This window comes from Prionailurus viverrinus, chromosome C2, assembly GCF_022837055.1.
Source record: "Prionailurus viverrinus isolate Anna chromosome C2, UM_Priviv_1.0, whole genome shotgun sequence".
NCBI classification, from domain to species: domain Eukaryota; kingdom Metazoa; phylum Chordata; class Mammalia; order Carnivora; family Felidae; genus Prionailurus; species Prionailurus viverrinus.
In genome coordinates this window covers 131,280,282-131,424,460 of record NC_062569.1, presented here as the reverse complement: position 1 = coordinate 131,424,460, position 144,179 = coordinate 131,280,282, and the positions used below count along the sequence as shown (strand labels likewise).

The window sequence follows — 144,179 nt, the reverse complement described above, 5'->3', positions numbered from 1 at the left end:
ACATTTCTCCTTCATTTTAAAACCTCCTGAACATGTTGTCAAATTTGCAAAGGGTCATTATAATCTTGAGTTCGTTACTCAGTTTCTACACACCTCATTGTTTTGTTAACGTGCGCTTGACGTTAAGACCTTTCCATATGTAACATAAGGAATACTTTATGGCTTTGCAGTTTGCAAATTGCTTTCACAATACGTATTCTCCTTTATTCATTTACTAGACAAATATTTATTGACAGTATATCAGGGGTTGAGCCGAGTGTGAGTGGAATAAAGGTGAATACAACGTTATAACTGACCTCAAGTGGCTCACAGTCTTTGGGGGTAATGGGAACCACTGCAGTACCACATGATACAGGCATGTGGAAGGAGGCAGTGTTTTTTCACGTGGGATGGGAGGAGGGTTTGCAGGGAAGGAGTAGGTGACTGAGGTTCACAGTAGCAAGGTCAATAGGCGACAGTGGGGGAGTGGAGCAGAGAAAGCTAAAACCAGAAAGTAAGCACGATTTTGAAGGCCTTCATACGCTGAGTACTAACTCCCTAACTGGGGTGGGTATTATCTTCCAGTTTTACAGATGACAAACCTGAGGCCAAAGAGACACACAAATCAAATGTTAGAAGCAAGATCATTTCTAGTCTTTTGGCTCCCGGACCAGCTCTGTTTTTCAAGACATGTCTGTTATCAAAGTGAAGGGAAGGCTGCAAAATGTTTATGATTTAGTGTCCAATGTTTTCCTAAAGTTTGTTTTTTTTTATTAATGGAAATTAAAACACACTTATGGTAGGACATTTGCAAAGTAGAAATGAATGAATAATAAATAAAAATCCTAGGTAATAACATTGTGAAATTTTTTCTCTGTCATTTGTATATATAAGTATGCAAACTGTATTTCATAAAACTGGAACAAATTTGTATATACTACACTTCCTTGAGCAAAGTATATTGTGAATATTTTTCTTTTGCACATAAACATGCTTCCATACTATGATTTTTAATGATTGCAAAGCATACTATTATTTTTAATCATTGTAGAATATTCCATTTATGGGTCTAATGGCACCAGTTTGTCCTTTTCACTATTGTAGGACATTTAAGCAGTTTCTAATAGTTTGTATTATGAATAGCCTGTCTGTGAATAACCTGGTCGCATTTCCGATTTTTTCTTTAGGATAAGGAATCACTAGGTCAGAAAGTATAGTGCTTTTAAGGCACTTAACACTTAACTGGCAAATTGTCCCCATTTGTAATCCCACTAGAGATGAGCAAAGTACCAGTCATTGCCAACACGGTGCAGGAGATAAACAACTTCTTTTTTGCAACAAACGGCTTTTGTATTTGATTCTTTACCAACTTTAGAGGACATGTGTCTCAGCTGTAACAGATTTAAGAATAATATGTTAGGGCCCTGGGCGAAGTGGCAGAGGAAGGGGGTGGAGATGCGAGGGACCTACGTTATTTCCAACCACATTTGCGTGACAAGGATCCTTCTATTTCCAGCCATCTTGGCCATTGTAGGCAATGTCCACCTGGTATAAGCATACAGAGACCAAAGCCTGTGTCCTTCACAGCTGGCTTGTGACAAGTCCTCCCCAGTCCTGAGAAGAGGAGCACTTGTCACATGGCCTAGGGCAAGTGGCAGGAAACTCTCCCTGAGCGAGGGCTGCACTGCCAGAGGCTGGACACACAAACAGTGCCCTCCCAGGATCCTGCGGATATCTGCCCACTTGTTCCCCCCGGGGGCAGATGCCCACTCCCTTTGAGGTCAGTTTCCTGAGCCATCAGTCAGGCTCACCTGCCACCCCCAACCATCCATGTGGTCTTCTCAGCGGCCCTCATCCCAAAATAAACACTACAGTCTCCTCTCCATGACATTTTACAGCAGAACCTTTAAAAATAGATTTAAGGAGTTTTTAAGTTATGAAACATTTCAAATGAGATTGGTAAAGCATATACTCTTCTACCCACCACCCAAATATTATTATTTTGCCAAACATGTTTCTAGTGTTGTTTTCATTCCAAGAAATAGAATGTTACACCACTCCTCATTCTATTCCCTTTCTTCCCTCTTCCTCAGAGATAACCACAAGCTTGAGGTAGTGTGAATCCTTCTACATAGCAGATAACGGTCTAAGGAAATTGCCAATTCTTTTTCCCATTTCTAGGTCAACCAGGTTTCTTCTCATTCACATATTTGAAGACACTGAGTTGGGCACTAAAGAAGAAAGAACTGTTTATTTGGAAAAGAAGAGTTGTTTCCTTCCAGATATAGGGTGTCATCAGAATGAAAGGACAGTAGGAAGCCCCTCCACTCCGGTCTTGATCAGATGACTATGGTCAAGGAAGTGATAAAGCCATTAGACATAAAAATGTGAAGATCTGGACGTAAATAGTTGGTTGAGGTGGAAGCCTTATTGGAAATGCAAACCTGGAACAGTCTTCAAAAGTGAAATAAATACTGAATGAAATCTTTAATGTTCAATAACAAAGAATTTGTAAACAAAATATGGTCAGTATTTTCATGATATATTATGCAAACTATAAAATCTTGTTTTTGAAGACTGCTTAATTAATATAGGGAAATGTCCATGACACCCTGTTGAAACTTAAAAAGGAATAGGAAAGAAAAATTAATAAACTGCATGTAATAGTATGATCCAAATATATATATGCATATATATGCATATTTTTTCATGAATATCCAAATATGTAAATAGATAGTCACGGTGGGACACCTGGGTGGCTCAGTCAGTTAAGTGACTGACTCTTGATTTCAGCTCTGATCATAATCTCACAGTTTGTGAGTTCGAGCCCCACATCAGTCTCCTCACACTGACAGTGCAGAGTCTGCTCTGGATTCTCTCTCTCTCCCTCTCTCTCTGCCCCTCCCATGCTCTCTCTCTCTCTCTCTCTCTCAATAAATAAATAAATGTTAAAAAATAGTCATGGATAGATAGGTAGGTAGGTAGATAAGATAGATAGCAAGACCTTTATTTGGGGTTTACATGGAGGAAAACCTATTTGTAAAAAAGCTGATTTTGTGATTTCAAGGTCTTTTCTTTGAATCAGGTTAAATAAGTTACCAATGTGATCAACTAAGCATAACTGAATCATCAAAATGAAAAGAAAAAAAAACAAAACAAAAAGGTAGGGAGAGATTTGACTAAAAGTAATTGATCCAATAGCCACATGGAGACGCAGAATCAATTTCAGAGTCAAGATAATGAGAAAACAAGGTAAACACTTGTTGTGTAAAACTTATTCAAATATGCTTAGGAACAATAATGGAAAATCATGATTTTCCATATAGCAATTACCCTTTTTAAACTATTTGTTTATAATGCTTGACAACAGATAATATGTTTTTATAGTTCTCATTTTGACAGCTTTTCTAATGTTATTTCTTAGCTTTGGGATGGTCGTGGACTGCCAATCACTTTGGAGTGCTCAGAGTCCCTTCCTTCTCTCCTCCGTCACTACACAAACTGCCAGAAATCTCAGCTGGGTCAGGAATGTCTCGTTCTCAAAGAATTCTCTGTGAACAAGGGAGAAGCTATTGTCTTACATTCCTTCGCCCTCATTGTTGTTGAAATAATTTTTGCTCAGAAATTTTTAATTTCTAATTACTTTCAGTGAAAGATTAGACCAGCTAAAACTGAGTGGAAAGTGTTATTCATAAAATCAAAGTTAGGTTAAAAGTCATAGAGGTCTCACCTTGGGCGAAAATGGAAATGCCTCAAGAAATGAACACACATACACATGCTGTCATCCAGTAACATATTAACAGATATTAGCATGCGTTGATAAATGTTTTTTTAACGTTTATTTATTTTTGAGAGACAGAGCATGAGCATGAGCATGAGCGGGGGAGGGGCACACAGAGAGGGAGACACAGAACCTGGAGTAGGATTCAGGCTCTGAGCTGTCAGCACAGAGACAGACATGGGGCTGGAACCCACGAACTGTGAGATAATGACCTGAGCCGAAGTCGAATGCTCAACCAACTGAGCCACCCAGGCGCCCCAGCATGTGTTGATAAAAGCACAGCATCTTAGGGGTGAAAAGGGAATGAGACATGATCTAATTCAATTCCTTCTTCATTTTTTAGATAAGAAAACCAAGGCAAAAAAAAAAAAAAAAGTGACCTGTTCAGATTGTAGCCAATGGTTCCCAAATCTCGATCTACTCTTTAAAAAACTTGTAAATTTCTTCCAAATAGTTGCACTGGTCATCTTTTTGTTCCAGTTACACACTGTCTTAATCCTGGGCAGTGAGCACCAAACAGATGCCTGGTCACATAAACCAGCAGGACTTAGTGGAATAGACGCCTCATTGAAAGCTGGTCTGACCTGGGGACCTTCTGCCCATCCAGACCATACTGCAAGTGACCAAGACAATTTAGTTGGGACAGCAGGTGAATCTAATGATGTCCAAAAAAAAGAAAGAGAGAGACCACTTAAAAGCCCATTTCTTTCAGAAGGGCTTCTTTACTACTGGAGTCCACTATAAAATTGGTGATTATTGTATGTCATTATAGGAGGCCAATTTTTATGTGAAAGATCTATTTTGTTGATTAAATGAAATTCTTCTTAGTGCCATTGGGTCACACATAACATATGTCCAGTCAATTATTTTTGGAGTAGTTGAAGATTTCTCTTTTCACAGTAATAGTTTTTTTGGCAATCAATAGAGCTTTGAGGAACCATTTTTCTTGATAATGACCTACATCTTTTTTTATAGGAGTTCCCCCCCGCCCCGGATAGAGATGGGTCATGGGAAAGGTTGATCATACATACTTTGTTGTAGTGTTTTCAGAAAGTTCGTTGGTTTTGCATTCCAAAAGAATAGCAGAAAAAGAGTAATTTTTAGTAACTTGGAATAACTAAAAACAAATGTGGGTTTGAGTTGACAGATGTCAAATAAAAATATTGATAATAAAGAAATAGCCAAACTTTTTCCAGGAAATATCAACTCTTTTTTTATCCTACGTAAGTCAATAAGACAAATTTAAGCTATACGATGGTCAATAATCTACCAGGTAGAAGAATTGATATTAGATATTTGGGGATTTACCTTCAGGTCTAATCCTGACGTACCACTTCTCTATGGAACAGTTTTTAACTTTTAATTGCTTCACAAATAAACTGTTAGTTTTTAGCTACACTTTGTGTTTGTAAAAAAAAAATTGCATGTTTACTAAAGAAATACTTGCATTTATATGTGGTTCTTTGCTTCCAGTTTGTGCTCAGATTAAAATAAATAATTCAGGGAGTCTGTTGACCTGCTTTTTAGTCCATACATATGATTTACACTGAATGATGTTTTCTTTTGAATGTGTTGGAAGGACTTCTACTGAAAGGCTTCACTAGTGACCCTTTGTTGCTATAAACAACACTTACACTGACAATCTGGTTCAACATCTCTGCCGATCCTGTCTCAGCATCATTACCCACTCTGTTCATGACCAGGGAACTTTGCTGACCTATCCTTTCTCCTTCCTTCTCATTCTCCAAGCAAGATACCTGAAGCTATAGCTAATCTGCATGCCTGGTACCTATAGACTGTGGCACTAGGGGACCAAACGTAAGGGTTAAAGAGTGCCTTCAGGCTGCACTCACTGTCTTTGCTAGAAGTGGTAAAACCATGATGATAGGCTGCTTTGTATGTAGGTGTCCAAACGAAGTATCACCGTCCACTGAAGAAGGGAGCGGGCTGGGATTTCTTTCATACTCTCGTCACATCTTAGGTGAAGAAGACAGACAGATATACTACATCCCATGGAATTAAAGTTAGAAGAGAACCACATCCAATTCTAACCCTGATAGACTCAGAGGGATCAGATAACTGCTTTATCCATGCACTGGTCCAGGGAAACCAGCAATTATCCTAAAATGAATCTGTTCCCATGTGATTAGGCAGTGCCATGAGAGCTTAAAGTTGAGAAATCTGGAAACACAAACTAGTCATGAGAAACTATTTTGTGCAGCTGCTTTTGACCATCACACAGGTTTTTGTTAGCAAGTGTTTCCACTTTGTACATATTCAAAGAGATATAGATAGAGACATATACTTAAAGATCATTATGCCCTGTGGCACCCGTTTTGGAAAATAACAGAAAAGCTGGGGTTTTTCCACCCACATCTGCCGTAGCCTTAATGAAATTCTCTTTTGGGACCCTTATCTATACTTGAATCAGCTCTATAGAAGTTGTGGTCATGTGACTCCATCATCTGCAAACTAAACCCTTGATCTGAGAGGTTGGCAAACAGAAGACAGTTTCCCAAACTTTCTAATGCATTGTGGTTCCATTAAGTGTTGCAACAGTGGAGTCTAAGGAGTCTGGACCAAGGGGAATTATAAGTATTGTCATTTTGGTATATATCATGGAGCTCCTTTCCATCAGTTTCTAACTGGAACTATTCTAAATATAATGTGGATGTACCATCTTGGCATTGAGAAGTTTGGAAGTGAAAATTTTAGAACAATACAAATATCACTAATCATAGAGAGAAAGGACAACCAAAGATGTCCAATAATTTCTGTGATTTTCTAGATACAAAGAGTGGTTCGTGCCCTACCTTTTCACTCTGGCTCTCCCAATAAAGACCTCAGGAACTGAAATGGGTAATGTGACCCACGGAAAAGCATTCCAACAGTTGAAACCTACCCTTATTCTGACACTGTCTCATCTTCTACCATGAACACAGCTTGCAAGAGCATCCTTGCAAGAAAAATCTCAGTGCCCACTTCTCTAGAAACTCGGTCATTCCTGAAATCCATGCTGCTCATGGAACAGGAAATTCTGGCAATCAATGCCAAGTTTGAGTCAGGTCTCCAGACAAATGATGACAAGGCATCTAAACACTGTAGCCTGGAAAAGCTAAGGCAACCAGAATAGGTAGGTGACATCGGCTATGTTCTTTAAACACTTCAACCTATAGACTGCCTAAATCCTGGGCAGTCGGCATCAAGCAGATACCAGGTCAAACAATACAGTACAAGAGAAGAAACAACTTTTTGAGAACTCCTCTGACCTGGGGACCTTCAGACCATACTGTAACTGACTAAGACAATTCAGTTTGGACAGCATACAAATGCCTGATCATGTCAGTGCCTAATTGAGGTACTACCCAGAATCTTTCCCAGACTTTACAGGATCCCTATTATCTTAGAAAAGTGGCAGCACATCCCAGCAGGACCATTAACAATAGCTCCTTATTCTAGGCATGGCCTGGATCCCTGCCTAAATCCTGATCTATTGCTCTGCTCTTTGTCTATCTGGCTTCATTTTCTAGCTTCAGTATCTGTGACCCTTATCATTTGGCAACTGTCCTTTGGCATTTGGGGCCTTAGCGTTCTTCCCATTGTAGAAAAACGAGGGAAAAAAAACAAAAAGCAAATATAAGAATTCTACCTTTTTATTCAGAGATGATCACTGTAAACATTTTAATGGTATGTCTTTATATATACACACACACACATACATACATACACACACATGATAATTCTGTATATATATACACATATGAGATCACACATGAAAGATTTGTTTCACAGTGCTTGGCACACAAACACTCAGTAAACAAGAGCTATCATTATATTTCTGATTTTTAACTTGCTTACATTACTCAGCAACATTTAATGAAAATGATCCATGTTAATAAATATTTGTCTATACATGATTTTTAATAGATACAGAGGATGCACCGTAATTTAATCCTCTATTATCAGACACAGGTTGTTTACATTATTTTGCTAGTATAAACATGGCTACAGTAAACATTATTCTAGGTAAATTTTTATATTCCAGGATAAATTCCTAGCAATAGAATTGCTGGGTCAAAGAATTTGCAAAGTTAAGACCTTTCATATAGAGTGATAAACCTGCCTGCAGAAGACAAGTTTATACTGGTTTACACTCTCCCAACAGTAGTATGTCCTGAATATCAATTCATTCATTCATTCATTCATTCATTCTTTAATTCAACAACTGAATTTCATGAACTACAATAAATGCTACGAATACTTTTGGGACTAAACGTGCAAGTACCATGCTCTCCTGGATCTGCAGTTTAAAGGCAGGGAGGCGGGACAGGCAGGGAAGAAACATTAAATAAACATCACAGTGATCAACACAAAAGTCACAATGATCAATTATAAAGTATAAAGCACCAAACTTGTTAAAAAAATAAGTTTGTATTAGGTGTGTATTAGTTATATTTTGATATGTAACAAATTACCCCAAACCACAGTGGTTTCAAACAACAAAAATTTATTATCTTACAGTTTCTGTGGGTTAGGAATCTGGTTCAACTCAGCTATATCCTCGGAAGAGGTTTAGTGTGTATATTTTAGAGGATGACAAGTAGGTCTTAGTGAAAGAGTAAATATGGATGAAGCAGAGAAATAAGTCAGAAAATATCCCCAAGTTTCTGGCCTCAGAAATTGACATTTTAGGTTTCATTATTGCTATTTTATTATTGTTATTATTATTTTCTTATTTAATAGGTAAAAATTATTTTCTCTTTTGCTTTTTATTTTGCATTTATTTTCATGTATGTACTGGTGAGGAGGGTGTTTTGGTTTAATTACTGTATGCCTACTATCACAGCAGTTTTTCAAATGGCAGAATTCATCTTAGAAACTTGGTCTTTCACATCTTTGTTAGTAATTTAACCATTATAAACTTTTTAAAAATTTTTTAAAATTTTTATTTGTTTTTGAAAGAGAGAGACAGAGACAGAGACAGAGACAGAGACAGAGATAGAGTGTGAGCGGGCAAGGGTCAGAGAGAGAGGGAGACATAGAATCCAAAGCAGGCTCCAGGCTCCGAGCTCTCAGCACAGAGCCTGATGCAGGACTCGAACTCGTGAACCATGAGATCATGACCTGAGCCAAAGTCAGAGGCTTAACCAACCAAGCCACCCAGGCGCCCCAACCATTATAAACTTTTAACATAGTAAGCGAAAAACGGAAGATGCATAACAATGTGTTTATAAATGAGCATATAATAATAAATTTGTAGAGGTACCCATGCTTGTAAGTGTTTAGGTTGCTTGTGGAAAGAAACTGGGAATAGTAGGTTTTTCTGGAGAGAAGTGGCTACCTGAGGGACTGAGAGACACTAACTTTCCCTGTATACTTTGTCTGCTTTAAGATTTAGTTCCTTATGCTGATATTACCAGTTTAAAAAATTGCATTCTACTAACAAGTCCATAGGTATACATATGACTTTTTTTTTTTTAGGTCAACAGGTGACAGACTTGAGTACCCATGTTACTGTCACCCAATGGCTATTTTACTGAATGAACAAGATATATCCACAGGCCTCCAGGATAATTCATTTCAGAAGGCACTGGCTCAAAAATATCGGTTGTATCATTTTAAGAATTGAATATAAAGTCATTCTTGGTGCATGGTAGCTGGTAACCTGAGACCATTAGTAACAATAGTATTTGCTCTGTGTATCATTGTCTCCTGTGCATTATCTACACCAGGTATCAATTATTTAGCACTCACTGTTGAGCCTTGTGCATTATCTAAACTCTTTGATTCACATCCTTAGCTCCTCTGCCACCTGCCTCTTAATCATTTTCCTGCTCATTAACAGCTCCAGTGGGCATGCTCATAAAGGGGAGGCAAAACTCGAATAAATTTATTTGTTATTGTTAATTGCTCATATAAAAAGGCTTTATGAGGGAAAGGTTGAGTTTAGTGATTAAAATGAGATGTTTCAGTAATTTTATTTTTTTTCATTCTTAATTCTTTCACATCTATTCACCCTGCTTACTACTAATTACTGGTTTTTCTCTTCGGCTACCAAAAAAATATATATATTATCTGCATAAAAGACTACTTAGATGCCTACTGGCCACTCATTCAGCATTCCAACATTTATCCCCAAATTGGGCAACATAAAATGAAGACACATACACAGTAGTGGGTGTTGAAATGAGATGTTTCATGATAGTAATCAAAGACGACAACAACAAAATGTAGTAATACATGAAAAGGACAATGGAAAGTGGGATGGGACGACTTAAGATGAGTATAGAAAGGCCAGGTGTTAGATGACTACTGAGGAACAAGCGTTCCCAAAGAAAACAGAGACCAACTATTTACCATGCTTATTAAAATAACTGGGAAAAGAAACAGAAATGGAACATAACTCAAAGATAGGAAGGAGTAGAACAGGTAACTGAAATGGCATTCTAGAGGCCATGAATTGTTCAGTAGGTGCCCAATATCCATTCATTCTATTCTGATAACTGTTTCCCATTTATCTATTTGAGGATCTGTTCCCGGCCCCTGGTCTCACTTCTCATGGTCCCTGACTTGAAAATGCTCCCTTGACTCCAGAGACAGCATGCACTCCAGAGCTGGCCAATCAAAGCACGAGATGTTCCTGGTGACGGTAATTGGTTCCCAATGATGCCATGGCCCACTTTAGACCACTCAGAGCCAGTAATACTGATTTGGGACAATTCATATTGCCCTTTTGTAGAATCAGATTTGTCCCACTGTGTTGCACTAGGAATGGGAAATTTAAAGTCAGGAAATGTTTCCACCCTCTTTTTTTCTGTGAATGAAGCTGAGAACAAAGCTGTAAAGGAGACAAACATACCAAAAGTTCAGAGCCCAATCCTGCCAAGAGGTCTGAGAGAAATCCAGACTGGCAGGACACTGTGTTAGTGCTTGCCTAAACCAGACCCACCTGAATCCATCAGTGTCTGTCACACAAGTTAATCAATGTAAGTTTCCCTACACCCTTACAATAGTTTGGATTGAGTTTTCATTGTACAGAAGAGTCCTGACTAACAGATGTTATTCATGTAAGGTGCTGAGGGAAAGAAAGATGGTTTCATTTTTGTCTGACTGACTAGTAGTTTACAGGTAGGGTTCCTGGCTCATGGAGGTGGCTTGCCATTCATTCACTAGAAAGACCCAGCCCAGGTCTAGTGGAGCCACAGGGAGGAGGCTCTTTTACTGGGCTATAAATGCTAATAGTTTCCCTTTCACAAATTTAGAAAGTGGTAGACCCCATGCGGGAGCTCTGAGAAAATATCTGACACTGGCTTATTAACATTTTGCAATAGGAAATATTGACCTCTGAAAGCATGAGGATTTGAGGCTGAATAAAAAAGGTGAATAAAACTAGGAGGGGGTGGGCAAAGAAATGGGGCAGTGAAATTCAGAGTGGAAGTGCGGGAAATGCAAAATCATTTCCATCCCTAATATAATTGAAATCTCTCTGGACCTGGTAGTGTAACTGATGCCTGGAAAACATGGTAAATTTCACTGTGACATTGAAACCGGCTGAACTGAAACACTTTGCTGCCATCACACTTTGAAATCATCATCCTAGACTTGAACTTTTGGGAAGAGTTGAACGAGATCAAAAACTCTGAGTCACTTCTGTGATAGCTTGATGCCAGGAAGTGATGACCTCTTCGGAATAATGGGACAGTGACATCAGTTTACAGTGGGGTCACTAGGTATTATGCAGGGTGGCAAGTTTTTGTGCACTATCCAGTAATATGCTTCTTGCATGAAATATGAGACCAGAGCTCTAATTCTAACAATGTTATAAACAAACCTATGCAATTAAAGCCTAGTGCACGACTGGAAGCAGAGATAAGCTAATAAGATTATAAACCAACTAAATAGATCCTGAAGCCATATGATGACATCATGAAATTTTAGAAGATACAGCTGGTTTCCCGTGATATTTTTGCAGTTGAAAATATGTAGCATCTGGTCTTTCGTTTATCATTCTTTGCTGAAGTAGTTGTCATCTTAAGTTTCCTTTTATCATGTAGATGTGTTAAGTTTAAAAATAAAGTTGGAAGATTTTGATAGAACATTCAATCCAATTTCAAGTAAGAATTAAGCAAAAATTAATTACTGTTTCATAAGCTAACTATAAAGATGGGCAGTGCCCTGAGCCTTTGCACATGCACTAAGCAATTTTGTACTGTTGGAGCACCATTAACCTAGAGAGTGATTGTCTCTCATGCAACTGTAGAATGTTCAGTCATTCCTTTTTGCATGCTTACAAGGTAGGGAAGTAGTATAATATACTGAGTGTAGATTTCTTTGATCCAAATCCCAGTTTCACCATTAACTAGCTGTGTAACTTTGAACAAGTTACTTAATCTTTCAAGTTCTAGTTTACTCCTCTATAAAATAGGAGTAAGAGTAACTGGCATTAAATGACACAAAATTTATAAAGCATTTTTCAGCATGTCTAACATATATAAGCCTCAAATAAATGTTATTAGTCATTCACTTAACAGATATTTACTGAGGTCCAAATATTGGCCAGGCACTATGATAATCCCTGGGAACACTTGACCAAGAAAAAGTAAATCGTCTCTTAACAATTAACTGGTGTGTAGGGATCATCTCTGACATTTTAATTGCCTAATACATATCTGCTCCATTCCCTGACCCTCAACTAAAACGAGCTTCGGGAAACTATGTCTCTGACACCCAGTGTTCGAGATGAGAAAGGATTCATCCAGAGAAACAATGATAAGTGACACCTCTACAATAAAAGAGAATGTGTCCTAAAATTACATGCTATTATCAAAAATTTAATTCTAGGTGGTAGCAATGATACGGGTGGAGCCATGGAAATGTATTCTAGCATCCGAGTCTGCTCCTGATGGATGGACATCAGGCCAATCATATGGACTTCTCTGGCTTCACTTCTGTTACGTCTCCTCTGATTTTTCAACTCCTACCTCTGTTATGCCTGCTGGCAACTTTCCCTCTGCTGCAGCCCCTGTCAGCCCCTGCCTCATGTCCTGTCATCTGCATTACACAACCTCAAGCACTACCTCCACTGACACTTCCTCTAGTCTCTCCCAGATCTGACAGGGTCCCTACCTGCCAGGAGCTCACAGTCTAACAGGGGATCGGGGATTTGAAAATTCAACTGTATGTAATTCTGGATGAAGTAAGTACTAACAAAGAAACTTAGGAAACATTATAGAAAAAGGAAAGTTTTATGAACAGAGTGGTATTTGAGCTGACTCTGTCTTTTGATGGGCAAAAAATAAAAGGAAGACCATCTCAGCCTACGGTAATGGCAGAAGCTTCTAAAAAGGTCATCACTTTGTTGTTCTTTTAATAGCACAAAAACCCAAAACCAATGAAGGCTTTCAACACGATGATCTAATCACTTACATCTTCTGGAAGGGCATATTTAGGTCAGTTTTTCCAAGTATACATGTGTGAATGACGCTTCTGGTTTTGCAGAGTTCCAGAAGAAACAGAAAGGCAGCTTTTTTGCTTTGCTTTCGTCCACTAGTTACTTGCTTAATAATGTACTGCAAGTGGCAGCTGTTAACATAAAGTCCATTTATAATGTGTATGTGTTGGGGGGGTGGCGATGAGTACTGCGTGTATATGTGTACACATATACACACATACATACATGCATAAAATGTAAAACAATAATTTAGAAACAAGAACCATTTTGAATTCTAAAACAGTTCGTCTAATTTCTATAAAATAACACTAAATAGTGATAATATGATGTATTATATTTTCCACTGGTATTAGCAACTGGACTTATTTTGTTTCACATACCAGAAGTATTGTAATTACCATAGGCTAATTCAAAAAGCACATGTGGAGTTTTTGAACATTAATTACTCACTCTTTTTGTGATGAGTTGATTAATATGGCTAATCCTCATTACTCACCTGAGCCTTAGAGTCATGATGGCTTTGATCCATAAGATATATAGAAACAGGACATGACTAAATGAGACAGTTCAGGCTCATGGTATTTAGATATGTCAATGAAAAACCTTTAATGCCATCACAATACCGGTTCTTATCTCTCTTCACCAGAAAAAAACACAATAGAGCGTGAGAAATGCATATGCCCAGGTTTTAACAAAGAGCCCATTACCATATTAGACTTAGCTGTGCTCAGTTAACTCTGAAAGATCAAAATACAGGCAAATGATCCAGCGAGTGCACTTTATTGCCAAATGTTGTCCAAATTAAATAGATTATTTTAGCAAATGTTTCATTAGTGTTTGACTTAACAGACAAACCACTATTTTCCCTCTGAGCATGTTTTAATCAAAATGGAGAAGCCAGCAAATGCTGTTTCATAGTTTTCAAACCTACACCAAAATCTCTTCCACCATCAAATACCTTTCAAGTTCCTTTAAAGGTGATATTAAGAATGCTTATGCCCAAATTATATAGCTCAGTTCACTTCAGAGCTTTCTTGCTATTTTATGTCAATTCTCTTCCACACATCATTCCAACAGGATTAAATTATATATGCTTTAAACATACAATGTGTTGAAGTAGTGAGAGTCAGCCTAGCTTCCTGAAAAGATTAATTAAGTTCATAAGCTCTTTCCTGGGTAGAAAGAACCTATCTATAAATTTGGTTCTTTGATGCAGGATCGAGCTACTCCCCCACCCCCACCCCTGCCACCAAATGGATTGGAAAAAAGTGTTGATCACAGGTAGGGCTAGTCTACAATAAGAATGTCTTGTTCACATTATACAACTGAGGAAATCTGAAAAAGCCTTACAGGTATAAACCTGACCCCTTCACTGGCCTGTGGAGTGTCTCAAATTCCCACTCTTCAATTCACTCCTTGTGAATTTTCTAAGACCTCTTCTAAGGAGTCCAACACAGTAACTAGCCAATTTATTAGCAGGGATTAGTGTATTTGAGCCACTGATATATCTGTGTCCATGGAAAAAAGCAGGCTTTTAGGAGAGTGACTAAAAGATTTTAGTATTTGATTAAGAAATGAAACATTTGTAGGAAAGCTTTTTTCATAACACCCTGAAATGTTGCTAAAAATGAAAAGACTGTATATTTGTGTAAATTCAATATCATGTGAAACAAGGTTCTAGTATGGTCAATGGTAGCAGAAACTAGATTTAAAAACAAAATGTGAAAAGATTCCAAAAACTATCTGACAGCTGATTCCCCCCACCCTGAAAATTGAGAAAAGATAACCGTTATTTGATTTTGAAAAAGAGAAAAGCTTGAAACATCAGTATTTTTCAAAATCAGTTTGTGAACTGTCAGATTAAATTTTTCAAGGATTGAGGTAAGTGATAAGTAAAAGGTTGAGAGTCACAGTGTAGGGCTAAAAAATCCCAGAGATGGTCACTGAGCACTCTTTTAAGAAATGCTACATAGGGGTGCGTGGCTGGTTCAGTAGGTTAAGTATCTGATTCTTAATTTTGGCTCAGGTCTTATCTCAGGGTCATGAGCTCAAGCCCCATGTTGGGCTTGGTGCTGGGCATGAAGCCTGCTTAAAAAAAAAAAAAAAAAAAAAGCTACATACTCGATGCTTCTTGATGGCATAAAAGATTAAGTTGTGTTAAAAAACAAAATAGACATCAATGATTGGGCCAAAAAGTGATCCGTGGGAAATAGACTCAATGTGAAAACATTTTAGGAATACCTTAATGAATGTATTTTACTTATATTGTCCTTTGACTTATACATAAGAGTGATAAAAGATTTTTTAAAATCTATGTATCAGTTAAGCTTAAAAGGGGTCCTCCAATAAGTATAAAAGAAAAATTCTGTGTGATGAAAAAGCATTGTGTCTTTATTTGATTATAATCTTCTTTCTTAACAGTACAAGAAACAATTGATGGTGTGTTAGAAAGAAAACTGGTGCATAAATCCACAACGTTCTATGGAGCTGTAATAAAGTGAGTTAGAAAAAGAGCATGTACTAGTACCAAAAGTAAGGTTGGCACATTGCATAACTTGATTTAGGACTGGCCTTGATCCCAAGGAAGAGATCAAGGAAATAACAACCACTACTAAAAGAGACCTGTAAAGTTCTGATGCATGCAAGCCATCTGGGTATTAGAAAAGCAAATTTTACCCCATGGGAGGAACCTGAATCTGCTTACAATTGATAAAATACCGTGCTAGCCTTATACGTTAATACATTGACAATCAATGGAGCTTGCTGGAAGGGTAATAACATCTGCAACACATGGTTTAATGACAGTATGTTATAACAAGTAGGTTTTATAAAAGCCAATCAGTGATGACCATAAGAAAAAAAGCATGTTGGTAAATTCATCTTTTATGATATGGTTCAATAATCTCTTCCTTAAAGGAAGAAACCCTTCCTTGAACTCCTAAAATATGAACCAATGCCTCCCTCCCTGTTAAAAAAAAGCAAAAAACATCTTAATCACGTCTTGATTAAAGAACATACCAAACAAAACATTAGCTGACTCCTCATATGGGTACCACAAAGTAAGTAACCATAGTTTGTTCATTTGGTATCAAGAGAACTTGATATAGTGCACTGCAGGGTACTTAGCAGGCAATCAATACATAATTGGTGAAAGAATGAATATGCTTAATGTATTTTGTATATAAGATTCACAGGCATTAATTTGTAGGCAGACAGTTCGTAAATAAGATTAATGATGCTGTTACAATATTACAAGTCTTAATTTATGTGGTATAAAAGATAATGACTACACTACAAATATTAGTTTATTGATCTACCGCACCCATCTTACCCTTCTAGTTTTACTAGCCCTTTTCACAGGCTTGGGAATGTCAATCCTTTGAATTAAGTTAACTTGCCCTCACCTCCACTCATGGCTGCAGCTGATTAGAAGAGGGGTGGATACTTGCACATAAAAGTAGTCCATTTGGCTGACCGATTGTCAGTCAAAATTTCTATTTGGAGAATTGGACCAATAAATGGTCTGAACAGGAGGAGAATGAAGACACATTATTGGTGGAGCACTAGGATGAAGTGCTATGGTCTCCTGAGGGCGAGTGAGGCAGCATTTCCTTAGATTCCTTGTGTTTTAGTCCTTAGAAGTTCCTTTCTTTTCAAGTTAATTGGTATGTTTCTCTTCCTTAGTAGCAAAGATGCCCTATCCAAGAGCAAGTACATTTCTTGTATCCTATCGAGATCAAGATATAGTGTACTGGTTAACACTGGTTGGCCAACTTTCTAAGAGCTGGAATATGATGAAATATAATTAATGCAAGATGTACCCAGATTTATTGACCAACGATCATCAAATAATGATGAATCATTGTTTATTTTACAATCTAAAATATTGTATATGCCTCAAAAACTTTAGGTCTTGCTCTATACCAGAAATAACGCTTTGGCCACTGTGGCAAATAATACCATGGAAGGACACACTAAAGATCACTCTAATCCCTTTCTAGCATGCCTTCCCGGTGACTAGAAACTGGAAAACTGAATGTTACATATGTTACGCATATTTCCTGGGTCCCAGCAAAAATTGTGTAAATTATCTATTATATTATTTTATAATAAGCCCTTTGGCTGCTTAACTTAGCAAGAGTTCATTTTGTTTTCTGAACCAAAGAACCATGGCCTATGTAGTAATTGGTACCAGAAATGGGATGCTGCCCAGCACCACTAGCCCTGAGTTAGTTGAAGTGGTTGGATGGTGAGTGGTGAGGGTCTAAGTTTAATGTGGCGGCCACGTGCCTAACCTGTCCCTTGCTTACCTTAAAAATCAGGCTACTTGCTGACAGAGGCTATAACGTTAAGAGACAGAGCAAAAACAAATGTATAGTGTTGGTAGGTGGTGGTTCATTTTTGTTATTTTTAGCAAAATCTAATGCATTAGGTGAACCCAGACTAGAACTAAACCTTCTTGAAGCAGGGGTGGAAGGAAGCCAAGATTTACCAAGAGAGGTATTCTCTGCCTGTGCATGCTAATGACACTGATGGAGAGTCCAATGATTTGGGCCTCACGGTGTCGAAAAAGCCATCTGCCTCTGTACCTGAACTTGAAGAAGTTTTAAGCTGTAGCCTTAGCAGGAGGTAAGACTCTTGCTTTGTCATAAAGCAGCAGTGATATTGCTGGCAGTAGGTGATGAACTGTATTGCTTCCCCATCGAAGCCTATTATTTCAGATGCTCTCAAGGTAACCACCATTAATTTAAGGGCCAAAGGGAGAGACAGAGTACAGAGCCTACTAAATAAAAGAGGAGAACCTGCAGGTTGAAAAACCATGTCTAGGCAAGACTTTGGCTATGGTAGTTTATACATAGAACAGAATGGAAATACATCAAGTCTGTTAAATGTTTGAAGGAATTATCTTCATAAATAAATCCCCAACTTGGTCTACAATAGTCTGTGTTATCAAAACTTTAAAATAATCTCTGTGGGGGCGCCTGGGCGGCTCAGGCGGTTGAGTGTCCGACTTCAGCTCAGGTCATGATCTCTCAGCTGTCAGCACAGAACCCCCTTCGGATCCTCCACCCCCCGCTCCCGCCCCTTACTCACTCACACACACTTTCTCTCTCTCAAAAAATATAAACACTAAAAATTTTTTAAAATAATCTCTGCACCCCAGTGTTTCAAGTCCACAACATCTCCAAGAAGGGCATCCTCCCTTGTGCCCACCTCATATGTATTTGTTGAGGAAAACTGGCAAGAAGAAATCTCCCAGGGGAAGATCCAGGAGCATCAGAGGACAAAACATGAAGGAAAACATTCAAGGGAAAGAACCAGAAGCTGTCAGGTTGGCCAACCAAGGAACTCCCTACGGTGTTAGGGCAGGGAGTCCTGGCTATTCCTGCTTAGTAGGTTTTGATAATTATTATGGAATAGTGACTAATGTTTCTCATTTGCCTTTTGCCAAATGGACAGGCTTATTGCAATAAGTCATTCCTTCTACAAAACTTAAATGTGCTGATAGCTGAAAACATGTCTTTAAAACTAAATTGGTGGTCAGCCTGCAAGGAGTTGCATCTGGGGTCCTTGGAGAGGGCTGCACATCACCGGGAAATCTTAGGCAGATTTGATGCCGTCACAGAAAAAGACATGTGTCTGGATGCATGGGAGAAACAGTGCGACTGTTGTATGTATGAAAACAATGGTGTGCATGCTGGTTTGGGAAACCAGAGGCAGACCATGACAGAAAATTTCAATAGCCTGCTGTAGTGGTTTTAAGCTGTGCCCACAAATTACTTGATACCTCCCCTTCAAGATGACTTTCCTTTTAAGAGGGGAGTTAATTTAGCGACTTACCTCTAATTAGTAGAATAAAACGGAAGTACTTTCTGTGAATTAGGAGACCAGGTCACGAAGGACGTTGTGACTTCACCATTGCTTCTCTTGGAAGGCTCCATCTGGGGGGAGTTCAGCAGCCACATCATCAGGATACTCAAGCTCATGTGGCAAGGACCTGAGGTCTCCTGCCAACAGCCATGTGAGGAACTGAGGCTTCCTGCCAAAAGCCTTGTGAGGGAGACTTCTTGAAATTGGATACTCCAGCTCCAGGCAAGCCTTCAGATGATTGCAGACCCTGCCAATATCCTGATTGCAACCACATGAGAGACGTTGTATCAAAATAATCCAGCTAAGCTGTTCCTGAATTTATACCTATCAGAAACTATAAGATAATTGTGTTTCTTGTGTTAAACTACTAATTTTTCTGGTGCTTTGTTATGCAGCAGAAGATAACTAATACACCCATTCAACATCAGTTCTCATCTTCTTAGAAACCAAACCTTGATTTTATCTGAGTGTTGTTCCCAGCTAAAATACTATGTGCCCCATACTCCCTCTGGATACATCCAATGAAATAAATGTTAGTAGGAGTTATTGGATGGACCTTTCAGGAAAACTCATTTAAAACGACATTCTTTTCGCCTGAAATGCAAACGCAATGACTGGAGCTTCAGCTGCCAATTAAACATCACAAAGCAATCTTTAGAATGAAAGCCAAGAGCTAAAGGTGACAGAATAGAAGCAACCTGGGTGTCTAAAGATGATGGCATCATCAAACCAGCCCCAGAAATGCATTTGTGAAGTCTCTTCACATTGCAAAAAAATAAACTTCTATCTCGGGTTAGTTGCTGTTAGTTCTTGTCTCTGTTACCAGCAACCAAACGTACTTACTAGCTGATGGAATGTGGAATTAGATTTCTTGGATATGACTGTTAGGAAACATAATATAGTGAACCATCTAACAGGAGTAATCATTTAGTGTTGTAGGAATAGTTATTATCATAAATTACTGAGTTATGTATCTCATGGAAGAGAGCTTTGTGGGACATGAGCAGTATGTGCTGTTTATCCAGGATTTTCTTCCTTAGTCACCCCTGGTACACACACATGCACACACAAACACACACATGCACACATATGCATTCACACACACACACACACACACACACACACACACACACACACACATGCACACACAGTATAGCACACACTGAATTATTGACACTTGGGCTATCCTGATAAAACTGTCCTTCTGCACTGCGTCATTTAAGAATTACAAAGCAGCCAAAGCTAATTTCCAAAGTGTAGTTTTTTTTGTTTCATGGATATATATATTATTTTGCTGATTTCTGGCAAATCACATGAAACAAAAATAATTTTGAGTTGTAACATTTTTAAAACATGAGACTTTATTTTCTGATACATGTCAAAGTTTTATTTTCAAAACAAGAAGATAGAAAGCTCCTTTAGTGTTTACTTTGTTTTTTAAATATATAATGGCTTTATTTAGATATAATTTACATACCATACAATTCACCCATTTAAAGTGAGTAATTCAACAGTTTTTGGAATATCCACAGAGTTGTACAAACATCACCACAATCAATTTTAGACCACTTTTATCACTACAAAAAGAAATCCCATACCCATTATCAGTAAATCTCCATTTCTTCCTAAACCCTGCCCCAGCCCTGGGTAATCACTATTCTACTTTCTGTCTCTATGGATTTGCATATTATGGACATTTCATATACATGTAATTATACACTATGTGGTTTTTTGTGACTAAATTCTTTTACTGAGTATCTTCTTTTCAACTTCATTCATATTGAGGCACATTTCAGTTCATTGCCTTTTTATTGCTGAGTAATATTTCACTGTAAAGATATACCACGTGTTTACCCATTCATCAACTGATGGATATTTGGGTTTGTTTCCCCTTTTGGTTATTATGAAGAGTACTGGTGTGAACATTAATGGGCAAGTTTTTTGTGTGTTTTTTTTTGTGGAGAAAAAGTTTTCATTTCTCTAGGGCATATACTTAGGAGTGGAATTGATAGGTCATGTGGCAAATATATTTAACCTTTTGAAGAACTGCCCAAATGTCTTCCAAAGTCGCTGCAACATTCTAGATTTTCACCAGCAACGTATGAGGGGCCCAATTACTCTGCATCCTCACCAACACTTGTTTTTATCTGTTTTATTTTGTTTTGTTCGTTTATAGACATTCCTAGCAAGTGTGGAGTGGTAAAACATTGTCGTTTGGATTTGCATTTCCCGGGTGGCTAATGATAAGGAGCATCTTTCCATGTGCTTATTTATGTTTTCTTTGGAGAAAAATCTATTCAAATCCTTTGTTAATTTTGTTTATTTATTAATTTAATTTATTAATTAATTTACTATTTTTGAGAGACAGAGAGCATGGGTGGGGGAGGGGGAGAGGGAGAGGGAGACAGAGAGAGAGAGAGAGAGAGAGAGAGAGAGAGACTCTTGAGTTGTGTGAGGATCCACACACAGCGTGGATCCTGCCCTGGGGCTGGATCCCACAACCCTGGGTTTATGACATGAGCCAAAATCAAGAGTCAGACACTCAACTGACCGAGCCACGCAGGCGCCCCAGATCCTCTGTTTATTTTTAAAAGCTGGGTATTAGTCTTTTTATTATTGGGTTATACATCCTAGATACAAGTCTCTTATCAGATACATGATCGCAATTTTTTTCTCCCATTCTGTGAATTGTCATTGCAGTTTTTATTGTTCCCATTGAAATAAGGAAGATTTTAATTTTAAGTCTCATATTCCTTCTTTCCCTTTTGTCACTTGTGCCTTTGGTATTACATCTAAGAAGGCTTTACTTAACTAAGATCGTGAAGATTTATTGTTATATTTCCTCCTAAGAGTTTTATCGTTTAGTTTTTACAGTTAGGTCTATGATCCATTTTGAATTAATTTTTGTGTGTGGTGCAAAGAAGGGGTCAAATTTCATCCTCTTCCATAAATATCTAGGAATCCCAGCATCATTTGTTGAAAAGACTACTTTTCCCCCATTGAATTTTGTGAAATCTTAGTGGTGTATATGCATATTTGTGTATGTGCATGTATGTTTGTGAAAAGTAATTTCAGTTTAGTGAAAAGATTAACTATATAAGAATTTTATGTTTTTCAAACTAAACAAATCTAAAATAGACATGTTGGTGACCTTGTCAATTTCTTTTGAGGGTCAAACAAATGGTAAATATACATTTGTGACTTTATAGCTTTCTTCTCTACAGAACCTTGAATAATTTGGGAAAACAGATACGTACTTTGCTTTAGTTGAATGTTATCTGAAGAAGAGCCCTAAAAATTAGTAGGGTCATGTTGTACTCAAATGATTTATTATACGGATATATGTTTGTAAAATATCAAAACGAAATTGTTATTCATTTATGACAGGACTGCTTAATGAGACTAAAGAACCCATTTCTACATAAAAAGATAAGACTTCATGTAATACTTACTTTCAATATAAACGGACATACTAAATGGACACATCAACAAAACTGACATGTTTTCTTTAGCCTCACTGGGATTTCTTGGCTTTTTGGATCCCTTAACTATGTTAAAGATTTTCTTGTTTTGGCAATGAGAAGGCTTCATCCACATTCGCACTTCGCTGAAGCATCTTTTTCTTGCACATTTTCAGCTGCTTCTACACAATCGTTTTCAGACTTTTTTTTTTCTTAAGATCCAGTTTACAGGATTCCTTTTAGTGTAGATACTGAGTGCCCTGGTTTTGCCAGTCCTTGGCCTTCAAGACCCACCAAAAGTAAAAAGGCTCCAATCTCGTGATGGAAAACCGCACAGTAACCCGCAGACGGGGCGTCTAAACATCTTCATCTTAGCTCTTTAGACCTTTTCGGTGCTCGGGGCACTGCAGCACATCCTCACCGCGGCAGCTTCAGGCAGGTGATTGCTTCAAATAAAGGCTGGGCTGCATTTTATAGTCCAACAGTAACTGAGCATGGCAGCACTGAAAAGCAAAACCCTGGGCTTCTATACAAGAAGCCTGACAGTAACTAGCGTAGACGTAGTTCTGTGTTCTAGGGAAGACTTTTTTAAAGCTTATTCAACCCCCAACTGATAGTGTTTTATTTCTGCCATAAAGCCAGTTTACACGAACAGTCCAGAGTTAATAGAGATAGGAGTCGTTGTAGCTACTGTATGGTTAATGAAGACACAGTACATAAAATGTAAACTTTGCTGATTCTCTAATTGGCAGAAAAGCCTAGATCCAAGAAAGTCGTTTTTATAACACAGCATCACTTCACTAGACACCAGTGATCAACGCAAATGAAGTCTCCGATTCAACGAGATTTAGACTTTCACCTTAAGAAAGTTTCTTTTAACTGTATTGTTAAATATTTTCATCTGTCCTCTGGGGCTGTGCTGGCCAGTGCGGCAGCCATTAGCCACAGGTGGCTATTGAAGCTTTGAATGTGACTAGTTCAAACGGAGCTGTTCACTGGCTTTTGAAAACATAGTGCGAATGAAAGAACAAAAAATCTCCAATAGTTTTTAGGCTGTGTATACATTAAAATGATGCTTTTAATATATCTGGATAGGGAAAGTATGTTATTAAAATTAAGTTTACCTGGGGGCGCCTGGGTGGCTCAGTCGGTTAAGCGGCCGACTTCGGCTCAGGTCATGATCTCACGGTCCGTGAGTTTGAGCCCCGCGTCGGGCTCTGTGCTGACAGCTCAGAGCCTGGAGCCTGTTTCAGATTCTTTGTCTCCCTCTCTCTGACCCTCCCCCGTTCATGCTCTGTCTCTCTCTGTCTCAAAAATAAATAAACGTTAAAAAAATTTTTTTTAATTAAGTTTACCTGTTTCTTTGTATTTTTTAAAGTGTGGCTGCTAGAAAGGTTAAAAGTACCTATGTAGCTCACATTTGTGGCTCCCTTTATATTTTTTATTGGATAGTGCTTTCTCTAGAGGCCAAGGGACTAGAGCTCTGTAGCTACACTGGAGTTCCATCTGTAAATATTTTTGTCAGTTGTCATAGTTCATTAGTCACTAGTTCATAGTGTATCATGTAGATGCAACACATCTCAATGTATATCTTTGTTTTCTTTACATGTCTTTACTGTCAAACAGCCTTTTTCCTTTCCTCAGAATCTCTTTCCTACTTTGCCTGCCTGGTAAATTCCTCTTACTTTTCAATATTCAGCTGAAGCATTATTTTCTCTGTCAAAATTTCCCTGAACTCCCTCATCCCCCACCCATACGCCAAGTAGAGCTAAACACTGTCCACTGGGCTATGACAGAATCTTGCCCCGTATCTACTGAGTGCTGTTTGTTGAGCACAGGGATAGGTGGTACAGGCATCCAAATGTGAACCCAAGGGATGTGGGCCCTGTGGTGTTTGCATCTAGAATGAGATACAGACAAGATAAACACCCAGTCACAAAATGATGTGAAACATGCTCTGCCAGCAGAGACTGCGGGAAGCCAAGCTATCCCTCCAACCAGCCTGATGGCAGGGCCCTGGCGGCGGTCGGATCGGGACTGCATGGCGCCCCACTGAAAGTAAAGCTTCTTGTACTCCTGCTTTTTATGTAATTTGGCCTTAGCGTTGGTCAGGGCAGCCCCCCTACCAATAACGGTACCTGGGGATTTGTCGGTTGGGGAATTGCCCGCGACAGCCACCCCCCACCCCCTGGCCCCAGGAAAAGAACCACTGGGGAAGGAAGGAAGATTCCAAAGGGAAATTATACCCTACATCCAGCCCTTGCCACCCCCTATAAAGACTCCTCTACCTAAAGGAAGGATAGCCCCATATATTTCCCAGCCAAGGAGAGGACAAATGGGTTCGAAATCCCCACTCCGGCAACAAAGGAATGTATTTATGGATACAAGTTACTCCAACCCCTAGGCCCACTTGGCCCCTAGGAGGCATTCCAGATGATAACTGGACCTGGTGGGTTAAGGTACAGAATGGTTCATTAGTTCCTAGGTATACATTGCCTCTCTGGGAGCGCATAAGGTGTGGGTTCCCAAGGCCCTCTTGGCTCCCTCCCGGTACCCCAGACCAAAGCGAATACTTTTGGTCCTTGTACTGCAAATGGTTCAAAGGAACAATTAAGAAGTCATGTCCTTGTAAACGTTCCACTTGAGGTGTTGAGAGCTAGATGACCTTGAAAGGGCAGGAGGGAACGTTACAAGAAAATAACTATGTTATTTCTTAATGGGTGATTACACAAAGGAACATTTTTAGAATTAGGTAATGCCAGAAAACATAGATGACGCACGCTATAAGGAATTTGCTAACAAATATAATGCCACGCTTGCCACAATAAAGTGGCCAGTCTAACATACTGCTGTTGTCTGAGCCCATTTGTTATTTTCGCTGACGCCATTCATCCTTTGGGAACCCTTGGAGCTGCTGAGGCTGGACCCTGGCAAGAGACTCAGGGAGGAAAACATAAACATACCTTTCCCAGGCTACTTCTTTGTGATGGATAATCATATAGATTCTGAACATTAAATGTCTGATGCACAGGAACCATGGGTTTATAAAAATACTTTTGTGTTTAAGTATATAAACTGAAGGGCATCTTTTTCAGATCACAAGTGGTTAAAATGAGAGTTGTCTTCAAAATACAAATTACTGAATAGGCATTCTTACATTACATATATGCCCAATATCCCTGCAATGACTGTCTTAGACAGGAAATTTAGGTATTGATTTTTTAAAAACAAAGAACAACAACAAAAGAGCCCCACCACAATTAGCACGATTAAGTAAAAATGAATTCCACAAAAGGTGGCCAATTTACTTTTAATGATGCACTATCAAAAAGAGTTCAGGATCTCACTATTGGATTTCTGTGGGGTTGAAGAGATAGATTAATAGGAGGTGGGCAGCTTTGTTAAGTCATCTAACATGGCGCTGGACTTTTTAACACTAGCGTTGGAGGGCAGTACCAATACTCTGCTTGTTGGGTTAACTGTGTAACCTCACTTATTAGAAGGCCGTTTCTCTATGAACCTCAGTGATCCAAAACCCAGTTAAGGTACAAAAAGAATACTTTTTTTTTTTAAATGTTTATTTATTTTTGAGAGAGACAGAGACAGAATGCGAGTGGGTTAGGGGCAGAGAGAGAGGGAGACACAGAACTTGAAGCAGGCTCCAGGCTCCGAGCTGTCAGCACAGAGCCCTACGCGGGGCTCGAACTCAGGAGTTGTGAGGTCATGACCTGAGCCGGAGTCGGATGCTCAACCGACTGAGCCACCCAGGCACCCCAAAAGAATACTTTTCAAAGCAACATTTGAGTAGTCTGAATAACTGTCCCTAAGTCTATGCATTAAGGTTCATGTGTCTTATTCCTTGGTGAACACATCAGTTTCTTACCTAGGACCTACTTAGTTTTACTTTACTGAATTGTGACAAGTGAGGCTATCTAGATTCCCAGTCTGCACTAGACCAGACACTGCCAATGAGAAGAGGAGGAAAATATTGGAGGCAGCATGCTGTGGCAACAGAGAAAAAGGACAACAGATTGTCAGTTAGTGAAGGGGACGAGAGAAACTACAAAGAGCAGAGATAATCACTAAGTCATAGAGTCCTTCAGTGCAGCGATTGATAGCTTATATACCTCCTGGGAGCATCTCTTAACAACTAGGAAGAAGCCTGATATAGAATGTTTTTGTTGAATCTGCTACAACTTACTGCAATAAACACTTTTAATAAAATTAACCCTGAATTTCCAAGAAAAAAGCCAAAGAAAGTCCAATATATTGCTCAAGAAAAATATATATATAACCCATTTTAGAAAATCTGTGTATATCACTTAACAGTTTTTTGTTTGTTTTTTAAGTTTGACTCCTTAAAGGGCCAGATTCCAATTCTGATGATCATCACTTAATTAGAACAGTTCACTTTCACCAACTGGATAAATGATGTACTGTAGAATAGCTGACTTTACACAGTGGCCTTGAGCAAATTTCAAACTGTTGTATATGCGCATAAGAAGCTACCATATGAAGTTTAAACTGCGTTAGATGGCAACAGATTACACAGTTGAATCACTAGGGTGATGTAAAATAATTGTTCTAAAATGCACCATCACCATTAAGCAAAATGATCCTACCATGTGCCCAGCACTGTGCTAGGTGGTGCATTTATCAAGCATTGCTTTCACTTTTAAGATTTGGAGGTGTTACAGAACACTCATTCATATTTTTAAAGGTTAAAAGACATTTTAAATGCACAATACAGCCATTACATAACAGGCATAGACTACTGTTTCATGACTAGGATAGTGGTTTTCTTAAGTGCGCTGGCAACTCTATTTTCCAATGTTATCGAATTCTTAAGGATTTGAAAACCTATACATAGGAATGGAGTGCCTCATCCTCTCATTTGTTTTGTGTATTAAGTGTTTTAACACAGGCATGCCATTTCCGAGTTAAGGGTGAGGCTAAGCTGTACTTCAGCGTTTTTGTATCAGGCAAAAGACAATTTCAGCAACGGCACTCATTTCCCCCCGGTACTTTTTTTCATGGCGAGTTACTAAACGCTAGATGCTAGAGTCAAAAAGAAACCTGACATCTGGGGAGGTGTTGAAGGGGTGTTAATAGTTCTAGTTAGATGTCTGGGGGAGCGTTGAGGATAAGATTTTAAAACAGCAAATGCAAGGAGAAGGAGGGGGGATTATGGTTTTGTAGGACTCTCTCCTGTCTCTACTTTCTCTCGCCACCAATCCATATGTGCCTCCCCCCCTCCCCAGTTCAGAGGCGGGTTCAGGGAGATTAAGCTGCAGGAAACCGAGAGGCTCCACAGCGCTGCCGCCCCGGCCTCGTGATGTAATTGTTATTTCTTATTCCGAGACTGAACCGAGCAGAGCTGCCGAAGAAGTGGCAGTCCTGTTCTTTCTGCCTCGTCTTGTGGGGTCAAATTCTTCCCCGGGATGATGTAGATTCGCTGACCGACTCCTGCCGGAGACTTCGCAGTGACAAAGCAGTTGAAGATAAACCCTGCTCCTGGGTCCTACGTCCGTCCAAGGAGCTGGACGGGGCACTCCTCAGGTCTCCTTCCCAGTCTTCCTCTCTGAGTCACTCCACATTGATTCCTGGGTGCCTACTACGTGCTAAGGCGTGGGGTCAAAGTGACCTGGAGTTAGTGCCCGTGCCCCCCCCCCCCCGCCAAGATTAAAGCAGGACACACAGATTACAAGGTGGTGGAAGCTGGGGGTGGGGTGCGTGAGAAGGAGCCGAGGGAACGCGTGTCGTGGGGTGAAATGGGAGCGGGGGCGCCAGCACCCCAGCGGGACCTGGGCGTCCCGGCCCCCAGGCTGTGTCCCAGACGCGAGCCCACGGCCGGCGTTAACGAAAACAAGCCCCCGGGGGGCCCGGGAGGAGCTGTCCAGTCGCCTTGGGCGGTCGGGGGCGGCTGGACAGAGCCGGGAGCCGAGCGTGGGGGGGGAAGGGGTCGGCTCGGGCGCGTGGAGCACCCACCTCTCCCGGCCGACGCAGTCCTCCCGCCGCCTTTGGGCCCTGCAGCCCCCGCCGGGCCATCCAGAGGGCGGGCAAGGAGGAAAACAGCAAACCGGGGGCGGGGGGGGGGGTGCTCCTCAGTTCCCGCGAGCTGCCGGGACCCGAGCGGTTCCTCCTGCCCCGGTGACAATGGGAGGGAGGGGGAAAAAAGGGTTAAGAAACTTGGCTGAAGAGCTGAATGGCGTGGAGCGGCGAGGGGAGGGACTGGGCCGCGGCGGACTCGGCGGCGGAGGGAGGAGCGCGGCTGCGGGCGGGCGGCGAGCGAGGCGCTCAAAGTCAGCCTCGCAGACATTGCAGCAGAGCCCCGAACTCGGGAGGCGGCGGCGGCGGCGGCGGAGGAGGAGGCGGAGGCGGAGGAGGTGGAGGAGGCGGCCGAGGCGGAGGGACGCGCCGGCCCCAAGCCCTCCCGCCCGCCCGCGCACGCCCGCCGGTGGCCCCGCGGCTGCCACTGCGCTTGGCAGCGCTGCTGACCGGAGGGAAGAGCTCGCCGGGGCGCCGAGGGAGCACGGGGCGGCGGGGCGCCTTCGTGGAGTGCGCCTGACGGAGCCCGAGGCGCGGAGCCGCGGCGGCCTCGGGTGAGTGGCGGCCGCGGCCGGGGGCTGCAGGAGCGGCCGCGGGCGCCGCCGGAAACGGCCCGGGAGCGCGGCCCCTCGGCGGCGGCGGCGGCGGCGGCGGCGGCTGGCAGGGCCGCGGGGGCGTCGGGGCGCCGGGGACCGCGCTGCCTGCGGCGGGAGCGGACGCGGACGGCGGGGTGGGCTCAGCTTCGGGGAGGAATCGTTTCCGGGGATATTCCGCCTCTCCTGCCGGGTCCGAATCTTCCCGGGAACTCGGGGTGGGGCGGGGGGGGAGGCAGCTGGGCCGGCAAGTTGTGGAGTTGGCCCCGGGCTCACCGGCCGCTCTGTGGCTGTCCTGGGCCGAGGGGCGGCCTCCGTGTGCTCCCCGAGGCGCGCCCGGCACGGGTGGCCGGGCCCGGGTCGTGCCCCGCTCCACTGCCCCCTCGGCCCGGAGTCCCGGGCGCTTCTCGCCGCGCAGCCCTCGGTCCTGCTGCCCGGGGCGACCTGGGCGGCGCCGGGTGCTGCTACCCGTCTCTCGCCCGGTGCCTCCCTGCTCAGGGCTCGCGGGATTCAGGGTCTGGACGAGCGAACAGGAAAAAAGGGACAGCTCTCCCGGCCCCCACCAGACCCCCAGGCCTGGCCGGTCGGTTCTTGTCCTTCCCCCTCCCGAGAGCGAGGCTCTTTGCACCCGAGGCCTCCACCATCACTTGACCCCCTGATGAGCCAGAAACCGGGCTCACATTTGGGGTGAGCCCAGTGGAGGTCCTGGGAGGCTGCCTTTCTCTCCTCTTGTGCAGCCGTGTCCTCCTTACTACTAGTGAATCTTGTTGTTTTATGAACGGTTTCCCTGGAAATATTCTACGATCCCTCCCATCCTTTCCAAAGTAGTTTCCAAATTTTAACCAAGAGTTGGTGTTCAGTGTGAAGGAACAAAGGAATCAACTGTGTGTCTCAGAGGCGACCAAGCTGGGAGTCTGTAACACATGTTGATCTCTGAAGCATTACAGGCTGTTCTACCTTCTATCTCGTTAGTGATTTAATTGGTTTCTGAAGATAGTGGAAGAAAAACAGAATGATAAGCGCTTTTGCGTTAAATATTTTTTTAATAGGGCATTTTATTTTGCAAAAAAATCAAGACGTTTCTAGCTACAAAGACTTTTTGCTCAGACGGTGGAACTAAGTTGGAGTTTGTCTCCGGTAAAGTAAATGATTAAATTGTGAGATGGTGCGGGGGTGAAAAACTGTCTTTAGAGGAAGAAAGCCTGTCTATAGGTGTCCAAAGTAAATATGGTTGTCGTGTAATATACATGAATACCCTTTACGTTTTGGGGGGGGCATTCGTGGAGCAGAGGGCTTTGGTAATTCATTCTTTAAAGTTATGAATTGCCTTGAACCTGCTTATTAGTGGATCATATGTTTAGCAAGTGGGTGCATCTTCCGGATGTTTGACCACCACTTTGTCACCTTTGTTGAAGAGACACTGAAATAAGTGGACTTTTAAAACAAATAGTGCTTCAACTGCCTGGCACTTGAGTGTGGGTTGCTGCCTGGAGTATGTTGAAAGGTTTTTCAACTTAGAAATAAGTTGCTTGGGTTTTGCCCAGTGTTTTGGTGGTAGTGTCGATTGGGTTTGGTTGGTTCAGAGTAGTGCCTTCCTTCCTAACCAGTAACAACTTTTCCCTGTCTGGAGTTAGTTCCTAGAGACAAAGAAGAATCAGTCCCTGGGAACAGCTACTATGCAGGCTGGGGGATTGTCACTCTAGTCTGTTTCACTCACTCTGGTGGGGAAACACCTCTTTCCACACTTACCCCTGCAGGTGCCCTAAGAGGGTGAGTTAAATGTATATTTTGGGGGTGGGGGGGGGAAGAGGACTGCTTATTGTTAGTTTTACTCCAGTGAGGTCTCTGCAGTGCTTTTGAAGCAGTTGAAAACCAGGTTTAAAGCCTGTGGGAAGACTTGACTTAGAACTACTTTTTGCGTTTATCTCCAAAACTCTGTAGAACTTGGGTTTTACTAATTTAAACATCCCCAAATACTGTAAGTTTGCAACAAAGAAGTGTCTGTAAAAGAGGCTAAGAGGCTAAGGGCTCTTCTGACTCTTGCAGTTTTAAGAGCAAAACATCATGATAAAAAATAACCTATACCACCACCTAGAGTCTGTTTGTTAGTTTATTGCTCCTGAAGTTTGCTTAAATTGACACGTCTCTTGTGGTTCCAGTATAGCCAAAAAATGATTAAGAAGCGCTAGCTTTCAAAAGGCCATCCAAGAGAATAATTATTTGTGTAATAAATAGCAAGTGCCAATTTCAATTATCCATGCTACCTTTAGCATTGAAAATTATGACATATCAAGTTGAGTGGCTGTTCTCCAAAAGATACGGATTCAAAAGAATTTAAAACTGGGAATTTTTCAGTTTGCGCTCCAAGGTAGCTCTGTGATTGCTTAAAGACTGTCTTCACTGTTACCAGAGATTCAAGAAATCTTACAGATGAAATGTCATTAGGACTTTTTGAGGTCCCACATCAAACAAAAGCAATGATAAAAGTATAAGGGAGTGTTACAACTCCAGAAATTCCGGAAATTCAAAAAGTAAGAGAGAACATAGGCTGTGGTAGACTTAGGGTTCCGAGAGGTGAAAAGTAAATCAATGTGAAATAAAGTGGTAATCTGTCTGGCTGCTAGTTTATGCATAGTAAAGCGATCCGTTAAATGGGAGACCTGGGGATGGCAGCTTTAGTGCCATGTGGCTTATCACATTGTCTGGAGGAAGTAACGTTCCTTCTTTAAATGGTACAACCTGAGAGAAAGATGGCCTCCAAGATCTTTAATTAAGTACCGGTTGCACAGAGAGAACTAGAGCACTGTATTAATTCTGTCAAACATCACTATTTTAGAACATTGAGGACAACTAAAAATGAATTAACTCATATCTGAAAGCAGAGTTTTATGGAAGGTGACAGATGAGGCAAAATATGTCAATCTAATGGAACAAGTAAGAAGATAAGAAGATATGTCATTCTTGGCTCTCTAGAAAGATGAGAGAGAAGAAGGTTATTATTAATTGTGCAGATTTCTTTGCAAACCAATACTGGAAGGCAGTGATATAGAAGGTAATTTTAAATCAGAGTGGCTTAGGATATCATACATGATGTTAAAGGGATTAGGTTTTTAATTTTAAAACTTGAAGATTGGAGGAAACTTAAAAGCTCGTATTTTAAGTGTTGTTTTGGAAAAGCGGTAAGAGTTTTGTGTATCAGGTTGAAAGATAATTCTGCCAGAAATAAGTTCAAAACGTCTAATTTTCACCTAGAAAGAATTGTTGAGTTTAAATTGTGATGGGTACAGATTTGTTTTTCAAACTTTAGATTGCCTGATGCAGTTAGTTTTTAAAGCGTAGGTTAATAGAGAAGAAGAATCCTAGTTTATCTGTCAGCGGTACACCTCTCTCTGTATTGCTGTCTCCTCTCATCCCCTTTTCTAAAATAAACAGCTTCTACATTTTTGGATGCGTTCTTTCATGAAAATTGCCTTCCTTTGCAGCTTCCTGTCTTGGCCCTGGTGGGGTAAAGGTTCTTTACCCTTGAGCTTTTTCCATATGCCCCTTCACGTGGCTAATACACGATCAGTGTGCATTTTGTTTTGTTTTAATACTGATTTACTGTTAACGTGGATGAAGACTGGGGAAAGAAGCATTTGGTATTTTAACAAAGCTCCTTGTGCACATGTCTTCCAATGGAGGAAATATTTTTATGAAAAGCAATTATTGACTACCATTGAAAAGTCAGACATTCTCAGCAGAATATGGCAGGGGGAGGGGCTTCAGGATAGTAAGTTTGAATCTGGGAATTGAATTGTTCAAGATGCATTTCCTTAAGTTGCTCTCCGGGGGCGAGGGGATGAACAGACTCATTCTGTAGTATTTAGATACCACAACAATCACAGAAATATAACACCAGGATGGTCACTAAGACTTGAGAAGGTAAAAATCAGGAGTGTCAGATGATGAAGCAGGCCATTGGAATGGAACTGAGGATTATGTCCGGAGGCTGGAATGAACAAAAAGTAAATGGAGGAGAGAGATCTTGTTTCCGTATCCTGTTTGCATCTGATGCTGAAGCAGGGACATGAATTGCTGATGGTAATGGATTCCCTTTTATGAGGGCTGCAATATTATATAAATAGTGGTTGTTTGGAGAGGGAAAAATGACAAATTCCACATTTGTGCCTCTGTATACTTTGCTGTTGAGTGTCTCTTAAATATATATTTAAGGTGGAAGACCAAAACTGGGCACCAGAGTAGAACCGGGAGTTATAGTTTGTTTGGAAGAAAATGAATTCATATTAGACCACTTTTCTTTGTTCTTTTAAGATCTTGTGTTTCCCAAGGGTCTTACTGAACACAGGAAACAGTACTGAGGTTTGGGTGGTGAACTAGAGAATTCTTTCCTAGGATTTCTGATAAAGATAACTTGAAGTGGATAACTACAGAAATAATATTTCCTTTAAGCACCTTTAGGATTAGGGGGAAATTGGGACTTAGAGTTCTCTGAAGTCTTAGTAGGGTTTCTTCACAAACTATGCTCTAAATGTCCATCTGTTTCATTGTTGTTGTTGTCGTTGTTGTTGTTCCTTGAAATTTAATGTTCAATTTGATAGATATTGAATATTTAGGATTCTAAAAATTAGAGGTCATTTAGAACAGACTTTTCCTTTTCCTTTGCTACAGGTATGAAGGGTAGTTTTAATCTTTCATTAAAAATACAGCTATTGAGATAATAGGATGTTATACTAATTGTTGTCACTGTGATAGTACATACTCTGCATTATGAACCTTGAAATCCAAATGGATTCCTGCACCTCTTGCAAATATTACAAATAAAGCATTACAAAACTTGTGGTGTCTTAGAGTATCCATACACCTGAAACAAAGCAATCTTATTTAAGTTCATAAAACATTGAGAAGAACAGGAAAGAGGGGAAATATGATACATTTTACCACTGTACTAGGATTTTGTTAAAGTTAATACCTTAAACCATGCTAGGGATAACATTTGGCCTAGAACTGTAGGGGTAATATGATGAGAAGCAGATTTAAAGAATTTATTAGGAGACTGGCAATTCAAAAATGTAGCTATGAAAGAAGGGACTTCACTGTGTTTACTTAGTAGTATTAAGATACTTCTGAATGTCTATACCAGATTTTAGGATAGATTGTTTTTGAAGATAATGTTATGGATAATTACCTGATTTGGATAATTCATCTGATTTGTTTTTTAGCCGAAAAAAATTCAAGAATAACTCCAGAATGTGTTCAAACTTTGGCTAGGAGGATGCTTGTGACATCCATTGGGCTGTTCGTCCATCATCCATCCATCCTTCCTCCCCACCTTTCTTCCTTCATCTATCCTGTCTTCCTTCTTCCCTCCCTCCCTCTTTCAATAAATAGCCTGAGGGGAAAAATCATTTTGTTAAGAAATTTGGAAATAGAATTGCTTCTCTGAAAGGGTTAATAGTTGTGTTTGAAATTCAAAGCTAGCATGCTTCACTCTTCCCAGGAAATTTTTTTGACTTGGTATACTTCAGGGAATAAAAGCTCTAAATTAAAACCCATCTTGCCTCTTTAACTTTGTGTCATTTAGCAAAAATATCTTTAAGGATGAAGAAAGAGACCCTTATTTGCCTTAAATTCCAGGTCACTCTGTGACTAAGCCTGGTGTTTCAAGAAATATTAAACTAGAAGCTTGCTGGGAACTTGAGTCATCAGCTTAAGATACCACGAGGACCAGGACAACTCTGATTGACCTGATGTTGGTGTTTATTCAGAGCTTTGGTGGAATGAAGTCTCTTATCCTTGGACTTCTAATTAAGAAAGTCCTTTTTCAGTCACGTGTTAAATGATAGGGCTACTCCTTATTTTTAAATCTGTAATCTGCTAATGAATTGAGAACAAATCAGGAATTAAGGAGTTAGGAGCTTCTGTTAATTGGGGTGCTTTATTTTGCTTTTACCTTCCTCACCAGCTATGTAAGGATACTGGGTAGAAGTCAGGCAATTAGCTTTAGGTAGATGAGAGAAAAGCTCAAGTCACATAGTTGCTAAGCAAACTTTTTGTAGTTGTGTGCTTTGACTTGTTGAGTTTGTCTATACTGTATATAACATGTGACTGCATTGAAAAATACATTAATGCATTACAAAGTCATGATAATTCAGCATTGCAGTAGTTAGGAAATTATGTTTATATGTAGTCTTAAAATGAGAATAGTATAATTGTTGTGTTGATTTAATAACAGTGTAGATAAGAGAGCTGACATGTGACAGAACATAATCAAAATTTGAGAATTAGAAGTTCAAAACAGAAAAAAAGAGTCTTCTCCCTTGAGGGATCTCTCCAGGATTCGAGAGATAGGAAATGTTTAAGGGATTGTAGCTGGTTTTTGAAATGCGTACTTTTTTAGATTATCTTTTTTGATTCTTGCATTTATGAATTTAGAGTAATCTACAACAGAGTGGTAGATGTATACACTGGAAAAGAAACAAATTAAGGGAAGGAAGGGGGATAGAAGAAGGTGGAGAATCCCAAGAAAAACTCTAGAATAGGCTAGAATAAGAAACACTCAAATAGGACATAAATAAAAAACATCCTCAAAATGAATTAATCGTAGTTGCAGGGTTTTGTTTTGTTTGTTTGTTTGTTTGTTTTCCTATAAAGGGAATATTTGCACAATGGGTCATGTAAGCTCAACTTTGATTTTTGAAACACAAATTTTTAAAAAGTCTTTGTTTTAGGGGCACCTGGGTGGCTCAGTGGGTTAAGTGTCCGACATTGGCTCTGGTCATGATCTCATGGTTTGTGGGTTCAAGCCCCACGTCAGGCTCTGTGCTGACAGCTCAGAGCCTGGAACTTGCTTCGGATTCTGTGCCTCCCTCTTCCCCCCCCCTCCCCCCCCTCTCTGCCCCTCCGCCGTTCACTCTCTGCCTCTCTCAAAAATAAACATTAAAAAATAAATAAATAAAAGTATTTGTTTTGTTATTCCACATCCAATTTTCTAGCTTAGGATCTGCTACTAAAACAGTGTATAATACAGATAATGGGAACGTCCTTTTATCTCTCTGTAGACTAGAACAAGGGGGTTAGATTTGATTTCTAAATTCTGAAATTCTGATTCTATACATTGATGTGTGCTGTCAGTAAGCAGTAAAGATTTCAAGCCTGAGGTTTTAAATTTTTTTTTTTAACGTTTATTTATTTTTGAGACAGAGAGAGACAGCATGAACGGGGGAGGTTCAGAGAGAGAGGGAGACCACAGAATCTGAAACAGGCTCCAGGTTCCGAGGTGTCAGCACAGAGCCTGACGCGGGGCTTGAATTCACGAACCGCAAGAACCTGAGCCGAAGTTGGACGCTTAACCGACTGAGCCACCTAGGTGCCCCACTGCCCTTTTTTTTTTTTTTTTTTTTTTTTTTTTTTTTTTGCCTTTTACTTTTTTATTGAGAGAAAGAGCAGGAAAAGGAAGAGGATTTGGGGACATCTGCTTTGTTCCAGGCACTTGGCTGTCTGCTTTACAATTTCCATGTGACATATAGGTATCATTTTCTCGATTTACAGAGAAAGAAACGTAGTGTGAGAAGTGCCTGAGGTCACACAGCTAATGTCATTGATAATAATTTGCTTTTTCATGAGAGTATGCCATCTTTTTTAAAAGAAAGCCAGTCTCTATTTGATTTTTAGAAAGTTCTAAAAGCCTGCTCCCAAAGAGAGTGTAGAATAGCCATAGAACTCGGTGCAGCACCCCCAGTCTGCCGGGCCTGGCTTTCCAAAGACCAGTCTCATAAGGAAGGCACCCTGTTTCCAACTGGTAATTCTGTAGCAGTTGATGTTAATTCTCAAGAGAACTGATGCCCTCTGTTCCCTGGGCTTACCTGAGAAATGTAGTCACCCAGGGTAACTCTGCAAGCTCCTTTCCCTCCTCAGATGCTAACCCTTGTGAGGTATTCCACACAATTACTGTAGTGTTCTTTGAGGCAGAGCAAGCAACCATGTTTCTTGATATAATTCATTAAAATACCTTGTCATGGTCTTCATCCAGGTGTTCCCAAGGCTAATTTTGTTTGTCTACTTGAAGGAGCACTTTCAGCAAATTCAGGCCCATAGCACTTTCTGTTGGAAAAGTTAAAATTCTTGACTGTAATGGTTCTTGACATGAATTTTGTGTCATTGCCCTGTCTTCACCTACCATAATTTTATTTTAAAGACTACACCATGCTAATAAACTGGGCTCTTTGTTACAGAGAGGAAATTGATAATGCATTTGTGAATTTATCAGGAGGAAACAGAGATAGATGAGTATTTGGCTTCATTCTGGGAGTAGACTATGGTCAGGAAAGAGATTTTTGGGTTAGGGAGGTTTGTGGTATACAGTATTTTTTTTTTAATTTTTTTTAATGTTCGTTTTCGAGAGAGCACGCGCGTGTGTGACCACGAGTTGGGGAGGGGCAGAGAGAGAGACAGGGAGTCACGGAATCTGAAGCAGGATCCAGGCTCTGAGTTGTCAACACAGAGCCCGACACGGGGCTCGAACCCACGAACCCTGAGATCATTATCTGAGCCGAAGTTGGATGCTCAACCCACTGAGCCATCCAGGTGCCCCTGGTATACAGTGTATTTTTAAGTGCACATCGGATGTGCTCTGTTATTGTTGAGGCCATGAGAAATGTAGTTATAAACCTCTCCACCTCTTCTTACTTGCTTCATTTAAAATTTATGGAATTCTGAACCCAAAAGAATCAAGCTGGGTGGTAGTGGTTCCCTCTGCACTAAAAGATACAGTCAAATTAAAACTGTAGTGGAGACACAAGGATGAGTAATAGGCTCATATACATAATATTTTCTAGCGTGCTTTGGATTTTGAATTGCCAAGTGAATGTTGGATAAACAAAAGGGTTTGTATAAAAGCTGCAAAGGAATGTTTTACTACAATGTTTTATTAAGAGAATATATTGTATCTGGCCAAATAAGAGAGAAGCCATGTAAGTAAACAATCTGGGGGGAAAAAATCTTTCTGGAGTTCAGATACATGTTTATATTCTCTCCCTAACCCATCCATACCTTTTTAAGAAGTTTAACTGAAATAGACTGAATCTACATGAGGCCAGGGATTGGAGATAGAATTTTTTTTTTTTTATTCACCATCTGGTTCTTTCCCAATATCCAGATGTTTGGTGTTATTGAGTCAAAACTCAAAGCAATGCATTGTTTATTTTGTTAGTAAAACGCTGTGCTTACTATCCTAGTATCCTTGACTGACCTGAATCAATGTCATATTTTCTTCTTCCCTTTCTTTTCCTTTTTTTTTTTTTGCTTGGCTCTCACGTAAGTTGAAGTAATTTCATAGAATCCTTAGATTTTTCAGAGTGGAGGGGAACGTGATAAAAGCTATGGATGCTCCAGGTTTAAGTATATTTGTCCTACAGGTATCTTGTCTTCCCCATTTCAAACAAGTAGGGTTATAAAGGCATCTTGCTTAATAGGAGAGTACATGGAATAGTAGTTGGTGTGAACTGTAAATCAAATAGTGTTAAATGCTACCTTTTAGCACTTACACACCTTTTTCCTTTGATCCACCTTTTTTTTTTTTTTGCCAAGGTATACATATAATGCAATGGGGTAAATTACTTGCTTATCTTCCAACAGTTTTGTCGTTGTTAATGCTGAAATGAGGGTGTTGTATATATTGTACACCTGAAACTATTATACTGTTCACTAACTGGAATTTAAATAAAAACTTTAAAAAAATGAAATAATATTTCCAGAACTTTTGTTGTTTGCATTTTACAGAGGAGGAAATTGAACCCCTGAGAATTTAAGTACATTTTAAAATTTATACAGCCAGTACTTGGGTAAACCCAGGATAAGAAATCAAGCCTTAATTTATTTCAGTTTATTAGTTTTTGTGAAGGCAGTCACAGAAAGAGGGCTTAGGTACCAGATGTTAAGAAATCGTTAATAACGTTTGGTGATTGGTCCAGCAGTAAAGTCCACACTGACCAGAAAGACAGTCTTGAGAAGCGGAGCGAGAAAGGACCAGCTACATCCCCCTTGTTTTTGGAGCATATTTTCTTCTCCTGCTACCAAAATATGGTCTTCAGAACAGTCTTGTGATTCATTTGATATTCTAGTACTTGGAATGTACTTTCTAGGCTGAGAATTTAAAAACAAGTTTTACAGTACAGGTGCGCATTTATTCATGCAGCAGCTTTGTTTCTACATGTTATATACATTTTGAGTTCTATTTAAAAATCAGTAGGGAAACTTCTATTTGTAGATTACCAGAACCAGGTATCTTTCGTTAACTAGTGGGATCAGAATACTCACAGGTCGGCTCTAGTTATTAATGAAGAGTAATATTTTAAAATTACTAGTGCAGGTAGTTGGGTCTGTCTGTTCAACTGGGAATATAATGCAAAGGTTATGGACCCCATTACTGTATACTCCTGTGAAAAGGTAACATAATGACAGGGCACTGCGTGGACTAGTGGTGAGAATGTGCCCTGAACCAAGGGCCTCTAGATCCAGCCCTGTAGAATGAGAACAAGAGAGAAGAAACCTAATGGGAGCCACTTATATGGGCCACAGACCATATTTTGACCTTGGCGAAGTAAATTGGAAAGAAATATTCTTACTCATGGGACAGTGGGCAAGAGAGTGTAGGTGCTCACTGCAGTCCCCAAGCCTCCAACAAGATCAGGTTTGTCTCCCACAGTTCTCTGTACCCTGATTGCAATGGCCACACTTGTTTAATGTTTGTGTTTCTCAGTGGACCGTCCGCTCCATGAATAGGAGCTCATTCATCAGTGTACTGTTGGTGTTGTAAATGCCTGGCACATAGAGGGCCGTTACAAACATTTGTTGAATTGAACTGTACCAATCCAATTATTGGTAAACTCTGGCTTTGTGGGGTCAGGGATAGAGCCTTTATGTATTTATATGTAACAGTTGCCAATTATTGTGCATAGCTAATTCGTAATAGCTGCTGTTCTACATTTTTTTCTTTATTTAAATTAGGGCGTCTAAAAGGAATACTGTTTCTTCCTTAAAATTTATCATCATCTTTCCAGGCGTATTAACTATGAAGGAAAAAGTGCACCTATTGGTGACATTATAATTACTTGGCACTTGCAATTGTTTTGTAATGCTGGGTTTCTTCAAAAATACACAAACTACAATATCTCAGAAAACACATTTAGCACAATCTTTGGGGGCAACATTTAATTATTTTTTAAAGAAACAAGTTTTATAGAGCTGCATAGAGAGTTTTCTTAGCTTCATTTCCTTAGCTAAGGACACTTAGCTTATGGTAGTGGTAAAGAGACCCGAGCTTGACACATTTAATCACATTGGATTTGACTAGTTGGGAAGACGGAGGCATTTCAAAATCTCATGTCTAGAGTTAATTTTGGTGTTCAGTAATCTAAAAGTTAGAGACCATCAAGAATGACCTGATGATTCAAACCCTACTAAGTTACAGGACTTAAATAGTAGATGAACCCCCTTTGTTATTATTATTTTTTAAATTAGTAATAGCTCTTTTCTGGAGGTGAATTTTTTGACTGTCACAACACTATTCTGTTCAACTAGATTAATAATGCTCAGGTAGAAAGGAAACATTTTATTTTATTTTTTTTTCAACGTTTATTTATTTTTGGGACAGAGAGAGACAGAGCATGAACGGGGGAGGGGCAGAGAGAGAGGGAGACACAGAATCGGAAACAGGCTCCAGGCTCTGAGCCATCAGCCCAGAGCCCGACGCGGGGCTCGAACTCACGGACCGCGAGATAGTGACCTGGCTGAAGTCGGACGCTTAACCGACTGCGCCACCCAGGCGCCCCAAGGAAACATTTTAAAATGGAGCTCAGAAATTTCTAAACTACCAGTTAATTTTCAAATGCTAAAATGTATAGATTATCTGGGATATATGTTTACAACACTGAGATTTCACAAATGGTCTTAAAGTAACTTTAACCCGGTTTCTTGCTTTGTGAAGATAAAGTTTTACTAAACTTCATCCATGCTTGGGAGTGGATATCTTTTGTAAACAGAAAAAACAGCTCTCATGGCTCTCATGTATATGTGTGTGTGTGTGTGTGTGTGTGTGTGTGTGTGTGTGTTTGTGTGTGTGTGTATATATGTCACATGCTTATAAATTATAGCAAAAGAAGATCTGCAGGCCAATGGACTATTGTCCAAAGTAAAAGGGTAGAAAAAATTGCACATTGGCTAAATATGTGATACATTCTACTTTGTGCTTTGAAAATTGTTTATCCTGGTTGACTGGACATCTTTGCTTTTCATAGTTCCTTAGTGTCAATGTGTTATAGAATGCGTGAATTCTGTACATTAGTATAAATTTTCCAATGTTAGATTCCTCAACAGAGACCCAAACTTAATTTCTATATTCATGAACTGTGTGATGTTTCATTCATTTAAAATAACAGCATTTTCCTTTGTGTTAAAAAAAAAAAAATAAAGTGAATAAGATTCTAAATCATTATTTTGTGGGTAATTATTTTGTGTCTGCTACAAGTGTTTGTTCTAGCTCTGACCACTCATCCAGCCACGTATTTTACATTTTATACATCCTTGTAGATACTCGTCCTGATAATGCCAAGCCATGCTTCCCTTTGAAGTAGGGTAAACAAATTCACTTTGAGTTTTAAACTCTCGTACCATGTTTTCTTACCTGTTAAAATAGAGTAAATTCCATCATTGGATTTGTTCATCATTTTAGCACAACTCTGAATGATCTTTCTTTTAAAAATTATGGTATGTTCCAATTAGTGGCATATTACCTTAACTTGTCAGTATCCTGTAAAATGACAATATTGATGACTGAAAATGGGTGAAATGGGCCTTGGGACAGTCAACAACAAAAAGGATGGAAGTAAAATCTGACTTTTAATCTTTTGAAAATCTGAGACCAATTTGTATTTTCTCACAAGATTCACAGATGGTAATCCAATATTTGTTATATGTTATTGATCTTTAAATTGTTTCCATGTGTTATAGTGAAAGTAGTAAAAAAATTTTCTAGCTGTGGGAGGAAAATGGAAGAGGACTAATAACACACATTTCTGTATGTTAAAACTAAAATACCCCTGTGATGACAGCATGTTAGTTTCGACTATATTTTTTATTTTATAGTGTATTTAAAAGTTTTTTTTTTGTTTTGTTTTTATATTTTGAAATCCTGGTAAATGCAGACAGCAATCTATATACATACAGGTGTAAAAAAAAAAAAAAGGTATTTTTAGAGATCTCCAGCTGTGAATTTGTCCACTGGGAATAAATTGTGAGTTGTAATTGCTTTCTGTAGCTTAAGTCATTTGCTCTGTTGAATATTTAAATGAAACATCAGGAAAGAAAAAAAAAACTGTATTCATACAATACATATTCACACATACTTATATGTGAATGTGGTAGAATTTAGCTGTTCTTGATGACCGTTGTTACTTTTAAAAAGAATTAGCGAGGGGAGAGAAAGTTTTGTGTGTGTAGGGAAATTACTTCTGAGGCCTGTTCACATGCCTATTTGTTTTGCTTTAGTCTAGCTTGTGTGGTGCATTCTAGAGGGTGGTGAAAGATAATAATTTGTGGTGAACAATTAGTATCCTTAACACACTGTTGAGTGGTTTAACTATTAATCAGAGATATCATGGAGAATAAAGGAGTAGAGGTAGAGATTAGATAGGTTTCAGTGTGGCTCAGCTGAAGCTGTGAAATGGGCTTCATTTAATGTTTTCTGGCCTCAGTTTATAAAATAAGGGAGACGGACTAGAATGATGATTTGGTTCCTCTCAACTCCCTAAGAATCAGTATCACTTCACAAATGAGGTTTTACTGTTGCATGCATTGAGTAACAGTGTGCATAGAACTAAGGGCTGAGAGGATGTCCCTTATGATTTTTTGAGCTTGGCATTTCATATTTTACAGCAAAGTTTTTAGTTTAACATAATTGAACTTGTACTAGATAGGGTTAATAGGCTAGAACAAAAGGTCAAAGCATAAGGCATTAGGCTTAATTAAGGGAGAGCAGGAGTGGCAGGAGTGTGTGACAGTTAAATGGGTTTCCCACAGACTAATGTCGGTTACAGTGCAACCATGCCTCAACTTAAGTGGGTTATTTTGTGCAAAGGGCAGCAGTGATTAGCAGTTTGACATGCCAGACACTTCTGGCCAATCCCATCTGTTTTAGAGGTTAAAAAAGCACACCTTTATGAGCTGATGGATTGATTTGTGTGCCCGTCTGGTAAAGATTAGAAGTCCAAGGCCAATGCAGTAAATGTCAGTTACAGAATATTGTACTTTCTTCGTTGGCTCATTGTTTTAACCGTCAACTGTTTTATAATGGGGGATTACTGCTGTTTATGGAGTTGAATGCAAGATGGGTGGGGGAACAGGTAAGAGAGGAAGAAAAAATATTTCCTAGATGGAACTGTGAATTCACATATTCTTAGCAAGTGTTTCAAATAGAGATGATGGCCTATTCTAGATACACTTGATTTGATGGAATGTTTTTGTCCTGTTCCTTACAGTTTGAGTCACGTTGTTCTTTTCTGAGTGTTATTTGAACAACCCTGTCAGTCCAGGATTTAATTTTACATACAGAATTGTTAAGTTTCTTTATTTAGGTAACTCTGTTTCTGACAGATGGATAGTTTATCTCCATATCATTATATCTATTTAAAAAAGTGTAATATTTTGTTCATTAACCTCCTGGGGAAGAGGAAAGGGAAAAGAAAAGAGAAAATGGAAAGGCATAAGTGTGCATGCCTGCTTTGTGGCTAGGGTTTACTGGGCACACCTGAGATTGATGCATGCTGTTAAAATGAAGTGTATCTGAACCTAGACTCGGACTCCTTTCTTTCTTTGAGAGCTGTAGGAGTGATGCCATTAATGTAGTTCATTTTCAGTTCAAGGTTGTAGACCATTTAAAGATACACAAAGGCTAGATTGTGGCTATAAAGATTGGCTTTAACATGTTCTGATGTCCATGGAAAGGAAAATCCTCAATTTACGTGGATGAAATAGAACTTTAGATATCGTGATCGTAATCAAGGAGCTGTAGGCACATAAGGCATTCAGTCTTTTGGGTGGACAGATGGAAGTGTTTTAGAAATAACAAAAAGTTACCATCTTTATCAGAAAATTATTGACAACCTGAGATTTGAGTTTAAGTAAAAAGGTGACCAAGAACACGGAAACAATACTAGAAGATTCTGATTGGCCCCCTATGCTTTTATCCTTGTCAAAGGATGTGAACCATGAATTACCTGTTATGTGTTTATACAAATTATATATATATATATATATATATATATATCATGTTAGACTCTGAATTGCTTCTTATAGAAAGGAAACTTAAATATCTAAATAAGACATGGTCACTGAAAGTAATATGTGGATCATAGTAACTGGTATTTCTAAAAATGTATATATACATTTATTTTACCACTAAGCTATTCAAAGTGAATAGGCTTAACTTATAGAAGGAAATCGAGATATTTTATTTCTCATTTAAAAAAGACAAAGTGACGTTATAATATTGGAGTTTATTTAGGAATATAGGACTTCAATATCTATGTACTCATCGTTGTGTTCTTGGTGGAGTAGCATTAGTTGAAACTTTTTGGCTAATACAGATTGACATGAAAAACTGTGCTGCCCTTCTGTGAAGGTAGAGAATGTGAATACCAGTGCTTCTCTTTCACTAAGTCATTTTTAAATTATGAAAGATTGGCTTGAGTAGTATAAAAGTACTTGATTAGTAACTTAAATGTGGGAGATTTATCTAATGCACAGAAACTTCTTTTTTGGGGGGGGCAGGATCTTTTTAAGCAAATCTTCTGGTGATGTTATGTTAAACCTAAAACAAGTATTTGATGCTCTATGTTTCATTATAAACATTTTAAAGTATCCTGGATCCTATTTTAGTTTCTTTCTTTTTTCTCCAGTAAATTCAAGCGCCAGTATTATGTAGTCTGTTCGAATTTTATAAAAATAAACGGAAATATTTTGTTGAGTTAACTTGTTTTTGTGCGTTTTGATGTATTTTGAGGTTTACAAAGAGTACACATTGTATCTTGTAATCTGTAGTAGTCAATTTCTGTCTGCTGTATTTCCTTCCTTTTACTAATGTTAATTACTGACTTTGAGACATGTAAAGTCTGCTTCTCTAAGCAAAATAGTTGAACATATGCTCGTTTAGGTTATAAAAAGTGAAAGCAGAAACTCTTAATATACTTAAGATCCTATGTTTGCAGTTCTTGGCCTAAAAACTGTTATAGCTCTGTAACCTGAATTTTAGTTGTTAGAAATTTTATTAGATAATGGAAAAATAATAGCCCTGTTTCATCTTTTGATTTTAAATGCTATTAAGGCATAGAATTGTCCTTTACCTCTTTTCGGCAGATTGATTTTAATAAGCAAGGCATAATATATGATGAACTTATTCAAATATATATGCTTAGTATATTATATCTATATTAATAATTATATAGTTATATAGTTATATCCATATTAATAGTTATAAAATCAGCATGCATATGTGTGATATGTTTCAAAGAGACCTCTGCACCTGTTGATTGCATTAAAACATTTGCTATCTTCTAATGAGGAAGGAGAAGGTGCCACCACTCTAAGTGGATCATTCCTCAGTAAATTGCGTACATTTTACTTTTTTGTATTCTGTGACCTTGCAGTCAGTGACTTCAGCCCAGAATAGTTTCAAAGTCATGTAAATGAATGCAATTAAGGTATTGCTTATCATCTTACATAGTTCAGATGGAACCTTATTAGATAGAGAGATTTGTTTGCTTTATGAGGAAGGTCAAAATAAGGTTAAATTTTATTACATAAAATGATTTGGTAATGTTTTTATTTAGTTGCTGAAAAAGAAATGTCCTAACAGGAAATGATAATGCTTTTTTCCCCTTCTTTAAATCACTGGGAGGTCTTTTCAGGGTGTTTGTTTGTTTGTTTGTTTGTTATTTCTCTCTAGTAGTTATAATTCTATTTTAAGATGATGCCTTCTGTCTACTTATAAAATTTTGGGAACATTCTACGCTTAGTTGATTCTGGATATCTTTGACTCATACATGTAGGTGGCATTTCCTGCTGCTGATGGAGTGTTGCTTAGGAGCAGCTCACGTATGTGCTTAGAGGATTTGTGTTAATGTCCAGTCGTCATGACAGTTGGTGCAGGACCTCGGACAGCAGGATTGGAGTCCCAGTTCACCTGGGCAGAAAGGAGATCTGCCACCCTAGCAGGATGATTGTAAGGGTTGGGAGAGCATTGACACGGATACTAGAAGAGTCTTGCTGATGAAGAACTGTGTGTATGTGTGTACATGCGTGCGTGTGTGTGTGCGTTTGTGTGCATATGAAGTGATTAAAAGAAAAGTATTCTTCACTTTGTAGTTGGCCCATATAATTACCTTCTTTCCTTCTGTGGTATCATTTTTACTTCAGCATGGTATATTAATTGGTAAAGACTCTAAGAGATACTGGTTGAGCAGATATTTACTGCACGTAGCTCTGTGCCCTGCACCATCTGAGATGCTGGAGGATTCAGAGATGAGTGAGGGGCTCACAGTCGCAGGGAGAATAACAATAAGCATGATGCAGAGGAAGTGATCTGGAAGCATAATGATCAAAGAGCCTGCTTTGGCTGGGTGTTGAGAAAGCATTACTCAAAAGAAATGTGGTACCTCTGTATGGCTGTGGGGAAACTGACAGGCACTGGGGAATTAAGTGATAATCAAAAGCAGCTACTTTGTTTTGGGAAGTTAAAGTTCCTGTAGTGGAATCAGGGAGTCTGCATCACACCTTCCTTATCCCCAGCTGGCTTTGCTGTCCAGTAGCCTGTTGATCAATATGAAGTTCCCTCAGCCACCACAGTATTAAAGTGTAGGCTATGTCTCTTGCTGCTCAAAAACTTTTCACCCAGTGTGTTATTCCTGAAGGTATAAACTTTCCCACATGTTGATGTCGTTCTGTATCTAGAAGCCTTCTAATTCTCAGTTCAACATTTTTTTCTTACCAGTGCTCTAGAGAAAAAAAAAAAAAAAATATATATATATATATATGTATGTATGTATAGAAAAAGAAAAGAAGGTGTTTCAAACTCTGTGTTGACAACCAAATAATCCTAGTAATTTTTCTCCCAGAATTCTTGATCAGAATTCCTCTTCATCACCATTAACTTCTCACCTTTAGAATAGGTGTAGCACAAAGATAGTGTATTTTGGTAAATTTTATAATGCAGATTGTTCATCACGTATGGTCAACAACTATGCCCAAGGAAAGTGTGTATAATTAAGAATATTTTTTGTCTTACATTTTTTTTTGTTATTTTTTGAGATAATTTATTTTAGCCAGTAGTTAAGATTCCATCGTAAAACAAACCACTGAAATTCTTTGAGATACGATGTGCTTGAAGTAATATTTATTTTTCTTAATTTTCAGGGAGTGTTGGACTGTGAGCTATTGCAGAACTCTGTTCTCAGGACCCGTTATTTTAACAGTCAGGAGAAACACAGCTAGAAGGTACTGTATTTTGTCTATTGTCCCATTTTTTTAAATGTAGTTAAGCCTTTCCAGTTAGAGAAGAAAGAACATCATGTTGCATTTTGTTATTTATTTTTCTTTAAGTTTCAGATGTCGATTAACTAGTTGTTGGACATCTGTAACCCGGGGGAGGAATATATTTCAGTGTCAGTAATTCTGAGTTTTGTGTGAGTAAAAAGTCTAGTTTAGATGGAACCAGTTTTGCCTGTTTTAAACATCGGAAGTATTTACATTTTTTTTCTTTCCAGTATGTAATTATTTTAATGAATATTTTGATTTGAAAATAAGGTATAAAAGGCTCTTTGTTTAATCTAAGACAGTATGAAATATACCTTAAATAATCAGGCAGGCTAAAGTCCTTCCTGCCTATGACAACTCTACCTTCCAGTAGAGGGATCAGCTGCCATCTATATTTCTGCCGTCTTTCATCTGGATCCATGGACACCTGATTCTGCCTGTGTCCGTCTATAATTTTCCCTATCTGCATTATCACATGTGGTTTATTATTGTAGCATAAGAATTCATCTACTTGCAGAGCCTGAGTCTCAGGACAGGTGATATATTACTAGGAAGGAAGGAAGAATCTTCCCTGCTTTGTATTTTTGTCTTTTGCAATCCCAGGACCCCATATGAATGTACCAAATTATTTGACTAAAGTCAGTGGTGAACGCAGTCCCCTTCAGCCCTATCCAAAGTTTCCTTCTTAGTATCACCTTTAAACCTCCCCTAAGTTTTGTGTTTTCCTTAAAAAACTTGCCAGCTGTCTTGCTTGGAATACAAATATTTAATAAAATAATGTGTTTGTTAAAGTGATAGTGAATAAGTCAACTTCTTTGAATATGTATTTTCTTTATTAACTGGATATTCATTATTTATATTCATATGCAATGACACAAAAATCAGTTTTACAGATTTTCTTAATCACTTGTCAAGCCATATGAATTTCTAGGATTGGATAAATGTACAGTATTTTATGTTTCCATCACACAGTGTTTTGAACTTTCATTTTTTTTAATTTTTATTTTTTTAAATTTTTTAATGTTTATTTATTTCTGAGACACAGAGAGACAGAGCGTGAGTGGGGGAGGGGGAGAGAGAGAGAGGGAGACACAGAATCAGAAGCAGGCTCTGAGCTGTCAGCCTGACGTGGGGCTCGAACTCACAAACCGCGAGATCATGACCTGAGCCGACTGAGCCACCCAGGCGCCCCTGTATTGAACTTTTAAAGTAGTAACTGTTCAAGATTATTCACCATTGGCAAAGCAGCATCTTTTCTTTTTTATTGTCAGTTAAGAGAGGGAGGGTGAAAGCAAATAAGAAATTTAAATAAGCACATTAGGACTATAAAAGAAAATGTAGACAACTCCCCAAATATTAACTTTAATTCTGAGTATGCATACTTTCTCAGTGAAAGAAATGATAGGATCAGAAACTCTGGATTTTTTGGAATTCAAAGTTATCCTTTTATTTTTTAGTTTTTTGGAGGGCGGGTTACTGGTTATTTATTTATTAGCTTAAAATTTAATTTTAATTCTGGTGTAGTTAACATACAGTGTTATATTAATTTCAAGTGTATGATGTAGTGATTTAACACTTCCATACATAACCCCATGCTCATGAGGACAAGTGCCCTTCTCAATCCCTATCACCTATTTCATGCATCCCCTCATCTATTTCTGATAATTGTCAGTTTGTTCTCAGTAGTTAAGTGTCTGTTTCTTGGCTTGTTCCTTTCTCTCTCTCTCTTTTTTTTTTTTTTTTTTACCTCTTGCTCGTTTGTTTTGTTTCCTGAATTCCACCTATGAGTGAAAGCATATGGCATTTGGCTTTCTCTAACTGACTTATTTCATTTAGCATTATACTCCCTGTTTCCATCCAGGTCATTGCAAATGGCAAGATTTCATTCTTTATTATGAGTGAATATTCCGTTGTGTATGCACACACACACACACACACACACACACACACACCTTCTTTATCTGTTCATCAATCGATGGACACTTGGGCTGCTTCCATAATTTGGCAATTGTAAATAATGCTGCTGTAAACGTAGGGGTGCATATATCCCTTTGAATTAGTGTTTTTGCATTTGGGGGGTAAATACCCAGTAGCATGATAACTGGATCACAGTGTCTATTTTGTGCCAGTACCATACTGTTTTGATTACTACAGCTTTGTAATATAACTTGAGGTCTGAAATTGTGATACCTGCAGCTTTGCTTTGCTTTTTTCTTTTAAAAAAAAGTTTATTTATTTGGGGGGGGGGGGAAGGGCAGTGAGAAAGGGAGAGAGAATCCCAAGCATGCTCTGTGCTGTTAGTGCAGAGCTCTGCTCGAGGCTTGGATTCATGAATGGTGAGATCATGACCTGAGCCAAAAATAAGAGTTGGGCACCCAGCCAGCTGACCCAACCAGGTGCCCCACTTTTCTTTTTCAAAATTGCTTTGGCTATTCGGCGTCTTTTGTGGTTCCATATAAATTTTAGGATTTTTTTTGTTCTAGTTCTGTGAAGAATGCCATTGGTATTTTGATAGGGATTGCCTTAAATGTGTGGATTGCTTGGGGTAGTAGACATTTTAACAATATTTGTTTCTCTGATCCAGGAGCATGGAAAGTTATCTTTTTAAATTGAAGATAAGAATTAACTGTTAAAATTAAATATTTAGAGATACAAACATTCAAATGGACTTTAAAACTCTTTAAAACTAACAGATATAAACCATTTTTTTTAAAAAAGTTACCTAAATAAACATTTTATCAAGGTATAATTTCACCTAGTGAAATAGACTCTTTCTTGCCCGTTCAGTGATTTTTCTTTTCTTCTACATAAGCAAACCCTGCATAGCTAACACCCAACCTCAAAAGGCTGTCTTTCTTAGTCAGTACTGCTTCCACTCAACAGAAACCAATCTTTGGTGTTTTTTTCTGTGTGTTAATTTTGCCTGTTTTTGAACTTTATACAGTTGGAACCATGTAATGTGAGCTGTTTTGTGTCTGAGTGTTTTGATCAACCTTATGTCTGCAAGAGTCCTCCATATGTGTATTATTTGTCTCTCCCTTTTCAAATTGTCTGTATTCATTGTATGTATGATTAGACTACCATTATCTTTTCCATTGTACATGGATTTTGAATATCTTTCCAATTGGAGGGTATAAGAAAGGTTACTGTGAATTTGTTTATATCTTTTGGTAGAAACAAACATTCATTTCTGATGCGTATATGCACAGGACTGGAACCGGGGAATTGTGGAATATGGAAATGTTTAACTTTAGTATAATATATACTTGGAGTGCTTTTAAGGATATTTGGGAAATGTTTATCAGTGTATCTTTTCTTAATGATAGATCTTACTATGAAATGGACTTAATTTTTTCCAACTTTAAGTAAAATCTAAAGTTGTTTTTTAGGAGGTATGAAATTTTTCTGTCCATTAAAAATAAATTGCCCGTTTTCTGATACCATTATAGTATATATTTAGTCACTGAAACTGAGGTCTGTCCTAACCCTAGGGAAGGAAAATAAGACACAGAACCCTTATATATACTTACTAGTGTAGAAGTACTGAATGTTGCTTTTAAAATAAGTTAGACATTTCATACGTAGGGCTTTTATTTTATTCCTGGATATTTGGATACCTCTTGAATATCTAAAATAATATACCCTTGAGTTACAAAATAATTTGCTTTAGCATTTCTGATAAATATATCTTGCTAACTTTATCCATGTTGTGTTAATCTTTTTGGATATCTAATGTGAAATTATTTATTCTGGAACATAAGGACTTAAGAAATTTTATGTCCATCTTTTTCTCAGTCTTACTGTAGAACAGTGCTGTTCATTGAGTAGAAGTTCACACAGAAGAAGGGCGCCTGGGTGGCTCATTCGGTTAAGTGTCCGACTTCGGCTCAGGTCATGATCTCATAGTTCGTGAGTCTGAGCCCCACATCTGACTCTGTGCTGACAGCTTAGAGCCTGGAGCCTGCTTCGAATTCTGTGTCTTCCTTGCTCTCTGCTCCTCCCCTGCTCATGCTCTGTCTTTTTCTCCTTCAAAAATAAATAAAAACATTAAAAAAAATTAAAAAAAAAAGTATAGTATAAGCTACACATGTAATTTGAAATTTTTCCCTAGGCACATTAAAAGAGGAAAAAGGAACTAATCAATCAATGAAATATTTTATTTAACCCCCATCAGTAAAATACTATCATTTCATTGCATAATTAATATAAAATTCTGAGATATTTTACATTCATTTTCTCACAGTAAGTTTTTGAAATTCAGTGTATATTTTCATTTATAACACATCTCAATTCAAACTAGTCACTTTTCCTGCACATTGTTAGAGCTTGGAGTTGAGGCCACTGGCTGGCAGTTGAACTTACAGGTGCATATAGTGTGCTGTAGGAGGGGGAAATCTTTTGTTAACACCGCAAGGATCTCTGGCTCAGTGAGTGGAATTTGATAATAATTCTGGCTACAAGCATATAAATAAGTAAGTAAATAAATAAATAAATAATTTAATCTTTATTTATTTTTGAAAGAGAGAGAAACAGTGTGTGAGCAGGGGAGGGTCAGAGAAAGAGGGAGACACAGAATCCGAAGTAGGCTCCATCTCTAAGCTGTCAGCAGAGCCCTACATGGGGCCTGAACTCATGAACCATAAGATCATGACCTGAACCAAAGTTGGACGCATAACCCACTGAGCCACCCAGGCATTCCAATAAATAAACATTTTTAAAAAATGAAATAAAAATTAAAAAGTTTTAAAAAGGCAAACTAGTCACTTTTCAAATGCTCAGTAGCCACATGTCTACCATATTGGACATCATAGCTATAGTTATATCTTGGGTTTTTTAAAGACCATGTGTTTGCCAAATTCATATCTAATTAAAAGTATCCTTTAAAATCCAGTAGAAAGATGCCATGTTGAAAGCTAATATACCATCTTTTTAGTGGTTCTCAAACAGCCTGGTTTTCCTTCGGTGTTGAAATAAGTAACGTTTCCGTTTGTTGAACATCAGATAAAGCAATTAGTCAATGGTTGGGGCACATGTATGAAAAATACACTACCTTTATACTGTACAATTCAAAATCTGTAATAGCAGACTCATATTTTCCACCTTACTCTAGGTTATATGCTGAATAGAATTTTATTCTTTTGTATGTTCCTGTTTTTCCTTTTTAAAATTTTTTTTTAATGTTTATCTATTTTTGAGAGAGACAGAGACAGAACGCGAGCGGGTTAGGGGCAGAGAGAGAGGGAGACACAGAATCGGAAGCAGGCTAGCTCCGAGCTGTCAGCACAGAGCCCTACGTGAGGCTCGAACTCACCAGCCATGAGATCATGACCTGAGCCAAAGTTGGATGCTCAACCGACTGAGCTATCCAGGCGCCCCCCTTTTTGTCCATTTTGTAAAAGCATGGCTGGTTTTTGTGATAAACTGAATGATGTAACTCCTCTATTAGCTCCTGCATAAAATAGGGCAGTTAAGAAAAAATGGTTATATGTATACGTATAGATGTATCTATGACTTTTCATTAATTAGGATATTTAAAGGTTACCTAGATTTTGGGGGTAATGTTTCTTCGTGCATATATTTGCCAAGTAGGATAAATCAAGATCTACATGCTATCTTATATGAACTTAGATCAGATTTTACCACCAATTTGGCTTGTTTTAAGCTTTTTTAGTGTTCAGAATTCAGAATGTAATTCAGAATGTGGATAAGGTAGTATTGACCTTTGAACATGGTAACACGTGGTGTTGTCATGGGGGATAAAGCTCCTGGATTAATACTTGCTATAACTGTATGTTAGCTGTTACTTTGGGCTCTAGATCTGTGGTAGTTGTTTTATAGTCCTACTCACTTTTTTTTTTCCTTTTTAATATATAGTACTACTACTTCCTTTTTAACGAAATCTACTTTTTTTGACACCCAGTTCTTTAAAAAAAAAAAATTTTTTTTAACATTTATTTACTATTGAGAGACAGAGACACAGAGCGTGCGCAGGGGAGGAGTAGAGAGAGGGAAGACACAGAATCTGAAGCAGGCTCCAGGCTCCGAGCTGTCAGCACAGAGCCTGATACGGGTTCGAACTGTGAGATCATGACCTGAGCCGAAATCAGTCGCCTAACCAACTGAGCCATCCAAGTGCCCCGACACCCAGTTCTAACATTATATATTATTGGCTGCTTTTTTTAGAAAAAGTATTTATTTATTTTGAGAGAGAGAGAACATGAGTAGGGGAGGGACAGAGAGACAGAATCCCAAGCAGGCTCCTTACTGTCAGCACAAAGCCCTGTGCGGGGCTTGAACTCCCCAACTGTGAGATCATGACCCGAGCCCAAACCAAGAGTCAGACACTTAACCGACTGAGCCACCCAGGGTCCCCTGGCCACTTTTTGAAAAAGAAAATCATTCCTCTGCTTTTAAGCCTTCATCTTAGTAGTAGTAAAATTAAAGTTCTTGTATTAGCTGATAAGGCTGTGGCATCTTCTTGATGAGGCCTAGCCTGGTAACCATTCAAGGTGGAAGCCTCCCCTCTTTCCTTTTTTACTTCTTTTCTTTTTCCACAACACTTAACCACCTTTAAGACTACCATGAAATTAATTTTTAAAAAATTATTGGTTATTGATTATTTTCCTCTTCTATAGTGAAAGCTCCCTGAGGGCAGGAATCTTTTTATGTTGTGTTGTTCATCCCTAATATATCTGAAAGAACCTAGAGTGGTGCTGGGCATCAGTTGGTATAGCCACTATTGAACACAATGATTATGGAACCATATGATCCAGTAGTCCTGCTTCTGGGTATATAACAAAACAAATTGAAATTAGGATCTTGAAGAGGTATCTGCACTCTTGGGGCTCATTGCAGCCCTATTGGCAATAGCCAAGACACGGATAAAGAAAATGTGGTATTTCCATATAATGGAATTATTCAACCTTAAAAAAGAAGGAAATCCTGTCATTTGTGACAACATGATGAACTTACAGGACATTATCCTAGGTGAAATAAGCTAGACAGAAGAACATGACCTCACTTATATGAGGAACCCAAAATAGTCAGACTCATAGAAGCAGGGAATAGAATGGTGTTTACCAGGAATTGGGAGGAGGAAACTGAGGTTTTGGTCAAAAGTACAAACTTTAAATTACACAAGAGGTATAAATCCTAAAGACCTGTACAGCATACTACCTATGGTTAACAATACTGTATTTTATATTTAAAAAATTGCAAAGAGGTAGATCTTATGTTAAGTGTTCTTACCATACAAAAAATAAAGAGGGCAGGAGGAAACTTTTCAAGGTGTTGGATGTATTTATGGCATTGACTGTGGCAGTGATTTCATGAGTCTGTGTTTACCTCCAATCTCATCAAGTTGTACATCTTTTTGTGTATCAATTATACCTTTAAAAATTATTTTTTTTTTAATGATAGGCATCTAGAAGGAGCTCGTAAGTATTTATTGAGTAAATATTTCTTGAATGCATGGAGAAGATACACTTTTTTCCAATCCTGAAAATGTGCCTTAGGAATTTTCTAGGGATAGGGAATATTTAAAGCACGAGGAAACAAAGATCTTCAGTTGTATATATAATAATACATTTTGATAGTTTGAATTAGTTGAAAGTAGTTTATTTCTCAGACTGATACATATGTACCTACGAAAGGTAGCATGTAACTATGAGGTTTCAAAAAGTAAGGTTTATAATTATGGCCAGGTAATTTATCTTTTGGGTATTTACATGTATATTTTTTCATTTGGATCATAAAAATAATGTTATCAGAGAAGGATATTTATAAGATACTTTTTTTGTTGTTGTGAACTATAGAGACATACATCGTAGTTTGGTATCTTAAAATTAGTATGAACCAAATAGACCTTGATAGTTTTTAAGAAGTGATTTCTATCTAGTATAGATTGTCTTTCGTTGTATATAGATATTTTCTAATTGTAGTTGTTGAAAGTTTTATTTTTAGGCCACCTACAATAAATGTTTTTAAAATAATACAAAAATGTAATCAAAGCCTTATATTAAGAAATTGTATATGCTACCTGAGAATATATTGAAAGCAGATATTATAAATGCTTTTTCCTTTGTAGAATAGGTAACTTTATGCAATCATTTAACCAAAGTTTTCATGCAAGTGTGTTTATAAGTGTTTGGTTTTATTTTATGCCTTCATATATCAGCACATGATATATATGACTATTTCAGTAATCATTTTCATTAGAACAGGAAGAATTATGAGTTTGGGTTTATTTTTTTCTCTTTCCACTGTCATCTTCCAAATTCAAGTATTAGTACTTCATGATTGTTACTGCAGTAGCTTTCTAACTGGTCTTTATTTATTTATTTTTTTTTTGCCATTTAGTTTTTATTATTCACATTGTATATACTATAGGACGGTAAATCTTTCTGAAGTATCATAACTCTAAACAAAGACCTTTGCCTATAAGAAAAAGGCCAAGTCCTATTTTTATCTGGCTCCTACTTCTCAGCATCATATTCCATTTGCCTTATCCTTAAAGATGTTAAAGTGCACATTTCTTAGACGGCCACACTGGTTTCTCAGTCTTCATCATCAGTGTCTTGTGATCACCGCTCATTTTCTTTTGCCAGAACGCTCCCCATTCTGTGATTTGAGTAATCACACCGAAGTGCCCTCTTACACTCTCCCTTAGTTGATGAGTACCATTCAACACACTGCATTTATTTTATTCATCTCTTCTGAAAGACTGTAAACTTCTAAGGGGAAGGGACCATGTCTTTTATAAAGTTGTGATGGGTAAAGCACTCAGCTTTCTGCCATATATATATATATACATACATATATATATATATATATATATATATATATATATATATATATATATATATGGTTATCAATCAAAATGTCATTGAAATAACTCCTCCAGGGTGTATCCCGGAGCTCTAGAAATAAGAAAAGGATAAAAACTCATCCCATGTTATGTGACGCAAGTCACTTGAACTTACTGTGCAACAGTTTTCTGTGTGAAGGTGACATGATGGCATGTGTGTTAGAAATTTGTAGGTTCTGGGGCGCCTGGGTGGCTCAGTCGGTTAAGCGTCCGACTTCGGCTCAGGGCATGATCTCGTGGTCCGTGGGTTCGAGCCACGTCGGTCTCTGTGCTGACCACTCAGAGCCTGGAGCCTGTTTCAGATTCTGTGTCTCCCTCTCTCTCTCTCTGACCCTCCCCCATTCATGCTCTGTCTCTCTCTGTCTCAAAAAAGTAAATAAACATTAAAAAAAAAAAAAAAAAGAAATTTGTAGGTTCCAAAGTGTGGGCTAAGTGTTCATGAAAGTACTCAAACTGTATCTTGTTGACTACATAAGTTTCTTTGTTTTTATGTAAAACATATAGAATGTTGTTTTGTTTCTTACCTGAATAATGGCAAGATGAATTTAATGTGTTAGCTGAATGTTTACTATAGTAAGTCTCTTTACTATTCATCTGAAACAAGAAAGAAAATAGGCCTGTGGTGAAAGTAATAAATTACCTGTGTGAAATGCAACAGTTTCAGAGATGAATGGATTTAAAAGTTTTGTTAACACCTTTCCAAAATTGATCCTTAATTCATCGTATGTTTGAATTACATGGAGTAAAATACATTTTTTGAAGGGCATCATCTCATAGATTTCCATAAATTTCTCAAAGGTGACCCCATCCCTGTCAATTCTATTTCCTAGGAGTATTTAAAATTAAATAGCTTACCTGGCTAGCAGAGGTTCTAAACGAGACTGAATTTAGGATGGTGAATTCTTTTTTAAATTTAATTGGGGTATAGTTCTTGTACTAAGAACAGTATGTAGGATTGGAGTAAGTTTCTGATTTTTGGAGATTTTTTTTTTCTTAAAAACAAATCTGGATATTGTGTATATCTGGGTTATAACTGTGAATTAGTTCAAAGAAGAAGAGAGGTTGAGGTTGAGGGAGGAAACAAGTCTCATAGAACCAGCATCTTGAGGCATCAATACTGTGATCATCCGTAGACCCTGAAAATATGAGCCTGTATGTTCTTTTGTGTTTAAGTGCTCAGATGTTGGTGACACGAATTGGTAACAGAGACTGAATTTGTAAGGAGGAAGCAATGACTGCGGTTTCTAAGTCTTCCTTACTCGTGACAAAGTATGATGTGCAATTTGGAAACTCTTCTGTTGGCAACTAAGCAGGTTTGAGAAGTTAACCTTATAGGCTGCCCAGGCGTATTTTAGGTGGTCATTACAGAGAGCCCTTGTTTTATTACCTAGGTCATAATAGAAAATATTTAGCCTTTTAAATTTTTTAATGGTGACTAAAAATTTGATCCTTTGGTTTTATTTTATGATACAGACAAAAATTCAGAAAGAAGTCTAAGTGTATATCCTAATTGAAATGGATATAACCTGACCATGAATGTTATTAATGTTACTTTGACATATGTGTTAAAAATATGTGCATAGAGTTTGTATTAATACTGAATTTGTGCTGATTTACTATTTTCATAGTAATTTCAGTAAATAAGAAATGGATAAATAATACTTTCATTTCATTAAGTACTCCCATGAGTTTCTGTTAAGGGTGAACAGTATTTCTTGGAAAGTTACAATTTAAACCTAGTCTGGTGACCACAGAATGCTATTTACTTAGCTTTTAAGTCTTTCGCAATAGTGTAACTTGAGAGAAAGCAGCAGTAGTTGTTTTGTTTCTTTGTTTTATATATATATACACGTATACATATATATATACGTATATATATACATATACATATATATATACATATACATATATACACATATATGTATATATACATATACATATATATACACACATATATGTGTGTATATATACATATGTATGCACACACACACACACACACATACACATATACATACACACCCAAAGGATATACAGTTGACCCTTGAACAACGTGGGGGTTAAGGGGACTGATCCCTGGCACAGTTGAAAATCTGTAACTTTTGACTACCCCCAAACTTAACTCCTAATAGCCTACTGTTTATCAGAAGCCTTACTGACAACATAAACATTTTATTAACACATACTTTATAAACACATATTTTATAAACACATATTTTATGTGTATTATATACTGTAGTCTTACAATAATACTTAACTTTTTCTTAAATTTTTTTGGTATTTCTAGCTTACATTGGTTCATCTGTTTTTTTTTTTTTAAATGTTGCAGATCTCCAAAAAAATTTCCAATATATCTATTGAAAGAGTGTGTACCTGCGCAGTTCAAACCCATGCTGTTCAAGGACCAACTGCATTTCTGTTTTACCTATTGTGCAGATACTAAGAGTAACCACTATTATGGCCACAGTTTCACACAGTGACATGGAAAATGCTGGTCTTTAGAGTCATAAGATTTATATTTGAACCATAGCTTACCAAACAGACTGTTAACAAATCATTTCACCCGAGCCTCAGTTTCCTAATCTGTAACCTGAGCTATAACCTACATCAAAGGAATATTATGCAGAGTAAATGAGGAAATAAAATTTGTTGTCACCAGTGTAATGTTCTCGAAGGATAGTGGTGTACTCGCAATATTGTTAATTCTGTATGTTCCAGAAGAAATAAAATAGGTGATGACTGTTGATGATTGCTGTTTTACTCAATAGCACACTCTTCTAAATAAAGACCGCTGTTCCACACATTTTGCATTTTTCTTTCTTTGCTTCTATTCCACTTGAAGAGTATTCACAAACCCTGCTCCACGCATTTGAACTCCTTTCAAGTTTAAACCAGTTACCATCTGCCACCTACTGACCCAGTTCTCTCTACTTCCTTCAACCCTGCTCTCCCCATACACACTTGCTTATTTTTGTTGGCTGATTAAATTGGCCTTCAGTTGATTTTTCCAAAGATCTGGATTAATACAGGGTTAGAAACAGCAGCTTCCAAATGTGTTTGAACTATCAAGCAAGGTGCATGGGAGCCAATAGTAATACTCTTTTTTTTTTTTTTCCCTCTAGGGAAGACAGTTGTCAGGGGAAACAAGTAGTAAAACCCCAAATGGACTTGCTTTTTCTTTCGTTGTACAGCAGTTCTGGGTTTTCAAAGTGATTTCTGCCTCCATACTCAAGTGAAGAAAGTTTTCAGTATAAAGTATGAGTTTGTAAAGTGACTCACCACATATGCAGGTGCTTCAAAATGCATGCCCTGAACTAATATTTGAATTTTTATAGGTTTGCAGTTTTGCTGACTGCAAGAAAATAAAAGGCCTGGTGCCAGTTCTTACTAGGTCAAGATTTGTTTTAAAGGATCAACATTTCCTCAGGTTTTTTGGTATTTGCAAAAGTCCTAGAGATTTTCCTGCAAAAAGACTTAATAGGCTTTATTCCAGTAAGGAAAATTCAGAATGCTTGTGCCATGGTAGTAACAAAAGCAATATATTTGGCGAATTTGTTTAAATACATTGCCAGAAGCCAGACTACCCTAAAGATGTATTTTTATTTAAAGAGGCTCATGGGGGCAGCAAGGACTAGTAATTGTATTTGTATAGCTCTAGGTGCAGAAAATTTGACCAGTGATTTAAAAACAGACTGTTAGTCTTTCATGAAATGGTCAGGAGATGGGTTGACCAAGGTGATTGGTCTGACACTGTGGAGGCTTACTTCAGTAGCGGTTTGTGAAATGGATTATAAAAGCACACTGACCTGAATTTGAATCCCGGGTCTGCTCCTTAGCTGTGGTGTGACTTTGGACAAGTCATTCCACTGCTCTGAGCCTTACCTTCTTCAGCTGTAAGGTTGAATAGTATCTATTTTATAGATAATGATTAAGTGAGTTAATGTATGACTTAGTATAATTGTCAAAAACTGGCATTCACTTGCCAACCAGTTAATAAAAGTTAATTGTAATGGCTGGGAGTTAACCCTCCAAGTAGTTGTTTTAAAAGCTTGCATTCCTAAAAGTACGCTTACCAGGACTAGCACTGAGTAATGCGTAGAATTGTTGAATCACTATATTGTACACCTGAAACTGTAACACTGGATATTGACTATACTGGAATTAAAGTAGAAAGCTTTGGGGCGCTTGGGTGGCTCAGTTGGTTAAGCGCCAGACTTCAGCTCAGGTCATGATCTCATGGTTTGTGGGTTTGAGCCCCACGTCGGGCTCTGTGCTGACAGCTCAGAGCCTGGAGACTGCTTCGGATTCTGTGTCTCCCTCTCTCTCTGCCCCGCCCCTGCTTATGCTCTCTCTCTCTCTCAAAAAGTGAATAAACATTTAAAAAAAAATTGTTTTTAAAAAAGTAGAAACTTCATTAAAAAAATTGCATTCCCTATTGAGAGGCATTAAAGTATAGAAATATATTTGAGGTTTCTTAAAAATCTTAAGGAAGCCACATTAGACTCAAAGCAGTATTTATAGGTAATAGATTGAATTTGACAAGCATTGAGACACTATGGTGTGGTGGTTTTGAACAAGTGTGAATCCTAACTCTGCCACTTACTTTGTTGGCTTTGACTAATCATCTTACCTCCTAAGGCTCAGTGTTCTCATCTGTAAAATGGGGATAACTTTATGGCGTTGTTTTGAGAATTGAAAGAATTAAATCATAGGGGTGCCTCGGTTAAGCGTCTGACTTCGGCTCAGGTCATGATCTTACAGTTTGTGAGTTCGAGCCCCGAATCCCGCTCTGTGCTGACAGCTCAGAGCCTGGAGCCTGCTTCTGTTTCTGTGTCTCCTTCTATCTCTGCCCCTCCCCCACTTGTGCTTTGTCTTTCTCTGTCTCTCAAAAATTAAAAGAAAAAAGAAAGAATGAAACCACAGAAAGCACTTAATGTCATTCTTGGCACATACTGTGCACAGTAAGTTTTAGTTTTTCTTGTGAGTCCATAGATACCCTTTTGGACATGGCCTTGAGTACTTGTGAGAAATAAAATTCTGAATTTTTTTTTTTGATGTAATAGTTAATGTTGGAATTTTGGAATTAATACATTTTTTTTCGTTTGTATAATGCTTATCTAGTTGACTTAAATTAAGATAAAACACTAAAATGTTTGAATCTCCTATAGTCAAAATAACAATTCGTATTTGGAGAAACAAATTTTTAAATATCATCTGCTATAGTCTAAATGTTTATTTTCTTCTCAAAATTCGTATGTTGAAATCCTAACCCCCAAGGAGATGGTATTGGGAGGTGGTGCCTTTGGGAGTGATTAGGTCGTGAGGGTAGAGTCCTCACAGTGGGATGACCTCCCATATAAAAAAGGCCTGAAGGAGATCCCTTTCCCTTTCTGCCACTTTAGGTATAGTGAAAAGATGGCCATCTATGAGTTAGAAAGCTAGATTCTCACCAGATGCTGCACCTGCATGCATGGGGATCCTAGACTTACCAACTTCCAAAACTGTGAGAAATAAATGTTTGTCATTTATAAGCAACCCAGTCCATGGTATTCCATGTCAGCAGCCTGACTGGACTAAGATAGCATCCATTGTTTTGGATAATTCCATGGCTCTATACTTTTAATCCAGTTTTTATTTATGTTTCTGCTTTCCTTCCTCTTCATTGCCTGAGAGTAACCCAAAGGAGAAGCAGGGTAGAGCAGGATGAGGCAGGATTGCCAATAGGTACTCAGCCTTACCATGATCAGATATACTGTCGGGACTAACGTCCTCAGTTAAATTGATTCGTGAATACTTTTTGGTTTTACCAGCAGAATAATTTTGGTTTCTTTTTTTACTGTTGTAGTGTATGCTGAGAAGATTTTAAAGGAAATTTCTACTTTTCCCAGCATCTTTCAATAATTTTTTTAAGAGCTGTAAATCAGTAAATTTTCAGTTTGACAGCTAATAAAAGATTGGTAATTAAATACCTACCATATATTATAGGTATTATATTAAGGGTAGAGTTAAGTTTATCCTGTATGAAGTTAATTTTTTATATCTTCTATTTGGGGCCCATGATGTCTAAAGTGAGTTATTTAATAGCATAGGGGTTTTACATGTGTAGAAATTTTCTAAGTTTATAAGACTTTTATGAGGAAACACTGTAGTTTGGTAGGTTCTTACAGTGAGAACTCAAAGTTAGAGTTTCGGATAGATAAAGCTTTGATTTTGTTACTAATGGTTTGGCTTTGAGGTAAAAATCAAAACCTGATGACTGTTAGCCCTTTGACACAAACCATTACTGACCCACAACCTCTCTTCCCTTCCAACCTAGAATTACTTCAAAGAGGAAGGGGAACATGTGAGATCAACTAGAAAGCTAAATTGCCAGTGTGTATACACACACAAAGGAAGTGTAGTTATTTGTGTTTAATCCATCATGTCCTGATTTTGTTTGGCCTTGGGACCTTCCACCTCCCTCTTACCACCTACCATCCTCTCTCCCTCCTTCCCTTTCTTCCTTCCTTTGGATAAGTACTGACAGTTCTGCAGATCCTTGTTAGGCATATGGTGGTTTAGAGCACATTTTACTATTTAGATTATTTCAAAGCTCTATATTTGGATTGCCTTTGCTTTGGTCATATGTTTATTTTCAACTCTTAATTAAGAACACACTGTTTATAAATTAATTCCTGTGAGAAAATATGACTCATGTTAGGAGATCTTGTTTTATTGTCATATGACATGTTCTGTAAGGCATGCAGCTTAATAGAAAGGGGGGGGGGCACCTGACATCCATCTTCATTTTAGTTTGACTTAACACACTGCAGGAAACCGTGTGACTATTTGTAATTTTTTTTTTTTTAGTGTTTATTTATTTTTGAGAGACAGAGACAGCATGAGCGGGAGAGGGCAGAGAGAGAGAGAGGGAGACCCAGAATATGAAGTAGGCTCCAGGCTCTGAGCTGTCAGCCCAGAGCCCGACGCGGGGCTCAAACTCACAGACCGCGAGATCATGACCTGAGCCGAAGTCGGACACTCAACCGACTGAGCCACCCAGGCGCCCCCATTTGAAATTTTTTTTTGTGTTCATTAAAATATAAGTAATAGAAGACATTACCAAAATAACTTAAACAGTAGGGGATATATCATCCTACCCAACATGAACAGGTGGGTAATTAATTGTCATAGTGGTGTTATCAGGAACCCACATAGTATTTTCCATTTTTCTATACTGTTGCCTTGAGTGTTTTGGCAAACTTTGGTTAAGATGGACATTTTTCCATGCTACTTTTTTTTTTTTTTAAAGTGAGAAAAACATTCCCAAGTAAACTTCATTGGCCATAATTGCATCATATGCCTGTGCTTAAACCCCTGATTGGCATAGTAAACATTACTTATCTAAGTGGCTTGACCTAATCAGGATTCACCTAAGAGAAAGAGGGTGAGTGTTCTGCCAGCAAGTAAGGTAAGGGGACGTGTGTCTTTGAGAGGGCTCCTGAAGTGGATGACACAGCTAGGGAAGGTCACAGTTTTGTTAATTTCTTCAGCCTTCCTCATGAGATCACAAAATATAGACAGTCACGCTTTGATTCATTCGATATATGTTTATTGAGTATCTACTGTATTCCATTTATTCTCTGTTCTAAGAGCAGTGAGCAAAAAGGGGAAAAATTGCTGCCCTCTTGAAGCTTACATTTAATTGATGAGATAAACAGTGTAAAGCAGTTCAACTTCATGATATCTTATGAGCAGTACTGAGTAAAAACTGAACCGGAGAAGGGAACATGGAAGGTCTGGGGCAGGGGTGTATGAAATTGTAGATTATGTCCAGAGAAGGTGTCGCCTAGAAGATGACTTTCATATAAAGGCGGAGATGGTGCGAGAGCCAGTGTACAGCTCTTTGGGGAGAAGAGTATTCTAGTCAAAGCCCCTGTGGGTGAACGAGGGAGAGTCACAGGAAGTGAGGTCAGAGTGGGGAACCGCTGCACACTTTTGAGCAAAGGACTGACTCAGTAAAGCATTTTCACAGAATCACTTTGGCAGTTGTGTTGAATAGGCCAAAAGGCATTACAAACAGAAGCAGGGAAGCCAGTTAGGAAGCTATTATAATAATTCAGGAGAAATGATGGTGATTTGAATGGGGGCAGTGAGTAGTTGGATTCTAGATATTTCCAAGGCAAAGCCTACAGGATTTGCTGATAAATTGGGTGGGGCCCATGAGAAGAGGAGAGGCATTTAGGATGGCAGCCAGGTTTTTGGCCTGAACAGTTAAAAGAATGGAGTTGATATTATCTGAGATTAGGAAGAACAGGGACTCAGTTATTGACATGTTATATCTGAGATGTCAAATAAACAATTTATAGATGTCAAATGAAGATGTCAAATAAAAATGGATATATACATATTTCTTGAAGAGGGATCAATACATATATTTTAGAAGTATGACATTGGCCATTAATAATAGGGAATGGCTTTTAAAAGAATATAAATTAAAAAAAACAATAAGGGGGGAATAGGAAATAGAGAAATAAAGTATATCTGGGGACATATATTTTATATTTCATTGAACAAATACAAGGAAATATTGGAAGTAATTTAAAAAAAATTAATGTTTATTTAGTTTTGAGAGAGACAGAAACAGAGTGTGAGTTGGGGAGGGTCAGAGAGAGAGGGAGTCACATAATCTGAAACAGGCTCCAGGCTCTGAGCTGTCAGCACAGAGCCCAACGCAGGGCTCGAACTCATGAATTGTGAGATCATGACCTGAGCTGAAGTCGGACGCCCAACCGATTGAGCCACTCAGGTGCCCTGGAAGTAATTTTAAAATAGAGATTCAAAGAAGCATTTATATACTGAGCATTTATTTAGTGCCCAGTGTATTCTAGTATATATTTATTCTTTCTATCAATACCTCATTTAGTTTTTGTTTGTTCCCTGTATAACATGATGCAACAGTCCATCTAAAGGATGCATATTGTTAACAAATAGGCTGTTGTCCCCACCCCAGCTTCCTCAGCCTGTTAAGTATTGTGCAGCTTGTTAAGTAATGTTCACGCATATCATTTAATAGTTATCTAAGCCAAGAGAAAGAATTGCCGTGATACACATACACACACACACACACACACACACACACACACACACACACGTACACTATGTATGTATCAAGACAAGTGACTTTTCTTTTGAAAAAGAATTAGTGCCAGATGCCTTTTAACCAGATTATTGTATTTGTTTGTGTTTAACAAGAATGCAGCACATAGCTAAGATTTTTAATCTGTATTGCATAAAATGCTGAGAAGCATCTTATAAAGTACCTTTTATATTATAGGTACTCAATAAATATTTCTAACTTATTTTTAAACTTTGAAAAATATTTTACTGCATGAGGTAGGTGTTGCTTGATAATATGTACTCTATGTTTAATGCAGGGTTGTGGAGAAAATTGAATTACCCTGGGATTTGTCAGATAAAAGTACTACATAGTAAATATAAGGAGTTGTTTATTGGGCAAAAAAATTCTGCTCTTTAATGTGCTTTTTAATTGGCTTTTCTGCCAATCAGGTGAATATGTGACCACTAGCCTATATACCAATGAGGGGAAATGTTTATAATTAAAGGGGAAATACTGTTTGTTCAGAATGAAGTATATTGAATTATTTCCGTTTTCCTATTTCTCGTGTTAAGTAATTTGTTGCAAAATGACCATCTCCCATAAGAGAGTTCTGCAAATTTGCAGTAATTAAGCTAGCATTTATACTAGTTTTGAGACCAGATTGATGATAGATAAGAATTAGGCTCATTTTTTGGTTGACCAAGCTCTAAGTTTTTATCTATACATCTGCTTCCCAGTTCTTTGGAGTGTATCTCTTTATATACTCCTTTGCTTTTTTTTAAAAAGGAGAGTTAGGAAAATCTGTTGCCCAGCAATTAACATTTGTTCATGGGTGCAACTTAAGATGCATACCTAACTAATATTCTTATCAAAGTAAAACTCTAATTTGCCACAATGTGGTGCTTATTTTTTATTATGCAAACAGGAATATATTAATATTATAAAGCATAATATTAAAATGATCTACCAGCCAACATGGAACTAGAGCTTTACTAATAAGGTTGCATCTATTAGCATATACCTCTTGCCTGTACCTCTGCTCTTACTGCTCTCCCTGACCCCCCCAATCACTCTTCAATTTTTTTATCATTTACTTTTTAATAACACTGGTTTTAATCCATGGATCTTTAAGTAATATGCTGTTTAATTTTCCTTTTTTTTTTAAGTTTTATAAAAATGGTGGCATATATAGTCTGAGATCTGCTGTTTTTGCTCATTATGGTCTTTTAAAATTTATTTATTGTTGTGTGTAGTTGTACATTTATTTCACTGCTGAGTAATATTTCATTGTATGAATTTATTTATTGTCTTAGCAGTAGACATCTGGATTGTTGCTGTTTTGTATTTTTTTTTCTTGTTTGCTTGTCTTATTTATTTTTGGTGTATCTATATTGAAGTTGGTGTACATCTGTACATTGATATATATATACATCCGCACATACACACACACACACACACACACACACACACACACACACACTGAATTGTTTATTGGGCCAAGAAATTCTGCTCTTTAGGATGGATTAGGCTTTTCTTATCATACTTCTGACCAATCAGGTGAATATGTGACCACTAGCCTTTATGACCAGTGAGGGGAAATGTTTATAATTAAAGGGGAAACACCGTTTGTTCAGAATGAAGTGTATTGAATTACTTCCGTTTGCCTATGTCTCATGTATATATGTAGCTATTGGACACATTGCTAATGTCTGTATTCTTTTATATGTGTTCTGGTGCACATGTGTAAGACTCTAGAAAATATACCTAAGAGTAGAAGTGTAGAGAATTATGTGAGTATCATATGAGTACATTATGCAATTATATGAGTCAATGCCAATTGTTTTCCAAAGTCATTGGACCAGTTTCCATACCACTTACAATATCACAGAAGCTCCCAGTGAACCAAATCATTGCTGAAACTTGGAAATCTCGGGCTACATAATTTTTCTTAATATAGCAGCTACAAAATGGAACCTTATTGTGGTCTTAATTTGCCTTTCTGTGATTGCTAATGACGTCTGGAACATCTTTTCATGCGACTACTCACCATTGGTATTTTTCTTTCATGAATTGCTTGTGTATGTCTTCTATGCATTATATACTTAAAACTATGCATTAAATATATTTATTTTTATATTTAAAAAATTTTAAGTAACAGCACATGGAAAAGTTTTAAGTACAATAAAGGAGAAAATTTTTCCCCTGAAGATTTGATTTGATGCCTCATCACCCCTGAATAAATGAGTGTATATTTCCTACAAACAAGGACATTGTCCTATAAGACACAATAAAGCCATCAAAATCAGGAAATTAACATTGATGCATTACTACCATCTAATCCTCAGATCTCATTCAATTTTCACAAGTAGTCCCAATAATGTCCTTTATAGCAAAAGGATCTAGTTTAGAAGCATGCCTTGCATTTTACTTGTCACATCTTTTCAGTCTCCTTCAATCTGGAACAGTTCTTCAGTGTTTGTTTGACTTTCAAGACCTTGGCACTTTTCAAGACTTTACAGTATTGGCCACTTATTTTGTAGAATGTCTCTTTATGTTTGTCTGCTGTTTCCTAATGACTACATGCAAGTTATGAACACTTGGCAGGGATATCACAGACGTTATGGTCTGTCTTCTCTTTGTATCTTATCAAGTGGCACGTGATTTTCATTTTGACCCTTTACTATTTATATTAACTTGATTAAGATGGTGTCTGCCATGTTTCTTTCTGTGAAATTACTCATTTTCCCTTTGTGTTTAATAATTGTTTTGTGTGGAGATACTGTGAAACTGTGTGACTCTCTCCTTCCTGATCAAACTTTAATTAATTTCTCTGTATCAGTATGAGTTAATGATTCTGTATATTATTTCAATGAGCTATAATCAGTTACTGTTGTTATTTTGATGCTCATCTTGCCCTGATTTAGCCAGTGGGATCCTTTTAAGTTGGCTTCTGTGTCCTTTTGACATGCCACTCATCAATCATGCTGCTGCTACTTCCAATTTCATTTCTTTCTATAACAGTGAGATTAGTCTAAATTTATTTACTTATTAACCTAAATTTATTTACTTATTTGATCAGTCCCACTGTATGTGATGAACCTGCCATATTCCTTGGACCCTCTTCCCCAAATTCGGTTTGAGCTTTGAAGACCCTTCATGTGGAAGCCTTCCTCACCAGGTTTGGATTCCTACAGTATACAGCACAGTGCATCTTTTAATGGGCACCTTCCTCCCCCTGATCAGGCATTGACATCTGCTGTTAGATCACTGCTGTACAGGGTCCTGCTCAACCCACACTACTCTGCCAAAGCTTGAACTCTGACTCTCATGCCACATGGTTGTCTCTACTCTCCACAGGCACTGCCTCATCCTGTTCAGGCCCTCACACCCTTAATTAGGGATACTTTTTTACATTTTGCCTATTTTTAATTAAAATGCTGTAGGATACACACACAGACACACAGGCACACACACACATACATTCTGGGTACCAAAATTTTCTTAGTCCGTGTGCTTCGTGGTATTGTAATCTTACTTTTCCTTATTGTATTTACAGATGAAAGGAGATTTTTAATTATAATATAGTTGAATTTATTAATCACATGCTTTATGGTTAACCCTTTCTGTGTCTTAAGTTTTAAACTTTTTTCATACTCTGAGTTCATAATGATAGTCTCTTATGTTTTATTTAAAAAAATAGTAAAGACTTGTCTTCTCTACCTAAAATTTTAATATCTCTGGAATTTATAGTTTCTATATTATACAAGCGTGGTCTAGTTTCTTTTTCCCCCCAAATGAATAACCAATTCTCTCAGCACTGTTGAATGATTCCTCCTTTCTTCAAAGATTTGCAGTGTGACTTTTGTCAAATATCGTTTTTCTTATATGTGAAGGTCTGTTTCTTTTCCAACAGTTAGTTTCTTTTCCAGAAACACACTAATTTCATTAGGACAGCTTTATGATAGATTTCGGTATAGGCAGGGCCAGCTCCCTACTGGATTCTATTTCTGGTTCGATGGCTTGTCCATTTGGGCTTTGGTGCTCCACTGTGAATTTTAGAATCAACTTATAAAACCTTTTGGATTTCAGTTGGCATTGCATTAAATATATTAGTCCAATTTGGGGAAAATATCGTCATTTTATGATACAGAGTTTTTCTGTCATATCATGAACGTGGTATGTCCTCTTATTTATTTAGCTTGTATTTAATGTCTCCCAATATATTTTCAAGTTACTTTTATTCTTAGATATATTTTGTTGTTGGGTGTTTTTAAAATGTTATTTTCTGGGGCGCCTGGGTGGCGCAGTCGGTTAAGCGTCCGACTTCAGCCAGGTCACGATCTCGCGGTCCGTGAGTTCGAGCCCCGCGTCGGGCTCTGGGCTGATGGCTCAGAGCCTGGAGCCTGTTTCCAATTCTGTGTCTCCCTCTCTCTCTGCCCCTCCCCCGTTCATGCTCTGTCTCTCTCTGTCCCAAAAATAAATAAATGTTGAAAAAAAAATGTTATTTTCTGTTTGTTACTGGTTTGTAAAAATACAGTTGACTTTTAAAAAATGATTTATAATTAGCCACCATGAACTGAACACTAACATACCTGTTTAAATAAATGTTAGACATGCCCAAAAGCGAATAGCAAGATTAGAAATCTAGATTTTTACTCTGAAATTTCTTTTGATGTTTTAATAAATCCTAGGTTAATAGTCCTCTTTTAAATAGATTTATTGAAATATAGTTCACATACAATAAAATTTACCCATTTCAAGTGTTCTTTATAGTCACGCAGGTATGCGACCAACACCACCATCCATCTGATTTATGAACATTTTCATGACCCTAATAAGAAACTCCATACCCATTAGCAGTCACTCCCCATTCCTGTCCTTCCTCACTCCCAGCCCTAGGCAACTAGTACGAATCTGTTTTCTGTTTCTGAATTTGCCTATTCTGGATATTTCACATGAATGGAATCATAATACATGGGTTTTTTTTGTGATTGGCTTCTTTCACTCAGTATAATAATTTTCAGGGTTCATCTATGTTGTAGCATGTATTAATACTTCATCTTTTTTTTTTTTGGCTGGATAATATTCTATTGTATTGTATGTATCATATTTTGTTCACCCATTCATTAGTTGATAGACACTTAGATTGTTTCCAGTTTTGGGTCATTATGAATCATGCTGTTATGAACATGCAGATACAGATATTTATATGGACATAAGTTTTCATTTCTCTTCTATTTATACCTAGGGGTTAGAATTTCTGGGTCATATGGTAATTCTATGTTTAACTTTTAAGGAACTGCCAAACTGTTCTCCTTAGCAGTTGTACCATTTTACATTTCCACCAGCAGTATGAGAGAGATGAATAGTCCTCTTAAAACTGCTTTTGAATTCTCTAAAAAGTAATTGTTATACATTAGGCTTATCATTAATTATGATTATTATTTTAAATAAATGAGAAAAATGGCAATTTATTTTAATATCAGATTCATTTTATGGATCTGTATAGAATGTATCCTTTTTACGATTATGGGTAGAATATATCCTTTTTATTTTTTACAGCCTTATTGAGGTATAGTTTCCATACCATACAGTTCACTCATTCTCATTGTTCAGTTTGGGGATTTTGAGTCAATTTATTTAGATGTGCAACCATCACCACAGTCTAGTTTTAAAAACAGTTTCATCGTTCCAAAGGGTTCCTTCATGCTTGTTGCAGTTAATTTCTGTTCTCTTCTCCTGTCCCAGGAGATGATCTGCTTTCTTTCTCTGTAATTTTGGCTTTTCTAGACCTTTTACATATAAATGGAACCATCCAAAAAACAGCTATAAATCCAGCTTCCTTCCCTGAGCATTATGTTTCTTAGGTTTATCCTTGTTGCATGAATTATTAATTTATTTCTTTTTTTGGTCGCTACTTTATGCTCATCCCTTCACCAGTTGATGAATATTTGGGTTGTTTACAGTTTGGGGCTATTATGATTGATGCTGCTCTGATCATTTGCATACAAATGCATATGTTTTCATTCCTCTTGGTTAGATATCCAGGAGTGAAATTGCTGGGTCATATGTTTAAGTATATGGGTATGTTTCACTTTTTAAGAAATTGCCAAGCTGTTTTCCAGAGTGGCTATGCCATTTTACATTCTCATCAGCAATGTATGAGGATTTCACTTTCTCCCTATCCTCCCAACCTTTAGAGTTTTCAGTTAAAAAAAAAAAATTATAGCTATTTTAATGAGTTGTCTAGTGGAATTCCATCGTGGTTTTATTTGCATTTCTCTATTAGGTAATGATGATGAACATCTTTTTGTATGTTTACTACACATTTATGTGTCTTTGGTGAGATGTCTTCAGATATTTAGCCCATTTAAAAAAAATTGTTTTATTCTTCAAGTCTTGAGGGTTTTAATATGTTAGATACCACTTCTTTATCATGTATATCATGTATGATTTGCAAATATTTTATCTTATTATGTGGTTTGTCTTTTATGTAAATTGTCTTTTGAAAATTTTTTTCAAGTCCCAATTGTCCATTTTTTGTTTGTTTTTTAATGGATTACACCTTTGTTGCCATGTTTAAGAATTTTTTCCCTGACGTAAGGTCACAAGATTTTTTCCTGTGCCTCTTAGAAGTTTTGTAGTTTTAGTTCTTATAATTTGAGTTATGATCCATTTCAAGTTCTGATTTTTGTATGTTGTGAAAGATTTACACTTATTTGTCTTTTTATTGTTGTGTATGATTTTTCACCCGTTCCAGCATCATATATTAAAAAGACTATTCTTTCCTCATTGAAACACTATGGCACATTTGTTAAATTCAAATGACTATGAATGTGAGAGTTTATTCTGGGTTCTATCCTATTTCATTATCTGTATGTCTATCTTTATGCCAATATCACACTGTGTTGGTTATTACAGCTTTATAGTAAGTTTTAAAGTTAGGTAGTATAAGTCCTAAAGCTTTAGTCTTCTTTTTCAAAATTGTTTTGGATATTCTCAATCCTTTATACTTTCATATGTATATCAGAATCAATTTCTACAAAAAAGAAAGCATGGTAGAAATTGATAGATTTATTTTTTTATTTTAATTCCAGTATAGTTAACATACAATGTTATATTCGTTTTAAGTGTACAATGTAGTGATTCAACAATTCTGTATATAACCCCATGTTTATCACAAGTGTGCTCCTTCATCCCCATCACCTATTTTCACACCCCTCCCCCCCATTGACCTCCGCTCTGGTAATCATCAATTTGTTCTCAATAGTTAAAGAGTTTGTTTCTTCGTTTCTTTCTCTCTCTCTCTCTCTCTCTCTCCCTCCCTTCCCCTCTTTCTTTTTATCCCCTTGCTCATTTGTTTTGTTTCTTAAATTCCACATGAGTGAAATCATATGGTATTTGTCTTTCTCTGACCAGCTTATCTTACTTAGCATTATACTCTCTGGCTCCATCCATGTCATTGCAAATGGCAAGATTTCACTCTTTTTTTTTTTTTTTTTTACAGCCAAATAATATTCCATTGTATATAGACAACACATCTTTTTTATCCATTCATCTATTGATGGACATTGGGCTGCTTCCATAATTTGATGATTTTAAACAATGCTGCTGTAAACATAGGGGTGCATGTATCCCTTTAATTAGTACTTTTGTATTTTGGAGGTAAAACCCAGTAGCATGATTATTAGGTTGTAGGATAGTTCTATTTTTAACTTTTTGAGGAACATCCATACTGTATTCCAGCATGGCTGCACCAGTTTGATTCTCACCAGCAGTGAAAGAGGGTTCCTTTTTCTCCATATCCTCCCCAACACTTGTTGTTTCTTGTTTTTTGTTTGTTTGTTTTTTTTTTTGATGTTTTTTATTTACTTACTGAGAGAAAGAGAGAGAGCATGAGGAGAGAGGGGGCAGCGAGAGAGAGGGGGACAGATGATCTAAAGTGGGCTCTGAGCTGATAGCAGCAAGCCCAGTGTGGGGCTTGAACCCACAAACACAAGATCGTGACCTAAGCCAAAGTCGGCCACTTAACCAACTGAATCACACAGGCACCCATCTTGTGTTTTTGATTTTAGCCATTCTTAGAGGTGTGAGGGGATATCTTATTGTGGTTTTGACTCGCATTTCCCTGATGATGAGTGATGTTGAGCATCTTTTCATGTGTCTGTTGGCCAGCTGCATGTCTTGTTTGGGAAAATGTCTGTTCATTTCTTCTGCCTATTTTTTAATTGGATTATTCATTTTGGGGGGGGGTTGATTTGTAGAATTGCTATCTTAACAACATTGTCTTCTAATCCATGAACATAGAATGTATCTTTGTTTATTTAGATCTTTAATTTCTCTTAACGTTTTCTAGTTTTTCAGTGCACAGGTGTTGCACTTCTTTTGTTAAATTTCTCCTAAGTCTCTTTTTGCACTTTTTGCTGCTATTGTGAGTGGAACTTTAAAAATTTAATTTTTGGATTCATTTTTAGTATATAGAAATGCGATTAATTCTTACATTTGGATCTCATACCCTACAACCTTTCTACATATTCTTAGTAGTTTTTTTTTTTTTTTGTAGATTTCTTATCTACATACAAGGTAATGTTGCCTGCAAATAGAGAGTTTTAACTTTTTCTTTTCCTGTCTATGTGTCTTTAAATTTCTGGCCTGATTGCAATGAGTAAAGTCTCAGAGTGGTATCTAGAGCAAATGTCTTACCTCTTTACCAGCGTGATAGGGCAAAGCATTCAGTCTTTCACCATTAATTATGGTGTTAGTTGTAGATATTTGTCTCAAAAAGGAAGGGTTGTTTTCACACTGAAACAATCAATTAATTGTTTGTTTCACACTGAAACAATCAATTAATATAGCTTAATATAACGTAGTAATCCATTAATGATAGAATAAAGGATAAGAACCCCATTAAGCATCTCAGTAGATGCAGATAAAAGAAAACAAGGAAACAGAAAACAAAATAAAGAGTTTAAACAAAGTAAGAGGTAGAGAGGAAGCTACTTTCCATAAAGTGATAAGGAGAAGCTTCTCTGAGGAAATGACATTTAAACTGATATCTAAACAACCTGAAGGTCCTAATCATGCAAATAACACAGTGAAGAGTAGTTTCGCACTTGGAATCTTGTTCCCTTTGTAATTCCAACACCTAGCACAGTCCCTAGCCCCTAGAATTTGTTCAACTTAACAGATAGTTTAGAACCTTGCTTTCTTAGCATCACATACATTCCTTTTACCATCTTTATCATTAAATATTATTTGAAATAATATATTTTGATGATTGCATAATATTCTACAGAAATACTTCTTTTCTACAATTCTAACAAAGTTATTTAAATGTTTTCTTATTCATAGAAATGCTTCCTATCTTCATAGTTCAAAACACCTGGCACATTCAGTTTCACTGACTTGGACTTAAGACTGAATTACTCATCTATTGATATAAGACAGTTTTAATCTGTGAGAGGTGTTTCTTTTATATTTTGCTAATTTTTATTTAAATACTTATTAATCTTTCACGTGATCCTGTTAGCTCAAAGGGGTTAAAACAATGCTTTAATAGAGACCAGCCATTAAACATTAATACAAACTATTCTAGAATGTGGCACCGTATCAGACACAGATTGTGAGCTCTGGACATTTTTTAGTCTTTACATGGAAAATGTAGTCATGAACTTCATATACCATTCTCCAGTGTTTTTGCCCTACTTTAATTGAAACCATTGTAGGTGGGTTACACCAGAGAAGAGTCAGATTTATGTTCCAGAGAACTGCCAAGGCCCCATCTTGGTTCCAAGTAAAATATACCAGAGTTTGAATTCCACTTTAAGCTTTTACTGGTTTTATGATTTGGGGTAACTTAAACTTAGTTTCCTCATCTATAAAGTGGGGTTGATAACAGTTCTCTCATAAGGTTGTTTTAAAGATGGTGTATAGAGAGAGGTTAGTGGAGTCCTGATACACAATAAGTGTCCAGAAAACAAGAGCTTTTTAGTCTTTCGTAGTCATGGGGTGATGGTTGGAGTAGTAACTACAAGGGTTTCTTATGCTTCAAGACCTCATCAGCAGATGCTGACCAGCTTCTTCATAATGTGCCTCTGAAGATGTTTACTGATACTTTTGTGAGGAGTTGGTCATTTTCTTCACTGAATATAATATACTTGTGGTTGTTCGGAGACTATTTCTTGTCTGCACATGTACCAAAAGAGATTTGGCCCAAAAGGTAGTATTTTAAAGTACCGTTAAGTTAGATCTTTTGACATCAAACTTGTAAGTCACTATTTGCAGCATTCATAAATGTAGTTATGGGTTCTACTTTTTTTTTTTTCCCCAAGAAGGAAAGAAATGCAACTGAAAACTGAGTAATCAAATTCTTGAATTTCAGTGCTTTAGTAGGTAATGTTGACCAGGGACAAGATGAGGTTGCCTGGGTATAGCTTCTGAGGTTGGGCCTGGGAATTTAGGACGTCCCTAAGGCCCCTAGCATATTCAAATGAGAATACTAATATAGTAGCAAATATGGGTATTTTTAAATTCACGTGTAACGGGGTGCCTGGGTGGCGCAGTCGGTTAAGCGCCCGACTTCAGCCAGGTCACGATCTCGCGGTCCGTGAGTTCGAGCCCCGTGTCAGGCTCTGGGCTGATGGCTCAGAGCCTGGAGCCTGTTTCTGATTCTGTGTCTCCCTCTCTCTCTGCCCCTCCCCCGTTCATGCTCTGTCTCTCTCTGTCCCAAAAATAAATAAACGTTGAAAAAAAAAAAATTTAAATTCACGTGTAAATCACTGCCTTCTAGTTATACATAATCAGAAGTGATTGTCCCCTATTCCTCTTAGAATTCGTACCAGAATTGATAGTTAAGACTCCATTTAAATCCAAGATCTGTCATATTGGGACATGACATTTACCTAGTCTTGCTCATTGTCTGTTTCCCCTTCTATAAAATGGGATAATGCCTTCTCTGCTTGTTTCACTGAGTTATGAAGATCAAATGAGGTCATGCCCATAAAAGTGCTTTATAACTGGTAAATCACTTGGCTACTAATTATTACTCCAGTTCATCCTGTCAGACCTGCCCTTTTCTCACTACTGTTGGCTAGGTCACTGGTGGAGGTGACGTGATAGCTCAAAACTCTGTAATGTACACCCCCTCTGAGGAGTATTTTACTTGTACAAGTTTTACTTGTACTAGGGAGTGGACACTTGTAGACTGCTGCTGTTTTCATCCTTGAATTTGTTTTATTGATTACCAAAGTAATACATGTTTATTATAAAGAAACTAGGAAATATAAATCAGCAAAAAAGGAAGAATAAAAATTATCTCTAAATGAAATAATTGCTGCATTTATTTTCATATACTTTTGAAGCACATTCAGTTTACTGAACATAATGCTGTGTTTCCTATTTTTATCACTTACTATGTAATGAGTTATATATGATGATATACTATAATTTTTTATGTAGTATTTTAGTGTATACATAGTATCTCACCATGTAATATACGAAAATTTCCCAGACTTTTTATTTGGAGATTCAATGGCTATTTTCAATGGTTTCTACTATTATAAATAACGTATATTATGACATCCTTATGGCTAAATACTTGTATATATCCTCATTAGGATAAATCCTTGACTTGGAATTGCTACATCAAGGAGCATACAACATTTTAAGAAATTTAATTTTTTATAGCTTTATTGAGTTATAATTGACATCCAATAAACTGCACGTATTTAAGGTTTACAGTTTGATCAATTTTGACATATGTACATACGCATGATACCGTCTCTCCACAATTAAGGTAGTGTCCTTTTGTAATCCCTCCTTCCTGTACCTTCCCACCCCTGTATCCCCAGGCAACCACTGAAATGTTTTCTCTCCCTCTTGATTGCTTTGCTGCATTTTCTACAGTTTTATGCAAATGAAATTATACCCTATGTTTTCCTTTTTGTCTGACTTCTTGCACTCAACATGATTATTTTGAAACTCATCCATGCTGTTGCTTATATCAACAGTGCATCCTTTTTTGTTGCTGAGTAGTAAATGTTTCATTGTATAGGCATACCGTAATTTATTTACCTACTGATAGGCATTTGAGTTGTTTCCAATAACTTTATTTAAAATAAAGTTGCTTTGAAGATTGGGGCACAAGTCTGTCTATGAACATAAGTCATTTGATATCTATTACAAATTTTGTGCTAGGAAGGTTACATAAATAGTATTTTGTAACAGAAAAAGCTTAATATGAGAAAAAACTATATATATTTTTTCTTTTTATTTTTCTGTTTTGAAAATACACCTTTGGAAGGATTTAGAATTTTTAGTTGTAACTTAATTGAATTGATTTGACTGAAATTTAAAATTAACAGAGGTTATAAGTATATCCGAAACAATTATAAACCTTTTCACAGTTTGTTTTCTTGAAGCATCTACTTTTATCAAATGTATTGTCTAGAAAGCAAAGATCTGTTGCTCTCCTTTAATGAATGATTCATATTTCATAAAACCATATTTCTCTCTTAAATGCCTATTTCTACATGGAACTTGAACAAGAAAAGATACTGGGAAAAGTTTACAGAACTTCACACAAGATATTCCAGAATCTGGTTTGGAATAGATGCAAAACTGTCTTTTTCCTTTTCCTCAGATGCACATGAGACTGAAGGAGGAACAGGGAATCTGAAGACTCCAGATGACAGGAGAGCTACTTTTCAACAGCCTTCTCGATTTCCTTTCTCAGAAAGTAGATACAAACCTTGTTGGAGACAGATGGTGAGAATATTTTTCCTGCATTCTTAAGGCTTAATCAATGTAATTTTAATATATTTTGGACCATAATTTCTTAGTTATAAATTAGCTCGTAGTCACCAGATTTATATTTTGTGTTATATCTGTGCAAATTATTTCATTAGGCACAGTGTGGTTTAAAACAAAACAGTGAGTAAGATATAGTCTAAGGAGCTTACAGCGAAAGGAGATAAATAAATTTTATCAAGCAGTAGAAAGAAGTTAAATACCCTAAGAAAGACACGAGAGATTCTTCAGAATTCAAAGGTATAGATCACTTCTGGAGAGGGACTGAGAAGCTTGAAATCAGAAATATTAGTTGTGCTGATGATAATTTGTTTTTACCAAAAACCAGAGAAAATGGACAGTTAATATAAAACCCGAAATAGCAATCTGATTTCAGATAAAAAGTTAATTATTGTTTTGAGGAAAAATAGAAGCATGTTTGGTTATTGTGGTTTTATCACAATCTGAGTCAATGATTACTTTTTGAATTATATAAAATGGTTACCTCTTACAAGGCAGATAGTATATTAGCATTTCTGAGATGTGATAAAATAATCTGATTAAGTTACCACAAGTAGGTGGGCAGTATGACAGAAAGAGATGGGCAAGTGGTTAATTCTACTTGGATTAGCACTCCTGTTATCTCGTATGGCTACAGCCTAAATGAATTTGTCATGTCTTAAGCTCTAGCACTTTGCGCTGCTTACGCCTGGACAGAAGCACTTTGAGTAAACTGGGAAAGGACATAGTGATGAATTATTGTGCTCATAATTAGTTGTGAAGAGTTCACTTTCAATTAGCTAGCTGAAAATTCTTGTTAGAAGAAATCAGATAGGAAATCCTAAAATTCACGGTATTTTAATGGACCCTGATGTTTCTAAAGGGGGATGGCAACTTTGAGCCAGATTTTTTCCTTATTTTATGTGTGAGGTGGTGGGCACAGTGCTAATACAAATTCCTGTTTCCTGACTATTCTGGGTATATTCAGAAAACCCAGGGATTAAGTTATTTAATTATTCTTCTTATTTTTTTGTTTTAATCATTCTCTTTGTTCTTTTTTGTAATTTAAGTAGGAAAATCTTTAAGCCATTGTATTTGTCAAATAAAAGGACTATACAGTTACTAATAATTTTTTGGTTTGCTAGTCATTCCTCACATATTCTTATATTATTTTTTCCTCTAAATTGAGATTTTAAATCGACCAGAGTTTTATTTGTTAAATGCTAAGAGTTCTTTCCTTCAGGTATAATTATGTGTTAATGACTGATAGTCCAAAATCTGCTTTTATTATTTGATGAGCATAGTTGTTACTGCGCTCTAATTCTCAACTTTTAATTTTGCTAAAATGAAAATTATAATCATGCATATTCTTGTGACCCACAAGATATAATTAGTTTGTTGTTCTTAATTTGTCAACGCCCTTGTTTTACCAAGTAACCAACAACCACTTATGACAGTTGGATAAATAAATCATAGATAGCCAGCTGGCAAATTTACATAGCCAAAAAGTTGTCCTTGAAAATGATCAAATTTAGATCTTTTCTCCCAGATAGAAAAGACATATTATTTTGAGTGTACAATGAGTAGTTTGAAAGCATATAAAAATGAGCTATTAGTGATGATCACTTATGTACATTTAAATTTTTTCAAGATTTAAAAATGAATATATGTTCAATATGTGTTTTCTAAAATATGTTTTGTTAAACAATTCTTTGTTTTGAACTAGAGGTCCATGGTCAAATAAATTTGGAGAAGTTGTTATAATGTATCTTTTCAGTAGGCATTCTGTTAGTCAGCCATTGGATTCTTAGTTTCCAAAGGAGGATTTTTATACATCTCAGAAGACTAGTATTCGATAGAATACAGTTGAAGAGTGTGAATTAATATATTCCATGAGGTTTTACTATAATCCGTCCATTATATAGCTACCCTCCAGAAACAGGTATGTCATATTTTTAAGTAGAGTAATGTTCTTGTGAATGAGAGGCCAAAGAGGGTGATGAGGAAAAGGGAAAAGAATTTGATTCAATGAATATTGCAAATCATATAAAGTATGAAGTGTTTATAAAGCTCCTCCGTGCCTTAGGCCAGATTTCCTTTGCTCACTTGTCAGCTCTGTCTTTTGAAAAAAAAAACAAAAAACAAAAAACAAAAACTTATCCCATATAAATTACAAAATAAAATCACCTTCTTTAATGTTTTATAGGACTCCATATATTTTCTGTGCTCTTTTTATTTCAGAGTGCAACATTTATTAGCTAATTTTGGTAAGTGTTGGTAATACAAAAAACAGTGACCATCCCGGGTGGAATTAGATAATTGACCATAAACCAGTTTAGCTTCAAATACTCATTTTCTCACTAAGTGGAGTTTTTATTGTTATATCTTATGATTTCTCCCTGGGAAGAGTTCTTTAATGTATATATTTTTCTTCTAGTTCAATTAAATTGTTGATAACTATTTCAGTAGGTTTTATGTCAGATATAGAAATGTCTGTATGAAGACACAAAAATGGCCAGTGATTCAGCTGGTTCATTGGGTTACCAGGTTGGTAAGTCTAGTTGTCTACATGGAATGCCTTCCCCAAACTTTAAATTTTTTTTTTTTCAACATTTATTTATTTTTGGGACAGAGAGAGACAGAGCATGAATGGGGGAGGGGCAGAGAGAGAGGGAGACACAGAATCAGAAACAGGCTCCAGGCTCTGAGCCATCAGCCCAGAGCCTGACGCGGGGCTCGAACTCCTGGACCACGAGATCATGACCTGGCTGAAGTCGGACGCTTAACCGACTGCGCCACCCAGGCACCCCCCCCCCCAAACTTTATAAAACATGCCTCATAGTAAGGTTTTTAATTTAAGAAATAACACTTTGAAAAAGTGCTTTAACTCCTACACAAGGTTTTCAGTTGATAACATGGTACTGGTGAAACCAAGATCAATCCAGAATCCAGGGGAGTTATTTTAGTTGGAATTAATTCCCATAAATTAACTTGGCTTTCCCAACTGATGTTTCCTTGGTTTTGTGGACAACCTGGGCAAGAAAATGTGGATGCTGGGCTCAAATGAAGCATTAATTACCAACGTTGCTTCCACTCCCTCTTTAATTTCCTTTCCCACAGCCAGCATTTTGTCTCAGAGTGCATTTCTCATCTGGAGTGTTTGTGCTAGAAGCCTCCTTACTTATGCCTTTGCCTCCACAGCCACTACATTTTCCTAAAACTTCCAATTCGCTCCTGTTACTAGTCTGATAAAGTAATTCAGCAATCCCAATAGCATAATGACCATAAGAAAGTAACAGGTCTTCTTTAATCCTAATACACTGTTACAATGGGAAACGTTAGTATAATTAACATTTTGCTGAACTTGGTGTCTTTAAAGAATTGGCTTTTTTTTTAAGTCTTTTACTTAATACCTTTAGTAAGCTTTACCTAATACCTTTAGTAAGTTAATGATATTAACGAACATCATTTTGAGAGGAAAATTCTCCACTATACCAAGCCACCATGTCAACTCGGGGTTTTTCTGTCCCATGAAAGGTGGCAAATGAAATAATTAAAATAATTTTAAAATGTGTTGATCAGAGTGTCAATTCACTTTCTCTTCTTACACAGACCCTGGTCGTCTTCACTTAAAATAACTAGTGAACCTGATATTCTCCTTGATTCTCTGCTATGTTTGCCCATCAATCACATGGCCTGTGGTTTGCGCATCTGAAATTAGTGTGATTCTAACAGTAGGGTTTATGCCCTTCATCTAGATGACTAGAATTTCCCCATTCTGGATTAGAGATATGCCAGTAATTTTCTTTTTTTTTTTTTTAATTTTTTTTAACGTTTTTTTATTTATTTTTGAGACAGAGAGAGAGCATGAACGGGGAGGGGCAGAGAGACAGGGAGACACAGAATCGGAAGCAGGCTCCAGGCTCTGAGCCATCAGCCCAGAGCCCAACGCGGGGCTCGAACTCACGGGCCGCGAGATCGTGACCTGAGCTGAAGTCAGACGCTTAACCGACTGAGCCACCCAGGCTCCCCTATGCCAGTAATTTTCAAACCCCATTTATTTTCTTTTCTTCATTTACTTGTAGAAAGATTATTGACAGTACTGTCCATGCAAGCTCTAGCATGAAGCTTTTCTCTCTAGTTTACTGCTCCTCTGTCCCACCATCTTGCAGCCTGTTCTCCAAGGTTCTCAAAATATCTGTGGTGAAGAACCAGCTTTTGTTTTCACTTCATTTTTTTTTAAACAAATTACTCTCATTGTATTTTTTAAAAGTTTCTCTCTACAACAGGTTGGATATTAGGAAAAAGACATACAAATTATAAATCCAGATTTTTCATCACTGAATTCAACAGATGACCTCAAATTACTTTATCAAATTCCATAAAACTTCCTAATTACTCCCAGTTTCTGTTATTTGAGTAGATTACTTAACATTTTAAAACATACTGTGTGCTGTTGGGCTTCCCTGCTGGGACTGATGCTCCTCCCACTGCTTAAAGAGAGCCTTTTAACTTCTGTTCCATTTGGCAAAGCCTTGATTATTGCCAGTCAATTCACATGCCACCTCGATGGTGTGCCTTCACAACTAGCAAACACGTTCCCTGCCTGTCTTCTTCCCAGTAATTTGCCCTTCCATTTTTTTTTTTTTTAACTGTGTCCATACCTTTTCTGTTACTAGTATCTCACCATGTTGTGGACTATATTTTTTCTGACAGGATGGTGAGCCTACCAAGGGCTAGTTTGTCACTTAGTTATCCTTCTGTCTTCAGTTCTCAATGCATAGCAGCCTCTTTATAAATATCTGTGGATTTGTTACTTCTTGCATGGTAAATTCAGAAGAGGAGTGACTGCACAAAAATAGTAGATATCTCTTACCCTCTTTTTTTTTTTTTTTTTTTTTTCAACATTTATTTATTTTTGGGACAGAGAGAGACAGAGCATGAACGGGGGAGGGGCAGAGAGAGAGGGAGACACAGAATCGGAAACAAGCTCCAGGCTCTGAGCCATCAGCCCAGAGCCTGACGCGGGGCTCGAACTCACGGACCGCGAGATCGTGACCTGGCTGAAGTCGGACGCTTAACCGACTGCGCCACCCAGGCACCCCATCTCTTACCCTCTTTAGTCTACTAATTTTCTTTTTTAAAAGATCGTTTTTTTGTTTTTTGTTTTCTTCCCCCATCTGGGTCTTTGAGACATGTCTGCACAGAGAACAGTATTTATCTGGCATTGTTAAAAGTATAAATTGTTGAAAATTAGAAAGTAGAGATATTGTTTGAAGATTGAAACCAAGATTGTGAAGTTCTTGACTCTATGTCAGTAGACTAGCAGCAGTTCTCGAACTTTTCAGTCTCAGGACCCCTTTAGGCTTTTAAATTATTGAAGACCCAAAAGAGCTTTTCTTTATGAGGGCCATATCAACCAATATTTGCCATATTAGAAATTAAAACTGAGAGGGGCACCTGAATAACTCACCAGGTTGAGCATCCAACTCTTGATTTCAGCTCAGGTCATGATCCCAGGGTCATATAGGCCTCCACGCTAAGCATGGAGCCCACTTGAGATTCTCTCCCTCTCTAAAGAGAGCTCACGTATTCTCTCTCTCAAATTAAAAAAAAAAAAATTTTTTAAAGACATTAAAACTGACAAAATATTTAAACTCAAGAATATACAAGGCTATGTTCCTTTAGTCATTAACACATTATCAGTAACACATCACTTACTTCTGTGTACATTCATGAGAGAAAGAGACAACAAGCAGGTAACAGGTTGTTATTATGAAAGTAGTTTTGACTTCACGCACCTCCTAAGAGGTGCTTTAAGAATTTTTTCTTTACAGGAATTAACTTGTCTAATTGCCAACAGAGTATTCTCTATTGTTACTTAAATAATGTTGTATCCTACTTTTCGTGTTTGCAGATTAGTAAATTTTTTTTTTTAATCTGCAAGGCTTATCATATTACCCATCCTCATATGAATGTCTAGACATAAAATGTGCTGCAAAGTATTACAGGTAGGATGGAGATGCTTACTCAAGGAAAAGTCATTTTATTTGTAGATACTTGAGGAGGTCATCACTAGTTGTGCCCTGTCAGTACCCTGCTTTCAGTTGCTAGACCTTTTTATGACCTGTGGACTTCCAAACACTTCTCCTGTGATGGATTCTTCTTACTTTAGAGGGTTTGGTGATTTGGTCATTTTCTTCATGATTTCACAGAGTAAAGTTTACTTCTTCAGGGAAGTGAGAAATATTCCCTTCAGAATCTTTCTTCTTCTCTCCTTTGTTTGACCTTCCCCTCTACTTGCCTCAACCTGATCCCTGATGCTGGCTTTCCTTTTCTGAGAGTACAGTCTGCTCTCTGGCAGATAGTTTCTTGGCTCTAGTGACTCCTGTTCTTTTTCACTCCCTACCCTCTCACCTTGGCTGATACTCTGTTAAATTCTTTCTGAGGTCTTAGCAGGACAGTCAGTCTCTGGAGTATTTGACGACTCTCTTCAAATTGCACGGGTACTGGGTCTTCCCAGAGAGTTCTGAGATTTCATTGCGTACCTTGTCAGCTGCATGGGGATACCAAGATGGCTGCTGGTTGGGACTTAATTCACTAACAGCTTAATATTCTTTGTACTTGTAGTCTGTTAACTGTGTAATGGTGTCATGGTGTGAACTATAATTTAGGGACTTATCGTTATAAGTGATACACTAGAAGTACAAAGCTGATAGAATGTTGGGGACTTTTTATTTTTTAATTCTGAGTTCTAAACATAGTATACACAGAATAAATGTTTGCTGAGTTAATTTTATTCTCATTAGTGTTGATGGAACTCTTTATAATGTGGGAGCTCCAGCAACCACATTATGGTTTAAGCCAGACATCTGTCTCCTATGGCCAAGGGAAGATACCTTCACACTATTCTGAAAAGTTACATGTTCCTGCCTTAATAGGCAAAAATCCTTACTTGATATTTAATGAAGAGTGTTATTTTAAATGTACAAAATTCAAATCTCCAACAGAATCTGATTCTAACTCGTTGTTAAATACCTCTACAGGAGTTCCTGCTTTTCTTGAAACTTTGTACAAAACATGTCAGCAAGGTGATTTACAAACCTGGGCTTGAGATATGGTTATTATTTTCATAATTTTTTGATTTAATGTGTTTGCTATTAAAAATATCCTATTTTATAGCACTATTTATGTTCTACACATTGCTTTCTAAATATTCAGACCAGCCTTTATCGTTTTTTGGAGTTATCTTTTTCTTCAACATTCTTGCCCCTGTCTCATTTGGACCATGTTTTCTGTGCTAGTTCATCTCAGTTTCTCCCCTCCAAGCCGTCAACAACTCTACAACTTTTGTTTTTGTTTTTGACATGCGTTTAATCAGACTATTGCCTGTAACCCTTCCACTGCCCACCAGATAAAGGCCAGCTCCTTGTCATGGCCTTGATTCAAAGTCCTTGGTCCCAATTGCGTTTTCATCCTAATCTCTAGTCACATTGGACCACCCCCCCCCCCCCCCCCCCCCCCCCCCCCGCCTTCCTGTCTCACACTCAACTCTTCCCTGCCTTTGAGTGCTATTTCTGTAACGTAGAGTGGTGCCATTCTCTTCTCCCTGGCCAGCCCTTCCTTGTTTTTTAACCATCACTGACCACCACCTAGGGCACATGTACCTGTGAACTGAAAACCTAGTTACTGCTCACTCTGTGTCCCTAGAGTCCTTTTTTTTTTTTTTTAACAGCCTTCAGCCACAGCATTCAGAACAGTATATGCTCTTGTCTCCTTTTGCACAGGGACTAAAGAAATGCACACGTATGGTTCACTCTCATATATTGTCTGCTTACTAGGTGTTACTGTACCCTTTTCCTGTCCCATTCAGAAAAGTGTGTCTGAATTCAAGTAAGTGAAAGTGTGGTTGTTACTCAGCATAATCTTGGATTTACTTAGCCTATTTTTTTTTAAAGGACCTAATTTGCAACCTACCAAACCTTAATAAACTCTGTACCTTTTACTAAATATTCTCTCCCACTAGTTACGTCATACCTTTTATCTGATGATGACAAATTAACATGTTCTAGATGGAAAGGCACTTAAAATGCAGTATCCTAAAGACAGTGATATGGCTATTTGTTCCTTCGACTACTTCTTGGCAGCATAGCTACTTAATAAACTTTGAAAACATTGCCAGGGAAGACTCGCACCCAGTTCTTGGTTTGTGCATTGGAGATACTACAGCACAGTAACAACGCTTCACACTGATTTTTTTTCCTAACAAGGCTGACATTGCTTTGTTCATTTTATGTTCCTTTTCACTATTCTGATTTTTCCCCCTCTTAGCAGTGTATCCATCATGTTAGATATAAGAACTTTGTAAACCTATGATGTCATTTTGTTGACCTGTTGTCATTTTAGTAAGCTTTTGTAACATGCATGAAGTTTGTGACTTAACCAGCTACGGCTTAGTCCTTAAAAAAAAAAAAAAAAAAGAATTCTAGAGATTAATGTGGATGGAAATGTTTCCTTATTCTTAACCTCTCACTGTGCTACAAATCGAAAAGATAGCAAATAGAGCTTTAAGTTTTACATTCACTACATTAAAATATGGTCAAGAAAAAAAAAAATTGACCCAAATTCTTTAATCAGTGTCACGGGAGGTTTGATTTTGAGAACTAATAGCTGCCCCATCCTTTGTGATTGCTTGCTTACGTAATTTGTTATGAAAGAATGCTTCTAGGTAAACTGTCTCTCCAGAAAGCCTGTGATTTGTTCTGTTCTGCTTAGGAAGGGTTAAGAGGAGACAACATCCTGTCAAAGACCTTGTTTTTAATTTTGCCTCTCACACTGGCACAGATCCTGCTAAGAGCAGCCCAGATTAGTTCGGAAAACCTTTGAAGAGATTTAAGATGTCCTTCAGCTAGTTTGAAGGTTTTTGTCTTGCAAATCCAGTACAAGGGCGCCTGCAGGCATCTCGACCCTTGCTGTGCTGCTGATGCAGCTCAAGGTCACACTAACCCGCCCTGTGACATTCAACAACAACAAAAAAATTATGCGGTGAAACTGCTTCAGCGTTTAGCCAACCAACAACTTCCTTTAGTGAGGAACTGAGGAAGAAGTCTTTTTTTTCCCCTCTTTTTCTTTTTTTGGGGGGGGACTCTGTGAATTTTTTGCTGTAGGAAATAATCCCGGATTTATGGTGTGTGTGATGACAAGGTCATTTCTTAATTAGAACACATGTAAAGAACAAAGCTAAATGGCTTCAAAACAGCTTTGTAGTTGATGGAGAGGATTTAAATTATTTAAAGAGATAGTCACCCATGTATGATGGAAGCTGAATTCTAAAGGCATTAACTCCTTCTTTCCGGTCTACTTGCCATTTCTTTCTTTGAATTCTTACGTCTGACTTTAGAAGGTTGAATTCTAAACGAAAGAAAATTTATAAATGCCCATTTTTTCACAGTGTGAAACATAATTTATGAATCAAATTCTTGGATAAACTTTTAATGGAGAAGTTTTCTTCCCACGACAATTCTCTCCTAGAAACTTCATCAAATGACTTGATTTAGGAGCTAGGAATTATGAACTTTTCCCTCTGGCAACTGTGATTTATTTCTAATGTGTTGGAGGGGGATGAGTGAAGTGCTTTTTATTGCCTCCCCTTGTCTTCCTCACTCTTACCCATTTGTGATGTAGAATTCTAGTTGAGCAATTTATCCCTGCTTCTTTACAAATTACAGCACCTATCATTCAGGTTTCTCAACTTTCAAAGAATCAGCGTGGGAAGATACATGCTTTTTTCCAAGGAAAATAAGGAGCATTAGTTTAAAATGGACTTTAAGAAAGTTGTTTCTGAACATACGTAACTTTTTCAGGGCACGAGGAAACCGTGTCCATAAACGTTAAGCCATGTTGGATTCCCTCTCCTTTGTGGGCCATGTTTGCCCATTTTTGTTCCTTTTCTGATGCCTCCCAGTGCTAACTACCAAAGACATCCGTTGGATACAGTCCAAGTGGATTGGCTTTCTATGCTTGAGACTCAATGCGTATCACCTCTGCAGGAGCAAAATAATCTGAGTAGTTTAATGTAGTTGTTTTTTTAAAAATATATATCATATAGAGAAGCATGCATTACAGTTATTTCTTTATACACAGAATCACACTGTGCAGAGAAATTTAACATCAACATAATGATACCAGCCTAACAGTTTTCCCAGAATTCATACCCAGTTGCTTTCAGAGAGGTATTTCCCAGTAAGTGTGATTAAAGTAGCATCGGGGCAAGTACTTTATGAAGATGGATAATATTTGAGGTGTGATTATTTGAACTGGTATTTTCGATTCCGTGGGCCACACTTAAATGTAAGTGTGAGGGGATAGCATGATAGATTGTATAAGAGCAATTTAGAGTTAACTAGACTTACTGTTCTGAAGGATTTTCTTCTGGTCAAGAAATAGTTTATTTGGGTCTTCCCAGAAAAGTAAAAAGGTATGTATACTATTAGGTAATGAGCATTTTAAAGGATTTGAGGCTTATAAAAAAGAAAACGCCAGAGGGAAAATCTACATGCAAGAAAATGCTTAGCGTGACTCTGTACATCCCTGCCCTTGCCTGGGGTCTGGTATGCCCTTATGTCATGTATGACCCAGGCTCACCTGCTAGTAATTTCTAATTCACTGTCCTAATTCATCGATTTGTTATCACTAATTGTTCTTCATTTACTTCTGTGTAGTTTCCAGTACCTAAAGGGTTGAAAGGTTGCTGTAATTGGCACCCGCAGCTGCTCTTTCTTTTGACAGGGGATAATTTTGCAGCCTATGCTTTGTGTGACAGCTGCCTAATTGGGCATTCTCCCCTTGTAGCAAGCCTGCCTCCTCCAGCCTCCCTGCTGACAAATGGTGGTGGATTATAGATGAGGACACGCTGACCCATTCGACCTTGCTGAGACAGCGGGGAGGGGCCTCCTGCTACTTGAGGGAAGCTTTAGGTCATTTAGAGGACAAGGTCATGAGCCAGGTGGGGAAATGACATGATATCACATGACAGTAGCCTGATGACACGGTCAGTGTGTCAAGGACAAATGCATCAGTATCGATTAAACATTATTGCAATACTTCATTGAAGGCCCCAGTATTTCCTAATTGTTCCTGCTGCATTTTTTTTTTTGAAGAAAAGGGAAGAGTGCAGAATAAGACACATGTTTTTTTTATCAGTGTTAAAGCATTTGTGTACATGAAAATAGAGCTGGTTTAGGAAGCCTCCTTTTAAGTTTCTTTGATTATGTAGAGTGTTTTGTTCTTAATTGTTTCTTAGTTTGCAGACCCTTGACTATCAGTACTTTTTAGAGTTATTTGAAAATTAAGGCAAGCAAATGAAAATGAGGTAATATGTGTTGTTAAAACATATTTAACAACTTCTGTCATCACCCTACTCAATGATTGGCATACCTTTTAACATTTTGGATAAAAGAAGAAGCCAAGTGAAAATCCTTCATAGAGAGGAACCTCAGCATTGTGGATTTATGAGATCAAAATTACCACTATGCTACCATAATTATAAAGTGTTTAAGATGTTTTTTTAAGTAACATTTTAAGACCTGGAAATATTTTTTAAATAGGTTGGGGTTATACCTAGTATAAAAACTTTAAGATAAATGAAAATCTTCCAGACATCTTTTCATTATTGGTAATGTGCATCCTTTTCTTGAAGAAGTGGACTTGAGCTATTTTATTACCTTTTTAAGTTTAAAATTTAAAGAATCTTTGCTGTGTCTGTTAACCCTATGTTAATACCTGAAAGTATAAGTCTATGTACACTGTATTGGATAGTCCAACTTAGAAAAATGCCATGTTTAAAAAACTGAATACTGTCATGCAGAGAATACTGATCATGATCCTCATCTCTGGAAAATCATAATTATTGTTGGGTACTGTTGGATCTAAGCCCCCAGTCCAACAGGAGGTGATTTTATGCTCTGAAATTTAAAAAAAAAAAAAAGAAAGAAAGAAAGAAACTATTAGTGGTAAAGTGTGATGAATTAGTTCACCGAAGTAGACACATCTGTATTTTTGTGGCATGTGCATGGTGTGTGTGTGTGTGTGTGTGTGTGTGTGTGTGTGTGCGTGCATGCGTGTGTGTGTTTAATTTTGACCGTGCTGTGCATGTGTTAGCTGCTCTCAAGCCCTGACTCAAGCTTGGTGGAGGTTTAATCCTGTGCCCTTGTACACGTAGACTTGATTAGTAGTTGTGGTTATCTCAGCAGAAGACATACCGCCCTCCTCCTAGTATTGGTCGGGACCTGGGCATTGGGGAGTCAAGGCAAAGGAGAAAGAAAAGAGATTTTACATTAGTATTCTATGAAAGCCTTACTGTCTGCAGAACAAATTGATTGCTCCGGTGTACCTGTGCTTGGCACCACTGCTGTGAAAGAAAGGTAGGGTTGTAATCTGTTTTATTGTATTACATATTGTGACACTCCAGGAATATTTAACATGCGCTCTTTCTATGGCACGTGCTTGAAGTCTAAGTAAAGAAAAAGGAAATAAATGAATGGAAAGTATGCAAGAGCAGTGGGCTACAGCTTTGTTTACTTCAATCCATGAGAGTTCATTCGAATAAGATAATTTTGCTGAAAGCGTCACCGGGAACATAACCTGATTGATAACGAAACCCTGTAAAGTGTTCTGAGGCACTAATCTGCTTCACTGCTTGAAACGTGTCAGACGGAGATGAAATTCAAGCTAATATTGTGAGGATTTTAAGCACAAAATGAGTGGGAGAAGTCATGGAGGACCTAGTTGGTTTAGGAAATGATTTTTAATTATGTTTCAGGGTATTACATTGTTAAAGGTCCTACCTAATGTGGTACAGAGAATGAGAAAAAGAGATTTTCAATTAAAAAAAAAAGAAAGAAAAAAAGAGGTAGCCACTATACTACATTAAACTATATTAAGGAAATTAAGAAATGTGTTATTTAGTTTATTCTTTTACTAGTTTTATTCATTTGCATAAACACTGTACTGTTTGATTCTGTTTTGGGAAATTGAAACAGTTTTTCTAGTTTTTTTTTTTTTTTGGTTTGTTTTTATTTCTGGGAATGTTTTTCAGAGAGAGACTTAACAGTATAAAATTCAGGATTGCTCAGTATGATTAAATAAATGTTTTAATATTTCACAAAACGGTTGAAATATCTGTGATGGGGATTTGACCCCTTGCCATTTTCAGGCATTCTTGAAATGTTGTAGCTGCACTTTTGAGGTTACACATAAATCTGTACTGTGAAAGGGAGGGGAGATATTCCTCTTGTCCAAGCCCCTTGCCACATTGAACTGCAGGTGCCCTTTGCCTCCTCTGTCCCCATCCTGATCCTTTGATTATAATCGGAACACTTGATTTAGGAAAAAGAGGAAGCAGAATAGCTCACTGATGGAATTAAAGTTGTTTTCCATTGTTTACTTTAACAATGAAATTAGTATATAGCTTTACAGGTTTTACATTACATTTCGCTTCTGTAAATATGTGAGTAATTGTTGTGTATATACTAACTTTATCTCACAAAAACATCCTGATACAGAAGATCAGTGTAATCAGAGGTCATGGACATTGGTTTAGACTTGCTCCCTGATACTTTTATAGAAAATGAGTGAATGGAGAAACATGTATTTTAAGCATTTGTTAAATAACAAATACAAATGTACCAATTCCTGATATGATTAAAATTTAAGGTTATATTATCTATAAAGGGAAGGGATGTTTTCGGAGAACTTTTAAACTTGATGGCAAAATGAAGACTATTAGGTAGGTTTTCAGTTGAATGTAAGTCATCAAAATGATTAGTACTGTACTCTTATACACTAAGTTTTTGTGTTTTTTTCTTATTGAAAAAATGTAAATTGAGATAATGTAAAGGAAAAATAAACCATAGAACTAAGAGCCAGAATATTTTCATTTCTAGAATAAAACATATTTTGAACTTCTTCTACTTTTAATTTTAGTTTTTAGTTTTGTAATTGCTTTTCAAACTGAAAATTTTGGACTCTTTTACCTTTTTAAAAGAAATGAATGATATGCATATATATAATCTTCAGCCAACTCAGAATGGGAACACAGAGGAGAGAATACCAAGTAAAAGAAATTGATATTTATGTTTTCTTGTTGTTGTCTTTTTTTTTTTTTTTTTTTTTGTGGAGAGGGAGGTTGCTTTTTGTTTACCAAAGTACCCACAATTCTTACTGTACCTGGCACATAATAACTGCTCAGTAAATATTTCTTGGTCAAATGAATAAACAGCACTCAACCAACACCCCTTGCCCCCCATACACACACACTTGTTTTTTTCCTCTGGTCTATTTACAGTTTCAGTTTTTGCTGTGCTGATGGTAGTGAGTTTTTAGCGTCAGCTTCTCTTCTGAAAATACTCTGTGTGTTGAAGGAATAGAGATTTATAGCTTTAGAACCAACCTAGGGACCATGTTTATAGAATTGTTTTACAATTAGAGTAATTCACTGTGCCTCACATCGTTCTTCCTCTGAACATTAGATGAGCACGTACGAGTATATGAGTTCCTCACTTCAGATCGACTCGTCTTTTTTCCTCCTATACTGGTCTATGATAAGACATTTTCTAAAGCTATGAAATCTGTTTCTTATTTAGATTCTTTTTGCGAATCTAGGCACATTATGCTTATCAACCAACACCAACACGTTACATTGAACATCCAAGAAAACTGCATGTTCACTTTAGTCTTCACTTTAGTTAGAGATACCTAAGCACACTAAATATATGGCAAAAACAATGTTTAGCATGTTATCATGACTATTAACTTAGGCCATGAAATGAAAGTCATTCATGAGGACAACTTGAAATATGTGGGTGACAATTCTCTAAGCTCAGTTAATGAGCAAAAGTTTTTATTTGGTGTCCAGCATTAGCTAGGCTGGGACCAGAGTTTTGCATGGTAGCAACCTCAGAAAGCAGTTAATATAGAGTATGTTTAACAAATGAGAAATCTTATAGCCACAGTAAAATTTAATTCATTCCCAAATAGGATGTATATTAAAGCAAACTGATGTTACATCATTTTATATACACACAATTATGGATTGGTCCCCATGAATGTGGACCCAGTATATTTTTATACTGGAAAGAATGACAAAATACTAAGTATCACTAAGAAAGATATTAAAAACTAAAGAAAAATCTTTATATAAAATTGTAGTGTTTGTATTAGTGTAAATATGTGAATGGTGCAATCACAAATAAACGCATTATGGTCTGTTGATATTTAATATTTTATGGCAGTGTTTTCTTTTTTTTTTTAATTTTTTTTTTAACGTTTATTTATTTTTGAGACCGAGAGAGACAGAGCATGAATGGGGGAGGGTCAGAGAGAGGGAGACACAGAATCTGAAACAGGCTCCAGGCTCCGAGCTGTTAGCACAGAGCCCAACGTGGGGCTCGAACTCACGGACCGTGAGATCATGACCTGAGCCGAAGTCGGCTGCTTAACCGACTGAGGTACCCAGGCACCCCGGCAGTGTTTTCTTTAATAATGTAGTAATTGCTGAGCAGAGAAAGAGGACAGCTAGCATAGACTCTTATTGGGAAGGAACCTCCAAGAGGGGATACTAGCCAGGCATGGCCTCTTTGAAGCATAATTAAATGCTGAATTGCCAAATTCGAGAAATATTCTGATTCAGATTGTCTTCAGAAAGATTAGACTCCTGGGGATGGAGTTGGGGTTTGTGGATGGGTCCCAGCATGTCAGATGGGTATCCAAGTTAAAGACGGTCTGTCCAAAAATCAGTGCCTGACAAGAGTAGACTTGCCTTCATATAGCTGGGCTGAGATTCATAACCTAATTTTGTTTTTAGCTGAGAAATGAATAGGGAACTAGAGAACTGACAGAAAACCAAATTGACCACCCATGGAGGCAATGGGGAACCTAGTCAGCATTGGAGGTGTGGTTTGGGGACTTGGCCATCTCAGGCTCAAAATTCAACTCTATATGAAGCTTATAAGTCATAGGAGTTGACTATGGAGCCTTTCCCCCACATTAGTGGGGGAAAGAATTCCGTATGTATCTCTTTGATTCAACAGTTGGGCAGAGCTGTTTATAGGCAAACTATTTAACATCTTTAAACCTCACTTTACCCATCTTCAAAATGGGATTATTATATATCTGCCTTTTGAGCTTATTATGAAGGTTAAATGAAAAGACACATGAATGGTGCTTGGACCTTATACATATTTGATAGTTTTGGTGGGGGGGGGGGGGGCGGGGGGCTGGTGGTTTGTGTGTCTCAGTGTAAGACAGCCAAGCCCTGTGTAGATGTATTCTTTATGCTACTAATGATAACAGAGGACTTGACTAGTTAACCATAATATGATGCAGTAGAACTGGGTATTTCAAAATGAATCATATAGTCTTTACATCTTTTATATTCAATATGGTAAAGGTGTTTATAAACTCTTATTCCTATTTTTTACCTATCAATTTAGTTTCAGATTTCAACATTAAAAAAAGTCTGTAATTTTAATAATATGATTCCTTGTCAAAAGTACATACTTGATCAGTTATCTGAGTTTTATTTGTATTGACTGTGTTAAAATATGTATAAAAACTGTGCATGATTTCAGTGACCACCTTTCCATGTAAGAGTGTAAAACGCCTAAGTAGATCATGGCTCTCACTTTAGAATCTAGAAGTTTACCTTTCTTCAAATGCCACTCGTAGTTTCTAGACTCTTCTTTTCTCCCTTAAGTTGTAGAAATTACTTAGCAATTACAGACTTTTGTAGATGTTTAGGAGACTGGGATGATCTAAGTTTAGAAATGTGAATGCCAAATAAATAGCAATTAATACAATACTTTCTCTGGAAGGCACAGAAAAGAGGATATTAGAAATACTTTATGATTGATCTGAGTTTAAAGGTAAACTTTTTCGTTGGGTAGTACTTGTAATTTTAAATGAAGTGATTATTTCTTTTGATCTTTATAAAAGCTCATTACTTAAAAATCAAAGGATTTCTTAAAGCATCTTTAGTTGGCTTACATGATAAATTTAAATGATTATATATATATATTTCTTATACTGTAAGTTGCTTTTCAGTATAAAAATTATGCGGTCAGAGAGAAATATGTATAGATACCCACTTACTCAGCAAAAATTTAGCGTCTCAGACGTACCTGTGGCAAACAGAATAAAAGTAATCCTGGTCCTTGTGGAGCAATAGTTACAGCATAGTACTAGAAGACAGGCGTTAAGTACTTTAAAAGCAAGGAAAAGCAAGTAAGCAAAAGTATAAAACTACAGAATGAGAGAACTCCTAAGACAACTGTGTTTTCCTGGGTGCTTTGCTAGGGAATAAAGCCATTGGGAAAGGCTTGTGGGAAAGGAGGTGGACATATAGGCTAAGCTGGGGAAGGAGGCAAAGAAGCAAAGGAAGAGCCTTTCAGGAAGAGGGAACCACACATGCAGAGGCTAGAAGGCCAGTAAGAATTGTCTGTTCTGGCACTGAAGGACGTTTGCATAGCTTGAGTGATGCTGTCCAGTATAGCAGCCATGAGCCATACGTGGTTTGTCTGAATTGAGATGTCCTCTCAGTGTAAAATACACTCTACAGAAGGCCTGACCTGATGAAAAGAATGTAAAATATCTTAAGAATTTTATATATCACAATGTTTTGGATATATCGGGTTAAATAAAACCTGTTCAAATTAGTTTTACCTTTTTTAGCTTTTAAAAAATATGGCTACTAGAAAATTTTAAATTACATTTCTGATGCTCATTATATTTCTGTTGGACAGCACCTTAGTAGGATGTAATGAGCAAGGGACTCAATGACTGGAGATGAGTTTGGGTAGATTCACTGGAGCCAGTTTACAAGGCCTTGCGGACCCGTAGAGGGGAATTCAGACTTTATTCAAAGTGAAATAGGAAACCGTTATGGGTTTTTAGCCAAAGGGATTTACCTTTTACAAAGAGCATTGACTACAATGTGGAGAATGTGTTGGAGGGGGGCCAATTAGGAAGCTAGTACAGTAGTACACACATAACACACAGCTAAACTGGTTATCCCAACAGCTGTCAGATAATGTTATATAAAAAATAATCTCTGTAATCATCAATGAGTTTCTCAGTGTTATTTGATAGAATTTCTTAAGCTGTGGATGCAGACATTGGTTTAGGTTTACATGTATAAGAATTTTCTTTCCTCCATGTTCATGGAATATTAAAATTCTCACAAATTTAAATATCGACCAGCCTCGGAGAACACTGTTCATGGAAATAGCAATACCTGAAAAGCATGTAAAAGGTTTTTAAGAGTTTTGACAAGCCTGAAATATCTCTTAATACTTTGGGGTTCAAGTACTTATTTGATTATTTGATGGAGGCTATTGACATCATGGGTCTCTCAGGCAGGCACAGCCACCTGTCTGGGAGCCTTGGATCTCAAATTTAAGAAATGTCATCATACCCAACTATTTTCTTGGTAATCTCCCATCTCTTGTCCCAACTATTTCATCCTCCCAACTATTCTCTTGGTAGAGTTTATTCTCCCTCTTTTGTACGTGAAGAAACTTGAGACTTAAAGTAATTAAGCAAGCTGCCAAGGTTATAGGGTAGTAAGTGACAAACCTTAAGCTGAAACTCAGATCTTTCAGATATGTGTTGTGATTTCCTCTTATCTAAATTGTTCCTTTTATGTAATGTGTGTGTGTATTTGTGCACATGAATGTGAATTAGATTTGTCATTAGTTTTATTTGGCTCAGAAGCTATATTTGTAGTACCACTGTTTAATTATATAAAATTGGAATGATTCATAACGTTGGCTTTTCACTATTGCTTGTACTATTCTGTGGTGGTACAGGTTTTGGGTTATTTTTCATAGTATTGGAAAAATGAAGAACATATAGTCTAATTTTGTTTTTTTTTTAATTGTTTTTGGTTTTTTGCTTTGCTTTAGAGGGAAAGATAGAGTTTATTTACTATAGAATCTGCTTCCACTTGTGAGTACTTAGAGGATACCAGCCACAATTCTATGTACTTTGCATGTTTTATTTCATTAAATCCTTTTTACAGCCTTATTAGATAGTAACATCATTTCTAGAATCACAGAAAAGTTAATATCTGACTTAAGATTCAAAGCCCAAATCCTCAGCTTCAGTATGCTATCCACTTTTTAGGTATATTTGAAACAATTATCTTCTCAGTATCCATTATAGAGCACTTACACTGTCGATAGTATTTTTCACTGCAAAAAGCAAAGGTTGTTTAAACATTAAGTTTTTAAAAATCACATTTCCTTAGCAAAATTAAAATTGGTCCAAGTTTTATCACTGACAAGGCTGATACTTTTCAGTAAACTAATAGTTTTATTTCCTTTTGTTAAATGAAAACAAGAGACGAAAAATCAGGTAGCACTTAAGTTCCCACTGTAACAGCATAAAAATCTAGCATTTTGCTTGTAATGGATGATCTTATAAATAATTGGATAGTGGAATCAATAGGCCCAATACTGTGGCTAAGCAATGTCCTATAACTTAACGTACCAAGTCCTAGTAGAATACATCTTATATGGTTTTACTTTAGATTTCAGATTCTATTTGTTAGATATTCTGTTAGTTAGGTATGTGGTATTATATAACAGGTTGTTTAAAATACTTGAGTATCTGGGGCGCCTGGGTGGCTCAGTCGATTAAGTGCCTGACTTTGGCTCAGGTCATGATCTCACGGTTCATGGTTCGAGCCCCACTGTAGGGCTCTGTGCTGACAGCTGAGAGCCTGGACCCTGCTTTTGCTTCTGTGTCTACCTCTCTCCCTGCCCCTCGCTTACTCGCTCATGTGCGCGCGCATGCTCGCTCGCTCTCTCAAAAATAAACATTAAAAAAACTTAATAAAATACTTTACTATCCAAAACATTTGCAATATAGTACTACCTACTGTAGTTTCCATTATACTATTTGATTTTGGAAAGCATAGGTTTTGCCTGATTAACATAAAATTATATTAAAACAATTATGTAAATTATCATCAATATCTATTAGAGATGTAAGCAGCGCAGAGAAGGGGAGAGTACATTACCATTTCTTAAGGACTTGCTGTGTTGGGTGTTTTATATCCGTTATTTAAGTCTTCACAACTGTCTCTGTAGATAAGTTGATATCGTACGTATTAAACTGAGGCTCAGACAGATTTACCCAGAGTTGCAGAGCTAGTGGATGAGCCCCAGTGCTACTGCGTTTGAAGTTCACAGTATGTTTTATAAATGAAAACTGGAAGGAGTTTTTGATTCTACAAATTGTTTGAAGGTGTAAAAGAAGCTCTTTCCAAAGGGAGCTGTGGAAAATCTGACTTTTAGATTTTCTTCATTTTAAATTATTGACATGGAAAGCTGGTGAGATTAGAGTGATGTCTAGTCCTGCAACTAGCCAGTGCAGTAAAACAGTTTATGGAGTCTAGTTTCTTAGTCACTGATGGTTTGCTGTTACTGGTCTCGAGTTTTGTTGGTTACTTCCAATCCTCTCTTGTCCCCAGGCCCATCCCTTGATAAAACAAAAGTAGAAATACTTAACATTGCAAAATGCAAAGATTATCTTCTGCAACTGTAGAAGTGTTTTTCTTGTTGGCTTTTTTTTTTTTTTAGTAACTAAAAACTGGATATTGAACAGATTTTAAGGAGGTTGAATCATTTTTATTCCTTCTCAGTCGTAAATAATTGTATTAAGAGCATTTGGCTAGTATCAACTACCTGCTGACCACTTTTCTTGATTATGTAGTTATAAGTAGAAACTCAGGGCACATTCTTATTTAGTTTTGTTCCAGTGTGCAGATTTTAATGTGTAATTTTATTCTTTCATTTTGTGGGTACCTAGCCCTTTTAATTCTGAACATGTGTTCCGACCCGTTTTACTTCACAGTATTTATGCTATTAAATAATATGTTTAGAACAAAAGTATTGCTAAATCTGGGGACTGTCTTTAGTACACTGTAGATGTTTTTAGATATGGAAGGAGTTTTTCCCCCTCTTTGTGCCACTTTTCTTGAGAGTACTCCAATAGCATACATATCTTTTGAAAGGGTGAGGGGATACCGTAATCGGTAAGTCAATTTTGGTAACTATAGCAAACCCATGTTTGCGGTTAGACTTTTTTAGGGGTGGGGTGGATTCTAAGTTTTTCATTTGAAAAGTTTGAATGGTATTCTCTTGTGTAAATCGATACAGAAACTTATCAACCATTTCTATGAGTGTATCATAAACCACAAAACTCACTGAAGCTGAATTTGTAAGTTAAATTGTTTAAGTGTTTTCCTTGCCTCTGGGACTTATTTCAAACATAGACTGAGTTTCTTTAGGTACTATAGGGTATTCAGAATAGAGGAGAAAACATTGGTCAGAGAAACAGAGAGAGTATGGGAGAGGAGAAACATTTCTTAAAGGAAAAGCCACCTTTTAATCCTGGATGAGGTTTCTTACCATGTCAAAGGTAAATGGACAATATTTATGTAAAGTCTCTCCCACTTTAATGCTGGGAATATTTTTTTTAATTTATTTATTTATTTTGAGAGTGAGAGAGAGAGAGAATGAAAGAGAGGTGGAGAAAGAGGGAGAGAGAGAATCCCAAGCAGGCTCCACGCTTGGCTTGGAACCCTAGATGAGGCTCAATCTCAGGACCTTGAGATCAACCTGAGCCAGTATCAAGAGTCGGATTTTTTTTTTAATGTTTACTTATTATTGAGAGACAGAGCATGAACAGGGGAGGGGCAGAGAGAGAGGGAGACACAGAATCGGAAGCAGGCTCCAGGCTCTGAGCTGTCAGCATAGAGCCCCACGTGGGGCTTGAACTCACAAACCACAAGATCATGACCTGAGCTGAAGTCGGACGCTTAACCGACTGAGCCACCAAGGTGCCCCAAGAGTCGGATGCTTAACCAACTGAGCCATCTAGGTGCCCCAGTACTGGGAATGTTTTGGCAAATCTTTCTCACATGCCTGGGCTCTAGAGTATGTTGTGGGGAAAGTAAATGGAGCAATGGATACCACATTTTCTCTGATTACTTCCTTCTCCAAGAGGAGTGTATTAATTTTTCATTCTAGTCACTTTTTGAACATTCATTATCATTTATGCAAGTATTTTTATTTCCTTTCGCTGTCCATGATACTTACCTCTAAAGCTCAACTGCAAAAAAATTGGAGTGGCACTTATACAAGTCCCCCTTGTGTGAGTAAGAAGGAAGACGAAGAAGGCATTTTATTCCATCTGGAGTGGGAATACACACTTAACCCCTGAAAGGAGCTTCGGTTCTAAAAGGTGGAGAAGAGAAAGAAAGGCAGAGTGATTAGGCTTAGCTGTACTAAGAACATTCTCAAGAAGGCCTTTAAAATAACTAGAGCCTGGGGAGACGTGATAGAATCTTAAAGAGGATCTTGTTGAGCCTTCTACTTTTAAATGAGTAAAGTGAGGCACAAAGAGATAATATAATAACACAAGGTCACTTTTTTCTTTTTTTTTTTTTTTCTTCAGTATCTGTTGTAGCCACAGAGTTCCAGGAGTTCGTCCAGATGGCCAAATTCTGTATCTTCCCTCTGTTGATTCTGCCCAGGAAGAAGCATTATAGGAAGAGGCATTATATATGATATGCAGGAAGGAATTGAGCAAGAACTAGTTGGAGAACTATTGCGGTGGAGCCTTCTGATTGTTTCCTTGTTTATCCCACCATGGAAGAATCATTATTTCTGACCAAATCATTATTCCTTTGGTCAATTATTGTCAAAACATTTTGGGCCAAAGCTGATCTAGGATCAGGAGCCACCAAAGTTTACTTAAGAATTGGAGACAGGTGGAAATCCAATAGTTGACAGCAGCAAATGAAACAAGAGAAGCATTTAGAGCCCTTAGGTACAACCTGACCTTGCATGAGACAGGGTAACCCTGTTTCCCACTCAACTTCACTAATAAAGTTTTGCTGCAGGCACTGTAACAGTGTGATGCTGCTCACTGTTCAATGTCATGCCTATTTTCTATTAGAAATAGGGTCCAGGCGCCTGGGTGACTCAGTCGGTTGAGCGTCCGACTTCAGCCCGGGTCATGGTCTTGCAGTTCGTGAGTTTGAGCCCCATGTTGGGCTCTGTGCTAACAAACAGACTAGAGCCTGGAGCCTGCTTCAGAGTCTGTATCTCTCTCCCGCTCCCCTGCTCATGCTTTGACTCTCTCTGTCTCTCAAAAATAAATAAATGTTAAAAAAAAAATTAAAGAAATAGGGGCATGTTTTTCTAGAGATGGTAGAGGTTAGCTGAATCAAGATCTCTCAAGAGCCCTCTGAGCAAGAACCATCTGGTCTTTATTTGCTTGCAAACTTCAGCATAACCCATCTACCTATCCTTATTGCTTGGTTCTACTTTAAGAATTCACTTTCCACATGCTCTCACACATATAGCTTGAATACAAGTGTCTCCCTTAAGATTTTATCACCTCTAATCTGATTCCTAATGTAGCTCCATGGCATGGATGCATACCTTTCAAATTAAGGGGAAGTAACTGGATTGTATATTGGATAGACTTTCCCTCTAAGCTTGCCTTTCTTTCTGACATTGAGTCTCAAGGCGTTAAACCCTGCTCAAGGCTCATGATGTAGGGGTTGGGCAACACTGGTCTGAACCACAGTTAGACATTAATACCTGCATTATTAAGTATTAATAACCCGCCCTCTCCCACTCTTAGAGACAATTCCCAGCATAGAGAATGTGGCTTTCCCATCAATACCAGGACCCTTTCTAGTTCTGAATACCAGCAGTATTCATGAGTAAAACAGGCAGGATTAATTTAAGACTGGAGAATTAAAAAAGAAGAGTAAACACCTTGAGAGCGGAGGAAGGGTGGAAGGATTCAGGAAGAAAGAAGGAATGTGAGGGGAAAAATACATGCTTAAGAGCTGGAGCAACTCTTGACTGTTGCCTTAGGCTTGTGGTGCTAGAGTCATGATCTGAACCCACTTGATGGATATGAGTCTGACTCTAAGATCTTAGGGACTGCTCTTGAATTCAGAAGTCCAGATTTGTGGACTTTGTGCAAAATTACAAAGTAGAAGAACTCAGGAGCATGGGCAAGGAAATAGGCCACCTGTACTCTTTCATGGTTCCTTCTTTTCTTGATTGAGAGCAAGACCAATATTCTGTTTTACTTTTCATGTGAAAAGAACAATGAGTCTTTATTTCTTTTCTAGTGCCAATGGTTTAAACGAATTGCTCTCATTTTGAGTATGAGAAATCATTTTTAACATCAGAAAATTTCAATCCCCTTCACCGCCCCCCCCCCACACACATAATATATATGTTCATGTAAATTCAGTAACTTCAAAGTCAGTTAAGTTGCTTGGCTAATAGGAAAATAAAGATTTATCTACTTTTAGATTTAATAGAGTAGAGGGAAAATGATAAAGCAAATTAAACTGTAAAGTTCTTCAACATCAGTAAGTTTCACACAGCTGCAGGGATAACTTGACGAAAGGACATGTTCAGCCAGATGGCCTGTGCTGGCCTCCTTCCCATTCCTGCAAAAGATACGTTATTCACTCCCAGGGTAGCTCAGGGAAAGAGCTGATTATGGAATTAAAACAACCAATGTCCAATTAACCCCTGTTTTGGTCAATGTTTCCTACACAGTTTGGATAATTGGCATACTTTAGTTCCGTCAAGGGAGGCAGCTGGTTTATTGGTTAGTTCAAGCTCATGGGAATAAGAAATTTGAAATTCTCTTATCAGCTCTGCCCCTACAAACTTTAAGTATGACCTTGGACAACTTATTTACCTCTTTGTGTCATTAAATCTCCCCATTTGAAAATTGGAGATCCATGTTTCTCCAAGACCATACACGAAGCAGAGGCACGGTAGGAAAAGTAAGGGCGAGTATTAATATTTGCAGATGTCTTTAAGACTGTAGATACAAAGGTTAAGTTTGTGTCCTATAATATTACTATAATATCTTAAGGATGCTGTGATTGCACAGAACAGAAGGCCACTGAACAGCGCTCAAGCACGGGGCATTCATTCATTATAGAGACATGCCAGAGGCTCCACAGGAACCTAGTGACGAGTGCATTGCCCCTTGTTGAAACTGGAAAACCATTCAGCAGCTTGTGTCTCTTCTCTCTTCTTTTTGCTTTCCTCGTCTTTGCTTCTCTGAATGTGCCTACTTCATTCTTTCCTTTCAACATACTAAGTCCTTGGTATTCTAATCTCTGCATTGTGGCCTCATTAAAGCAACCCAAAGTGAAGGTTTTCCATCTCCTTGAATTTTAGATCCCAGAAGAAGAAAGGAATTGATGCCGTGTAGTTGGGTTCCTGACTTTCCCACACTTCCCTGTGGCTAGTGGACTGGGAACAGATTCTTTAAGAAAAACGGTCTCGGAAAGAAAGAAATGATAGGCATCTTTTGTACCTAAAATTACTCTTTGGTTTATGGGAACATGTCTTATAAAATTATAAAAGTAAAGAATTAATTAGCTAGGTATTTAAAATATTTTATGGATACAAAGTTGTGGTGTTTTGTATTGTTTTGTTTTGGTTTGGTTTTTTTTCTGGGATATTTGGAGTATATGTTAAAGCATTCAACAGATAATTTTGAGTGCCTCTAATCTATCAGGTCTGGGATTATAAATGCAAAAGACAGCCCCAGTTCTCAAGAAGCTTTGTGTGTAGTGACCGGCAAATGAAGATTTTTTTTTTCTTTTTACAAAAGTCTGTTGCTATGGCCATGGCTAGTAGAATAGTTAACATTAATCGAGTGCTTAGAAAATGCCAGATGTTCTACTAAATGTTTTACATACATATTTCATTTAAGGCAATAACTTTATGAGGTAGACACTATGATTTCTATTTTACAGCTAAAAGTACTGAGCCCCAGGATGGATAGGTAACTGACCAAAGTCACTTACTGATGAATTACAGAGTCAGGAATCCACAGACTGTTCTCTGAACCACTGTGTTTGGTGGTCTTTCAAATAAAAACAAAGAGACCTAGGACAACTGAGATAAGATTTTGAAGTGGAAAAAAAAAACAAAAACAAAAACAAAGTTCTAAGAGTGCTATAAGAGCATTTGTCTTACCAGATGTTTCCAAATTCACTTTTGTTCTATACTCTGTGGCAGCTTAACATACTACTAGGCAAGGCTAGAGCTGAGAAGACCCTGCTTGGGTTTGGATAAGCTACTTAATTTGCAGTTTAAACAATCATTCAATTACTCTTAGCTTGAGTACCTTTTTTGTTAAAATGTGAATGAGGATAATATAATATTAACCAACCCCATGAGGAAAAACAAAGAAAATACATCTTGGTATTTCATTTAAGGAGGAGGTATGGTTTAGAGCACTGGGGGAAAAGCAGGGCCTTCGTAGTTACAGCAAACTCTGTAGGAGTCAATAGTTTGTGGCAATACGCTGCTTTGGCCAGTCAGGAATTTGTGAAGAATTACATCTTTGCAGCACCCACCACAGACTGGAGCCCTGGAACATTCATCTTCTCTTGTTTGCCCTTTGCTAGCCCCCTGTCAACAATGAAATTTAACTATCTTATCTAGACCTTAACAAGGTGATAGACTTAGTCAGTGGAATATGGCGGCTATCTTCTAGTGTTTGAAGGATAATTGAAGGATTAGCCTGGTTTTCTGAGGCCTCTAAAAGACCAGCCATCAGACTGAAAGGAGATAGATTATAGCCCAGTGCAAGGAAGAATTTTATGGGAGTGCAGTTGTGCAAATGTGGAAGGAGTTCTCTAAATAATGGATAACCTTTACTGAGTGCCTGCTTTGTACCCAGGCACTGTGCTAAGCACTATATGAACGTTGTCACATTTATCTGTCACAGAGGCTCTGTGACAAAGGTACTGGTTTTTATACATTTGTATATAAAACTTTCAAGAGTAGTTAACTTACTTGCTCAAGGTCAAACAGTTTACCAACTATTTGGTAAGAACAGTTGGGAGAGTTAGAAATTGAACCCAGAGCTCTCTGATTCCAAAAGATACTGTGTTGGATGACAATCCATGGTCACTAGAGGTCTTCAGGAAAAAAACAAAAACAAAAGAACAAAAAGAACTAGACAATCAGAGTTAGCAAAAAGGTTATAAAGGGGTTTAAGCATTCTGTGGGAACGATTGGTTAGGCAAATGACCTTTTGCCTCTCTTTTAAACTTTAAATTCTATGATCCAGTTGTGTTTATAGAAACAATTTGCAAGACATACTGTTAGGAAAATGATGGCCGATGGTAGAATCATTGTAAGAAAATAGCTTTCTCTTTCTAACCATTAGCTCCTCTGCCAATTTTATACAAGTTCTATAAATTTGTTTTCCTCTGATGTTTGTCACTTTAGCTTTAAAAAGAAGTGATTGGTCTAGGTGAATAAAGTCAGGAAAAAAATTCATAATAAATGTCAAGGAAATTTGATGAGAAAGTTCAGTATCTTTAAAAGAAATGACCAAATAGTTTTTGATTTGTTTTGTTTTTAATTAAAGAGTACTTACTGTACATTTTAGAAAACTCAGATTTTCAAAATCTTACCCATCTACATCAAAGTTAGATATTTTTTTAGACGTACATGACTTCTTCACTTCCTCAGACCCGGGAAACATTATTTCGGTTTGATACCATGCCACGTGGCAAGAAGAGACCTAAAGCTTACCCCTTCAGCATGGCTCAGAGGAGCGAATGTCATAATTTTATATTGCCACTAACAGAAACATTGCAGGTAGGGTGAAGGGTAGAAAAGGCAGAGCAGGGACACCTGAGTGCCTCAGTTGGTTAAGCATCCGACTCTTGGTTTTGGCTCAGCTCACGATCTCATGGTTCGTGAATTCAAGCCTCACATGGGACTCTGTGCTGACATTGCAGAGCCTGCTTGGGATTCTCCCCCCCCCCCCCCATTCTCTGTCCCCCCTTCTCCTCACTCTCTATCCCTTTCTCTCTCAAAATAAATAAATAAACATTTAAAAAAAGAAAGAAAAGGCATAGCAATGACACACTGACTCTTCTTGCATCAGTGTTCAAGACCTGCTTGGATAATATTTGTTTTTATTGACTTGGTTTGTAGTTTTTCATGTTCAAGTCCTTAAACAACTATTTGATTATGTTTACATACTCTCATTGAGTCACTTCATGGTAGGATATTGTTTTTATTTAGCCAGACACAGTGAAAACTCACACTTAAAGCATTTTAAGTTCACATGAAAAAGATTATCCTGAGAATAGTTTTCACCAATTTGATTTAATCTTTATCACATAATTTAAAGGGTTCAAGTTCTTTACTATATGGTGATATATGCTGCAGTGATTGGTTTTTAAAATGGGTATAGGGAAACAGTTTCTCAATTGTGGTCGATACAGTACAAAGTTATCTCACAAAGCTTTTCTTTCCCCATTTTACCATAAGTATTTTTTAGGATGAATTTGATTTGTCTAGTTTGGGGGAATAAATCTTTCAATGTATTAACTTCATTGCTTAACACATGCCCATCATATGAAAATTTAACAAAGTAATGTTTTAATGTTAAATAGATTTGATTCAGTTTTCTATAGGGTGAGTAGTTTGAGAAAGAAAAATGATAAAAAGTTATATGATACCAGTATTCTGAAACATTTATCCATTCTAGATATAGTCTGTGGGCATATTAGTTCTTATAAACCTTGACTGGGAAGACACTAATTAAAGGAAATTCAATGACTATGATCATTTTTTTTTTATGTCAACAGATGTTGAAAATGATCTTATGAAAACTAAAATCTTCTAGATATATATATATATATCTCTAAAATGTTTAAAGGTTGTGTTTTTCTTTAAAAAAAAATTTTTTTTAACGTTTATTTATTATTGAGAAACAGAGATAGAGCATGAGCAGGGGAGGGGCAGAGAGAGAGAGGGAGACACAGAATCTGAAGCAGGCTCCAGGCTCCAAGCTGTCAGCACAGAGCCTGACGCGGGGCTCGAACTCACAAACCGCAAGATCATGACCTGAGCCGAAGTCGGTCATTTAACCAACTGAGCCACCCAGGCGCCCCTAAATGTTGTGTTTTTCTAACAGAATGCTAGTCACACTGTCTTCCAAACAGAGAAAAATATTTTATTGCTCTTTAATTTTATGATTTTGTTAGTTTATATTCAGGGTGGGGGGCACAAAAAAGAGATAAATTGATTTTGAAACTAAACATTATAAAGAGCTTTATCATATCATGTTAAATCTTAAGATACCTTAGAATTTATGGTAGCACACCCCTCATTTTACAGACTGAGTCTCTAAGAGGTTGACTTTTTTGCATGTTCCATTGGGAATGCTACCTCTGCCAGGTACTGAGATGTAAGGATGACGAAGACATAGTCCTTGCCTATCAGGAACTTACCCTCTCTTTGAGGGCCAGGCATAAACAAACCAAAATACAACATTATGATGAGATGATTGGAAGATCTACTGAGTACTGTGGAGCTCCAGAGATGAAAACTATCGTCAGCCTGTGGAGGTGAGGGAAGGTGTGCAAGGAAGGGGTGAGTCCTCAGCTGAGGCTTACAGGATAAAAGACATGCCTTAATCCTTTAGCTTGGTTGTAGGCAGTTGGGGCTTATTTTATGATTGAGAAATGCATTATATGATGATGCATTTTTCAGTCTGATATATTTCACCAAATAATGATTATAGGGACTGTGTTGGGGAAAGGGCACTGAGCAGAATGTTCTTTACTTTTTGTACATTATTGCTCCCACTCTTATGTATTTTTCAAGTGTAATGGCAAGAATTTAAATGTAAAACAGATTATTCATTTTATAGAAATGCTATCATCAAAAGCGCAATAAGGACCAAAACAACAAAGCAAAATAGAAACAGTAGGAAATGTTTATATAAGGATTTCAGTAATTGATGTTAGAATTGAACGAACTACTAAGCATAGAAGTGATGGATATAGTATATATGTGCCATTCCACATAAATGCTATTCTATCAAAAAAAAAAAAAAAGATGTATATGATAGATTGAGGGTCTCATAAAGCCAGAGTGTGTAATTATTTTTTATTAAGTAATGCTAATGGAAGACAGTAGTGGTTACTTTTAATGATCTTAATTGCTCAAGTGAAAGTTGTTCTGAAATGTTTCTGTCCAGTGAGTGAGGTCAGAAAAGCCCTGACTTCTGTTACTGCTGCTCTTCTTGTTTCTTTGCCAGCTCATAGGAGCCTCTGCTAAAGCATCCTTACTACCCCCACCCCCACCTCGGTCTATGTCTGTGTCTGACTGTCAGGTGCCCTGGCAAGGAAGGGCCACATGCAGCCTGTCCCTGCTGCATGGACTGAACACACCAGAGACTTGGACAGCAGCAATGCTGGGGCTCAAATTGGCAGCTACTGCCTATAGTTACTGAGAATATTCCTACAAACATTTGCTTATGTGTATGGATGAGCAAAAGAAAGGTCAGAGGAAAGTATGGGTGGCAATTTCTTCAATAAAAATGAAACCACTTAAAATGAATAGCCTGTTGATGGATGGTATGCCAGTAGCTTTATCTTCCTAGTTGAAGAACGTATTTTAATGTTACCCTTTAATATTTAAAGGCATAGAAATTCTCCAGGTACGTTATACATGTTCTTGTTTTTGTTTATTAATCCCCTGGGGTGGGACCCTGTCAGGTTTATTGACTTCTTCTCTTTACAGATATTGTCATTATGTCTGTCTTCCCAGGGATTGTGTCTGTAGTGATGTTTCTCTGCCTCAAGCTGACTAAAACCTTCAATCTGGAAAGCTTTGTATTCTGGGCCAATACAAGCAAGAATGATGTCATGATGTTTTCCATTTCTGGAAAATCAAGTCAGAGTTCATGGACCATTCAAAGCAAAGTAACACTTTTACCAGGCAGTACACAAAGGAGAATGTTAATTGATTAACTGATTAATTGATTAAAAAGCGATTCCTGCAAATAGACTTTAATAGTGTATTTTATAAGGAATTCTGTTAGTTTTAAAATAAAATAAATTGTCCATAGATTTTCTGATCAACTTTTGATATACAAATTAGTGTCCACTACTAGTAATTTTTCTATACCCACAGTTTTTTTCTCCTGGTAAAGGATGGTCCACTTTTTGTGGCATTTAATTTGATACATATTTCTTTTTTTTTACTTTGTTACCTAGAAACCCCAGTCTTCCTAATATAGTACAATTCTTGTGCTTTCATTTAAACCTATTTAATTCTCAAAATAATTTGCAAAATGAAAATCTGGTCACTGAGAACATTTGCATGTACATATATCTTGATTGGCAAATTATATAAAGCCGTAACAGGTGATATTTGATTTTACAAGGAAGGGTTTTCTATTATAAATTTACCCCAACAGCATGATGTATCCTTAAAAATGATGATTTCTTCACCAGAACACTTTCAGTAAGAACATTTATCACAGAATTTTTGGTTCATAAATATAATTTAAAATCAATTCAATATCTTATTTGAACAGCTAAAACAAAAGCATGGTTTTGTTAGATAATTGCCCTGTTCAATAATATAATTTCATTAAGAATCACTTTTGTTGCTGTTGTTGATGACAAAACTTTCTTCTTCTGTGTATAATTTAGAAACTGTCATGGAAAGCTATGGTTATATTATAAAATTTTCCTGGTTGAACCAATTTTTAGCCGTTAAATCTGTGTATTTGGGAAGAAGTGGCCCAAGATATTCAGGAATACGCAATTAATTTCCATTTCAGCTGGTACAAAGACATGGAGGTGTGGGGGAACATGGGATGATTCAGGAACCTGCAAGTGAAATTAATTTCAAATTGTCACATTGCAAAGATCAGTAGTAGCAAATTAATATGAAAGCATACATATACATACACACACATAAAAACTTATGATTCTGAATTACACATACACAAGTTTCTTCTCTTGTTCTGTGATCAATGCAACATTTTAGCAGAATATGCTTTATAACAAAAGGTACATGAAGATCTTGTCTTCAAAGATGGGAAACATTTTTAAAACAGAGTGTACCCTATGAGTAAATGCAGACTATCTGGTAAGTGTACTAAAAACTCCAGGAGCTTTGATCAATTGCCAGCTGTTATATCCGTTCTGTTGGTAATCTTTCTTACTGATCTGTGACCTTGACCTTGTGCTTGTATCTGTATGTCAGATCTATTTTAGGGATGGGGAGACCATAGTTGAATTTAATAGAATTTATACTCCAATCTCAAAGAATGTCCCAGTATGTATGTATGTTTATAAACTATACTATAAACACTCAATTCCAGAAGAAAGCACCATTTTCCATTATATTTTATATTTTGATAGAGTTTGGAAAATATGCTTTTGAAAACTGATAGAAAGAACCAGTTATTTTGAACAGCTATTGAAAAAGGTTAGGAGAACCTATACTCTCTGTTTTATACTTAAACCCCCCTTTTTTTTTCACTTTTACGTGCTACCAAAATAATTTGTTAGTGATTATTTTGTGTTTCTTCAAAGAAGCTGTTTGTTATTCAAGAATAGTAGGAGGCAGTGAGAGACATTAATATTAATGCTAAATAAATAATTATGTATTTATCATATAATGTTTATCTTCTGGGTTTTTAACAGTTGTAGTTAGAATTAATTTTCGTTAATGATATTCTAGTTTTCCGTGTTTTCAAGAAAATGCAACACAGTATCCAGGAAAATATTACATTTTTGGAATAGAAATTGTTTGGCAGTTAAGCTCTTTCTCTAGCTCCTGTGATTCGTGGGCCTTTTTTTTTTTGCTTCAAATCTTAATTTTGATTTAAGATTAATTTTTTTAATGAATTGTAAAGGCAGAGTGAAATAGTGGCTTTTATCGAATTTGCTTCATAAACATAAGCCTTCTCATAATTGAGAACAATGAAGCTCTTTCTTTTGCTATATCAGTTATAGGAGATATTTGTTTCTGTCACCAGGACAATAATTGTCCTCTCTCTCATATGCTTTTATCTGCCACCGAGGATCCTGAATCTTTATTATTGCATTTTATTCAGTATGTAGTCATTGTGAGATCAGCAAAAGCTCCAGTTTGGACATAAGCTCATTTTTAGCTTTGAAGTAAACATCTGTTTGAAATTCTGTGGCCCCCTTAAAGAAAGTAATGAAGATAAATAATTTGGGGCGATTGGATGGGGAGGTTGTATAGCTATTACAAAATCATTTCCTTCCCCCAGAATTCACTGAAAAGACTATGACACATACTGGTCAGGACTGTTTCCACAACTTTATGATAGCATTATCAACTTTCTGGTTAACATGCTTGTCCTTTTTATCAGCTACAATTTGATAAATTACTTGGAGTCATAGAAATAAAATTTTAGGGTTGAAGAGGTCCTCACATACACATGTCTTTATATTGAACACTTGAGTCAGGCAAGCATTGGCGTGTCCTAGGTGAGTCTCACTTAATAGAGAATGTGAATGACACAATTTTACTCCTATGGAAGCAGCTGACAGCAAGTTAAAGCTGATGGACCTCGAAGTCAGGAGCAAATTTGGCCTTGGGCAAAAATATGTAAGTCCCTCAGGTTGCAGTGGAGAGCAATCTGGGCCGCTGTTTTACTCACACAGTGTCACTGGCTTCTGTTACCAACCTTTGAAGACTATTTACTATTTAAATTGAGAACCCCTGGGAGAGGGCAAGAAGCTCTTCTGTTCTATAATGTTGAGGCCCTCAGTTGAGCAAAATGTTTTCAGATAAGTTTATTTTCTTGGCACCCATCAAATTGTACAACCACACATCCGTCTTTGCACAAAGATAATACTACAAAGAAAGTTACTGTCTCAGAATTCAAATTATATCAAAGGACATTAATATCTATTCCTTTTTTCTCAACAGATTAGAAATGTATTCTAATAAATTTCAGTCATCCTTTCTTATCATGTCCTTATTATTCCCAGCTTGAAATGACAACAATTGAATGTGGTTTTTTTTTCCTTAAATTTTTTTCAAAAACCAACTTTTCTTTTTTCCCTTTTCTGTCATTTATTCTGCTTCTGTTGTAGTGGTGATCAGTCTTTTAGACTGAGTTACTGAAACTAAATCTAAATTTAATAACTAGTTTCCATTTATATATAAGACAGTTTTATTTATTTATTTTTTAATTTTTTTTAATGTTTATTTTAGAGAGAGAGACAGAGTGTGATCAAGGGAGGGGCAGAGAGAGAGGGAGACACAACTCAAAGCAGGCTCCAGGCTCCGAGCGGTCAGTACAGAGCCCGACGCAGTGCTCAAATTCACCAACGCGAGTGAGATAATGACCTGAGCCGAAGTTGGGCGCTTTAACCGACTGAGACACCCAGATGCCCCTATATGTAAGACAATTGTAAAGTGGAATAAAGCAATAGTTGTGATAATTAAAAGAATAGCAGATGATATTTATAATTTTTTTAGACACAATAACTCCATTTTTCAAATGTTTACAAATACTTAGAATTCTTTGTTTTTCCAGCTTGAGAAGTAGTTGACATATGTCACTGTAATTTTACAGCACAGTGATTTGATTTTCATATATTGTGAAATGAATACTACCATACATTTAGCTGGCTTCCATCTTCTCATATAAATACAATTTTTAAAAAAAGGGAAAAAACCTCATTATGAGAACTCTTAGGATTTACTCTCTTAACAACTTTCCTATATATCATACAGCAGTGCTAGCTCTAGTCATCATGCTGTGTGTTACATCCCAAGGACTTATTTATCTTATAACAGGAAGTCTGTATCTTTTGACCACCTTCCTCCCATCTCTCCTCCCCCCAACTCTCTGCCTCTGGTAATGATAAGCGATAAGTGTGATCTCTTTGAGTTGGCTATTTTGTTTTGTTTTTGCTTTGGATTTTCCATATAAGTGTTACCATATATGGTATCTGCCTTTCTCTGTCTGACTTATTATTTCACTGAGGATAATGCCTCAAAGGCCATCTATGTTGTTACAAATGGTAAGATTTCCTTGTTTTTTAATGGCTGAATGATATGCCATCATGTGTATTTGTGTGTGTGTGTGTGTGTGTGTGTGTGTGTGTGTGTGTGTGTGTATTTCACAGCTACTTTGTTCATTCATCCATCCATGGACACTTAGCTTATTTCCATGTCTTGGCTTTTGTTAATAATACTGCTAGGAATAAGGGGATGCAGATATATTTTCAAATTAGTATTTTCATTGGCTTTGGATATATTCTCAGCAGTACAATTGCCAAATCGTATGATTGGTCTATTTTTAATTTTTGAGGATCCTCCATACTGTTTTCCATAGTGGCTGTACCAGTTTAAATCCCACCAAAAGTGCACAAGGGCTTTTTTTCTCTGCATCGACATTAGCATTTGCTATGTCTTGTCCTTTGATGGTGGTCATTCTAACAGGCATGAGGTGATAGCCCATTGTAATTTTAATTTGCATTTCCCTAATGACTACTGATACTGAGCATATTTTCACATACCTGTTGGCTCTCTGTATATCTTCTTTGGAGAAATGTCACTTCAGGTCCTTTGCCCTTTTTAAAAATGATTTATTTGCCGTTTTTGCTATTAAGTTGTGTGAGTTCTTTATATTTTTTGGTTATTAACCCTTATCAGATATATGACTTGTAAATATCTTTTCCCATTCCATCAGTTGTCTTTTCACTCTGTCCATGATTTATTTTGCTGTGCAGAAGCTTTTTAGTTTGATGTAGTATACTTATTTTTTATTTTATTGTTTGTGCTTTATTTTATTGCTAGGTGTTGTATCGTAAAACTCATTACCAAGACCCACATCAGGGAGCTTTATTCCTATGTTTTCTTCTAGGAATTTCATGATTTCAGATCATATATTTAAGTCTTTAATACATTTTGAGTTAATTTTGGGGAGTGGTAAAATATATGAGTCCAGGTTTATTCTTTTACATGTTATCCAATTATCCCCATACCATTAATTGAAAAGGCTGTCTTTTCTCCATTCAGTATTTTTGGCTCCGTTGTCAAAATATTAGTTGATCGTATATGCTTGAGTTTATTTTGGGGTTCTTTCTTCTGTCCCATTGGCCTGTTTGTTTTTATGCTAATACAAGCTATTTTGATGAGTGTAGCTTTATAGTATAGGTTGAAATCAAAAAGTGTGATGCCTCCTGCTTTATTCTACTTTCCTAGGATATATATATCTATAGATATAGATAGATAGATAAGATAGATAGATATCTATATATATATATATATATAGATATTTTTTTTACTATTTGGTATCTTTTGTGGTTTCATATAAATTTTAAGAGTGTTTTTTATTCTTCTATGAAAAAATTCCATTGGAATCTTGATAGGAATGGCATTAAGTTGATGGCTTTTGGTAGCATTGACATTTTAGCAGTATTAATTGTTCCAGTCCGTGAACACAGGATACCTTTCCATTTATTTGTGTTTTCTTCCTTTTCTTTCATGAGTGTCTTGTAGTTTTCAGAGGAGAGATCATTCACTTCTTTAGTTAAATTTATTTCTAACTATTTTGTGACATTATAAATAGGATCGATTTCTTTTTCAGAAAATTCATTGCTAGTGTATAGAAATGCTGCTGATTTTTGTCGGTTAATTTTGTATCTTGCAATTTTTACTGAACTTATTGATTACATCTAACAGTTTTTTGCTTGGTTGAATCTTTAGGATTTTCTATGTATAAAATCATTATAAATAGAGAAAGTTTTTACTTCTTCCTTTCTAATTATGACACCTTTTATTTCTTTTTCTTGCCTAATTGCTCTACCTAGGACTAATACCATTTTAATAGGAGTGGTGAGATTGGACATCCTTGCCTTGCTCCTGATCTCAAAGCAAAAACTTTTAACTTTTCACCATTGAGTGTGCTGTTAGCTGTGGGTTTGTCATATAATGGCCTTTACTATGTTGAGATGTTTCTTCTATGCCTATTTTTAATGAGTAGATGTTGAATTTTGTCAAATGCTTTTTCTGCATCCAGTGAGATGGTCATGATAATTTCATTCCATTAATGTGATGTATCACATTGATTGATTTTCTGGTGTTGAACCACCCATGCATCTCTGGGATTAGTCCCATTTGGTCATGGTGAATGATTGTTTTAATATGCTGCCGAATTTGGTTTACTAGTATCTTACTGAAAATTTTTGTATCTATACTCATCATATGTAATTCATCATTGTAGTTTTTTGTTTGTTTGTTTGTCTGGTAGTGACCTTTTTCTGGTTTTGGTATCAGAGTAATGCTGACCTCATAAAATGAGTTTGGCAGTGTTCCCTCATCTTTGACTTTTTGGAAGGGTTTGATAAGGATTGGTGTTAATTTTTCAAATGTTCCGTGAAATTCTGGTCCTGGGCTTTTCTTCATTGGGAGATATTTTAGCACCAGTTTGATCGCCGTACTAGTAATTGGTCTATTCAGATTTTCTATTTTTTTCCTGATTCAGTCTTTGGAAGTTGTATGTTTCTAGGAATATTTACATTTCGTATAGGTTGTCAAGTTTGTTGGGAGTATAGTTGTTCATAGTAACCTCTTATGATCGTTTTCATTTCTGTGGTGTCGGTATTGGTAGTATTTCCTTTTTCAGTTACAGTTTTGTTGACTTGGTTAAAAAATAACTTTCAATTTATAATAGGGGATTCACTGTAATCTTGACTTTTTAAAGAAGCCCCAGAACCCTTATCTGAAATGTTACTTTTTCTTTCTTGTTCTGTGAAATTAAGTGTTGAGTGCTATGTATTACAACTTTTCATAGGCCACTGGTTTGGAAAGCCTAATCTTACACATTTGGATAAAATGTTTGGTGTTACATCCTCCTGATAAATTTTTCTTGGATTTTGTTTCCTTTCAACTTTTAAAACTTTTTTTCAAGGCCTCACTTTAGAGAACACCAAGAATTTTCTGAATTATTTACCTCAGTTTGTATTGTTTTAATAAAAGGTTCAATAATTAGGACTTTGGAATCTTCTTAAAACTTCGATATTTTTCTTCTAGTCCTTAGTGAAACATCTTAATATTTTTCTTAGCCTTTTGTATAAAAAGCATCCCTAAAATAATCTACAGTGGAATTTAGGTAGTGTTATCCAATAGGAGTTATTCTTGAATGTCACAACTAAGTAGACTTTCAGTTAATTTTACATTTTGAGGAACCAGAGCCAAAAATTGAAATGCTTATTAAAGTGGCATTGGAGAAATACGTTTAAATTCAGCAAACTGGTATTACTTGCTAATGCAAAATAAATTAGAAGAGATTTCACAGAAACAATTGGAAGTCATGAAGTGTTCACTAGACATAATTTAACCACCATACAAAGTAACTTCATGGATGTTTAGTCATTGAAATGTGTTTTTAATGGAGAGTTTAATGACAAGTAAGATACTGTATCCTTTCCTTAAAAACAGCTGGAGGAAGACCTTTCTCATTATTTATGTGTTGTCAACCAAAAGTAGTCCCACATATAAGAATTCTATTACATTCATCCTTCATTTATCCAAATAAAATTTTATTTTGCCATTTTCAAAAGTGGTTAAAAATTCAGATTTTCCCTTTGCTTAATAAGCCATTTCCAAATAGAAAGTACAAAACACATTTCAATGAAATTAGTTTAACTTCCTCAAAGATCAGTATAATACCCATTTGGGAATGGTTAATGTGCAAATTATTTACAACTATCTTATTGATTAAAACTCTAAATAAAAAAAGTTAGACTTCAACATAATTTCATATTTTTCAGGTACTTAAAAATGTAGCTTTTAAAAAATACTCTCTGGGGCGCCTGGGTGGCACAGTCGGTGAAGCGTCCGACTTCAGCCAGGTCACGATCTTGCGGTCCGAGAGTTCGAGCCCCGCGTCGGGCTCTGGGCTGATGGCTCAGAGCCTGGAGCCTGTTTCCGATTCTGTGTCTCCGTCTCTCTCTGCCCCTCCCCCGTTCATGCTCTGTCTCTCTCTGTCCCAAAAATAAATAAAAACATTGAGAAAAAAAAATTTTTTTTTAAATAAATAAATAAATAAAAAATACTCTCTGAATTCAAGCATTTTACTAGATATTTAAATAAACTAGTCTGTGTGTTGAAGCTTGAATCTTTCTCCAAATCTGTGCATATGGTCAAGGTTCCATGGAATTCTTTCACAGTTTAGTTTGATTTTGTTTTTTTAAATCTAGCAATTTTTTTTAACTGTAGGCTAGTTAGAGCAGTGAAAAGTCAATTTTATGAAATTTAAAAGGTTTTTATTCTTATAAACAATTTTAAATTAATAAAAAGAAGATTCAGTTTATAATTTTAACATTGTGAAGTAGTTGTACATGAATTTTATTAAATTGCCATGAAATACATTAATCCTTGATATACTCTCAGGCAGCATTCTTTGAAACATGTAATGTTAGTTTTTTAGTTGGTTTTTTTTTAATGTTTTATTTATTTTTTTGACAGAAAGAAATAGCAAGCAGGGAGGGGCAGAGAGAGAGAGGGAGATAGAATCAGCAGGCTCCACGGTGTCAGCGCAGAGCCTATCATGGGACTCGAACCCACAAACCATGAGATTATTACCTGAGCTGAAATCAAGAGTCAGATGCTTAACCCACTGAGCCACCCAGGCACCACAAATCTGGTTTTAGATTTTGAAGCTTTTTTTTTTTTAATATTTCTAAGTAGTAGCAAGGATTATATGACTTTTATTCATTCTTAAAGTTTTAATGAATGTATTTTTAATAGGAAAGAATAGTGTTATGTTGCTATTACTATATATGTCTAATAGAACCTTTTATAAATCAAAGATACATTATTGGAACTTTAGTGATCTTAATTTTCCTATATCTATGTATATTTTTCCATTTTCTGATCTTGAGAATTGATTCATTATTTCCAGTTGTGCCAAATAAAGACTAAATAATAAGCCAAGGGAAAATAATAGAAGTGCCTAGAAGGATGATGCAATAATGAAATAAGTCATCACTGTATCATCTTCAGTTTCCTTATTGCATAGCCCATTAATTCTGTATCATTTCTCATGAATGTTTAAAAAGAAAAGTCTGGAGACACTGTCTTTGTAGTCTTCTTCTTCTGTTTTAAGTTTTTAGGAAACACAATAGAGAATTCAGTATTTTGCCTTCCCATCTATAATGTGAAAGAGAAGAAAGTTGGCATAGGAAGATGCTTCAATTAGATGAATCAGAGGATGGCTGCAAAGAGAATGATAGTTGTACTCTAGACATGAATGATGATGGTGACATTGAGTGCACAGGCAACATCACTGACTGTTGTCTTCAGAAGACAACATCCTAAATAAATTTTCTCAGACTCAAGAATCGATGAGTGAACAATATATATACTTTAACAGTATGGTTCTCATTTTCCCAGGTTTATTGAGATATAATTGACATATAACATTGTGAAGGTTTAAGGTGTACAACATGATGATTTGATACGCACATATATTGCAAAATGATTATCATAGTAAAGTTAGTTAATACATCTGTCACCTCACATTGTTCCCATAGCAGTATATTTCTAAAGACAAAAAGGAAATAGGGTACTTCCGTCTAGTCAGCTATTCAATAAGAAGGACTTCGTCACTCACTATTTCGTGACAAGAACCTCAACTGCCCTGTTTTGCTCAAAGGATGCATGGCAGTACTCTTTCTTCTCTTATCGTGTTGGCACACCAAAATTTATTTGAAATGGTTCATAAGTGGACAATTATTGAAGGCTGATATGTAAGAAAAGAGATTAGAAGAAAATAGATGACGTGGAAATGAGATAATCCATTGATGAATCGTTGTAATTGGCGTTAGAAAATCTAAAAATAAAATACATATTTTGCAGTTTATGGAACAAGGAAGATGTCTGTCCTCTCTTCAGCATAATTATGAGCTACCGAAGTTTTCCAAAGTAACACATTTTGATTTATACAGGTACAGAGAGCAGACCCAGAAGTGATAACGCCCGCCTCTTAGACATGTATTTGAAATCTGGAATTGATGTTTACAAGATATTTCCAAGTTCATGCATGACAGTTAACAAGCTGTCAGTTGCCCATATGGATATGTTGTCTTTCAAAACCAGGAAGATACGGAATTAAGAATGGGTTGGCTATGTGTAAATTCTTATTTAAAATTATAATGGATTTGTTTTTTATTATTTCTTCGTTCTTACTTTGTTATTTATAAATTGACTTAAATATTAATAAAATGTAACGATTTCAACTGCTTCAGTTATTGAAAGGAAAGAAAAGGAAGTTTTCTGAAGAGATTTGGCTCGCTGGATTCCTTGAAGAGTTTTTAATAGCAGAGTCTGAGTGAATTCAGGCTTTAAGTAGTCTCAGAGTTCCTAATTTCTTCAGCATTTCATTTTTTGCTAGAATGATGGTAGGTGTTGTGGCTGAGTGCCGCCTGAACCAGTGTCATAGGAAATACAATCTTTCATTTACAGAGTCATCTTATTAAAGCAGTTTTCTCTAAGAAGTTCTTTCCTCACCGTTTCATGTAATGGTGCTATTTGTAGAATTTCTTTCCAAAGAAATTAATGAAAAACAACCACATTGACTTAGAATTTTCTGGAAGAAGTCAATTATCTTCCCTTCAAATCTATTCCAAATTCATTTCCTGCCCATTTTTCAACAGGATACTGTGATAGCCTATTGTATACACATAGTTATACTTATACATCTTAGAGTAACCACATTTTCTAAACTAAAAGTAGGTACAAATACCTTAACACATTTTTCTAAATTATGATTTTTATTTTAAAATCTTACAAAATTGTTTCAAATCACATACGATATTTTAATTCATTTATACTCAGTAATAGCAAAGCCACACAAAAAGAGATAGCATGCGTGGGGAGAAAAGTACTTTATATTAGGGACATCCTAGGAACTTGGGAGTTACAGGTTCACCCACAACCTGTGTTCTGCATGTGCTCAGAATGGACCTCACATTAAAATTTCTACATAAAGCAAACGAGTAAAGATTTCAAAACAAACATTAAACCTCGGATACACTTGATGAGCATCTAGAGAATCCATCTCTTCTGTTTTTAATAAGTCATGGTAAAAATTATGGGTGAATAAGTTTGTGATTACACTTAAATGTTTATGAATATGACTAAGACTGTCATAGTTTGCATAGGCCCACAAAATACTTGTATTTGTTAGTGCTTCCATTTCTTTGAAAACAGAAATTCTACAGATCACTTGTGGAATGTGTGATTTTCAAGGATGATGTCAGAAGTGCGTCTCTCTTCAGTCCTCACCTCCACATCCAGCTCATCAGAGGGGTTCATGTCATGTTTGTCTCTTTTCTTGTTTTCTCCTGGACTGCTGCTTTTGTTCCTTCATAAGCTCCCAGGCACGTCAGAGAGCAAATTCTGGCTCCCTTACTATAAAAGAGACTTAGCATTCATATTACTTTGCAGAAAGTGCTCATGAAAATTCAGAAACTTTGTGCTCTTCGGAAGACAGTCCTATAACACCTAAGTGCTTTCTCTAAATGATTTGATCATTTTAACAATGTGGATTAATTTATAGGCTTTCCAGTGGAGATTTCCGATCTAATAGGAACGGCAAAATATATTACTAAAGAAGTGACTGTAATGCATACATATGTATGTGTATTATGTTTATGTACACACACACATATATACAGAAACTTACACATATTTGATTCTTTTGCTTATAGGTATCATAGCATAATTCTAGCTCTGTCCCTTCCTAACTTTTTTATGTATTTATTTATTTTTTAGAGCACTGATATTTGCATTTAATTGGAAGCAAGATGAAGAAGGAGCAGTGCATTCACTAAGGAGTCTGTCTGCTTGCTTCTGTAGACCTACGTATTAAGGAATTCTTCTGCTTCTTCTTGCTTAGGAGTTGATCTGCTCTGTGGTCCTACTGCTTTGGAGTTTGCCTGCTTTTTTTGTCATTGCCAGAAGAAATCCTGGTTGGAGTGAAACAGTGCATCTCTGTCTAATTACCATGGAAGGTGATAAACTGACGCCCACTTATTAAAGTTACATCTCACTCCCCCACAGAAAACCATTCTTCAGTGTGACTAGAAACCAAGCCCTTGTGAACACTTCTATTGAACATGACTCATGGAGAAGAGCTTGGCTCTGATGTGCACCAGGATTCTATTGTTTTAACTTACCTAGAAGGATTACTAATGCATCAGGCAGCAGAGGGATCAGGGACTGCCGTTGACAAAAAGTCTGCTGGGCATAATGAAGACGATCAGAACTTTAACATTTCTGGCAGTGCATTTCCCACCTGTCAAAGTAATGGGCCCGTTCTCAATACACATTCACATCAGGGATCTGGCATGTTGCATCTCAAAAAAGCCAGGCTCTTGCAGTCTTCTGAGGACTGGAACGCAGCGAAGCGGAAGAGGCTGTCTGATTCCATCGTAAATTTAAACGTAAAGAAGGAAGCTTTGCTAGCTGGCATGGTTGACAATGTGCCTAAAGGCAAACAAGATAGCACATTACTGGCCTCTTTGCTTCAGTCATTCAGCTCTAGGCTGCAGACTGTTGCTCTGTCGCAACAAATTAGGCAGAGCCTCAAGGAGCAAGGATATGCCCTCAGTCATGACTCCTTAAAAGTGGAAAAAGATTTAAGGTGCTACGGTGTTGCGTCAAGTCACTTAAAAACTTTGTTGAAGAAAAGTAAAGCTAAAGATCAAAAGCCTGATACCAGTCTTCCTGACGTAACTAAGAACCTCATCAGAGATCGGTTCCCAGAGTCACCGCATCGTGTTGGACAAAGTGGGACAAAGGTCATGAGCGAACCCTTGTCGTGTGCTGCAAGATTGCAGGCGGTTGCAAGCATGGTGGAAAAAAGGGCTAGTCCTGCCACTTCCCCCAAACCTAGTGTTGCTTGCAGCCAGTTAGCATTACTCCTTTCGAGTGAAGCCCATTTGCAGCAGTATTCTCGAGAACATGCTTTAAAAACACAAAACGCCAGTCAGGCGGCGAGTGAGAGACTTGCTGCGATGGCCAGATTGCAGGAAAACGGCCAGAAGGATGTTGGCAGTTTCCAGCTCTCAAAAGGAATGTCAAGCCATCTCAATGGTCAGGCAAGAACATCATCAAGCAAACTAATGGCTAGCAAGAATACCACGTTTCAGAATCCGGTGGGTGTTCCCTCTTCCCCCAAAAATTCAGGCTATAAGAACTCACTGGAAAGAAACAGTATAAAACAAGCTGCTAGTAATAGTTTGCTTTTACATCTTCTTAAAAGCCAGACCATACCAAAGCCAATGAACGGACATAATCATAGTGAGAGAGGAAGCATTTTTGAGGATAGCAGTACACCTACAACCATTGATGAGTACTCAGATAACAATCCTAGTTTTACAGATGATAGCAGTGGCGATGAAAGTTCTTATTCCAACTGTGTTCCCATAGACTTGTCCTGCAAACATCGAATTGAGAAACCAGAACCCGACCAGCCTGTTTCTCTAGATAATTTAACTCAGTCCTTGCTAAACACTTGGGATCCCAAAGTCCCCAGTGTCGATCTCAAAGAAGATCAAGATACCTCAAAGAATTCCAAGCTAAATTCACACCAGAAAGTAACACTTCTTCAATTGCTCCTCGGCCATAAGAATGAAGAAAGCGTCGAAAGAAACAGCAGTCCTCAGGAAGTACACAGTGACGTGACAAAGTTCGGTTCACAGAATTACACAAGGACTTCTGTAATAGAAAGCCCCAGTACAAACAGGACTACCCCAGTGAGCACTCCTCCATTACTGGGATCCTCAAAAGCAGAGTCTCCCATCAACCTTTCCCAACACTCTCTGGTCATCAGATGGAACTCCCCACCATATGCCTGCAGCTCTCAACCTGAAAAGCCAGCAAATACTGCATCTAACCACTTGATGGACCTTACGAAAAGCAAAGAATCGCAAGGAGAGAAACCAGTCCAAAATGAAGGTGCACAAAACTCTGCAACTTTCAGTGCCAGTAAACTGTTACAAAATTTAGCTCAGTGTGGAATGCAGTCTTCCGCAGCAGGAGAAGAGCAGAGACCTAGTAAGCAGCTGCTAAGTGTAAACACAGATAAACCTGTAGGCATGGTTGACAGATTAAATAGTCCTCTGCTCTCAAATAAAACAAATGCGGTTGAAGAAAATAAGGCATTTAGCAGTCCAGCAACAGGTCCCGAATCAGGACTTTCTGGTTCTGAAATAGAAAATCTGCTTGAAAGGCGCACTGTCCTCCAGTTGCTCCTGGGAAACCCCAACAAAGGGAAGAGTGAAAAGAAAGAGAAAATTCCTTTAAGAGATGAAAGCACTCAGGAACACACAGATAGAGCTTTAAATGAACAAATACTGATGGTAAAAATAAAATCTGAGCCTTGCGATGACTTACATATTCATAATACAAATGTGCACTTGAGCCACGACGCCAAGGGTGCCCCGTTCTTAGGTATGGCTCCTCCCGTGCAGAGAAGCACAGCTGCCTTACCAGTGCCCGAGGACTTTAAATCGGAGCCCGTTTCACCTCAGGATTTTTCTTTCTCAAAGAATGGTCTGTTAAGTCGATTGCTAAGACAGAATCAAGAGAGTTACCTGGCAGATGATCTGGACAATAGTCACAGAAATAGTGAACTGACACTTCTAGAATCAAAGAATCTTTGCATGGTTCCTAAGAAAAGGAAGCTGTACACGGAGCCTTTAGAAAATCCGTTTAAAAAGATGAAAAATAACACAGTCGATGCTGCAAACAGTCACAGTGCTTCAGAAGTGTTGTATGGGTCCTTGCTTAACCAGCAAGAGCTGAAATTTAACAAAAGTGATCTTGAATTTAAATATCCTGCCAGCCATGGTTCAGCCAGCGATGGTGAACATAGGAGTTGGGCCAGAGAGAGCAAAAGCTTCAATGTTCTGAAACAGCTGCTTCTCTCAGAAAACTGTGTAAGAGATTTGTCCCAGCACAGGAGTAACTCTGTTGTCGAGAGTAAAAAGAAAGGACACAAAAATACTGTGACCAACAGCAAGCCTGAATTCAGCATTTCTTCTTTAAATGGACTGATGTACAGCTCCCCTCAGCCGAGCAGTTGCATGGATAGCAGGACATTTCCATACCCAGGGGGAGTAAAAACTCCCATGAGCCCTTCTTTTCCCGAGCACATGGGCTGTGCAGGGTCTAGACCAGAATCTGGGCTTTCGAATGGGTGTTCCATGACCAGTGAGAAGGGACCCATTAAGTGGGTTATCACAGATGCAGATAAGAATGAGTATGAAAAAGACTGTCCCAGACTGACCAAAACTAACCCAATACTGTATTACATGCTTCAGAAGGGAGGCAGTTCTGTTACCAGTCGAGAAACACAGGACAAGGACATTTGGAGGGAGCCCTCATCTGCTGAAAGCGTCTCACAGGTTACAATCAAAGAAGAGTTACTTCCTGCTGCAGAAACTAAAGCTTCTTTCTTTAATCTCAGAAGCCCTTACAATAGCCATATGGGAAGTAATGCCTCTCGCCCACACAGCGCAAATGGAGAAGTTTATGGACTTCTGGGAAACGTGCTAACAATAAAAAAAGAATCAGAATAAAATGTACCTGCCATCCAGCTTTGGATCTTTTTAAAACTAATTAGTATGAACTTGAGATCTGTATAAATAAGAGCATGATTTGAGAAAAGCATGGTATAATTGAAACTTTTTTCATTTTGAAAAGTATTGGTTACTGGTGATGTTTAAATATGCATACTACTTTTTGCTTTACGTTAGATGTCATGAGGAAACTACTGAACTAGCAATTGGTTGTTTAACACTCTGTATGCATCAGACAACAACTGTGAGTAGCCTATGAATGAAATTCTTTTATAATCACAAATAATAGGCATAAATGAAAATGTAAATCTCCATCCATAGTGGATTAATGCATTTTACTGCCTTTATTAGGGTACTTTATTTTGCTTTGCAGAAGTCAGTCTACATAACACATGTGTTTTTAAGTCCAAATTGTTAAATAACTCTTTAAATGTTAATTATTGAATAAAAAAACCTAATTCACTTCTCATTATCCGATTCAAAAATAAAATAGAAAAAATATGCTTACATTTTTCACTTTTGCTAAAAAAAAAAATTATTTTTAACTCTTGGAAGGGGTTTTGTGGTTCCCAATGTGTCTACCCCACCCCAGTCCTTTTCAATACCTAATTCTTTAAACCTTGTACTACTTAGTAAAAATTGATTACAACTGATGGAAGTTTGATAGATCCTTAAAAACAAAAAAAAAGGCAGATTTCCATTTTTGTATTTTAACTACTTTACTAAATTAATATTCCTCCTTTTACAGAATTAGGAAGTTAACATTTATCTTCAGGTGGTTTCCTGAATAGTTGAATATTTAAGAAGTTGTTTTTAACAGAAGCAAAATGGCTTTTCTTTGGACAATTTTCACCATCTCTTGTAAAACTTACTTCTCACCATTTCTGTGGTACCTGTGAGTCTTATGACCAGGGTTTCTTAAAAGCTGGACTCAGACCACCTGCATTCGAATCATCTGGAGCACTTGTTTTAAAATGCAGATTCCTAGACGGCATCTCAGATCTACAGAACAGCAATCTGTGCTAAGTGGACCTGGGAATCTCCCATCTGCATCTTAACACACTCCCCAGATGTTTCTTCTGCATGTTGAAGTTTGAGAACCATTGCTTATGACTTTTCTCAGAACACAGGATTGTAAAAAAAACAAAAAACCAAAAAAAAAAAAAACAAAACCCTATTTGATGCCTATATTTTCCCCAGTACAGTTATACATCAACCCAAAATTTGCAATATTGTAGTTCATATATAACCGCTATGTCTTTGGAAATCGGGTTCAGAATACTTTTTATGACAAAAAAAAATTGGGTGGAGGGGACAACTTTCATATCTGGCTCAACATCTCAGGAAAATCTGTGATTATTTATGTGTTCTAATGAGTAACATCTACTTAATTAGCCTTAGGGATGGAATAACAGGGCCACTTACCAAACTCAGGTGATTCCAGGATGGTTTGGACACTTCTCCTGAATACATCCTTAATTTCTATTAAAATCATTGTCCTAAGAACATTGCTGACAAAGGTGAAAATACTTACTTCAAACCCACGAATGGCACTAAACTCAGATTGACTAACAGAAAAGTAGAAAAGGCATGGCGTGACAGGAGTTGTACACAACCACTCCATTGGATCTATTATTTTAAAATAGTAATTAAAAGTAAACACGGGTGTTATCTTGGAAGAACTTACTATTGAGCCACATGGGGTTTTGATCTTGAAACGAATCCATACGTTTAAGTGCAGTTTTTACAGTCCACCATTCATTCACCAGATATTTTTGTTTTTAAAAGTGAACCAGGTTTGCAACTGACCTATCAAAAAATCGTTACATAATCAACTATTAATTAGAAGGATATCTATTTGAAGTTGTTCTACTTGAAGTTGTTTCTAAGATTTTTATATTAAAAATGGGCGTTATTTCCTAATATGATCCAAAACCCTAAGTGATTATTTTTTCTCAAAATGATTTGTAAATAGTTACTGGATATATTATAAAACAGTAGTCAAGAGTGAATATTATGCTACATCATGGAGAGATGAAGGCATATGCTTATTCTGAAATGGAAATTCCACTGGCCAGTGAATATATTCTACTCCATCCCATATTTACTCTGTGACAATCTTGTGACAATATAAATGAGCTTTTAAGCAAGTCATTTTTTTCCTGCCATTATGAAAAGTCTGGAGCCTTAGAGGTAGGTTAGAAAAATTGTTGGTATTCCCTTTTGATTAGGGGAAAAGAGGCTTTTACAAAGGAGTGAAATTTAGGTCAAGGAAAAGGACATCAAGGGCCAGCATTGCTACATTTTTGTTTGTTTCTTTGGTTGGTTGGTTTTGTTATCATTATTAACAATTAAAGGGATGAGGGTATATAATACGTAGATAAACATGACCACAAGAATGATGTTCTGATGTACTGGAGAATGTCCCCAATTTGAGTTTAGGGTGATTTTAAAGAAGAGTGGTGAGAAAGGGCATACATCCATATCCACTTTGTTTATGCATATGTAGATACAAGGATGCACATACACACGTTTTCAAGGACTATTTTAGATATCTAGACAATTTCTTCTTGATGAGGTCATTTGTGAAAGGGTACTACAGCTCTCATTGGCATCAGTAAGGTAGCATTACCTGTTTATTCTCTGGTACATCTTACAGAAGAGTAAACTGGTGAGAATATATATTTTATATATATATATATATATATATATATATATATATAATATGTATATATATATATATTGACTTGTTACATGAAGATGTTAAAATCAGTTTTTAAAGGTGATGTAAATAGTGATTTCCTTAATGAAAAATACATATTTTGTATTGTTCTAATGCAACAGAAAAGCCTTTTAATCTCTTTGGTTTCTGTATATTCCATGTATAAGTGTAAATATAATCAGACAGGCTTAAAAATTGTGCATGTGTGTATACAGTTGCAAGTCTGGACAAATGTATAGAATAAACCCTTTATTTAAGTTGTGATTACCTGCTGCATGAAAAGTGCATGGGGGACCCTGTGCGTCTGTGCATTTGGCAAAATGTCTTAACAAGTCAGATCAGATGTCCGTCCCAACAGGACAGTATTCCATTTCCGGACATGACTTCTGTGGTTTAAGCTTTGTGAAAGAATGTGCTTTGAATCCAAGGGTCTTAAAACTTTTTAAAATCAAGTCAACCACTTTTCAACATAAAGAGTTCAGACAACTACTTTCATGAATTTTTTAATCCCATTGAAAATGTAACATTATACCAAGAGTGTTCCAGTATACTGGAATACAGGCACATTACCATTCATGATATGAATTCTGGGGTTTACACAACCAATTTTGATGCAATCTGCTTAGTAATATAATTTGTCATTTTTATTAGAAATTTAATTTCTTCATGTGATGTCATGAAACTGTACATACTGCAGTGTGAATTTTTTGTTTTGTTTTTTAATCTTTTAGTGTTTACTTCCTGCAGTGAATTTGAATAAATGAGAAAAAATGCATTGTCTTTGGTTTGAAATGACTGTTATTTTGTGGGCTTTCTCTGGTTTTTAGGTTTTCCATAAATATAAAAGTCTCTGGTTATGAAAATAGCAAGTCTTCAAGGATGCTTTGCCCTTCTTAGAAAAATTAAGGCGGTGTGGGGGAGGGGTGCGGCGAAGAAGAAGGTGGCCAGCAACTTAGTGTATCTAGAAGCAGAACAATTAAAGCATCTCTCAAAAAGATAGTCAGCCTACCTGTCCTCAATTCTGTTATTTGGTGTATAACTGAATGATCACTGTAGATTTTAAAAGGGAGAACGAATTTGTACAATGTTAAAAAATAAAGACTTGATGAATATTTGTTTTAAATTAAGATTTTATTAGAAGGTTTTTATCCAGTTTTCAATGAGTGTTATGTTTATTTTAAAATTAAAATGGTCTTCCATCACATTCCAAAAATGAATGTATATGTGTGTACACATGCATCTATCTATCTATATATATCTATATATCTATATATAGATATATATATATAGATATATATATATATAATATAGGTATAGGTAATGAGCAATTGACAATGATAAGTGAAATACATATGTAATAAATAATAGAGACCAATTTTTTTTACAGAAAAAAACAATTTTTGTGAACTGACAGCCTGGGAACTTTTATTTTACAAATATGTTATTAATGATAATTTAGGAAGAAGGCATTTTCCCAAAATGAGTTTATATTTTCTGTCACTAAAATAAGTCTATTACAATAGTGAAAATTTTGCAGGTACTCTCCTAACAGGTTTATAAACCTTGTCTAAAACATAACCGAGTAGCAGAAATACATTCAACTCTTCTACATTATTAAAATACTGAAAAAGTTAACACTTTGCTATAACATACAGACACCATCTTTAGAGTCAGAGATGTGCAACCATGTTTTGTTTGATCTATTGATTTATATTGTGAAAATACATAACAGGTGCACAGAGTAATTGCCTAGTAAGGGATTTTTTTTTAAGTTTACCTATTTATTTATTTACGTAGTCTCTAAGCCCAATGTGAGGCTTGAACCCATGACCCCGAGATCAAGAGTTGCATATTCTTCTGACTGAGCCAGCCAGGCACCCCAAGGGATTTTTAAGAAGAGAACCAGTTAGGTCTTGACTACAAGATAGTGCCAGTGATTTAAATGTGGAGAGTCTTTAATAATCAAAGTTTTTTCTACTACTGGTATCACTAAACTGTGACCTATTTGGTTATAAAAATGGGTTGTTTTTTTTTTTAAATTTTTTTTCAACGTTTTTTATTTATTTTTGGGACAGAGAGAGACAGAGCATGAACGGGGGAGGGGCAGAGAGAGAGGGAGACACAGAATCAGAAACAGGCTCCAGGCTCCGAGCCATCAGCCCAGAGCCTGACGCGGGGCTCGAACTCACGGACCACGAGATCGTGACCTGGCTGAAGTCGGACGCTTAACCGACTGCGCCACCCAGGCGCCCCTAAAAATGGGTTTTAAATATTTGTTATTAAGCATGTCACTTTTTGTTTATTCCATGAAACTTAGAGGAGTATCTGACACCGGCACCTTGTAGGGTTGGTGGAGGAATCTATTGGTATTATTTAGCATTATCTTCTTTCTACATTTCTCTAAATGGTCCAGGACTATTTACAACATTTTAAAGATGCCATGTTATGGGTAAGTTTTGAAAAACCAGAATTAATGTACTCTTTTGAGTTGTAGTGGAATAATTGGAAATAAAATTCAAATCTTATAAATGTCAGCCCTGGGGAAATGCTGCTGCACATAAGATGTTGTCTTTGAGTCGCTAACAGGAAATATAAAAAACCCGAATTTTAAAATAGTGTACTTCTGCAGTCAGTCAGAGGAAGAGGATTTTTGAGCCATTCCAAGCAGTCTTTTTATAGCATTTTGTTGACACAAATACTTAGACAAATTCTGTCCTCCAATCTTTGCTTTTACCAAGCTTCATTGGTAGGTGCTCTAAACTTTGAGAAAAATTCATGTGGACTGTGTTTTACTCATTTTTGCTGATAGAGCATTCACCTGTGGAATCACTTCTGGAAAGGAAGTGGTGTAACACGTGTGGATGTCATAGCCTATAGTTTTGAAAACCACCAACAGGACCACAAAGGAGAGCCGAAGTGCCAGTCCACCGTATGAGATTGAATTTTCCCTTAGCTAATTAATATGAAATGGTAATATAAAGATAAAATAGTAAGATGACTTTCTTATAATTAGAAAACCACCCCTTTCTCCTGCGACTGAATGGGTTGCCTGTGGCAGCCATTATAGCTCATCTTTTCATAAGCAAGCTGCAAATCCTTGTAAGACTGTTTGCACCCCATTGGATGTGCCAGCTAGCCTTGCTACATCTAGTAGTGTGCTCTCTGACTTCTGGCTCTGCCTGCATTTTCACACTTTTAGCTCATTGTCCTACCACCTAACACCTTCCTGCCCACCATCACCAAACATTCCAATGTCCATACCTTCCCAAGAATAATTCACTATTTCCTGAGCACATCCGCCTTCTTGGCATCAATGCCTTCAATCATATAACATTGTCTGCCTAAAATACTTCCTTCCTTTCCCTCTCGTTCCCAATCCCAGCCTTGTAAACTTATATTTGTCTTTAAAACATAATAAATAATTACCTGCTGAAGGAAGCTCTTCTTCTGTGATTCCTTTAGGGCAGAGTGTTCAGCCCTCCCTAATCCCATAATGCTTTGTGTAGACCTCTTTTATTGCACTCATTAGAGTAGTTAACCACTTACCTTGTATTCCTTCTAAAGTCAAGAAGTGTGTCTTCTAAATTTTACATTCAGTGGCAAGTCCAAATCCTAATAGATGGCAGTTACTCAATAAATTCTTCCCAGTCGGAAAATGAACAGAAGGTGATCTCTTCATACACAAAAAACAAAAGGTTTCCTCCCTTCACTGGTCTGGGACATGAACAAAGTCATTTACGTGGTAGGAACACGTCCATTTCCCTGAAGAACTGGCCAGCCTCCTCTAGCCCTAGAGCTAGTGATCTCTGTGGTCCAACCCAGGCATCCTCCCTTCTCCCTTCTCTAATCTACAGAAATTTGTTCTGCTATGAAATTCCTGATAAGAGAAGCTGGTCCTTGAAAGGAGAATGGAAACTTTGGGGGTTTTGCCAGTAAAAGTCTAATTACCTGTTGTACCATATTTTCCTACAAATAGCCGTGAGCATCTTAGAAGTCTTGCCATTTAGCAAAGAAACTATCAACTCTTCAAACACCATGGTGCTGAGATAGGCCTTGGGCAAGAATTCATGGCCTCTCCTGAGAATCATGAACATGTTTATGTTCCAGAGGGCTACCTTTGTCTGAACTATCCAAAACCAAACTCAGGCAGAACATGCTGTCTTGATAAGTGTGGCACAAGTAACTCCTTGATGATAAGACCTTCAACCAGGGTAGGAGCTGGAATTAACATTAAGCTATTTTAGATTCTAGAGGAAATCTGGGTCCGTGTGGTGTAGAAATGCAAAAAAACCAGTGCCACATATGAACTAGTGCACTAGAATGAATATTCATTCATCAGAGGACTTTGATGGCGCTTAGCTATAAGACCAAATGGCCAGGTTCTAAGAGTTATTAGAAAAGTAAAACATTCAGTAATTAGTTAGGTGCTGAGTAAAGATGTGTTAAATTGATGTAAAAGCAGAAGCTCATTTCATATGTGTGGAATTGGGCAGAAAGATGTAATTTCCTTACTGTCTTACGTAAAATTAATGTAATAAACATTTTAATTTTTAATTATCGCATTTTATTCAGAAAAACTACACTTCCTGTCCCCGGCCCCAAGAGAAGAAATAAGGTCTTAGTCGAAATCGTGCTTTGTTACATGTCCAAATGGCCTTAAGGAAAAGCAAACTAGTATTAAAGATGAAGTGAGCACACTAAAGTCATAGTCCAGGACTCTCTTTTGCTCCAAGTTGTAAATGATAGTAGTCTGAGGAAGGTTCTGAGAAGCCAAGGGTCTTGGAATAGTCAAAGTGCAACTTTCTAAAATAATGACCTTGATGCCAGTAGGTGAGTGGGATCCTAAGGTACTTAGAAGCTGCTTCTGATCATCACCAAGCAAACTCACTCAAGCAGGATTACAGGCCAGAGCGTCCTATGTATCAGATTGCTTTCTCAATCTCTCTCTCGTCACCCTCTGTTTAAAATATAATAGATTTATGGAGATATAATTCCCCCCATGTAAAGTATATAATTCAATGATTTCAATGATTTTTAGTATATTCATGGAGTCACTATAATCTCGAGGAATATTTTCCTCACTCCCAAAAGAAATTGCACTTTTTCCTATTGTCTTTGATAACCACTAATCTAGTTTCTGTCTCTGTAGTTTCATATAGTCTGGGCATTTCTTTTTTTTTTTTTTTTTTTTTTTTTTCTTTTTTTTTTTTTTTTTTTTTTTTTTATTAAATTTTTTTTCAACGTTTATTTATTTTTGGGACAGAGAGAGACAGAGCATGAACGGGGGAGGGGCAGAGAGAGAGAGAGGGAGACACAGAATCGGAAACAGGCTCCAGGCTCCGAGCCATCAGCCCAGAGCCCGACGCGGGGCTCGAACTCCCGGACCGCGAGATCGTGACCTGGCTGAAGTCGGACGCCCAACCGACTGCGCCACCCAGGCGCCCCATGGGCATTTCATATAAATAGAATCATATATGATCTTTCGTGAATGGCTTCTTTCACTTAGCTTAGTATTTCCAAGGTTTATCCATGTTGTAGTATGTATCAGCACTTAGATATTTTTTTATTGCTGAATAATTTCCCATGGTATGCATGCCACACTTTACTTAGCAAGTTACCAGTTAATGGATATTTGAGTTATTTTCATTTTTAGCTTTTATGAATAACCATGCTATGCTCTTTGTTGGTTTAGTCACTCTTCAGAAAGAAAACGCAAAACTAACAAAAATTTGGTTTCGATATTGCCACACATGCACTCGGACAGTATAAAGTTTATTGACTGTAAACGTGTGGGTTGATTTCTGGACTCTCAATTCTATTCCGTTGATTTGTATGATTATTCTATGCCAGTACCGCACCATCTTGATTACTGTAGCTTTGTAGTCATTTTTGAAACCAGAAAGTGTGAGTTCTCCAAATTTGTTCTTCTTTTTTCAAGATTGTTTTGGCTATAGTTGGTTTCGTAAATTTATATATTCAAATTTTACAATAAGACTATCAATTTCTGCAAAAATGACTGGTGGGATTTTGATGGGGATTGTACTGAATGTATAGATCAGTTTTGGGAGTATTGTTATTTTAACAAGATCAATCCATCCAATCCATGAACATGGAATGTTTTCATATATTGCTCGGCTTTAATTTCTTTCAACACAGGCACCCTAGGATGATGGCTGTAGCAGGCTCTCTCTTTGTCTTTTTCCCTGATCTGTTAAGCTGTCTATTTCTTTTGGTGTCACACCCAGCTGTTAGGCTCCACTAATTGCCTGATCCTTGCTCTATTGTTTTTGACAATGCCCTGAGGCATAAATAGCTCCATTGTCTGATCTAATTAAATTTGGGTCCTTTTGCAAGAGTAGTTTTTGAGGCCAGTCTTTGAGATTTGTTCTGTTCCCAGGAGGGCTCTTCTACAGTCTCTTTCCCTGATTCTCTCTGGTAAATAGCTGGCCTATGGTTTAGCTTCCTGTTCTCATGGAGCTACTAGCCACCCATCAATTGCTTACCACCAAAATCCTCATTATTTTCAAGAGCACATTAGGCTTGAACTTCCTCAACTCTATTCTAAATGGAGACTTTCAGAACTCTCTGTCCTTATGGCTTGCCTCCTCCCCTAGGCAAAATTTCTGAGCCATTGTTCCATTGCTAGAGCAGAGGTAGTGGCTTGCTTCTCTCAGTTAACACTCCAGATTTATAAGCAGGGTGCTGGGTGGAGATGATAGCTTCTAGTCTTCTCAGTTCGCCATTTCTGGTGGGAAACCTCTAACCCTATGATCAATCCAGAATTGGGGCAACCAAAGCCAACCATTCCTGGCCTGCCACACTGAGGGCAGACTGCCCTTAGAGTGGAATCTGGGTAGAGGAAGACAGCCCTTGCCTTTTGGTATTCACCTGAAATTTAGCTGTTGAAACACAGAGCTTTGCAGAATACGAGAAATGCTGGTGGCCTGGCCCTTCCAAGGAAGTAAACCTTTAACTAGGAGCTGAGGAGAGGGATCCTCATCTTCTCAGCCACACCCACCTTGAGTGGAGTTTCCATTAAACTGTGGCAGAGGAAAAGGAGCAGGCCATAGCTCAAATGTCATAGACTCTCACTGTTCTTACCAAGATTTAACAGAGATTTTCCTGCATAAATGTCTTCTTCATTTGCTCTATGCCCTTAGGAAAATTTTCAGAGTAATTAAAAAAAATGTCTTTGGTGATGTTGTTTTGCTGGGGAGTGGGTTTGTAGAGCTCCTTATGCTTCCATTTTCAAAGTGGATCCTTCCTACGTACCTTATATCTAATGACTAAATTCTAATGACTAAATAAATGCATTCAAAGCCATGGTCACCTGCTTGAGCAACATTGTGCTGCAGCATTATTTCTATCCATAAGATGGCACATTTCTGGCACATACTGTTTTGAAAGACTCTTTTTTCCTCACTCTCATTAACCATAGTTTGCCTAAATCTATTCATATTTCATTAAGAATCACTTTTTTTTTTCATATCCCACCAGGATAACTTTTAGTTTCATCACTTCTTGCCCATCAAATGTTCCACAGTTAAACCCACCAGACCAACCTCAATGCGACAACAACCTGCCATCACTTACATATTCAATTTGTAATAGTTCAAATGGCTCTTTGGAATTTAAATCAGTAAAATTATTCTTAACTTTTTTTTCTTTTTTTACTTAGTTTTTTTGAGCAGCTTCAGGTTTACAGAATTGAGCAGAAAGTACAGACATTTCCCCATACCACCATACCACCACTCCCTTACTCAGTTTCCCTTATTATTAACACCTTGCATTAGTTAGTGTGGCACATTTTTACAACTGATGAGATAATATTGATACATTATTAACTAAAGTTCATAGTTTGCATTGGGGTTCACTCTTTGTATTATACCTTCTGTGTGTTTAATAAATGTACTATGACATGTAGCCACTGTAATATACAGAATAGTTTCACTGCCTTAAAATTTCCCTATACTGTTCACCCCTCTCATCCACCTTTGCTTCCATCCCGACTTCTCCCCAGCCCCTGACAACCAATGATCACTTTATCATCTCCATAATTTTGTCTTCTCCAGAATGTCATAAAATTGGAATCATATAGTATATAGCCTTCTTGGATTGGCTTCTCTCACTTAGCAATATGCATTTAAGTTTCCTTTGTGTCTTTTTGCAGCTTGATAGCTCATTTCTTTTTACTGCTGAATAATATTGCATTGTATGTATGTATCTCCATTTGTTTATCCATTCACTTATTGAAGGGCATCTTGGTTGCTTCCAAAATTTTAACAATTATGAATAAAGCTGCTATAAACACCAATGCGCAGGTTTTTGTGTGCACATAAGTTTTCTTTCTTTTGTTTTTAGTATGTGCTTTCAGAGGTAGAGCTTACCATCTGGTAATTCAAATTTCCTACCATTCTTGTGCTCCCAAAGTGCTTAACCATCAGTTCCAAGTCCACCAATTTCATTGGATGCATCAGTTGGGTAGGCTGAGTTATGTTGCAGTATCACACAACCTAAACTCTGAGTGACTGAAAAACACAAAGGTTTATTTCATATGCTTGCTATATGTCTGACTTGAGTTGGCACAAGCCTCTTTCTGTGGGACCCATGCTGGCGGAGCCTTCACTATCTGAAAAGGTCACTAGCTGCCATGCTAAAGAACAAGGTGAACTGAGTACCGACTTCTAAAAGATCTAACACCTCCCATTACATGAAACAGAAGTTTGGTCAGTTTAACTTCACGGATGTAGGAAATGCATTACATCATGTGCCTAGAAGAAAATGAATATTGATGAGCATTCAGCAATACCAACTTTTATTTTTCAATTTGTGTGAGCATAGAACAATCATCTTTTGATCACTAAACTTAAGGTCACTATATTTTAATGTTTACCTTCCCTCTCCAGACTATAGACAATAGACAAGAAGCTACCACTAACTAGACTTAAGGGATCACACAATATTTACTAACCCAAAAGAAAGGGTTCAGATGGTATCTGAAGCTTCTATAGGCTGACTGTAAGGAAGACAGCCAGAGCCTGAGCGTGATTGATAGAGTTGGAACTACCAACATCATAAGACTCAAAATGATCGAGGATGAGTTCTTTTCACCAGGGCTCAGCGTAACAACGGAGAAACGATCGCGTGTGGTGTCACATAACTGCATATTCATACACACTTATTGATCTTATTATTTCAGTTTGCTTATATGATTAAAGCTTTTCTTCTCTTTCCAAAATGGGATATTCCATTTGACTCTAAACACGTCTTGAAGCAAATATTAATTCAAAAGACAGTTTGGGTTTAGGCCATCACAAATTCCTTTAATTGTTCTTGAATCCTTAAGTTAAATACATGACTTGTTTGTTTGTTTGTTTGTTTACAAGATTTGCTGACAATTTCTTACTTACCAGCACCCACCTCATGGAAATCCTTTATTTATGAAAAGCTCCTAGAACTGGATACTCCTTTACCAGTCCATCCCCAGAAACTTCTCTTCCTTACAGAAGCTCCTTGTGATTAAATTTAGGATTTGGAGATGAAAAGATTATCACAAATTATCCAGATGCATATTAAATATAATCACAAGAGTTCCTTTTTTAAAAAAGTATTTATTTATTTATTTATTTACAGCAAACTTGAATGGGGGAGGGGGGAAAGAGAGGGGAGAGAAAGAATCCCAAGCAGGCTCCAAGTTGGAAGCACAGAGCCCGATGTGGGGCTCAAAACCACAAACCATGAGTTCGTGACCTGAGCTGAAGTGGACGCTTAACCAACTGAGCCACCCAAGAGTTCTTATAGGTGAGAAGCAGAGGGGACATTTGACACAGCCAGAAGAAGAGAAGGCAATGTGACTGTGGATGCAGAGACCGGCATGTTGCAGCCACAGACCAACGTCTGCCAGCAGCTACCAGGAGCTGGAAGAAACAAGGAATAGATTCTTCCCTAGAACCTCTGAAGGGATGGTGGCCCTGCTAACACCTAAATTTTGGCCCAGGAAAACTGATTTTGAACTTCTGATCTCCAGAACAGTACAAGAATAAGTTACTGTTGTTTGAAGTCACCAAGTTTGTGGTGATTGGTAACAACAGCCCTAGAAGATTTGTATATCGCCTGCTGCTGCAGAGGAAATAAATGACATTACAAAGAAATCCATTTTAATGTTCCCCAAATATCTTCCCAGGGTAGGTGCAGGCTCCAGTAAACATGCAGAAAATACATTAGAGATCTTTGTCTTTTTTTATGTGTTAAGTATCAAGTATTTATTGTCCTGTGGAGGGTAATAAAGCAAAGATAAGATTCTCGTGTTTGAGGTATATATATTCTAAGTTGGACACACACACACACACACACACACACACACTCACCTGGAGCAGAGTACAGAGCCCTGTGTTTTCTCAAAGTCCACCTTGAGGGACACACTTTGAAATATATCAGAATTCAGAGCACATAAACATGAAAGTGTAGTTTGAATCCTCCCCCTTTGGAGATATAATTGCAGTCGTGGAAAGGAAAACAACAAGGAGTCACAGATAATAGGGCCCCAAAGATCTCAAAGAAATAGGTTAATCTCACTGTGGATCCTAACATGTCATAAAACATCAGTGTGCACTAGCTTCTCTTTCCCTTCCTTGGTTAAAAATGTCCCTTTATTGTCAAGGTCTAAAAAAAGGCAAGACATAACAAATGAATCCGCAGTGATGTTTGAAAAATATGCCCTGACACATTTGGAACATACCCACTGCTCAAAATCTGCCGGCTAAGAGAAGCTGATTAGAACCCCTGATGGCCCGTGGGGAGCCCCGTCCAGGTGCCTGCTACCTGCTGCTGTCCACCCTGCCTTGGGCCAGCATGGAGCCAGAGTAGCCAGTTGCCTCTCATCTTTATGTAAACACCAGACCAGGAGGCAGCCACTGCTTTTGATATAAACATGAAGGGAAGGTTGTGCTAGCTGGGGAATCGATGAGGCCCTTCTCTTCCTCTTCCTTGGCATTAGACTTCAGTTGGGCCTCTCCAGTGATGAAAACATCATCTTTTTCCTTACGAAGGGCCTTGACTTCAGTAGTTTTTGTGTATCTCTTCATTTGAAATCAGAAAAGATTCTTTCTACACATTCTCCCTGACAGCTCAGAAACAAGAGAGACTTAAAATGATCATCTCTGTTGGTACGTGGATTTGAAACTGAAAGGACAATTCTAAAATTGGCCAGAAGCCTCGTAGGCCATCCCCACGTGGTGGATTTTAAACGTATTTACCATCCACATTTCCTTCCTGAGGGTGGGAAAAAACCTGCCAGATTTCATTCAGCATGTATCATTTTTTATACTACAATATATTCTGAAATAAATCATTAATGTGATTATGAATAATAAAAGTTTTCTAGGAATGAAATAAGTCAAAATGGAACATTTGATGCTGTAAGCCATAGACAAAGCAGCCATGATCCACGGCGTAGAGAAATTCTTATTAGGGGAAAAATGGTTCATACGTATATTTATTCACTTAACAAAACATTTATTAGTGCCCACTCTCTAACATCACTGTGTAAGCTGCTAGAAAAGCAATGAGGAATGAGAGATCTTGTGTCTGCTCTTAAGGAATTTAAAGTCTAATTATTTTGAACACTAACAGGAGAGAGACACTGCAGTTACCACTTGGATAGAAAAACATCAGGGGCGCCTGGGTGGCGCAGTCGGTTAAGCGTCCGACTTCAGCCAGGTCACGATCTCGTGGTCCGTGAGTTCGAGCCCCGCGTCGGGCTCTGGGCTGATGGCTCGGAGCCTGGAGCCTGTTTCCGATTCTGTGTCTCCCTCTCTCTCTGCCCCTCCCCCGTTCATGCTCTGTCTCTCTCTGTCCCAAAAATAAATAAATGTTGAAAAAAAAGAAAAAAAAGAAAAACATCTAACTCAAACTTGACTGGTCATCAGGATTTGCAGAGGAAATAATATTTCCCTTGGAGCTTAGACGATGGAAACATCACGAGCAGTGGCTTGGAGGTAGGAGATAACTTGAAATATATTAAAATACTAAAATAGGATCACAGTAGCTGAGAGATGAAACTCTAAAGGGACAATGGGACCCCTTCATATGGATCTTGTAAATAAAGACACTGGAGGTTATTAAATGATCTTAAGCAGGTTAATGACGTGATCCAATTTGCCCTTAAGAGCTCTGTGTCTACAAGGTACAAGATGGCTGTCAGAGCTATTTCAGGGAGAGGTGATAGAGACCTAGATAATGGTGGGGATAGTGAGGAAGCAGCTAAGTGGCTGCCCCAACAGATTCTTAGGAGAGGTATTTGTCAGCCTTGGTGATTGAGTAGGCGTGGTGTGAGAGGGGAGAAGGCTAAACCGAGGACGACTCCTAGATTTCCAGACTTCACCAAGCAGCAGGTGAAGTTCATGGGCTCAGTTTTGGACAAATGCATCAGATATCTAAGCTATGTTTGAGGAAAGATGTTCAGCGGAGAGTCAGACAAACGAATTCCTTCAGGAGCGAGATTCAGGCTGTAGGTATAGATTTCAGAGTTGTCAGCGTGCAGTTGATAACTGAAGCTACTGGAGCCGAAGAGGGTGCTCAGGGAAACTTGTACATTAAGACAAGACGAACACCTGGGACAGAAGCTGAGAAATATGATGTTTTCACCAACGAGAAGAAGAGAATCCTGCAAAAGAAACTACTAGGTAGGAGAAAAACTGGGAGAGGCCGAAAGAGAAGAGCATTTGAAGAAAGATGTCACGGTCACAAATGCTGAACGTCGCCTTGATCGGTACCCAGTGTATTTAATACCGGGGCAGAGTCCCTGTTTCATATGGTGAAATAAGTTTTAGTCATCATCGTGTAAGATCATAATCATCTGTATTTTATTGATTTGCTCTTTAAAATGAGCACAGTTTTAAAAGAATAAATTGTAATTTATAGGTACTCTTCAAACTCAGTAAACTATTTCATAAAATTTGTACGTACCAAGCAAATAGCACCTCAAAGTTCACACTCTGCTGCTGTTTTCAATTTTATTTTATTTTAAAGATTTCCTTTTTTTTTTTTTTTTTCTTTTTCAACGTTTATTTATTTTTGGGACAGAGAGAGAGACAGAGCATGAACAGGGGAGGGGCAGAGAGAGAGGGAGACACAGAATCGGAAACAGGCTCCAGGCTCTGAGCCATCAGCCCAGAGCCCGACGCGGGGCTCGAACTCATTGACCGCGAGATCGTGACCTGGCTGAAGTCGGACGCTTAACCGACTGCGCCACCCAGGCGCCCCAAGATTTCCTTTTTTTTAAAGTTACCTCTACACCCCTACTGCACCCCCCTACCCCCAACGTGGGGCTTGAATTCACAATACCAAGATCCAGAGTGCATGTTCTACCGACTTAGCCAGCCAGGTACACCCCTATTTTAAATACAAATAAAAACTCCTAAAATGTGTTGACATTAAATGCCAGAATTAAAATAACTCAATTTCTGTGTCTTTGTTTTTACAATCTCTGTGTTGTGATGGCTTATTTTGAAGCTACTGATTAAACATGGGAATATGTATACCGTATGGTTGGAGACACAATCCATGCCCAAAGCAAGCCTGAATGGTTTGGAATCATTATGGATTTACTCTTGAAATAAATATATGTAGCTGAGTCCCTATGTGTCTGAGCTGAACTGGATAACTGCAGACTCGTGAAATAAACTTTCACGTAGAATATGATATTTGTTAAAAGATAATTAATAAAAGGGTGCTTATTTTAATTTTGCATAATATGCATTTGTACAGACAATATGCCCATCATAATATACATGTATAGTGGCTCAGTAGGTTAAGCTTCTGACTCTTGATTTCTGTTCAGGTCTTGATTTCACAGTTCGTGGAATGGAGCCCTACACTGGGCTCCACGCTGACAATGCAGAACCTGCTTGGGATTCATGCTCTCCCACTCTTCTGCCCCTGCCCTTCTCACATGTGTTGAGCACTCTCTCTCAAAATAAAAAACAAATTTTAAAAATATAATATGTATGTATAGTAATAACATATATGTTATTAAAATAAAGTAGCAACCATAGCAATTACATAGATCTTGGATCAACAAAAGAATTTTGGGAAAGAGTATTTTATACTTACGTTGTTTGAATTGCTCGTGCATTGTGATAATAAAAAATGACAAACTTTTAAGTTTTTACTCTTTCTAAATTCCTTATAGAAAATGTACCCCTTTATCGCCTATACCCAAGATGGTCTCTATTCTCACTGCCCAGCCTTTGGTACATCACTGGCCTAGATGATAAGAAAAATGAGACCAGAAAATTACGCATGTATTCAGTCGTAAGAAGGTCATCAGTGACCTTGGCAAACAGTGTCAGAGGAGCAGTGGGAGGGAAGCCATTTTACACTGGGCTGAGAAAACACTAGGTGGAGAAGCAGTAAGTGATTTACCTTACTGGTCTATTTCCTTCAACTTCCTGGTCACTTTTTATCTTTTCCCTTTCATCCCTGCCTGTGTGTCCTACTAACCTGGCAGATAGAAATTTACCAGCCTTCCCTGAGCATAGCAAGACCTGCACTAACTTGCCCTTACATTTACCATTCCTCCTGCTTGGAATGCCTTTTCCTCCTGGTGAATTCCTTCCTTTCTCAACGTCAGTGATCCAGTGGAGCCTTCTCAAGTCCCCTAGGCAAAATTTCAGTCTGCACCACCATCTCTGTTCCCATGTACGCACTACCTAGTGTGTAAAATGTTTTGTCTTTCACATCTCTAACAGTTAACATCATGCCTGCCTGTTTCACCCATAAGGTTTGTTGGGTGGATAAGTGAGGAAAGGAAGAGTAAGAAATTAAATGAGTGAATAAGTGAATGTGGAAATACAATTGAAGACCCGAACCCTTTAGCTGTACACGTGTAGACCATGTGCAGGCCAAATGGGCAGGGGGCGAGGTGATGATGAGCCACCATTACAGGTGAAGTTGGTCATTGGCAGATGATTAGCTCAGTCTGACAATTGTCGTCATAGTTAGTCATGCTTACGTATGTACATACACATACTTAGTCAACATGTGGTCCTCGCTCAGACCCTGCAGCCCTTCCCTCTACTGGCGTTTCTCTGGCCCTTCTACTGCTGTGATTCTCTGGCACCGTAACCCAGAGAAACTTTTTAATTCTCCAGGGGAAAGGAAGTAAGCGGGACTTCTGCAAGACCAGTTTTGTCAGCTCAACCTTAAAGATCAGTTGAGCAAAGCAGGAGTCATTGTTGCCTTAATGTGTCTGACTTGCGCAGGAAAGGCTCTGCCGGGTTTTCAAAATGAATGATTCAGGTGCATCTAAGCATTTACCTTTGTTTGGGAAAGATTGAGATTTCAGAAAGTAATCTGATAGGTACCTTTCCCCCAATGCGTTAGCCTCTCTTTTCCTGTGCTTTGTTAAGTGTTCAGTGACATGAAACCAGGTGGCACTTGACACTCGAAATAACTATAAGCGGGCCATTGTTGGCTCCAAAGTCAACCGTGTTTGCCTGATGTCAGGAAGGAAAACTGGGTTGTGACTTCATTTCCTAATGCTTCAGACTTAGGGTTGCCCCCTGCCTTCCTCTTACCCCTTTCTTAGTGCTTTTTCTCATTGTTGTTAAGCTTAAAATGGGGCTTTTCGACGTCTTGAGTTCACAATGCGAACTGAGAGAGACTTGATCAGGGAACTGCTTGAGGCTGGTGTCCTGGATGTAAAATTGGGCTCTTTATTCTGAATATTTGTTTTCAGAGTGTTCCCATGGGGCTCGCCAGCCTATTTGGGCTGAAACACTCTGTCTCTCACAAAAGCCATTTAAATATTTGCAGTACGTTCTCCTCAGTGAGTTCAATTGAATGAATAGTTGAATAAATAGTAAAAGGATCAATTTCTGTGAAGGAACAGTAACATTCAATAATATCTTTTTAAGTATGGTAACCTTTATGACTTTTAAATATTAGAAAATCTTAACAACGTGTAGCTGGTGAGTGAATGCCCTTTTGATAATTGAACATTTTTTCTGGGATATAAGCTCTAGATTTAACACGTGTCCAGTCGACAGTGAAAGCTACACTCAGTTGTGTAAACACTGACCTTTTCTTACCCAATTTTCCCCCTGAGTTTGTTGATACACATCTAAGCACTCTTTACAATGGCCTCTCCAAATCTTGCACAAATTTTTGTTATTTACTAGCAACTCAGCTAGAGTCGGACACAGTAAGACCAGGATGAGAATAATAAGATCTTGTTATTTGTTGATAACAAATGGCTGTTTGGTGATGTTTTTCAAGGGAGGATATTCATGCTAAAATTAAATTCAGGAAATGTAATGATGTAATAGAAAGATCTTGTTGCAGTCCTGTCTTGGCCACGAAAGCTACCATGTGACCTTAGAGAAAATCCATGAACATCTCTGGGCCT

General features: G+C 37.5%; 1 protein-coding gene and 1 non-coding gene across 8 annotated transcripts; both read left to right on the top strand.

Annotated features, from left to right (window-relative positions):
• The first annotated feature begins 27,917 nt into the window (after nt 1-27,917).
• On the top strand, nt 27,918-128,551 carry NRIP1 (nuclear receptor interacting protein 1). Of its 7 annotated transcripts, none has more exons than XM_047875284.1 (4): nt 27,918-28,102; nt 47,647-47,727; nt 78,370-78,494; nt 121,238-128,551. In XM_047875284.1, the coding sequence occupies exon 4, from the start codon at nt 121,582-121,584 to the stop codon at nt 125,047-125,049; it is 3,468 nt and encodes a 1,155-aa protein (XP_047731240.1). In that variant the 5' UTR covers nt 27,918-28,102; nt 47,647-47,727; nt 78,370-78,494; nt 121,238-121,581; the 3' UTR covers nt 125,050-128,551. The 7 variants fall into 7 exon arrangements, 6 of the variants coding, with proteins under 6 accessions (XP_047731240.1, XP_047731242.1, XP_047731239.1 ...); XR_007155639.1 differs by lacking the exons at nt 27,918-28,102; nt 121,238-128,551 and adding exons at nt 28,935-29,145; nt 101,034-101,571; XM_047875286.1 differs by lacking the exon at nt 27,918-28,102 and adding an exon at nt 28,935-29,145 and having other exon boundaries at nt 121,362-128,551.
• LOC125175867 (small nucleolar RNA SNORA62/SNORA6 family) lies at nt 52,075-52,228 on the top strand. The gene has a single exon (XR_007156030.1). It is a non-coding gene; the product is annotated as a small nucleolar RNA SNORA62/SNORA6 family (small nucleolar RNA).
• Nucleotides 128,552-144,179: the final 15,628 nt, after the last annotated feature.

Bases quoted from the DNA above. Each gene is read 5' to 3' on its own strand.
- NRIP1 (XM_047875284.1), top strand. From the start codon at position 121,582: ATGACTCATGGAGAAGAGCTTGGCTCTGATGTGCACCAGGATTCTATT.